General features: G+C 47.9%; 2 protein-coding genes across 2 annotated transcripts; one reads left to right on the top strand and one right to left on the bottom strand.

The window, feature by feature from the left end:
* Positions 1–9,953: 9,953 nt before the first annotated feature.
* Positions 9,954–85,345, bottom strand: LOC128701002 (transcription initiation factor IIA subunit 1). The gene is made up of 8 exons (XM_070079967.1): positions 85,218–85,345; positions 63,662–63,950; positions 60,793–60,977; positions 55,469–55,579; positions 36,019–36,195; positions 29,519–29,662; positions 24,361–24,450; positions 9,954–10,272 (listed from the first exon to the last, which is right to left on the bottom strand). Exons 1-8 carry the CDS (start codon positions 85,239–85,241, stop codon positions 10,165–10,167), a joined length of 1,128 nt encoding a protein of 375 aa, XP_069936068.1. The 5' UTR covers positions 85,242–85,345; the 3' UTR covers positions 9,954–10,164.
* Positions 81,369–82,700, top strand: LOC138851174 (uncharacterized; the record flags this gene model as incomplete). Its single annotated transcript, XM_070079971.1, has 3 exons — positions 81,369–81,419; positions 82,104–82,181; positions 82,590–82,700. Coding segments are annotated over 3 exons (240 nt in total), but the record flags the coding sequence as incomplete, so codon positions are not given.
* Positions 85,346–130,627: the final 45,282 nt, after the last annotated feature.

The following is a 130,627-nucleotide window of genomic DNA, read 5'->3' as shown; positions in this document are numbered from 1 at the left end:
GGGTATTATGTCTGGGTATTATGCCTGGGTATTATGTCTGGGTATTATGCCTGGGTATTATGTCTGGGTATTATGTCTGGGTATTATGCCTGGGTATTATGCCTGGGTATTATGCCTGGGTATTATGTCTGGGTATTATGCCTGGGTATTATGCCTGGGTATTATGCCTGGGTATTATGCCTGGGTATTATGCCTGGGTATTATGCCTGGGTATTATGCCTGGGTATTATACCTGGGTATTATACCTGGGTATTATACCTGGGTATTATACCTGGGTATTATACCTGGGTATTATACCTGGGTATTATGCCTGGGCATTATGCCTGGGCATTATGCCTGGGTATTATACCTGGGTATTATGCCTGGGTATTATGCCTGGGCATTATGCCTGGGTATTATGCCTGGGTATTATACCTGGGTATTATACCTGGGTATTATGCCTGGGCATTATGCCTGGGTATTATGCCTGGGTATTATACCTGGGTATTATGCCTGGGCATTATGCCTGGGTATTATGCCTGGGTATTATACCTGGGTATTATGCCTGGGCATTATGCCTGGGTATTATGCCTGGGTATTATACCTGGGTATTATGCCTGGGCATTATGCCTGGGTATTATGCCTGGGTATTATACCTGGGTATTATGCCTGGGCATTATGCCTGGGTATTATGCCTGGGTATTATACCTGGGTATTATGCCTGGGCATTATGCCTGGGTATTATGCCTGGGTATTATACCTGGGTATTATGCCTGGGTATTATGCCTGGGTATTGTCTGGGTATTATACCTGGGTATTATGCCTGGGCATTATGCCTGGGCATTATGCCTGGGTATTATGTCTGGGTATTATACCTGGGTATTATGCCTGGGTATTATGCCTGGGTATTATGTCTGGGTATTATACCTGGGTATTATGCCTGGGTATTATGCCTGGGTATTATGCCTGGGTATTATGCCTGGGTATTATGTCTGGGTATTATGTCTGGGTATTATACCTGGGTATTATGCCTGGGTATTATGCCTGGGTATTATGCCTGGGTATTATCCCTGGGTATTATGTCTGGGTATTATACCTGGGTATTATGCCTGGGCATTATGCCTGGGCATTATGCCTGGGTATTATGTCTGGGTATTATACCTGGGTATTATGCCTGGGTATTATGGGTCAACTTAACATTATTGGCTGACTGACTACTTAATACTAAGAAATATAGTTGTACAGTAGATTATTAATTATAAGTGAATCAAAATTTGTATAAGACAAAAGATATATTCATATATTCATTATTATAATCAAGGGGAAGCGCTAAACCCGGAGGATTATACAGCGCCTGGGGGGGAATGTGGAAGGCATTCAGGCTTAATTCGGGGAACTGGAGCACAGATCCAATTTCCTAAATCAAGAGCCCCTCACCAACATCAAGGAACCTTCCTTGAGGGGTTCATATATTCAAAAATGGTTTTGTGAAAACAATGGTTCAATTATATTCGTGTCAACAATGGATAAAAGGTTCAATGTGATTGTTGAAGTTATGATGTGGGAGAACATAGGTGAGTCTGTGTGTACTCAGATGTGGGAGAACATAGGTGAGTCTGTGTGTACTCAGTATTTAACATTTAGTCTAGGGTGATTAAGTGGCTTTTGAGAAGTCTTAAATTGATTTTCAGACCGGGTTACTTTAGTGTCTTCTGGTAATGGGTTCCTTATTTTGGGGCCCTTTATGTGCATAGAGTTTTTACACTGTGTGTTATGGACACGAGGTATGTCAAAAAGAGATCCCTACGAGCCCCGTGACGGCGGGGACTGTGGCTAGGCCTGGGGACACTTGGTCCCAAAGATGAGGGGGTACTTGTACCTCCTAACAAGGGAGACTTAGGTCTGGAGATACTCCCCAGATAGGGAGCCAAGGCCGGGTCACCACTACTTGGAAAAGACCCGGGCCGGGAGAGTACCGGCAAATAAAAATAAATAAGAGATCTGTGTCTCGTGGTTAAGTGTCCTGTTAAGGTTGTTGAGGAGAAGTTTGAGTGGAAGGTTTATATTTGCGTGTATTGTTCTGTGTATGTAGAAGGTACATGAATAAGTATGGATGTTCTTAATGGTGAGCAGATTCAGACTTTTGAAAATTGGTGGAGTATGCTGGCAGGAGTATCATGGGGAAGCGGTAAACCTGTAAGATTATACAGTGCCTGGAGGGTCCCTCACCAGCATCAAGGAACCTCCCTGGAGGGTCCCTCACCAGCATCAAGGAACCTCCCTGGAGGGTACATCACCAGCATCAAGGAACCTTCCTGGAGGGTCCATCACTAGCATCAAGAAACCTCCCTGGAGGGTCCCTCACCAGCATCAAGGAACCTCCCTGGAGGGTCCCTCACCAGCATCAAGGAACCTCCCTGGAGGGTCCCTCACCAGCATCAAGGAACCTCCCTGGAGGGTCCCTCACCAGCATCAAGGAACCTCCCTGGAGGGTCCCTCACCAGCATCAAGGAACCTCCCTGGAGGGTCCATCACCAGCATCAAGGAACCTCCCTGGAGGGTCCCTCACCAGCATCAAGGAACCTCCCTGGAGGGTCCATCACCAGCATCAAGGAACCTCCCTGGAGGGTCCCTCACCAGCATCAAGGAACCTCCCTGGAGGGTCCCTCACCAGCATCAAGGAACCTCCCTGGAGGGTCCCTCACCAGCATCAAGGAACCTCCCTGGAGGGTCCATCACCAGCATCAAGGAACCTCCCTGGAGGGTCCCTCACCAGCATCAAGGAACCTCCCTGGAGGGTCCATCACCAGCATCAAGGAACCTCCCTGGAGGGTCCATCACCAGCATCAAGGAACCTCCCTGGAGGGTCCCTCACCAGCATCAAGGAACCTCCCTGGAGGGTCCCTCACCAGCATCAAGGAACCTCCCTGGAGGGTCCCTCACCAGCATCAAGGAACCTCCCTGGAGGGTCCATCACCAGCATCAAGGAACCTCCCTGGAGGGTCCATCACCAGCATCAAGGAACCTTCCTGGAGGGTCCATCACCAGCATCAAGGAACCTCCCTGGAGGGTCCATCACCAGCATCAAGGAACCTCCCTGGAGGGTCCATCACCAGCATCAAGGAACCTCCCTGGAGGGTCCCTCACCAGCATCAAGGAACCTCCCTGGAGGGTCCCTCACCAGCATCAAGGAACCTCCCTGGAGGGTCCCTCACTAGCATCAAGGAACCTCCCTGGAGGGTCCATCACCAGCATCAAGGAACCTCCCTGGAGGGTCCATCACCAGCATCAAGGAACCTCCCTGGAGGGTCCATCACCAGCATCAAGGAACCTCCCTGGAGGGTCTCTCACCAGCATCAAGGAACCTCCCTGGAGGGTCCCTCACCAGCATCAAGGAACCTCCCTGGAGGGTCCATCACCAGCATCAAGGAACCTCCCTGGAGGGTCCATCACCAGCATCAAGGAACCTCCCTGGAGGGTCCCTCACCAGCATCAAGGAACCTCCCTGGAGGGTCCATCACCAGCATCAAGGAACCTCCCTGGAGGGTCCATCACCAGCATCAAGGAACCTCCCTGGAGGGTCCCTCACTAGCATCAAGGAACCTCCCTGGAGGGTCCCTCACCAGCATCAAGGAACCTCCCTGGAGGGTCCATCACTAGCATCAAGGAACCTCCCTGGAGGGTCCCTCACTAGCATCAAGGAACCTCCCTGGAGGGTCCCTCACCAGCATCAAGGAACCTCCCTGGAGGGTCCCTCAACAGCATCAAGGAACCTCCCTGGAGGGTCCCTCACCAGCATCAAGGAACCTCCCTGGAGGGTCCCTCACTAGCATCAAGGAACCTCCCTGGAGGGTCCCTCACCAGCATCAAGGAACCTCCTTGGAGGGTCCCTCACCAGCATCAAGGAACCTCCCTGGAGGGTCCCTCACCAGCATCAAGGAACCTCCCTGGAGGGTCCCTCACCAGCATCAAGGAACCTCCCTGGAGGGTCCCTCACCAGCATCAAGGAACCTCCCTGGAGGGTCCCTCACCAGCATCAAGGAACCTCCCTGGAGGGTCCATCACCAGCATCAAGGAACCTCCCTGGAGGGTCCCTCACCAGCATCAAGGAACCTCCCTGGAGGGTCCCTCACCAGCATCAAGGAACCTCCCTGGAGGGTCCCTCACTAGCATCAAGGAACTTCCCTGGAGGGTCCCTCACCAGCATCAAGGAACCTCCTTGGAGGGTCCCTCACCAGCATCAAGGAACCTCCCTGGAGGGTCCCTCACCAGCATCAAGGAACCTCCCTGGAGGGTCCCTCACCAGCATCAAGGAACCTCCCTGGAGGGTCCCTCACCAGCATCAAGGAACCTCCCTGGAGAGTCCCTCACCAGCATCAAGGAACCTCCCTGGAGGGTCCCTCACCAGCATCAAGGAACCTCCCTGGAGGGTCCCTCACCAGCATCAAGGAACCTCCCTGGAGGGTCCCTCACCAGCATCAAGGAACCTCCCTGGAGGGTCCCTCACCAGCATCAAGGAACCTCCCTGGAGGGTCCCTCACCAGCATCAAGGAACCTCCCTGGAAGGTCCCTCACCAGCATCAAGGAACCTCCCTGGAGGGTCCCTCACCAGCATCAAGAAACCTCCCTGGAGGGTCCCTCACCAGCATCAAGGAACCTCCCTGGAGGGTCCCTCACCAGCATCAAGGAACCTCCCTGGAGGGTCCCTCACTAGCATCAAGGAACCTCCCTGGAGGGTCCCTCACCAGCATCAAGGAACCTCCCTGGAGGGTCCCTCACCAGCATCAAGGAACCTCCCTGGAAGGTCCCTCACCAGCATCAAGGAACCTCCCTGGAGGGTCCCTCACCAGCATCAAGGAACCTCCCTGGAGGGTCCCTCACCAGCATCAAGGAACCTCCCTGGAGGGTCCCTCACTAGCATCAAGGAACCTCCCTGGAGGGTCCCTCACCAGCATCAAGGAACCTCCCTGGAGGGTCCCTCACCAGCATCAAGGAACCTCCCTGGAGGGTCCCTCACCAGCATCAAGGAACCTCCCTGGAGGGTCCCTCACCAGCATCAAGGAACCTCCCTGGAGGGTCCCTCACCAGCATCAAGGAACCTCCCTGGAAGGTCCCTCACCAGCATCAAGGAACCTCCTTGGAGGGTCCCTCACCAGCATCAAGGAACCTCCCTGGAGGGTCCCTCACCAGCATCAAGGAACCTCCCTGGAGGGTCCATCACCAGCATCAAGGAACCTCCCTGGAGGGTCCCTCACCAGCATCAAGGAACCTCCCTGGAGGGTCCCTCACCAGCATCAAGGAACCTCCCTGGAGGGTCCCTCACCAGCATCAAGGAACCTCCCTGGAGGGTCCCTCACCAGCATCAAGGAACCTCCCTGGAGGGTCCCTCACCAGCATCAAGGAACCTCCCTGGAGGGTCCCTCACCAGCATCAAGGAACCTCCCTGGAGGGTCCCTCACCAGCATCAAGGAACCTCCCTGGAGGGTCCCTCACCAGCATCAAGGAACCTCCCTGGAGGGTCCCTCACCAGCATCAAGGAACCTCCCTGGAGGGTCCCTCACCAGCATCAAGGAACCTCCGTGGAGGGTCCCTCACCAGCATCAAGGAACCTCCCTGGAGGGTCCCCCACCAGCATCAAGGTACCTCCCTGGAGGGTCCCTCACCAGCATCAAGGAACCTCCCTGGAGGGTCCCTCACCAGCATCAAGGATCCTCCCTGGAGGGTCCCTCACCAGCATCAAGGAACCTCCCTGGAGGGTCCCTCACCAGCATCAAGGAACCTCCCTGGAGGGTCCCTCACCAGCATCAAGGAACCTCCCTGGAGGGTCCCTCACCAGCATCAAGGAACCTCCCTGGAGGGTCCCTCACCAGCATCAAGGAACCTCCCTGGAGGGTCCCTCACCAGCATCAAGGAACCTCCCTGGAGGGTCCCTCACCAGCATCAAGGAACCTCCCTGGAGGGTCCCTCACTAGCATCAAGGAACCTCCCTGGAGGGTCCCTCACCAGCATCAAGGAACCTCCCTGGAGGGTCCCTCACCAGCATCAAGGAACCTCACTACCATGTACATGTACAGTTATCATATATAATGTATTATAATCAAAAAGAAACACTAAACCTACAAGGGTCATACAGCACTTGCATATATAGTGTAAATTACCCTCCAGGATGACCCAAAAAAATGTCAAAAGTGATCATTGTAGTGCTTGAAAAGTGAAGTTTGTACGTGTTTTAGACAGGTTTGGGATGTGCTTTAATAAGTATACTTAAGTACAATTTTCCTGGTCTAAATTACTCAGGATGATCCAAGAAAGGTCAAAGTGACCTTTTTTCCATTATGAAGAGTGTAGCCTGTACATGTTTTAGACAGCTTCTGGACAGGTTTTGGACACGCTTTAGTTGGTACATTTAAGTACACGTACAGGACGCCCTCCACACTTGCCACAAGATCCTCGTGAATCTTGAAAATTTGAGGATGTTTTGATACGCAAAAATATTGTAGGGAAATATAATAATAGCCTTTACTTAGCCTAACAATACTGCTTCCTTAACCTACTAAACTACGAACAATCATAAAATATGTGAAAACATCGTAAAACACACGTTTTGTATATGCGTACATGTTATGGTTTAATAACAAACAAACAAAACTCTCACCACTCGTAAGGTTAGGCAGACGAACTCTGATGACTTGTGATGACGATGGTGATTGTGATGATAGTTAGCCATGAAGTTACTGATGACATAGATAATAACATAAGAATGGAGAAACACTGCAGAAGGCCTACTGGCCCATAAGGCAGGTCCTTATCAAAATGACCTCTACCCAAAGTTACCCAAGAATTTACTCCCATACCCAATGACAAATCAAACCCAGCCCCTCCCACTCGTATGTATTTGTCCAATCTCTTTTTACAGCTGCCCAAAGTCCTAGCCTCAATCACTCTACTGGGAAGATTGTTCCATGCATCCACAACTCTGTTAGAAAACCAGTACTTACTTATGTCCTTTCTAAATCCAAATTTATCCAACTTAAACCCATTATTTCTGGTTCTTACCTGTTTCGACACCCTCAGTACTTTATTAATATCTCCTTTGTTTATGCCCGTCATCCACTTATACACCTCAATGATATCTCCCCTCATTCTACGTCTCTCCAGAGAGTGGAGATTTAAGGGTTTAAGTCTATCTTCATACGGGAGGTTCCTTACACAGTAAATCATTTTAATCATTCTTCTCTGTATGTTCTCCAATGAGAGTTGAATGGAGGTGATTATATGGAGAGTAATTGCATGGCATGATGAGTCTAGTGTGTGATTCAATAGCAGTTGCTGCTCGCTTGGGGGCCATACTTGCACCACTACACAAACACGTGTACGGTAGGACATGAACAGTAACTGGACAATGATTGAGTGAGTGGCGGACTGGCAGGCTGCTAGTTGAGGGGGTAAAAGGGAGGGTAAGAGGGACATGGCGGGAGGCGTTTTTCCATACTTTTTTTCCCATGTGGGCATTCGGCTGGGCATTTGAGAACGTTCGAAGCTTGCGAAAGTGGAGGGCTAGCTGTACACTTAAGTACAGTTATAGTGCAAATTACCCTCCAGGATGACCCTAATAAGGTTGTGACCATATTTGCATCATAGTCTTTACAGATGGTTGTATGTGGGGTTATAGACATAACAAGAGAATAGCTCACTGTACTTGTGAGGTTAGAACCCATGGCCAGTGTGCTAACAACTCCACTAGAGGTCAACAATAATCATAGGCACTAAACCCACAGGGCTGTGGCTACAATATGGAACTAAACCATACCACAGGCGGGGATAGAACCCGCAATCAGTCTCAAAACTCCAGACCGTCACGTTAGCCACTAGACCAGCTAGCCACAATAAGATTCATCCAACTAGGTATATTTCTACACCATAGGAAGGTTAGCATAGGCACCACTGTGTCCACAAATGCAAGGTTTTACAGACAAATCTCCAGCTAGCCTGGCCATGACGAACTCTAGCTCAAGTCCCCTCAAAGCCATCAACATGACTCACGAAATTGTAATGACAATTGCAAATAAACCATACCATGGGCGAGGATAGAACCCGCCCATGGTATGGTTTGATACACCATAGGGATACTCCATAGGGAGGTTAGCATGGGCCAGTGTGGCTGTGTTGAACTCTAGCTCATGTCCCCTCAAAGCTGCCATCTTATGCCGAATTGGACGAATCCCATTAATATAAGCTCCAAACCTGAATGTTATTGTAGGCAGCTGATACAATTATTAACGCACTGGCCTGCAGTTTTGTCATTACAATTGTATCTAAGCTCTAAACCCATATGGGTCATAGGGTGAATTAGCATAGCAATAAATTAACCCAGATTAAGTAGTTAGTGGTAAAAGTTTTGAAAATAGTCGTTCTTATGAGGGATAAATGTTTATTCGGAATATACAACAAGGAATACATCTTAAAGTAACCCACTGATGTAGTTGTAGTTGTTGTAGTCAATGACCAGTTAAAACTACCTACAACATTATACAACAAGGGAACAAAATGGGTAATCAGCAGAACTCAAAAAACTACCCGACTCTCTCTAAATTACCAGGATATCTGCTCAATTTTGAGAGATATCTCAAAAATAAACGAAGACAACTCTTACTTTCAAAATCAAAGACTTGTTACTCTAAACCAAAAGGATATCTCTCAATATCAAAAAGGATATCTCTCAAAATCAAAAGGATATCTCTCAAAATCAAAGGGCTCTCTCTCAAAATCAAAGGGCTCTCTCTCAAAATCAAAGGGATATCTCTCAAAATCAAAGGGATATCTCTCAAAATCAAAGGGATATCTCTTAAAATCAAAGGGATATCTCTCAAAATCAAAGGGATATCTCTTAAAATCAAAGGGATATCTCTCAAAATCAAAGAGATATCTCTCAAAATCAAAGAGATATCTCTCAAAATCAAAGGGATATCTCTTAAAATCAAAGGGATATCTCTCAAAATCAAAGGGATATCTCTCAAAATCAAAGGGATATCTCTCAAAATCAAAGGGATATCTCTCAAAATCAAAAGGATATCTCTCAAAATCAAAGGGATATCTCTCAAAATCAAAGGGATATCTCTCAAAATCAAAGGGATATCTCTCAAAATCAAAGGGATATCTCTCAAAATGTGTCAAGATGAGACAGGTGATGACAATAAGCACCATAAAGAGGGAACCACAAATAACTCTCCGAACAACAACAGCCGCCGCTGCTGATATTATTGTGTTTTTAAGGTCAATAATAGCAGCGGTGGCTGTTTATTATCATTATTATTTAATATGTCTTTAAGCTATTATTTATATTTTGAAGTTCAAACAATAGCCACCACTACTATTATCATTATTATTTGTCTTTAACCTTTGATAACAGCCACTCCTGCTATTATTGTAATTATTATGTTTTGAACTTCAAATAATAGCCACTGCTGCTATTATCATTATTTATGTCTTTAAGCTTCAACAACAGCCACTCCTGTTATTATAATTATTATTATTTATATTTTGAACCTCAAACAATAGCCACCACTGTTATTATAATTTATATCTTTAAGGTCAATAATAGCAGCGGTGGCTGTTATTTGCCATCACTATTATTATTAATGTCTTGTGTGTAGCACAGCCATAATACATCACAGTTACGCTCCCCGGACGACACTTTCCCTCGTTATGGCGCAAAGTCGTCATAAAATTTTAATTTTAACAGCAAAGATGTTAAATTTATAACCTAGTTCCCGTTAAGTTCCCTCAAGTTCCATTAAGTTCTGTCAAGTCCCGTCAAGTTCCATTATTAACTCAAGTTCAACTATGCAAATCACATGAATTTTCTTACCTAACAAATTAACACAATTTTTTTTGTTTGTTTTTTAGTGTTAAACCATAGGCCTATACCAGGCCTAAACCATAGGCCTAAAGCATAGGTCTAAATCAAACATATATTATATATATTTATTTATTATTCATGTTAGACTGGTGGTCCTCCTCGAGGCAGTGATTCGGCCAGTCGTCCTCAAGGCAGTGGCTCAATCGGTCATCCTCGAGGCAGTGACTCGACCAGTCCTTGACTGGTTGTCCTCGAGGAAGTGACTTGACCAGTCCTCGACAGGTCGTCCTCGAGGCAGCGACTCGACCAGTCCCCGACCAGTCATCCTACCACTCGCCCTCACCTGTGGCTTTCTGAAAGACGTAGTCCTTACCCTTGAGGTTCATGATGCCGTCCTTGAGAGTGAACTTCCACTTGTTCCTCACTCGAGTAATCTGCAAAATGGCAGCCCAAAAATAGCATTGGTTAAATGGCAACGGGGAAATGTCAACAATAAAATGGCAATAGCAACATGACAAAAGTAAAATGACAATGGAAAAATGGCTTCAGGAGAGTCAAAAGTGACTTTGATGACCATGTCCTTGGACGTCCTGCATGACAACAACTACCGGTGACCCGGGTCTTGACTGCCTCGCAAACAATGCGGTAGGAGTACTGGCCCATACTAGGCAGGTCAAACACACTGGAAAAAATATATAAACCAGAGCCACTGTCAATAGCAACAATTCACCCTTGAAAAAGACATGGGGAGATACAGGGGGTTCCAACCACAAAGGAAGTAAAAAATCTGCATATAATTTTTGACCCTCCAGAAAACCTAACTAAAAACAACCAGCTGTTCACTGCCTCACTGATAAACATCTGATTAATACACAGGACTTGAGTCCTGGAAATGGGAAGTACAATGTTGCCTGCACTCTAAAGGAGGGGTTCGGGATATTGGCAGTTTGGAGGGATATGTTGTGTATCTTATACGTATATGCTTCTAAACTGTTGTGTTCTGAGCACCTCTGCAAAAACAGTGATTATGTGTGAGTGTGGTGAAAGTGTTGAATGATGATGAAAGTACAGTGGACCCCCGACTAACAATACAGTGGACCCCCGGTTAACGATTTTAATCCGTGCAAGAGGGCTCATCGTTATGCGAAATAATCGTTATGCGAATGAATTTTCCCCATAAGAAATAATGGAAATAAAATTAATCCGTGCAAGACGCCCAAAAGTATGAAAAAAATTTTTTTTTACCACATGAAATGTTAATTTTAATACACACAAACTGAAAAAGGCATGCACAATTACATGACACTTACTTTTATTGAAGATCTGGTGATGATTGATGGGATGGGAGGAGGGGAGAGCATTATCTTCTTACTGTTTAGAAGGGGAATCCCCTTCCATTAGGACTTGAGGTAGCAAGTCCTTTTCTGGGGTTACTTCCCTTCTTCTTTTAATGCCACTAGGACCAGCTTGAGAGTCACTGGACCTCTGTCGCACAACAAATCTGTCCATAGAGCTCTGTACCTCCCGTTCCTTCAAGACTTTCCTAAAATGGGCCATAACATTGTCATTGAAATAGTCACAAGCACGGCTTGCAACAGCTGTGTCAGGGTGATTTTCATCTATAAAGGTTTGCAGTTCAACCCACTCTGCACACATTTCCTTAATCTTTGAAGTAGGCACAATGGATTCCACAACTGGCATAGGCTTCTCAGGGTTAGCCCCAAACCCTTCAAAATCTTTCTTAATTTCCATACTAATTCTCACCCTTTTTACCACAGGGTTGGCACTAGAAGCTTTCTTGGGGCCCATGGTCACTTATTTTCCAGAAACAGCACCGAAAATACTGTAATAATACGAAATATTCCGAGTGTATGCTTGGATGTTACCGCGGAGGCTGGCTGGTAAACAATGGGACGGAGCGGCACATGTGAGGCTGGCTGAGGGCACATTGGACGCGTCTCGGACGAAAATCGGTATGCGGGTTTTTAATCGGTATGCGCGGCAAAAATTTTGCGATAAAAGTAATCGTTATGCGGAAAAATCGCTATGCGATGCCATCGTTATGCGGGGGTCCACTGTATTATTTCAATCCAGAAGTCTGTTTGGGTGCCGTTATAGACCGAATTTGTTCCTATATTGTGAATATTGTGAATGAGATTAATCCGTTTCAGACCCCCAAAAATACACTTACCAAAGCACTTACAAAAATACACTTACATAACTGGTTGAGTTGGGAGCTGATTGTTAGGCGGGGGTCCACTGTATTTTCTTTTTGGGAATTTTCTTTCTTTTTGGGTCACCCTGCCTAGGTGGGTCACCCTGCCTAGGTGGGTCACCCTGCCTAGGTGGGAGACGGCCGACTTGTTAAAAAAAAAAAAAAAGCATACAGGACGTTTCCACCGAGGCAGGGTGACCCACCGAGGCAGGGTGACCCACCGAGGCAGGGTGACCCAAAAAGAAAGAAAATTCCCAAAAAGAAAATACTTTCATCATTCACTCAACACTTTCACCACACTCACATATAATCACTGTTTTAGCAGAGGTGCTCAGATACAACAGTTTAGAAGCATGTACGTATAAAGATACACAACATATCCCTCCAAACTGCCAATATCCCAAAACTCCTCCTTTAAAGTGCAGGCATTGTACTTCCCATTTCCAGTACAGTAGACCCTCAACCAGCGATATTAATCCGTTCCTGAGAGCTCATTGTTAGTCAAGTTAATTTTCCCCATAAGAAATAATGGAAATCAAATTAATCTGTGCAAGATACCCAAAAGTATTGAAAAAAAATTTTTTTTTACCACATGAAATATTAATTTTAATACACACAAACTGAAGATTACATGCACAGTTACATGACACTTACCTTTATTGAAGATCTGGTGATGATTGATGGGATGGGAGGAGGAGAGAGCATTATCTTCTTACTGTTTAGAAGGGGAATCCCCTTCCATTAGCACTTGAGGTAGCAAGTCTTTTTCTGGGGTTACTTCCCTTGTTCTTTTAATGCCACTAGGACCAGCTTCAGAGTCACTGGACTTCTGTCGCACAACATATCTGTCCATAGAGGCCTGTAGCTCTCGTTCCTTTATGACTTTCCTAAAGTGTTTCACAACATTGTCAGTGTACAGGTTGCCAACACGGCTTGCAGTAGCTGTGTCAGGGTGATTATCATCCATAAAACTTTGCACTTTAAGCCACATTGCACACATTTCCTTAATCTTTGTAGTAGGCAACTTCCTCAGTTTCTCCATCCCCTCCTCCGAAGCAGTTTCCTCAGGTCTGGCCTCTTGCTGTTGAAGATGATCTAGCAGCTCATCAGTGGTTAGTTCTTCATTGTCCTCCTCCACCAACTCTTCCACATCCTCCCCACTAACCTCCAACCCCAAGGACTTCCCCAATGCCACAATGGATTCCTCAACTGGCATAGGATTCTCAGGGTTAGCCTCAAACCCTTCAAAATCCCTTTTGTCTACACATTCTGGCCACAGTTTCTTCCAAGCAGAGTTCAAGGTCTTCTTAGTCACTCCCTCCCAAGCCTTACCTATAAGGTTTACACAATTGAGGATATTAAAGTGCTCTCTCCAAAACTCTCTTAGAGTCAGTTGAGTTTCTGAGGTCACTACAAAGCACCTTTCAAACAGAGCTTTTGTGTACAGTTTTTTGAAGTTTGCAATAACCTGCTGGTCCATGGGCTGCAGGAGAGGAGTGGTATTAGGAGGCAAAAACTTCACCTTAATGAATTTCATGTCCCCATAAAGTCGCTCTGCCACGTCTGTAGGATGACCAGGGGCATTGTCGAACACCAGGAGGCACTTAAGTTCTAATTTCTTTTCAGTTAGGTAATCTTTCACATTGGGGGCAAATGTATGGTGTAACCAGTCATAGAAAAAGTCCCTAGTGACCCATGCCTTACTGTTTGCCCTCCACAGCACACACAAATTCTCCTTGAGGACACTGTTTTTCCTGAACGCTCTGGGAGTTTCAGAGTGATACACCAATAAAGGCTTCACTTTGCAATCACCACTAGCATTGGCACACATCAACAGAGTAAGCCTGTCTTTCATAGGCTTATGTCCTGGGAGTGCCTTTTCCTCCTGAGTAATGTAGGTCCTGCTTGGTATTTTCTTCCAAAACAGGCCTCTTTCGTCACAATTAAACACTTGTTCAGGTTTCAGTCCTTCACTGTCTATGTACTCCTTGAAGTCCTGCACATATTTTTCAGCTGCTTTGTGGTCCGAACTGGCAGCCTCACCATGCCTTATCACACTATGTATGCCACTACGCTTCTTAAATCTCTCAAACCAACCTTTGCTGGCCTTAAATTCACTCACATCACTAGTTGCTGGCATTTTTTTTAATTAAATCATCATGCAACTTCCTAGCCTTTTCACATATGATCGCTTGAGAGATGTTGTCTCCTGCTATCTGTTTCTCGTTTATCCACACCAATAAAAGTCTCTCAACATCTTCTATCACTTCCGATCTCAGTTTCGAAAACATAGTTGCACCTTTGGCAAGAACAGCTTCCTTGATTGCCGTTTTCTTGCCCACAATAGTAGCGATGGTTGATTGGGGTTTATCATACAACCTGACCAGCTCAGAGATACGCACTCCACTTTCATACTTAGCAATGATCTCTTCCTTCATCTCCATAGTAATTCTCACCCTTTTTGCTGTAGGGTTGGCACCAGAAGCTTTCTTGGGGCCCATGGTGACTTATTTTGTAGGTGCAATCACTAAAAGGCTGTGATAATATGAAATGTTCCAGTTGTATGTTTGGAAGCGACCGCGGTGGCTGGCTGGCTTGTAAACACTGGCACCAAAGGGACAAGTGAGGCGCGCTCAGGCCAAAGTGGACGTGTATGGTACGGAACGAAAAGCGCTGGTCGGGTTTTTAAGCGCTAGTCGAGGCAAAATTTTTGCGTTTAAATGAATCGCTAGTCAGATTTATCGTTAATCGATGCCATCGCTGGTTGAGGGTCCACTGTACTCAACTCAGGCTATATAAAAATAAACGGTTTCCCTGAATCTTTCACATTACCCTGCTGACACTCCAACAGCTCATCAGGACCAAATACCATTCGTCTCCATTCACTCCTATCTAACACACTCACGCACGCTTGCTGGAAGTTCAAGCCCCTCACCCACAAAACCTTTACCCCCTCCCTCCAACCTTTTCGAGGACGACCCCTACCACGTCTTCCTTCCCCTACAGATTTATACGCTCTCCATGTCATTCTACTTTGATCCATTCTCTCTAAATGACCAAACCACCTCAACAAACCCTCTTCAGCCCTCTGACTAATACTTTTATTAACTCCACACCTTCTCCTAATTTCCACACTCCGAATTTTCTGCATAATATTTACACCACACATTGCCCTTAGACAGGACATCTCCACTGCCTCCAACCGCCTCCTGCTGCTGCATTTACCACCCAAGCTTCACACCCATATAAGAGTGTTGGTACTACTATACTTTCATACATTTCCTTCTTTGCCTCCATAGATAACATTTTTTGTCTCCACATATACCTCAACGCACCACTCACCTTTTTTCCTTCATCAATTCTATGGTTAACCTCATCCTTCATAAATCCATCCACTGAAACGTAAACAGCCTGGTTGACCAGGCAAGCACCAGACGAGCCTGGCCCATGGCCGGGCTCAGAGTAGATAAACTCTTGAAACTCTTCAAAGGTATATCAAAGGTTCCATACTCCTTCTCTCCAATTTGATATCCAATTTCTCTTTATCTAAATCATTTGATACCCTCATCACCTTATTCTTTTCTACTATGTTCACTTTCAACTTTCTACCTTTACACACACTCCCAAACTCGTCCACTAACGCATTTTGTATCTGATTCCCCATAATTTAATCCCACCCCTCTCCCCAACACCCTAGCATTTACTTCTTTTACAACCCCATCTATAAATATATTAAACAACCATGGTGACATTACACATCCCTGTCTAAGACCTACTTTTACCGGGAAGTATTCTCCCTCTCTTCTACACACCCTAACCTGAGCCTCACTATCCTCATAAAAACTCTTTACAACAATTAGTAACTTACCACCTATTCCATATACTTGCAACATCTGCCACATTGCTTCCCTATCCACTTTATCATATGCCTTTTCTAAATCCATAAATGCAATAAAAACTTCCCTACCTTTATCTAAATACTGTTCACATAATACAGTGGAACCTCAAATATCGAACTTAATCCGTTCCAGGAGTTAGTTCTAAATTTGAAAAGTTTGAAAAGCGAAGCAATATTTCCCATAAGAAATAATGGAAATACAATTAATCCGTTCCAGAAACCCAAAAGTATTCACAAAAAAATACATTGTATGGAGATTAATTATAGTTTTACATACACACAACAAATTTTTCTTCTTCTTTCAACAAACCGCCCATATCCCACTGAGGCAGGGTGGCCCAAAAAGAAAAACAAAAGTTTCTCTTTTCAAATTTAGTAATTTATACAGAAGGGGTTACTAGCCCCTTTCTCCCGGCATTTTAGTCGCCTCTTACAACACGCATGGCTTACTTACGGAGGAAGAATTTTGTTCCACTTCCCCATGGAGATAAGAGGAAATAAACAAGAACTAGAAAGAAAATAGCAGAAAACCCAGAGGGGTGTGTATATATATGCTTGTACATGTATGTGTAGTGTGACCTAAGTGTAAGTAGAAGTAGCAAGACATACCTGAAATCTTGCATGTTTATGAGACAGAAAAAAAGACACCAGCAATCCTACCATCATGTAAAAGAATTACAGGTCTCCCTCAACATTCGCGAGGGTTAGGGGATCAAGAGCCTCGCGAATGTTGAAAAACCGTGAATGTTTGGTGCCCCAATATATTGTAGGGAAATATATTACAATATTGCTTCCTTAACTTGTTGAACCATGAATAATCATAAAATACATGAAAATGTTGTAAATTGTACTAAATATATACATGTTATGCTTTAATAATGTATGTTATTTAATAACATGTATGTTAATAACATGTATGTTAATAACATGTATGTTAATAACATGTATGTTAATAACATGTATGTTAATAACATGTATGTTAATAACATGTATGTTAATAACATGTATGTTAATAACATGTATGTTATTAAATACCACAGACCACCACTGCCTCCACCACAGACTCCACCAATGCCTCCACCACTGCCTCCACCACTGCCTCCACCACAGACTCCACCACTGCCTCCACCACTGCCTCCACCACTGCCTCCACCACTGCCTCCACCACTGCCTCCACCACTGCCTCCACCACTGCCTCCACCACTGCCTCCACCACTGCCTCCACCACTGCCTCCACCACTGCCTCCACCACTGCGAGTCCCTACTACCCTCCCTCCGACCCCCACAACTGGCAGCCAGCCCTCCCACCACTGTGTGGTGAGTGTTTTGTTTGTTCATTATTTGCTATTAAACTACAGTATAAATAATGTAAACCCATTCATGACTGCATATTGGAATGGCTATTAGGAAAGGTATTAGACGGTGACATCATGTGTTTACTCTTGAACACTGCAAAGAATTAAACATTTCTGCTACAGCTAATAATAACAATAGTAATAATAATAATAATAATAATAATAATAATAATAATAATAAATACGATATAATTGAAGAAGGAAATTGTACAAAAATACGAGGGAGTGGTTGACACATCGTCAGTGTGACTTTGTTTATGCTGGAGTGAACATTAGTCTCCGTGCTCTTCCAAACATTTCACAATAATTTAGCGGTTGAGGCAGTGATATAGGCAGTGGTATTTAATAACATATATGTTATAAATAATAATAGTACATGTTATTATTAATAACATGTATTATTATTAACATGTATTTAATAACATATACTGTATGTTATAAATAATAATAGTACATATTACAGTGGACCCCCGCATACCGCACGCATCGCATACCGTACAATCCGCATACCGCTCGCTTTTTTCGCAAAAATTTTGCCTCGCATACTGCCCAAAAACCCGCTCACCACTCTTCGTCCGAGACGCGTCCAATGTGCGGCCTGAGCCATGCTCACATATTCAGCCGGTGGCATTGTTTACCAGCCAGCCTCCGCGGTAACATCCAAGCATACAATCGGAACATTTCGTATTATTACAGTGTTTTTGGTGATTTTTTCTGGAAAGTAAGTGACCATGGGCCCCAAGAAAGCTTCTAGTGCCAACCCTACAGCAATAAGGGTGAGAATTACTATAGAGATGAAGAAAAAGACCATTGATAAGTATGAAAGTGGAGTGCGTGTCTCTGAGCTGGCCAGGTTGTATAATAAACCCCAATCAACCATCGCTACTATTGGTGGTACAGCTGCTGCTGCACTGTCAGCTGCTGCTGCACTGTCAGCTGCTGCTGTAGCTTCGTCTGCTGCTGCTGTAGCATCGTCTGCTGCTGCTGTAGCATCGTCTGCTGCTGCTGTAGCATCGTCTGTTGCTGCTGTAGCATCGTCTGCTGCTGCTGTAGCATCGTCTGTTGCTGCTGTAGCATCGTCTGTTGCTGCTGTACCACCGTCAGCTGCTGCTGCTGTAGCACCGTTGTTGGTGTGGTTTATTGAGAATACCAAGAAACAATTAACCCCAGAGGATTTGCCACCCAGGATAACCCAAAAAAGTCAGTGTCATCGAAGACTGTCTAACTTATTTCCATTGGGGTCCTTAATCTTGTCTCCCAGGATGCAACCCACACCAGTCGACTAACACCCAGGTGAACAGGGAAAAACACCTGGAACTAGTGCTCATATTGGTGAATTTAAAGCCAGCAAAGGTTGGTTTGAGAGATTTAAGAATCGTAGTGGCATACACAGTGTGATAAGGCATGTTCTGGAAGAAAATGCCAAACAGGACCTACAGTACTCAGGAGGAAGAGGCACTCCCAGGACACAGTGTCTCATCAGTCATTGCTGCATCTTCAATAAAGGTAAGTGTCATTTATTCTTCATTTAGTAGAGTAGTACACGCACAATATATATTGTGCATGTACTACTCTACTATTGTGCATGTATCCTTCTCTTTGTGTGTAGGAAAATGTATATTTCATGTGGTAAAATTTTTTTTTTCATACTTTTGGGTGTCTTGCACGGATTAATTTGATTTCCATTATTTCTTATGGGGAAAATTCATTCGCATACCGAACATTTCGCATAACAATCAGCCCTCTTGCACGGATTAAAGTCGCTATGCGGGGGTCCACTGTATCCTCGTATTTTTGTACAATTTCCTTCTTCAATTATATCATATTTATTATTATTATTATTATTACTATTGTTATTATTATTATTACTATTGTTATTATTAGCTGTAGCAGAAATGTTTAATTCTTTGCAGTGTTCAAGAGTAAACACATGATGTCACCGTCTAATACCTGTCCGAATAGCCATTCCAATATGCAGTCATGAATGGGTTTACATTATTTATACTGTAGTTTAATAGCAAATAATGAACAAACAAAACACTCACCACACTGAGTGGTGGAAGGGCTGGCTGCCAGTTGCGGGGGTCGGAGGGAGGGTAGTAGGGACTCGCAGGTGGCGGGAAACTTAAATATGATTTGGCGGCTGGGAATTTGGTGGCTGGGAATTTGGCGGTTGGGAATTCGTGAATGTGTGAAGCCCGTGAAAGTTGAAAACATGAATGTTGAGGGAGACCTGTACAGGCTTTCGTTTTACACTCACTTGGCAGGGCGGTAGTACCTCCCTGGGCGGTTGCTGTCTACCAACCTACTACCTATAACACACAACAAATATAGTGTTCAATTATGTATTAATAAATTTAAATAAACATGTAAAATAACATTTTTACTTACCTTTATTGAAGATTGGTGATGGCATCTGGAAGATAGGGAGGAGAGAGGGAGTTGGAGTTAGTGTTTGGAAGAAGAATCCCCCTCCACGAGGACTTCAGGCATCAAAGCCCTCTCTGGGGTTACTTCCTCTCTGTCTTTTAATGCCACTAGGACCAGCTTGAGAGTCACTGGACTCCTGTCTCACAAAATAACTGTCCACAGTCCTCTGTTTCTGGTGCCTCTTTAAGATTTCCCTAAAATGGGACATGGTTCTGTCACTGAACTTGTTGCAAAGATGGCTTGTTTCAGCTTGCTCAGGGTGGTACTTATCCACAAACATTTGGACATCATTCCACTTCTGTATAATTTCCTTCTTCAAATCTATGGTGTTTCTCACTTTCTTTATCACAGGGGTACCACTAGCAAGTTTCATTGCTCCCATTGTAGCTTATTTCACAGTCCCACAAGCACTAAACACAATGAAATAATCATAAAATGTTTGAATGAGAGCGCAGATTAGTGTTCACTCAAGCATCAACAAAACCAGACTGGCTCACGGCGCCTGCGTGGGGACACGGACAGAGTGGGCTGCCAGGCAGGTCTGGTACCCAGCGGTTCGAAAATAGGGGCGAGTTCAATAATAGGAACCAAGTTGGTTCGAAAAAAAGGGTTATATTTTCGAAGAGTTCAATAAGCGATACGTTCGAAATTTGAGGTTCCACTGTATGTTTCAATGTAAACACTTGATCTACACATCCCCTACCCACTCTAAAACCTCCTTGCTCATCCGCAATTCTACATTCTGTCTTACCTCTAATTCTTTCAATAATAACCCTATCGTACACTTTTCCTGGTATACTCAGTAAACTTATTCCTCTATAATTTTTACAATCTCTTGTCCCCCTTCCCTTTATATAAAGGGACTATACATGCTCTCCGCCAATCCCTAGGTACCTTCCCCTCTTTCATACATTTATTAAACAAAAGTACCAACCACTCCAACACTATATCCCCCCCTGCTTTTAACATTTCTGTCATGATCCCATCAGTTCCAGCTGCTTTACCCCCTTTCATTCTACGTAATGCCTCACGTACCTCCACCACACTTACATTCTGCTCTTCTTCACTCCTAAAAGATGGTATACCTCCCTGTGCAGTGCATGCAATTACCACCTCCCTTTCTTCGTCGACATTTAAAAGTTCCTCAAAATATTCTCGCCATCTACCTAATACCTCCATCTCCTCATCTACTAACTCCCCTACTCTGTTTTTAACTGACAAATCCATACTTTCCCTAGGCTTTCTTAACTTGTTTAACTCACTCCAAATTTTTTTCTTATTTTCATTAAAATTTCTTGACAGTGCCTCTCCCACTCTATCATCTGCTCTCCTTTTGCACTCTCTCACTACTCTCTTCACCTTTCTTTTACTCTCCATATACTCTACTTTTCTTATAACACTTCTGCTTTGTAAAAACCTCTCAAGCTACCTTTTTCTCTTTTATCACACCCTTTACTTCATCATTCCACCAATCACTCCTCTTTCCTCCTGCCCCCACCCTCCTATAACCACAAACTTCTGCCCCACATTCTAATACTGCATTTTTAAAACTATTCCAACCCTCTTCAACCCCCCAGTACTCATACTTACACTATCCCACCTTTCTGCCAATAGTTGCTTATATCTCACCCGAACTTCCTCCTCCCTTAGTTTATACACTTTTACCTCCCTCTTACTTGTCGTTGCCATTTACCTCTTGTCCCATCTACCTCTTACTCTAACTGTAGCTGCAACTAAATAATGATCCGATATATCAGTTGCCCCTCTATAAACATGTACATCCTGGAGCCTACCCATCAACCTTTTATCCACCAATACATAATCTAACAAACTGCTTTCATTATATGCTATATCATACATTGTATATTTATTTATCCTCTTTTTCATAAAATATGTATTACTTATTACCAAACCTCTTTCTACACATAGCTCAATTAAAGGCTCCCCATTTTCATTTACCCCTGGCACCCCAAATTTACCTACTACTCCCTCCACAACATTTTTACCCATGTTAGCATTGAAATCCCCAACCACAAGTACTCTCACACTTGGTTCAAAACTCCCCACACAATTACTCAACATTTCCCAAAATTTCTCGCTCTCCTCTACACTTCTGCCTTCCCCAGGTGCATAAACTTACTATAACCCACTTTTCACATCCAACCTTTATTTTACTCCACATAATCCTTGAATTAATACAATTATATTCCCTCTTTTCCTGCCATAGCTTATCCTTCAACATTATTGCTACTCCTTCTTTAGCTCTAACTCTATTTGAAACCCCTGACCTAATCCCATTTATTCCTCTCCATTGAAACTCTCCCACCCCCTTCAGCTTTGTTTCACTTAAAGCCAGGACATCCAGCTTCTTCTCATTCATAACATCCACAATCATCTCTTTCTAATCATTCGCACAACATCCACACACATTCAGACTTCCCACTTTGACAATTTTCTTCTTCTTATTCTTTTTAGTAATTATTACAAGAAAAGGGGTTACTAGCCCATTGTTCCCGGCATTTTAGTTGACTTTTACAACACACATGGCTTACGGAGGAAAGATTCTTATTCCACTTCCCCATGGATATAAAAGGAAAAGCAATAAGAACAAGAACTATTAAGATAAAATCAAAGAAAACTCAGATGAGAGTGTACATATAAACGCATCATGTATGTGTAGTGTGACCTAAGTGTAAGTAGAAGTAGCAAGACGTACCCGCAATCTTGCATGTTCATGAGACAGACAAAAGACACCAGCAATCCTACCATCATGTAAAACAATTACAGGATTTCATTTTACACTCACCTGGCAGGGTGGTAGTACCTCCCTGGGTGGTTGCTGTCTACCAGCCTACTACCACAGGATGGTAGTACCTCCCTGGGTGGTTGCTGTCTACCAGCCTACTACCACAGGATGGTAGTACCTCCCTGGGTGGTTGCTGTCTACCAACCTACTACCACAGGATGGTAGTACCTCCCTGGGTGGTTGCTGTCTACCAACCTACTACCACAGGATGGTAGTACCTCCCTGGGTGGTTGCTGTCTACCAACCTACTACCACAGGATGGTAGTACCTCCCTGGGTGGTTGCTGTCTACCAACCTACTACCACAGGATGGTAGTACCTCCCTGGGTGGTTGCTGTCTACCAACCTACTACCACAGGATGGTAGTACCTCCCTGGGTGGTTGCTGTCTACCAACCTACTACCTATGTATATATATAGTAGACAAGTTTGGGAGAGTGTAAAGGTAGAAAGTTGAAAGTGAACATAGAAAAGAGTAAGGTGATGAAGGTATCAAATGATTTAGATAAAGAAAAATTGGATATCAAATTGGAGAGGAGTATGAGAAGTGAATGATTTCAGATATTTGGGAGTTGACGTGTCAGCGGATGGATTTATGAAGGATGAGGTTAACCATAGGATTGATGAAGGAAAAAAGGTGAGTAGGGGATTGAGGTCTATGTGGAGACAAAAACAACGTTATCTAGGGAGGCAAAGAAGGGAATGTATGAAAGTATAGTGGTACCAACAGTCTTATATGGGTGTGAAGCTTGGCTGGTGAATGCAGCAGCGAGGAGGCGGTTGGAGGCAGTGGAGATGTCCTGTCTAAGGGCAATGTGTGGTGTAAATATTATGCAGAGAATTTGGAGTGTGGAAATTAGGAGAAGGTGTGGAGTTAATAAAAGTATTAGTCAGAGGGCTGAAGAGGGGCTGTTGAGGGGGTTTGGTCATTTAGAGAGAATGGATCAAAGTAGAATGACATGGAGAGCGTATAAATCTGTAGGGGAAGGAAGACGGGGTAGGGGTCATCCTTGAAAAGGTTGGAGGGAGGGGGTAAAGGAGGTTTTGTGGGCGAGGGGCTTGGACTTCCAGCAAGAGTGCGTGAGCATGCTAGATAGGAGTGAATGGAGACGAATTGTATTTGGGACCTGACGATCTGTTGGAGTGTGAGCAGGGTAATATTTAGTGAAGGGATTCAGGTTAACCAGTTATTTTTATATAGCCAGACTTGAGTACTGGAAATGGGAAGTACAATGCCTGCACTCTAAAGGAGGAGTTTTGGGATATTGACAGTTTGGAGGGATATGTTGTGTATCTTTATACGTACATGCTTCTAAACTGTTGTATCTGGGCGCCTCTGCAAAAACAGTGATTGTGTGTAAATGAGGTGAAAGTGTTGAATGATGATTAAAGTATTTTCTTTTTGGGAATTTTCTTTCTTTTTGGGTCACCCTCCCTCGGTGGGAGACGGCTAACTTGTTAAAAAAAAAAAAAAAATGTTTTGAAAGCGAGTCTATCTCTGAAACACTGTAGAGTGACCACTGCATTGATACATCTTTGTAAGATGTAGTGTCAATCAGTACCTGCATCAACAGTGACACTGTAGTGTCTGTACTTATGTACTAGTTTAAGCACTGTGCTAGTCTACACACTGTACTTATTGTATTAGTCTATGTACTGAACTGTGCTAGTCTATGTACTGTACTCCAGTACAGCACATGGTCTAGCACATCAGTGCTGCTTTAAACAGTGTACTTATTGTACTAGTGTATGTACTGTACTTATGTACTGTTTTATGCACTGTACTAGTGTATGTACTCATGTAATGTAGCGGTACTCACCTTGTCATACTGACACACAACGACATTGTCAGTATCGAAGATATCGGAAGTGTCGTCCTCTGTCACGTCATCATCACTGTTGAGGGGTTCCTGCAACACAATGCAACACTGTAGTCTTGCTGCAACACAATACTGCAGTGTTACAGCAACACTGTACACTTGACTTGTACTCAATGGAGTGCAGGAGACAGAGATGCATCATAATCTACACATGGAAAATCCTGGAGAGATATCCCAAATCTCCACACTGAAATCACTCCCTATGAAAGCAAAAGACTGAGGAGACAGTGCAACATACCCCCAATGAAAAGTAGGGGCACCATTATTACACTAAAATGCAGTAAGTGTCAGGGGTCCAAGGCTGTTCAACTGCCTCCCAACTAGGCATAAGGGGAATTACCAATAGACCCCTGGTTGTCTTCAAGACCCCTGGTTGTCTTCAAGACCCCTGGTTGTCTTCAAGACCCCTGGTTGTCTTCAAGACCCCTGGTTGTCTTCAAGACCCCTGGTTGTCTTCAAGACTCCTGGTTGTCTTCAAGACCCCTGATTGTCTTCAAGACCCCTGGTTGTCTTCAAGACTCCTGGTTGTCTTCAAGACCCCTGGTTGTCTTCAAGACCCCTGGTTGTCTTCAAGACTCCTGGTTGTCTTCAAGACCCCTGGTTGTCTTCAAGACTCCTGGTTGTCTTCAAGACCCCTGATTGTCTTCAAGACCCCTGGTTGTCTTCAAGACCCCTGGTTGTCTTCAAGACCCCCTGGTTGTCTTCAAGACCCCCTGGTTGTCTTCAAGACCCCTGGTTGTCTTCAAGACCCCTGGTTGTCTTCAAGACCCCTGGTTGTCTTCAAGACCCCCTGGTTGTCTTCAAGACCCCTGGTTGTCTTCAAGACCCCTGGTTGTCTTCAAGACCCCTGGTTGTCTTCAAGACCCCCTGGTTGTCTTCAAGACCCCTGGTTGTCTTCAAGACCCCTGGTTGTCTTCAAGACCCCTGGTTGTCTTCAAGACCCCTGGTTGTCTTCATGAGGGAGCTAAACAGACAAAGTCATTACCTGATCAGCCCTGGAGTTATGGTTCCTATGTTGGACTACGTGCATCCAGTAGGAACAGTATGGCTGATCAGGCCCTGATCCACCACCAGGCATGGTCATGGACCAGGCCATGGGGCATTGACCCCCAAAACCCCTTCCAGGTATACTCCAAGTAGGTAGATCTTACACAAGGATGTGTGATATTACTATGGTTGTTGAGTATATAGATGGGGTTGTAAGATAAGTGATGCTGGGTGTTGGCAAGAGGTGTGGAGTTAAAAGATAAAGAACTGAACATAAAGCAGCAGTTGTTACAGTTGCTTTTGGCTGATGACACTGTGCTTTTGGCAGATTCTGAAGAGAAGTTGCAGAGGTTGGTGGACAACTTTGGTAGGGTGTGTAAAAGGAACCTGAAAGTGAGGAGAGATAACAGTGAGGAGAGATAACAGTGAGAAGAGATAACAGTGAGGAGAGATAACAGTGAGGAGAGATAACAGTAAGGTGATGAGGATATCAAAGAAGTTAGGTAATGAAAGATTATATATCAGATTGGAGGGAGAGAGTATGGAGGAGGTGAATGTATTCAGATATTTGGGAGTGGACGTGTCAGTGGATGGTCTGGGAGTGGACGTGTCAGTGGATGGTCTGGGAGTGGACGTGTCAGTGGATGGTCTGGGAGTGGACGTGTCAGTGGATGGTCTGGGAGTGGACGTGTCAGTGGATGGTCTGGGAGTGGACGTGTCAGTGGATGGTCTGGGAGTGGACGTGTCAGTGGATGGTCTGGGAGTGGACGTGTCAGTGGATGGTCTGGGAGTGGACGTGTCAGTGGATGGTCTGGGAGTGGACGTGTCAGTGGATGGTCTGGGAGTGGACGTGTCAGTGGATGGTCTGGGAGTGGACGTGTCAGCGGATGGTCTGGGAGTGGACGTGTCAGCGGATGGTCTGGGAGTGGACGTGTCAGCGGATGGTCTGGGGGTGGACGTGTCAGCGGATGGTCTGGGAGTGGACGTGTCAGCGGATGGTCTGGGAGTGATGTCAGCGGATGGTCTGGGGGTGGACGTGTCAGCGGATGGTCTGGGAGTGGACGTGTCAGCGGATGGTCTGGGGGTGGACGTGTCAGCGGATGGTCTGGGAGTGGACGTGTCAGCGGATGGTCTGGGGGTGGACGTGTCAGCGGATGGTCTGGGAGTGGACGTGTCAGCGGATGAGAGTATAGCTATACCAACACTCTTACATGAGTGTGAAGCATGGGTGGTGAATGTTGCAGCGAGGAGAAGGCTGGAGGCAGTGGAGGAGGAGGCTGGAGGCAGTGGAGGAGGAGGAGGCTGGAGGCAGTGGAGGAGGAGGCTGGAGGCAGTGGAGGAGGAGGCTGGAGGCAGTGGAGGAGGAGGCTGGAGGCAGTGGAGGAGGAGGCTGGAGGCAGTGGAGGAGGAGGCTGGAGGCAGTGGAGGAGGAGGAGGCTGGAGGCAGTGGTGAAGGAGGCTGGAGGCAGTGGAGGAGGAAGCTGGAGGCAGTGGAGGAGGAGGCTGGAGGCAGTGGAGGAGGAGGCTGGAGGCAGTGGAGGAGGAGGCTGGAGGCAGTGGAGGAGGAGGCTGGAGGCAGTGGAGGAGGAGGCTGGAGGCAGTGGAGGAGGAGGCTGGAGGCAGTGGAGGAGGAGGCTGGAGGCAGTGGAGGAGGAGGCTGGAGGCAGTGGAGGAGGAGGCTGGAGGCAGTGGAGGAGGAGGCTGGAGGCAGTGGAGGAGGAGGCTGGAGGCAGTGGAGGAGGAGGCTGGAGGCAGTGGAGGAGGAGGCTGGAGGCAGTGGAGGAGGAGGCTGGAGGCAGTGGAGGAGGAGGCTGGAGGCAGTGGAGGAGGAGGCTGGAGGCAGTGGAGGAGGAGGCTGGAGGCAGTGGAGGAGGAGGCTGGAGGCAGTGGAGGAAGAGGCTGGAGGCAGTGTAGATGTGTCTGAGGACAATGTGTGGTGTGAATATAGAAAGAATCCCTAGCTAGGAGATGAGGTGGGGCTCACTTACTAAAAGTATTATCAAGGAGGAGGGGTTGTTGAGGTGGTTCAGACATTTAGAGAAGATAGAGCAGAACAGGATGACTTAGAGAGCATATAAATCTGTAGTGGAAGGAAGACAGGGTAGGGATCAGCCTAGGAAAAGTTGGAGGGACGGAGTAAAGGTGGTTTGGTGTTTAATGGACTTGGGCATCCAGTAAGCATGTGTTGGGAGTAAGTAGAGATGAATAGTTTCTGGAATTTGACAAGCTGTTGGAGTGCTCGCAGGGTAACACTGGTTGGCCAGACTTGAGTCCTGGAGGTGGGAAGTACAGCGCCTGCACTTTAAAGGAAAAGTTTGGGATATTTGCTGTTAACAGTGACATCCAAACTGTGGTATCTGAGAAAACATTGACAGTGTGAATGATGGTGACAGTGTTTCTTCATTATTGGGTCGCCGCCTTCCGTCACACACGGAAACTGCATGAAAATAATAATAAATAAAATAATGATAAATAAAATAATGATAAAAATATAATAACAAAAAATGTCAAGGAAGAGTATGAAGCAAAATATTATTAATAAAACCATCATAACGTGTCATTATGGTCGTTAGTAATAAAAACATCATAACGTGTCATTATGGTCGTAATAAAAACATCATAACGTGTCATTATGGTCGTTAGTAATAAAAACATCATAACGTGTCATTATGGTCGTTAGTAATAAAACCATCATAACGTGTCATTATGGTCGTTAGTAATAAAAACATCATAACGTGTCATTATGGTCGTAATAAAAACATCATAACGTGTCATTATGGTCGTTAGTAATAAAAACATCATAATGTGTCATTATGGTCGTTAGTAATAAAAACATCATGTGTCATTATGGTCGTTAGTAATAAAACCATCATGTGTCATTATGGTCGTTAGTAATAAAAACATCATAACGTGTCATTATGGTCGTTAGTAATAAAAACATCATAACGTGTCATTATGGTCGTTAGTAATAAAAACATCATAATGTGTCATTATGGTCGTTAGTAATAAAAACATCATAACGTGTCATTATGGTCGTTAGTAATAAAAACATCATAATGTGTCATTATGGTCGTTAGTAATAAAAACATCATAACGTGTCATTATGGTCGTTAGTAATAAAAACATCATAATGTGTCATTATGGTCGTTAGTAATAAAACCATCATAATGTGTCATTATGGTCGTTAGTAATAAAAACATCATAATGTGTCATTATGGTCGTTAGTAATAAAAACATCATAACGTGTCATTATGGTCGTTAGTAATAAAAACATCATAATGTGTCATTATGGTCGTTAGTAATAAAAACATCATAACGTGTCATTATGGTCGTTAGTAATAAAACCATCATAACGTGTCATTATGGTCGTTAGTAATAAAAACATCATGTGTCATTATGGTCGTTAGTAATAAAAACATCATGTGTCATTATGGTCGTTAGTAATAAAAACATCATAATGTGTCATTATGGTCGTTAGTAATAAAAACATAACGTGTCATTATGGTCGTTAGTAATAAAAACATCATGTGTCATTATGGTCGTTAGTAATAAAAACATCATAACGTGTCATTATGGTCGTTAGTAATAAAACCATCATGTGTCATTATGGTCGTTAGTAATAAAAACATCATAACGTGTCATTATGGTCGTTAGTAATAAAAACATCATAACGTGTCATTATGGTCGTTAGTAATAAAAACATTATAACGTGTCATTATGGTCGTTAGTAATAAAAACATCATAACGTGTCATTATGGTCGTTAGTAATAAAAACATCATAACGTGTCATTATGGTCGTTAGTAATAAAAACATCATAACGTGTCATTATGGTCGTTAGTAATAAAACCATCATAACGTGTCATTATGGTCGTTAGTAATAAAACCATCATAATGTGTCATTATGGTCGTTAGTAATAAAAACATCATAACGTGTCATTATGGTCGTTAGTAATAAAAACATCATAATGTGTCATTATGGTCGTTAGTAATAAAAACATCATAATGTGTCATTATGGTCGTTAGTAATAAAAACATCATAATGTGTCATTATGGTCGTTAGTAATAAAAACATCATAATGTGTCATTATGGTCGTTAGTAATGGTTGTTACCTCCTCCGGGCCGTCGCCATCATCTTCGTCCTCCTCGTTATCCAGGGACTTCTTGTCGTCGTCGTCATCCTTCTCATCGTCATCATCGTCGTCATCGTCAGAGATCTCCGACGAGCTGTCTCCGGTGCCGTACGCTCCGTCAACCTGTGCATGATGTGTCCAGGAATACAAACTGACTTCATTTTTCATCAACAACTTTAGCAACACTGTAGATGGTTAACAGGAGGAAGCTAACTAGGCTATAAGGCAATGGTGGGTTGAACTCCAGCTCCTGAGACTATACAAGGAAGTCTTCAATTTACAAACATATTGGGGACGTCTTGAATTGTGTATAACATTATTTTATTTTTTTTAACAAGTCGGCCGTCTCCCACCGTGGCAGGGTGACCCACCATGGCAGGGTGACCCACCGAGGCAGGGTGACCCACCATGGCAGGGTGACCCACCGAGGCAGGGTGACCCACCGAGGCAGGGTGACCCACCGAGGCAGGGTGACCCACCGAGGCAGGGTGACCCACCGAGGCAGGGTGACCCACCGAGGCAGGGTGACCCACCATGGCAGGGTGACCCACCATGGCAGGGTGACCCACCGTGGCAGGGTGACACACCGAGGCAGGGTGACACACCGAGGCAGGGTGACCCACCGAGGCAGGGTGACCCACCGTGGCAGGGTGACCCACCGTGGCAGGGTGACCCACCGTGGCAGGGTGACCCACCGTGGCAGGGTGACCCACCGTGGCAGGGTGACCCACCGTGGCAGGGTGACCCACCGTGGCAGGGTGACCCACCGAGGCAGGGTGACCCACCGAGGCAGGGTGACCCACCGAGGCAGGGTGACCCACCGAGGCAGGGTGACCCACCGTGGCAGGGTGACCCACCGTGGCAGGGTGACCCACCGTGGCAGGGTGACCCACCGAGGCAGGGTGACCCACCGAGGCAGGGTGACCCACCGAGGCAGGGTGACCCACCGAGGCAGGGTGACCCACCGTGGCAGGGTGACCCACCGAGGCAGGGTGACCCACCGAGGCAGGGTGACCCACCGAGGCAAGGTGACCCACCGAGGCAGGGTGATCCACCGAGGCAAGGTGACCCACCGAGGCAGGGTGACCCACCGTGGCAGGGTGACCCACCGAGGCAGGGTGACCCACCGAGGCAGGTGACCCACCGAGGCAGGGTGATCCACCGAGGCACGGTGACCCAGCGAGGCAGGGTGACCCACCGAGGTAGGGTGACCAAACGAGGCAGGGTGACCCACGGAGGCAGGGTGACCCACGGAGGCAGGGTGACCCACGGAGGCAGGGTGACCCACGGAGGCAGGGTGACCCACCAAGGCAGGGTGACCCACCGAGGCAGGGTGACCCACCGAGTCAGGGTGACCCACCGAGGCAGGGTGACCCACCGAGGCAGGGTGACCCACCGAGGCAGGGTGACCCACCGAGGCAGGGTGACCCACCGAGGCAGGGTGACCCACCGAGGCAGGGTGACCCACCGAGGCAGGGTGACCCACCGAGGCAGGGTGACCCACCGAGGCAGGGTGACCCACCGAGGCAGGGTGACCCACCGAGGCAGGGTGACCCAAAAAGAAAGAAAATCCCCAAAAAGAAAATACTTTCATCATCATTCAACACTTTCACCACACTCGCACATAATCACTGTTTTTGCAGAGGTGCTCAGAACACAACAGTTTAGAAGCATATACGTATAAGATACACAACATATCCCTCCAAACCGCTAATATCCCGAACCCCTCCTTTAGAGTGCAGGCATTGTACTTCCCATTTCCAGGACTCAAGTCCGGCTATGTAAAAATAACTGGTTTCCCTGAATCCCTTCACTAAATATTACCCTGCTCACACTCCAACAGATCGTCAGGTCCCAAATACCATTTGTCTCCATTCACTCCTATCGAACACGCTCATGCACCCCTGCTGGAAGTCCAAGACCCTCGCCCACAAAACCTTCCTTATCCCTTCCTTCCAACCTTTTCGAGGACGACTCCTACCCCGCGTTCCTTCCCCTACAGATTTATACGCTCTCCATGTCATTCTACTTTGATCCATTCTCTCTAAATGACCAAACCACCTGAAGAACCCCTCTTCAGCCCTCTGACTAATACAGTGGACCCCTGGTTAACGATATTTTTTCATTCCAGAAGTATGTTCAGGTGCCAGTACTGACCGAATTTGTTCCCATAAGGAATATTGTGAAGTAGATTAGTCCATTTCAGACCCCCAAACATACACGTACAAACGCACTTACATAAATACACTTACATAATTGGTCGCATTTGGAGGTGATCGTTATGCGGGGGTCCACTGTACTTTTATTAACTCCACACCTTCTCCTAATTTCCACACTCCGAATTCTCTGCATAATATTTACACCATACATTGCCCTTAGACAGGACATCTCCACTGCCTCCAACCGCCTCCTCGCTGCTGCATTTACAACCCAAGCTTCACACCCATATAAGAGTGTTGGTACCACTATACTTTCATACATTCCCTTCTTTGCCTCCATAGATAACGTTTTTTGACTCCATATATACCTCAACGCACCACTCACCTTTTTTCCTTCATCAATTCTATGATTAATGTTCAGGTACTGACTTAAAGTCAGTACCTGAACAACCGGGCTGTGGTTCGTACGTCAGTTTGCATGCGACTAGCAGTAACAGCCTGGTTTCTCAGCCCCTGATACATCACAAGGCCTGGTCTCAGACCAAGCTGTGGGAGCACTGACCTCCAAAACCCTCTCCAGGTAAACGTGGTCTTAGGAATGCAACTCCATCGTTAAGCGAGGAGACGCTGTATTATACACAATCCATGTTTACAATGTGCTTGTAAGGTGAAGATTTACCGTTTCAATCTTCCACAAGTTAGTTGTTCTTTCTGAACCAATCACTGATGTTATGAAAGAGAAAGAAATACCCACAACTAGAAGATCAACAATGGGTACGATGTTCTTCAGAGCTGTAATGCAACACTTGTAATATTTAAATCTGGCACTTCAGGGAAGGAACAAAGTTACGGAAGTATACTTGCCCGATCAGTTTTCAGAACAAAATAAAGTTTTTTCAACGTCAGGTTAAATTAAGAGGAAATGCTTTTCCTGATGTTAAAATTAACCCTTTCAAGGTCGCGACCCCTGATCCCAAACTTACTTTCAAGGTCGCGACCCCTGATCCCAAACTTACTCTCAAGGTCGCGACCCCTGATCCCAAACTTACTCTCAGGGTTGTGACCCCTGATCCCAAACTTACTCTCAGGGTCGTGACCCCTGATCCCAAACTTACTCTCAAGGTCGCGACCCCTGATCTCAAACTTACTCTTAGGGTCGTGACCCCTGATCCCAAACTTACTCTCAGGGTCACGACCAATGATCTCAAACTTACTCTTAGGGTCATGACCCCTGATCCCAAACTTACTCTCAGGGTCACGACCCCTGATCTCAAACTTACTCTCAGGGCCGCGCCCCCCAATCTCAAAGTTATTCTCAAGGTCGTGACCCCCGATCTCAAACTTACTCTCAAGGCCATGACCCCTGATCTCAAACTTACTCTCAGGGTCACGACCCCTGATCCCAAACTTACTCTCAGGGTCACGACCCCTGATCTCAAACTTACTCTCAGGACTGCGACCCCCGATCTCAAACTTACTCTCAGGACTGCGACCCCCGATCTCAAACTTACTCTCAGGGTCGCAACCCCTGATCTCAAACTTACTCTCAGGGTCGCGACCCCTGATCTCAAACTTACTCTCAGGGTCGCAACCCCTGATCTCAAACTTACTCTCAGGGTCGCAACCCCTGATCTCAAACTTACTCTCAGGGTCGCAACCCCTGATCTCAAACTTACACTCCGGGTCGCAACCCCTGATCTCAAACTTACTCTCAGGGTCACAACCCCTGATCTCAAACTTACTCTCAGGGTCGCAACCCCTGATCTCAGACTTACTCTCAGGGTCACAACCCCTGATCTCAAACTTACTCTCAGGGTCACAACCCCTGATCTCAAACTTACTCTCAGGGTCGCAACCCCTGATCTCAAACTTACTCTCAGGGTCGCAACCCCTGATCTCAAACTTACTCTCAGGGTCGCAACCCCTGATCTCAAACTTACACTCAGGGTCGCAACCCCTGATCTCAAACTTACTCTCAGGGTCGCAACCCCTGATCTCAAACTTACTCTCAGGGTCGCAACCCCTGATCTCAAACTTACTCTCAGGGTCGCAACCCCTGATCTCAAACTTACTCTCAGGGTCGCAACCCCTGATCTCAAACTTACACTCCGGGTCGCAACCCCTGATCTCAAACTTACTCTCAGGGTCGCAACCCCTGATCTCAAACTTACTCTCAGGGTCGCAACCCCTGATCTCAAACTTACACTCAGGGTCACAACCCCTGATCTCAAACTTACTCTCAGGGTCACAACCCCTGATCTCAAACTTACACTCAGGGTCACAACCCCTGATCTCAAACTTACTCTCAGGGTCACAACCCCTGATCTCAAACTTACACTCAGGGTCACAACCCCTGATCTCAAACTTACACTCAGGGTCACAACCCCTGATCTCAAACTTACTCTCAGGGTCACAACCCCTGATCTCAAACTTACACTCAGGGTCACAACCCCTGATCTCAAACTTACTCTCAGGGTCACAACCCCTGATCTCAAACTTACACTCAGGGTCACAACCCCTGATCTCAAACTTACACTCAGGGTCGCAACCCCTGATCTCAAACTTACACTCAGGGTCACAACCCCTGATCTCAAACTTACACTCAGGGTCACAACCCCTGATCTCAAACTTACACTCAGGGTCGCAACCCCTGATCTCAAACTTACACTCAGGGTCGCAACCCCTGATCTCAAACTTACACTCAGGGTCACAACCCCTGATCTCAAACTTACACTCAGGGTCACAACCCCTGATCTCAAACTTACACTCAGGGTCGCAACCCCTGATCTCAAACTTACACTCAGGGTCACAACCCCTGATCTCAAACTTACACTCAGGGTCGCAACCCCTGATCTCAAACTTACACTCAGGGTCACAACCCCTGATCTCAAACTTACACTCAGGGTCACAACCCCTGATCTCAAACTTACACTCAGGGTCACAACCCCTGATCTCAAACTTACACTCAGGGTCGCAACCCCTGATCTCAAACTTACTCTCAGGGTCGCAACCCCTGATCTCAAACTTACACTCAGGGTCACAACCCCTGATCTCAAACTTACACTCAGGGTCACAACCCCTGATCTCAAACTTACACTCAGGGTCACAACCCCTGATCTCAAACTTACACTCAGGGTCACAACCCCTGATCTCAAACTTACACTCAGGGTCGCAACCCCTGATCTCAAACTTACACTCAGGGTCACAACCCCTGATCTCAAACTTACACTCAGGGTCACAACCCCTGATCTCAAACTTACACTCAGGGTCACAACCCCTGATCTCAAACTTACTCTCAGGGTCGCAACCCCTGATCTCAAACTTACTCTCGAGGTCAAAAAAATTAAATAAAATAAATATTCCGTCTTACCAAATGATAAAGTTTTAGTAAAGGTAATGAAACCAAAAGTACGAAATTGGATAGAAAACTTAGGGAATTAAGCTCTCGCAAAGTTAGCGCTCTCGGTGATATTTACGCATCGGCGATGTCGCCCGCTTTGATCAACATTTTGGCCAATTCCAGTGTTCCAGTCGACCAAACTCATATCTATTTTGCTAGTACTCCTTCTATTCTGTCAACTGAGTATAAGAAACTACCCGTTTCTCCATTTCAACTACCCAATAATGTGATTAGAAATCGTTAATTTGGCCAAATTCACACAAACTTCAAAGTAGGACCCAACATAAACAATGTCGACATTCCTGGCACTAAAATAACATTTTCTCTGTTCATTAGTCACATCTCCAGGCCTCCCTAGGCCTCTCTTGTATTACACTTGCTTTCCATTTTGAATTTTTCACACAGATTTACTGTTATACAGACTACTGCATTAATTATATACATACATAATGATAGTGCATTCTCAAATGCACATTAAACCAGCTGGATACATCGGACATTCATCAACTCTTGAACATTGGCAAAAATTGAACATTTCCGCTACTCTGAGTTCAATTTCGAGTTATTTTCGGTCTTGAAACCCATCAAAATCATCTCTATTTCTGTAATATATCTTCCATTCTATCAAATAAGACCAAGAAACCCAGAATACAACCATAAAACCATATGACAATACACAACAAAATCGCTGTTTTAAACCAAAAACACGAACACACCTTTTCCACATTATGCAGTGTGTGCTGCACGATTTTTATATGGTGCACACTTACCACAGATATATTCTCTCATATCTAGGCCCAAATTTGCCACTCACAGCTTATCCGAGTGAGCTGAGCTGATGGTGTTATACAACGAGACCGACATTGAACGGGTTAACCTCAAACACCAGCATAAACAAAGCAGAGATCAAATGCACTGACCTGGGTGTCCTTTAACCTCTGGTAGATGATGGCGTCCATGGTAGTTCTGTCAGCAGTGACGGTAGTTTGTGAAGATGACGATGTGGCGCCACTGGTCGTTCCTCTGGCATAGGGGGGTCTGGTAGTTGTGCGGGTTGTTGTCGTCGCGCAGATTGGCTCATCATTTGCACCATCCACCTGTGTGCGTTTTTTGGCTATTAGTTGCAATTTGGTGTTTTACTGTGGGGATTGTGAAGTACACACACTACCATGTACATCAGTCAGTGATGTAGTCATAAAATGTGCACACACACACACACACAAGGTATGATAAAGCTCATGGAGCAGGTAGTGTGTGGACCTAATAGCGACCAGTGAAGAGGCGGGGCCACGAGCTACGACACAACCCCTGCAACCAAAAATTAGGCGAGTACAATTAGGTGAGTATATACACACACACACGCACACACACACACACACACATATGAAATCACATATGAAAGACCCCTTGGGGCCAGTGACCATGTGGTTTTAAGCTTCGAATACACAGTAGAGCTACAAGTGGAGGGAGAAGCAGGAAGGCCAGGACGAATGAAGCCAAACTACAAGAAAGGGGACTACACAGGAATGAGGAACTACCTGAACGGGGTTCAGTGGGACAGAGAACTGGCAGGGAAGCCAGTTAATGAGATGATGGAATATGTAGCAACAAAATGCAAGGAGGCTGAGGAGAGGTTTGTACCCAAGGGTAACAGGATTAATGAAAAAGCCAGGATGAGCCCATGGTTTACCCAAAGGTGCAGGGAGGCAAAAACCAAGTGTGCTAGGGAATGGAAGAAATATAGAAGGCAAAGGACCCAGGAGAATAAGGAGAACAGTCGTAGAGTCAGAAACGAATATGCACAGATAAGAAGGGAGGCCCAAAGACAATATGAAAATGACATAGCAGCGAAAGCCAAATCTGACCTGAAACTGTTGTACAGCCACATCAGGAGGAAAACAACAGTCAAGGACCAGGTAATCAAGCTAAGGAAGGAAGGAGGAGAGACAACAAGAAATGACCGTGAAGTATGTGAAGAACTCAACAAGAGATTCAAAGAAGTGTTCACAGAGGAGACAGAAGGGACTCCAGAAAGACGGAGAGGTGGGGCACACCACCAAGTGCTGGACACAGTGCACACAACCGAGGAAGAAGTGAAGAGGCTTCTGAGTGAGCTAGATACCTCAAAGGCAATGGGGCCAGATAACATCTCCCCATGGGTATTGAGAGAGGGAGCAGAGGCGCTATGTGTACCCCTAACAACAATATTCAATACATCTATCGAAACAGGGAGATTGCCTGAGGCATGGAAGACAGCAAATGTAGTCCCAATCTTTAAAAAAGGAGACAGACATGAAGCATTAAACTACAGACCAGTGTCACTGACATGTATAGTATGCAAAATCATGGAGAAGATTATCAGGAGAAGAGTGGTGGAACACCTAGAAAGGAATGATCTCATCAACAGCAGCCAACATGGTTTCAGGGACGGGAAATCCTGTGTCACAAACCTACTGGAGTTCTATGACATGGTGACAGCAGTAAGACAAGAGAGAGAGGGGTGGGTGGATTGCATTTTCTTGGACTGCAAGAAGGCGTTTGACACAGTTCCACACAAGAGATTGGTGCAAAAACTGGAGGACCAAGCAGGGATAACAGGGAAGGCACTACAATGGATCAGGGAATACTTGTCAGGAAGACAGCAGCGAGTCATGGTACGTGGCGAGGTGTCAGAGTGGGCACCTGTGACCAGCGGGGTCCCGCAGGGGTCAGTCCTAGGACCAGTGCTGTTTCTGGTATTTGTGAACGACATGACGGAAGGAATAGACTCTGAGGTGTCCCTGTTTGCAGATGACGTGAAGTTGATGAGAAGAATTCACTCGATTGAAGACCAGGCAGAACTACAAAGGGATCTGGACAGGCTGCAGACCTGGTCCAGCAATTGGCTCCTGGAGTTCAATCCCACCAAGTGCAAAGTCATGAAGATTGGGGAAGGGCAAAGAAGGCCGCAGACGGAGTACAGTCTAGGGGGTCAGAGACTACAAACCTCACTCAAGGAAAAAGATCTTGGGGTGAGTATAACACCAGGCACATCTCCTGAAGCGCACATCAACCAAATAACTGCTGCAGCATATGGGCGCCTAGCAAACCTCAGAACAGCATTCCGACATCTTAATAAGGAATCATTCAGGACCCTGTACACCGTGTATGTTAGGCCCATATTGGAGTATGCGGCACCAGTTTGGAACCCACACCTAGCCAAGCACGTGAAGAAACTAGAGAAAGTGCAAAGGTTTGCAACAAGACTAGTCCCAGAGCTAAGAGGTATGTCCTACGAGGAGAGGTTAAGGGAAATCAACCTGACGACACTGGAGGACAGGAGAGATAGGGGGGACATGATAACGACATACAAAATACTGAGAGGAATTGACAAGGTGGACAAAGACAGGATGTTCCAGAGATTGGACACAGTAACAAGGGGACACAGTTGGAAGCTGAAGACACAGATGAATCACAGGGATGTTAGGAAGTATTTCTTCAGCCACAGAGTAGTCAGTAAGTGGAATAGTTTGGGAAGCGATGTAGTGGAGGCAGGATCCATACATAGCTTTAAGCAGAGGTATGATAAAGCTCACGGCTCAGGGAGAGTGACCTAGTAGCGATCAGTTAAGAGGCGGGGCCAGGAGCTCGGACTCGACCCCCGCAACCTCAACTAGGTGAGTACACACACACACACACACACACACCTGGTCAAGCACATCAAGAAATTCTACAAAGTGCAAAGGTTTGCAACAAGACTAGTCCGGGAACTATGGCAAATGTCCTATGAGGAGAGGTTAAGGGAACTCAACCTGACAACACTAGAGGACAGTGTTGTCAGGGGGTACAGGAGGGACTTAAAATAATGAGAGGTACTGACAAGGTGGATAGGGACAGGATGTTTCAGGGATGGGACACAACAGCAACAAGGGAGGACACAGCAACAAGGGAGGACACAGCAACAAGGGAGGACACAGCAACAAGGGAGGACACAGCAACAAGGGAAGACACAGCAACAAGGGGGCACACAGCAACAAGGGGGGACACAGCAACAAGGGGGGACACAGCAACAAGGGAGGACACAGCAACAAGGGGGGACACAACAAGGGAGGACACAGCAACAAGGGAGGACACAGCAACAAGGGAGGACACAGCAACAAGGGAGGACACAGCAACAAGGGAGGACACAGCAACAAGGGAGGACACAGCAACAAGGGAGGACACAGCAACAAGGGAGGACACAGCAACAAGGGAGGACACAGCAACAAGGGAGGACACAGCAACAAGGGGAGACACAGCAACAAGGGGAGACACAGCAACAAGGGGGGACACAGCAACAAGGGGGACACAGCAACAAGGGGGGACACAGCAACAAGAGGGAACACAGCAACAAGGGAGGACACAGCAACAAGGGGGGGGACAACAAGGGAGGACACAGCAACAAGGGAGGACACAGCAACAAGGGAGGACACAGCAACAAGGGAGGACACAGCAAAAAGGGGAGACACAGCAACAAGGGAGGACACAGCAACAAGGGAGGACACAGCAACAAGGGAGGACACAGCAACAAGGGGGGACACAGCAACAAGGGGAGACACAGCAACAAGGTGGGACACAGCAACAAGGGAGGACACAGCAACAAGAGGGACACAGCAACAAGGGAGGACACAGCAACAAGAGGGAACACAGCAACAAGGGAGGACACAGCAACAAGGGGGGACACAGCAACAAGGGAGGACACAGCAACAAGGGAGGACACAGCAACAAGGGAGGACACAGCAACAAGGGAGGACACAGCAACAAGGGAGGACACAGCAACAAGGGAGGACACAGCAACAAGGGAGGACACAGCAACAAGGGAGGACACAGCAACAAGGGGAGACACAGCAACAAGGGAGGACACAGCAACAAGGGGAGACACAGCAACAAGGGAGGACACAGCAACAAGGGAGGACACAGCAACAAGGGAGGACACAGCAACAAGGGAGGACACAGCAACAAGGGAGGACACAGCAACAAGGGGGGACACAGCAACAAGAGAGGACACAGCAACAAGGGAGGACACAGCAACAAGGGAGGACACAGCAACAAGGGAGGACACAGCAACAAGGGGAGACACAGCAACAAGGGAGGACACAGCAACAAGGGAGGACACAGCAACCAGGGGGGACACAGCAACAAGGGAGGACACAGCAACAAGGGGAGACACAGCAACAAGGGAGGACACAGCAACAAGGGAGGACACAGCAACAAGGGAGGACACAGCAACAAGGGAGGACACAGCAACAAGGGGAGACACAGCAACAAGGGAGGACACAGCAACAAGGGAGGACACAGCAACAAGGGAGGACACAGCAACCAGGGGGGACACAGCAACAAGGGAGGACACAGCAACAAGGGGAGGGGGACACAGCAACAAGGGGGAGGGGGACACAGCAACAAGGGGGAGGGGGACACAGCAACAAGGGGGAAGGGGACACAGCAACAAGGGGGAAGGGGACACAGCAATAAGGGGGAAGGGGACACAGCAACAAGGGGGAAGGGGACACAGCAACAAGGGGGAGGGGGACACAGCAACAAGGGGGATGGGAACACAGCAACAAGGAGGAAGGGGACACAGCAACAAGGGGGAAGGGGACACAGCAACAAGGGGGAAGGGGACACAGCAACAAGAAGGAGGGGGACACAGCAACAAGCAGGAGGGGGACACAGCAACAAGGGGGAAGGGGACACAGCAACAAAGGGAATGGGACACAGCAACAAGGGGGGACACAGCAACAAGGGGGAAGGGGACACAGCAACAAGGGGGAGGGGGACACAGCAACAAGGGGAAGGGGACACAGCAACAAGGGGGAAGGGGACACAGCAACAAAGGGAATGGGACACAGCAACACGGGGGGACACAGCAACAAGGGGGAAGGGGACACAGCAACAAGGGGGAGGGGGACACAGCAACAAGGGGAAGGGGACACAGCAACAATGGGGAGGGGGACACAGCAACAAGGGGGAGGGGGAGACAGCAACAAGGGGGAGGGGGACACAGCAACAAGGGGGAAGGGGACACAGCAACAAGGGGGAAGGGGACACAGAAACAAGGGGGAAGGGGACACAGCAACCAGGGGGAAGGGGACACAGCAACAAGGGGGAAGGGGACACAGCAACAAGGGGGAAGGGGACACAGCAACAAGGGGGAGGGGGACACAGCAACAAGGGGAGGGGGACACAGCAACAAGGAGGAAGGGGACACAGCAACAAGGGGGAAGGGGATACAGCAACAAGGGGGAAGGGGACACAGTAACAAAGGGGAAGGGGACACAGCAACAAGGGGGAGGGGGACACAGCAACAAGGGGGAGGGGGACACAGCAACAAGGGGGAGGGGGACACAGCAACAAGGGGGAGGGGGACACAGCAACAAGGGGGAGGGGGACACAGCAACAAGGGGGAGGGGGACACAGCAACAACGAGGGGGACACAGCAACAAGGGGGAGGGGGACACAGCAACAAGGGGAAGGGGACACAGCAACAAGGGGGAAGGGGACACAGCAACAAGGGGGAAGGGGACACAGCAACAATGGGGAGGGGGACACAGCAACAAGGGGAGGGGGACACAGCAACAAGGAGGAAGGGGACACAGCAACAAGGGGGAAGGGGACACAGCAACAAGGGGAAGGGGACACAGCAACAAGGGGAGGGGGACAGCAACAAGGGGGAGGGGGACACAGCAACAAGGGGGAAGGGGACACAGCAACAAGGGGGAAGGGAACACAGCAACAAGGGGGAGGGGGACACAGCAACAAGGGGGAAGGGGACACAGCAACAAGGGGGAAGGGACACAGCAACAAGGGGGAAGGGGACACAGCAACAAGGAGGAGGGGGACACACCAACAAGGGGGAAGGGGATACAGCAACAAGGGGGAGGGGGACACAGCAACAAGGGGGAAGGGGACACAGCAACAAAGGGAAGGGGACACAGCAACGAGGGGGAAGGGGACACAGCAACAAGGGGGAGGGGGACACAGCAACAAGGGGAAGGTGACACAGCAACAAGGGGGAGGGGGACACAGCAACAAGGGGGAGGGGGACACAGCAACAAGGGGGAAGGGAACACAGCAACAAGGGGGAGGGGGACACACAAACAAGGGGGAAGGGGACACAGCAACAAGGGGGAGGGGGACACAGCAACAAGGGGGAAGGGGATACAGCAACAAGGGGGAAGGGGGCACAGCAACAAGGGGGAGGGGGACACAGCAACAAGGGGGAGGGGGTCACAGCAACAGGGGGGAAGGGGACACAGTAACAAGGGGGAAAAGGACACAGCAACAAGGAGAAAGGGGACACAGCAACAAGGAGAAAGGGGACACAGCAACAAGGGGGAGGGGGATACAGCAACAAGGGGAATTGGACACAGCAACAAGGGGGAAGGGGACACAACAACAAGGGGAGGGGGACACAGCAACAAGGGGGAAGGGGACACAGCAACAAGGGGAAGGGGACCCACCAACAAGGGGGAAGGGGACACAGCAACAAGGGGAAGGGGACACAGCAACAAGGGGGAAGGGGACACAGCAACAAGGGGGAAGGGGACACAGCAACAAGGGGAAGGGGACACAGCAACAAGGGGGAAGGGGACACAGCAACAAGGGGAAGGGGACACAGCAACAAGGGGGAAGGGGACACAGCAACAAGGGGGAAGGGGACACAGCAACAAGGGGGAAGGGGACACAGCAACAAGGGGGAAGGGGACACAGCAACAAGGGGGAAGGGGACACAGCAACAAGGGGGAAGGGGACACAGCAACAAGGGGAAGGGGACACAGCAACAAGGGGGAAGGGGGCACAGCAACAAGGGGAAGGGGACACAGCAACAAGGGGGAAGGGGACACAGCAACAAGGGGGAAGGGGACACAGCAACAAGGGGAAGGGGACACAGCAACAAGGGGGAAGGGGACACAGCAACAAGGGGAAGGGGACACAGCAACAAGGGGGAAGGGGACACAGCAACAAGGGGAAGGGGACACAGCAACAAGGGGGAAGGGGACACAGCAACAAGAAGAAAGGGGACACAGCAACAAGGGGAAGGAGACACAGCAACAAGGGGGAAGGGGACACAGCAACAAGGGGAAGGGGACACAGCAACAAGGGGAAGGGGACACAGCAACAAGGGGGAAGGGGACACAGCAACAAGGGGGAAGGGGACACAGCAACAAGGGGAAGGGGACACAGCAACAAGGGGGAAGGGGACACAGCAACAAGGGGAAGGGGACACAGCAACAAGGGGGAAGGGGACACAGCAACAAGGGGAAGGGGACACAGCAACAAGGGGGAAGGGGACACAGCAACAAGGGGAAAGGGGACACAGCAACAAGGGGAAGGGGACACAGCAACAAGGGGGAAGGGGACACAGCAACAAGGGGAAGGGGACACAGCAACAAGGGGGAAGGGGACACAGCAACAAGGGGGAAGGGGACACAGCAACAAGGGGAAGGGGACACAGCAACAAGGGGGAAGGGGACACAGCAACAAGGGGAAGGGGACACAGCAACAAGGGGGAAGGGGACACAGCAACAAGGGGAAGGGGACACAGCAATAAGGGGAAGGGGACACAGCAACAAGGGGAAGGGGACACAGCAACAAGGGGGAAGGGGACACAGCAACAAGGGGAAGGGGACACAGCAACAAGGGGGAAGGGGACACAGCAACAAGGGGAAGGGGACACAGCAACAAGGGGGAAGGGGACACAGCAACAAGGGGGAAGGGGACACAGCAACAAGGGGGAAGGGGACACAGCAACAAGGGGAAGGGGACACAGCAACAAGGGGGAAGGGGACACAGCAACACGGGGGAAGGGGACACATCAACAAGGGGAAGGGGACACAGCAACAAGGGGGAAGGGGACACAGCAACAAGGGGAAGGGGACACAGCAACAAGGGGAAGGGGACACAGCAACAAGGGGAAGGGGACACAGCAACAAGGGGAAGGGGACACAGCAACAAGGGGCAGGGGACCCCGCAACAAGGGGGACGGGGACACAGCAACAAGGGGAATGGGGACAAAGCAACAAGGGAAAGGGGACACAGCAACAAGGGGAAGGGGACACAGCAACAGGGGGAAGGGGACACAGCAACAAGGGGAAGGGGACACAGCAACAAGGGGGAAGGGGACACAGCAACAAGGGGAAGGGGACACAGCAACACGGGGAAAGGGGACACAGCAACAAGGGGAAAGGGGACACAGCAACAAGGGGAAGGGGACACAGCAACAAGGGGAAAGGGGACACAGCAACAAGGGGAAAGGGGACACAGCAACAAGGGGAAGGGGACACAGCAACAAGGGGAAGGGGACACAGCAACAAGGGGAAAGGGGACACAGCAACAAGGGGAAAGGGGACACAGCAACAAGGGGAAACACAGGGGACACAGCAACAAGGGGAAGGGGACACAGCAATAAGGGGAAGGGGACACAGCAACAAGGGGAAGGGGACACAGCAACAAGGGGAAGGGGACACAGCAACAAGGGGGAAGGGGACACAGCAACAAGGGGAAGGGGACACAGGGGGACACAGCAACAAGGGGAAGGGGAAACAGCAACAAGGGGAAGGGGACACAGCAACAAGGGGAAGGGGACACAGCAACAAGGGGGAAGGGGACACAGCAACAAGGGGAAGGGGACACAGCAACAAGGGGAAGGGGACACAGCAACAAGGGGAAGGGGACACAGCAACAAGGGGAAGGGGACACAGCAACAAGGGGAAGGGGACACAGCAACAAGGGGAAGGGGACACAGCAACAAGGGGAAGGGGACACAGCAACAAGGGGAAGGGGACACAGCAACAAGGGGAAGGGGACACAGCAACAAGGGGAAGGGGACACAGCAACAAGGGGAAGGGGACACAGCAACAAGGGGAAGGGGACACAGCAACAAGGGGAAGGGGACACAGCAACAAGGGGAAGGGGACACAGCAACAAGGGGAAGGGGACACAGCAACAAGGGGAAGGGGACACAGCAACAAGGGGAAGGGGACACAGCAACAAGGGGAAGGGGACACAGCAACAAGGGGAAGGGGACACAGCAACAAGGGGAAGGGGACACAGCAACAAGGGGAAGGGGACACAGCAACAAGGGGAAGGGGACACAGCAACAAGGGGGGGGAAGGGGACACAGCAACAAGGGGAAGGGGACACAGCAACAAGGGGAAGGGGACACAGCAACAAGGGGAAGGGGACACAGCAACAAGGGGGAAGGGGACACAGCAACAAGGGGAAGGGGACACAGCAACAAGGGGAAGGGGACACAGCAACAAGGGGAAGGGGACACAGCAACAAGGGGGAAGGGGACACAGCAACAAGGGGAAGGGGACACAGCAACAAGGGGGAAGGGGACACAGCAACAAGGGGAAGGGGACACAGCAACAAGGGGAAGGGGACACAGCAACAAGGGGAAGGGGACACAGCAACAAGGGGAAGGGGACACAGCAACAAGGGGAAGGGGACACAGCAACAAGGGGAAGGGGACACAGCAACAAGGGGAAGGGGACACAGCAACAAGGGGAAGGGGACACAGCAACAAGGGGAAGGGGACACAGCAACAAGGGGAAGGGGACACAGCAACAGGGGGACGGGGACCCAGCAACACGGGGAAGGGGACACAGCAACAAGGGGAAGGGGACACAGCAACAAGGGGAAGGGGACACAGCAACAAGGGGAAGGGGACACAGCAACAAGGGGGAAGGGGACACAGCAACAAGGGGAAGGGGACACAGCAACAAGGGGAAGGGGACACAGCAACAAGGGGAAGGGGACACAGCAACAAGGGGAAGGGGACACAGCAACAAGGGGAAGGGGTCACAGCACCCAGGGGAAGGGGACACAGCAACAAGGGGAAGGGGACACAGCAACAAGGGGAAGGGGACACAGCAACAAGGGGAAGGGGACACAGCAACAAGGGGGAAGGGGACACAGCAACAAGGGGAAGGGGACACAGCAACAAGGGGAAAGGGACACAGCAACAAGGGGGAAGGGGACACAGCAACAAGGGGAAGGGGACACAGCAACAAGGGGAAGGGGACACAGCAACAAGGGGAAGGGGACACAGCAACAAGGGGAAGGGGACACAGCAACAAGGGGAAGGGGACACAGCAACAAGGGGAAGGGGACACAGCAACAAGGGGAAGGGGACACAGCAACAAGGGGAAGGGGACACAGCAACAAGGGGAAGGGGACACAGCAACAAGGGGAAGGGGACACAGCAACAAGGGGAAGGGGACACAGCAACAAGGGGAAGGGGACACAGCAACAAGGGGAAGGGGACACAGCAACAAGGGGAAGGGGACACAGCAACAAGGGGAAGGGGACACAGCAACAAGGGGAAGGGGACACAGCAACAAGGGGAAGGGGACACAGCAACAAGGGGAAGGGGACACAGCAACAAGGGGAAGGGGACACAGCAACAAGGGGAAGGGGACACAGCAACAAGGGGAAGGGGACACAGCAACAAGGGGAAGGGGACACAGCAATAAGGGGAAGGGGACACAGCAACAAGGGGGAAGGGGACACAGCAACAAGGGGAAGGGGACACAGCAACAAGGGGAAGGGGACACAGCAACAAGGGGAAGGGGACACAGCAACAAGGGGAAAGGGACACAGCAACAAGGGGAAGGGGACACAGCAACAAGGGGAAGGGGACACAGCAACAAGGGGGAAGGGGACACAGCAACAAGGGGAAGGGGACACAGCAACAAGGGGAAGGGGACACAGCAACAAGGGGAAGGGGACACAGCAACAAGGGGAAGGGGACACAGCAACAAGGGGGAAGGGGACACAGCAACAAGGGGAAGGGGACACAGCAACAAGGGGGAAGGGGACACAGCAACAAGGGGGAAGGGGACACACCAACACGGGGGAAGGGGACACAGCAACAAGGGGAAGGGGACACAGCAATAAGGGGAAGGGGACACAGCAACAAGGGGAAGGGGACACAGCAACAAGGGGAAGGGGACACAGGAACAAGGGGGAAGGGGACACAGCAACAAGGGGGAAGGGGACACAGCAACAAGGGGAAGGGGACACAGCAACAAGGGGAAGGGGACACAGCAACAAGGGGGAAGGGGACACAGCAACAAGGGGAAGGGGACACAGCAACAAGGGGAAGGGGACACAGCAACAAGGGGGAAGGGGACACAGCAACAAGGGGAAGGGGACACAGCAACAAGGGGAAGGGGACACAGCAACAAGGGGGAAGGGGACACAGCAACAAGGGGAAGGGGACACAGCAACAAGGGGAAGGGGACACAGCAACAAGGGGAAGGGGACACAGCAACAAGGGGAAGGGGACACAGCAACAAGGGGGAAGGGGACACAGCAACAAGGGGAAGGGGACACAGCAACAAGGGGAAGGGGACACAGCAACAAGGGGAAGGGGACACAGCAACAAGGGGAAGGGGACACAGCAACAAGGGGAAGGGGACACAGCAACAAGGGGAAGGGGACACAGCAACAAGGGGAAGGGGACACAGCAACAAGGGGAAGGGGACACAGCAACAAGGGGAAGGGGACACAGCAACAAGGGGGAAGGGGACACAGCAACAAGGGGAAGGGGACACAGCAACAAGGGGAAGGGGACACAGCAACAAGGGGAAGGGGACACAGCAACAAGGGGAAGGGGACACAGCAACAAGGGGAAGGGGACACAGCAACAAGGGGAAGGGGACACAGCAACAAGGGGAAGGGGACACAGCAACAAGGGGAAGGGGACACAGCAACAAGGGGAAGGGGACACAGCAACAAGGGGAAGGGGACACAGCAACAAGGGGGAAGGGGACACAGCAACAAGGGGGAAGGGGACACAGCAACAAGGGGAAGGGGACACAGCAACAAGGGGAAGGGGACACAGCAACAAGGGGGACGGGGACACAGCAACAAGGGGGAAGGGGACACAGCAACAAGGGGAAGGGGACACAGCAACAAGGGGGAAGGGGACACAGCAACAAGGGGAAGGGGACACAGCAACAAGGGGGAAGGGGACACAGCAACAAGGGGGAAGGGGACACAGCAACAAGGGGAAGGGGACACAGCAACAAGGGGGAAGGGGACACAGCAACAAGGGGAAGGGGACACAGCAACAAGGGGAAGGGGACACAGCAACAAGGGGAAGGGGACACAGCAACAAGGGGAAGGGGACACAGCAACAAGGGGGAAGGGGACACAGCAATAAGGGGAAGGGGACACAGCAACAAGGGGAAGGGGACACAGCAACAAGGGGGATGGGGACACAGCAACAAGGGGAAGGGGACACAGCAACAAGGGGGAAGGGGACACAGCAACAAGGGGAAGGGGACACAGCAACAAGGGGGAAGGGGACACAGCAACAAGGGGGAGGGGGACACAGCAACAAGGGGGAGGGGACACAGCAAGAAGGGGGAAGGGGACACAGCAACAAGGGGAAGGGGGAAGGGGACACAGCAACAAGGGGGAAGGGGACACAGCAACAAGGGGAAGGGGACACAGCAACAAGGGGGAAGGGGACACAGCAACACGGGGAAGGGGACACAGCAACACGGGGAAGGGGACACAGCAACAAGGGGAAGGGGACACAGCAACAAGGGGAAGGGGACACAGCAACAAGGGGGAACACAGCAACACGGGGAAGGGAACACAGCAACAAGGGGGAAGGGGACACAGCAACAAGGGGGGGGAAGCAACAAGGGGAAGGGGACACAGCAACAAGGGGGAAGGGGACACAGCAACAAGGGGGAAGGGGACACAGCAGCAAGGGGAAGGGGACAAGGGGGAAGGGGACACAGCAACAAGGGGGAAGGGGACACAGCAACAAGGGGGAAGGGGACACAGCAACAAGGGGAAAGGGGACACAGCAACAAGGGGAAGGGGACACAGCAACAAGGGGAAGGGGACACAGCAACAAGGGGGAAGGGGACACAGCAACAAGGGGGAAGGGGACACAGCAACAAGGGGGAAGGGGACACAGCAACAAGGGGAAGGGGACACAGCAACAAGGGGGAAGGGGACACAGCAACAAGGGGGGGGACACAGCAACAAGGGGGACGGGGACACAGCAACAAGGGGAAGGGGACACAGCAACAAGGGGGAAGGGGACACAGCAACAAGGGGGAAGGGGACACAGCAACAAGGGGGAAGGGGACACAGCAACAAGGGGGAAGGGGGACACAGCAACAAGGGGGAGGGGGACACAGCAACAAGGGGGAGGGGGACACAGCAACAAGGGGGAGGGGCACACAGCAACATGGGGAAGGGGACACAGCAACAAGGGGGAGGGGGCAACAAGGGGGACACAGCAACAAGGGGGAAGGGGACACAGCAACAAGGGGGAGGGGGACACAGCAACAAGGGGGAGGGGGACACAGCAACAAGGGGGAGGGGACACAGCAACAAGGGGGAGGGGACACAGCAACAAGGGGGAGGGGACGCAGCAACAAGGGGGAAGGGGACACAGCAACAAGGGGGATGGGGACACAGCAACAAGGGGAAGGGGGACACAGCAACAAGGGGGAAGGGGGGACACAGCAACAAGGGGGAAGGGGACACAGCAACAAGGGGGAAGGGGACACAGCAACAAGGGGGAAGGGGACACAGCAACAAGGGGGAAGGGGACACAGCAACAAGGGGGAGGGGGACACAGCAACAAAGGGGAAGGGGACACAGCAACAAGGGGAAGGGGGACACAGCAACAAGGGGGAAGGGGACACAGCAACAAGGGGGAAGGGGACACAGCAACAAGGGGGAAGGGGACACAGCAACAAGGGGGAAGGGGACACAGCAACAAGGGGGACACAGGGGGGACACAGCAACAAGGGGGAAGGGGGACACAGCAACAAGGGGGAAGGGGACACAGCAACAAGGGGGAAGGGAACACAGCAACAAGGGGGAAGGGAACACAGCAACAAGGGGGAGGGGGACACAGCAACAAGGGGGAAGGGAACACAGCAACAAGGGGGAAGGGGACACAGCAACACGGGGGAAGGGAACACAGCAACAAGGGGGAGGGGGACACAGCAACAAGGGGGAGGGGGACACAGCAACAAGGGGGAGGGGGACACAGCAACAAGGGGGAGGGGGACACAGCAACAAGGGGGAGGGGGACACAGCAACAAGGGGGAGGGGGACACAGCAACAAGGGGGGGGGACACAGGGGGACACAGCAACAAGGGGGAGGGGGACACAGCAACAAGGGGGAGGGGGACACAGCAACAAGGGGGAAGGGGACACAGCAACAAGGGGGAGGGGGACACAGCAACAAGGGGGAAGGGGACACAGCAACAAGGGGGAGGGGGACACAGCAACAAGGGGGAGGGGGACACAGCAACAAGGGGGAGGGGGACACAGCAACAAGGGGGAAGGGGGGACACAGCAACAAGGGGGAGGGGGACACAGCAACAAGGGGGAGGGGGACACAGCAACAAGGGGGAAGGGGGACACAGCAACAAGGGGGAAGGGGGACACAGCAACAAGGGGGAAGGGGACACAGCAACAAGGGGGAGGGGGACACAGCAACAAGGGGGAGGGGGACACAGCAACAAGGGGGAGGGGGACACAGCAACAAGGGGGAGGGGGACACAGCAACAAGGGGGAGGGGGACACAGCAACAAGGGGGAGGGGGACACAGCAACAAGGGGGAGGGGGACACAGCAACAAGGGGGAGGGGGAAGGGGACACAGCAACAAGGGGGAGGGGGACACAGCAACAAGGGGGAGGGGGACACAGCAACAAGGGGGAGGGGGACACAGCAACAAGGGGGAGGGGGACACAGCAACAAGGGGGAAGGGAACACAGCAACAAGGGGGACGGGGACACAGCAACAAGGGGGAGGGGGACACAGCAACAAGGGGAGGGGGACACAGCAACAAGGGGGAAGGGGACACAGCAACAAGGGGGAGGGGGACACAGCAACAAGGGGGAGGGGGACACAGCAACAAGGGGGAGGGGGACACAGCAACAAGGGGGAGGGGGACACAGCAACAAGGGGGAGGGGGACACAGCAACAAGGGGGAGGGGGACACAGCAACAAGGGGGAGGGGGACACAGCAACAAGGGGGAGGGGGACACAGCAACAAGGGGGAGGGGGACACAGCAACAAGGGGGACACAGCAACAAGGGGGAGGGGGACACAGCAACAAGGGGGAACACAGCAACAAGGGGGACACAGCAACAAGGGGGAGGGGGACACAGCAACAAGGGGGAGGGGGACACAGCAACAAGGGGGAGGGGGACACAGCAACAAGGGGGACACAGCAACAAGGGGGAGGGGGACACAGCAACAAGGGGGAGGGGGACACAGCAACAAGGGGAAGGGGACACAGCAACAAGGGGGAGGGGGACACAGCAACAAGGGGGAGGGGGACACAGCAACAAGGGGGAGGGGGACACAGCAACAAGGGGGAGGGGGCAACAAGGGGGACACAGCAACAAGGGGGAGGGGGACACAGCAACAAGGGGGAGGGGGACACAGCAACAAGGGGGAGGGGGACACAGCAACAAGGGGGAGGGGGACACAGCAACAAGGGGGAGGGGGACACAGCAACAAGGGGGAGGGGGACACAGCAACAAGGGGGGGGGGACACAGCAACAAGGGGGAGGGGGACACAGCAACAAGGGGGAGGGGGACACAGCAACAAGGGGGAGGGGGACACAGCAACAAGGGGGAGGGGGGGACACAGCAACAAGGGGGAGGGGGACACAGCAACAAGGGGGAGGGGGACACAGCAACAAGGGGGAGGGGGACACAGCAACAAGGGGGAGGGGGACACAGCAACAAGGGGGAGGGGGACACAGCAACAAGGGGGAGGGGGACACAGCAACAAGGGGGAGGGGGACACAGCAACAAGGGGGAGGGGGACACAGCAACAAGGGGGAGGGGGACACAGCAACAAGGGGGAGGGGGGACACAGCAACAAGGGGGAGGGGGACACAGCAACAAGGGGGAGGGGGACACAGCAACAAGGGGGGGGGACACAGCAACAAGGGGGAGGGGGACACAGCAACAAGGGGGAGGGGGACACAGCAACAAGGGGGAGGGGGACACAGCAACAAGGGGGAGGGGGACACAGCAACAAGGGGGAGGGGGACACAGCAACAAGGGGGAGGGGGACACAGCAACAAGGGGGAGGGGGACACAGCAACAAGGGGGAGGGGGGACACAGCAACAAGGGGGAGGGGGACACAGCAACAAGGGGGAGGGGGACACAGCAACAAGGGGGAGGGGGACACAGCAACAAGGGGGACACAGCAACAAGGGGGAGGGGGACACAGCAACAAGGGGGAGGGGGACACAGCAACAAGGGGGAGGGGGACACAGCAACAAGGGGGGGGGACACAGCAACAAGGGGGAGGGGGACACAGCAACAAGGGGGAGGGGGACACAGCAACAAGGGGGAGGGGGACACAGCAACAAGGGGGAGGGGGACACAGCAACAAGGGGGAGGGGGACACAGCAACAAGGGGGAGGGGGACACAGCAACAAGGGGGAGGGGGACACAGCAACAAGGGGGAGGGGGACACAGCAACAAGGGGGAGGGGGACACAGCAACAAGGGGGATGGGGACCCAGCAACAAGGGGGAGGGGGACACAGCAACAAGGGGGAGGGGGACACAGCAACAAGGGGGAGGGGGACACAGCAACAAGGGGGAGGGGGACACAGCAACAAGGGGGAGGGGGACACAGCAACAAGGGGGAGGGGGACACAGCAACAAGGGGGAGGGGGACACAGCAACAAGGGGGAGGGGGACACAGCAACAAGGGGGAGGGGGACCCAGCACCATGGGGGAGGGGGACACACCAACAAGGGGGAGGGGGACACAGCAACAAGGGGGAGGGGGACACAGCAACAAGGGGGAGGGGGACACAGCAACAAGGGGGAGGGGGACACAGCAACAAGGGGGGAGGGGGACACAGCAACAAGGGGGAGGGGGACACAGCAACAAGGGGGAGGGGGACACAGCAACAAGGGGGAGGGGGACACAGCAACAAGGGGGGGGGGACACAGCAACAAGGGGGAGGGGGACACAGCAACAAGGGGGAGGGGGACACAGCAACAAGGGGGAGGGGGACACAGCAACAAGGGGGAGGGGGACACAGCAACAAGGGGGAGGGGGACACAGCAACAAGGGGGAGGGGGACACAGCAACAAGGGGGAGGGGGACACAGCAACAAGGGGGAGGGGGACACAGCAACAAGGGGGAGGGGGACACAGCAACAAGGGGGGGGGGACACAGCAACAAGCAACAAGGGGAGGGGGACACAGCAACAAGGGGGAGGGGGACACAGCAACAAGGGGGAGGGGGACACAGCAACAAGGGGGAAGGGGGGGGGGGACACAGCAACAAGGGGGAGGGGGACACAGCAACAAGGGGGAGGGGGACACAGCAACAAGGGGGACGGGGACACAGCAACAAGGGGAAGGGGACCCAGCAACAAGGGGGAGGGGCACACAGCAACAAGGGGGAGGGGGACACAGCAACAAGGGGGACGGGGACACAGCAACAAGGGGGAAGGGGACACAGCAACAAGGGGAAGGGGACACAGCAACAAGGGGGAGGGGGACACAGCAACAAGGGGAAGGGGACACAGCAACAAGGGGGAGGGGGACAAAGCAACAAGGGGGAGGGGGACACAGAAACAAGGGGAAGGGGACACAGCAACAAGGGGGAGGGGGACACAGCAACAAGGGGAAGGGGAGGGGGACACAGCAACAAGGGGGAGGGGGACACAGCAACAAGGGGGAGGGGGACACAGCAACAAGGGGGAGGGGGACACAGCAACAAGGGGAAGAGGGGGGACACAGCAACAAGGGGGAACACAGCAACAAGGGGATGGGGACACAGCAACAAGGGGGAGGGGGACACAGCAACAAGGGGAAGGGGACACAGCACACAGCAACAAGGGGGACGGGGACACAGCAACACGGGGGAGGGGGACACAGCAACAAGGGGAAGGGGACACAGCAACAAGGGGGAGGGGGACACAGCAACAAGGGGAAGGGGACGCAGCAACAAGGGGGAGGGGGACACAGCAACAAGGGGGACACAGGGGACACAGCAACAAGGGGGAGGGGGACACAGCAACAAGGGGGAGGGGGACACAGCAACAAGGGGGAGGGGGACACAGCAACAAGGGGGAGGGGGACACAGCAACAAGGGGAAGGGGGACACAGCAACAAGGGGGAAGGGGACACAGCAACAAGGGGGAGGGGGACACAGCAACAAGGGGAAGGGGGACACAGCAACAAGGGGGAGGGGGACACAGCAACAAGGGGAAGGGGACACAGCAACAAGGGGGAGGGGGACACAGCAACAAGGGGAAGGGGACACAGCAACAAGGGGGAGGGGGACACAGCAACAAGGGGGAGGGGGACACAGCAACAAGGGGGAGGGGGACACAGCAACAAGAAGGAGGGGGACACAGCAACAAGGGGGACACAGGGGGGACACAGCAACAAGGGGGAGGGGGACACAGCAACAAGGGGGAGGGGGACACAGCAACAAGGGGGAGGGGGACACCGCAACAAGGGGGCGGGGGACACAGCAACAAGGGGAAGGGGACACAGCAACAAGGGGGAGGGGGACACAGCAACAAGGGGACACAGCAACAAGGGGGAGGGGGACACAGCAACAAGGGGGAGGGGGACACAGCAACAAGGGGAAGGGGACACAGCAACAAGGGGGAAGGGGGACACAGCAACAAGGGGGAGGGGGACACAGCAACAAGGGGGAGGGGGACACAGCAACAAGGGGGAGGGGGACACAGCAACAAGGGGGAGGGGGACACAGCAACAAGGGGGAAGGGGACACAGCAACAAGGGGGAGGGGGACACAGCAACAAGGGGGAGGGGGACACAGCAACATAAGTGGATGTTAAAGATATAGTTGAGTCACATTGATGTTAGGAAATATTTTCTTCAGTCAGGATGTGGAACAATCTTAAGAGTGATGTAGTGGAGGCAGGAACCATACACAGCTTTAAGAAGAGGTATGATATAGCTCATGGAGCAGGGAGAGTAGACCTAGTAGTGACAAGTGAAGAGGCAGGACCAGCAGCTATGACTCTACCACTGCAACCACAAATAGGTCAGTACACACTAACCTACACTCGTTTAAAACTAACCACCAGGGTCTGCAGGGTGACCACCAGGGCCCCCAGGGTGACCACCTGGGCCTGCAGGGTGATCACCTGGGCCTGCAGGGTGACCACCAGGGTCCCCAGAATGACCACCAGGGCCCCCAAGGTGACAACCAGGGACCCCAGGGTGACCCACTCCAGGGACCCCAGGGTGACCCACTACATGTATGGTTTACTGGAGAAGAACTCTAACACACTACAAGAGAGGACCCGATCCAAGGACCGGGAGCTGTATAACAAGTTACCTGGGTGGCAGCAATGTGGTTATACTGCTGCAACTGTGGGGGCAGGGTAATACCGTTGTCCTCCAGTGCCTGGTTCAACTTGCGCTGGATGATCTCTGCTGCACGGCTGGCCTGCAAGATGCAACATGGATCTCAACATCTCTAATATACCAACATTGCAAACACTTGTGGTTCAAACCTCAACCGGTCTGTGGGTATTAGCCCTTTCAGGGTCCGTGCCGTAGATCTACGGCTTTACGTTCAGGGTCCAAACCGTAGATCTATGTCATGAGCTCAGCTCACTGATAAGCTGTGAGCAGTAAATCTGGCCCTAGATATGAGAGAATACATCTATGTGGTATGTGTGCACCACATAAAACAAAGCTTGCAGCACACAGTGCATAACGAGAGAAAAAACTGAGACCATAATTTTCGATTAAAACAGCGACTTTGCTGCAGTGTTTTTTCGTATGTTTTTGTATAGTTGTATTTGCAATTTCTTGGTCTCATTTGATAGAATGGAAGATATATTACAGAAATAGAGATAATTTTGATTGGTTTTAGTACTGGAAATGGCTTGAAACTGAGCTCAAAGTAGCAGAAATGTTAAATTTTTGCCGATGTTCAAGAGTAAACAAATGACCTCACATGTCTAATACACGCCGGCTGGTGGGTCTAATATATGTTTAATACACGCCGGCTGGTGGGTCTAATATATGTTTAATACACGCCGGCTGGTGGGTCTAATATATGTCTAATACATGCCGGCTGGTGGGTCTAATATATGTTTAATACACGCCGGCTGGTGGGTCTAATATATGTCTAATACACGCCGGCTGGTGGGTCTAATATATGTCTAATACACGCTGGCTGGTGGGTCTAATATATGTCTAATACACGCCGGCTGGTGGGTCTAATATATGTCTAATACACGCCGGCTGGTGGGTCTAATATATGTCTAATACACGCCGGCTGGTGGGTCTAATATATGTCTAATACACGCCAGCTGGTGGGTCTAATATATGTCTAATACACGCCGGCTGGTGGGTCTAATACATGTCTAATACACGCCGGCTGGTGGGTCTAATATATGTCTAATACACGCCGGCTGGTGGGTCTAATATATGTCTAATACACGCCGGCTGGTGGGTCTAATATATGTTTAATACACGCCGGCTGGTGGGTCTAATATATGTCTAATACACGCCGGCTGGTGGGTCTAATATATGTCTAATACACGCCGGCTGGTGGGTCTAATATATGTCTAATACACGCCGGCTGGTGGGTCTAATATATGTCTAATACACGCCGGCTGGTGGGTCTAATATATGTCTAATACACGCCAGCTGGTGGGTCTAATATATGTCTAATACACGCCGGCTGGTGGGTGTAATACATGTCTAATACACGCCGGCTGGTGGGTCTAATATATGTCTAATACACGCCGGCTGGTGGGTCTAATATATGTCTAATACATGCCGGCTGGTGGGTCTAATATATGTTTAATACACGCCGGCTGGTGGGTCTAATATATGTTTAATACACGCCGGCTGGTGGGTCTAATATATGTCTAATACATGCCGGCTGGTGGGTCTAATATATGTTTAATACACGCCGGCTGGTGGGTCTAATATATGTCTAATACACGCCGGCTGGTGGGTCTAATATATGTCTAATACACGACTGCGGGAGGGACTAATATATGTCTAATACACGCTGGCTGGTGGGTCTAATACATGCCGGCTGGTGGGTCTAATATATGTCTAATACACGCCGGCTGGTGGGTCTAATATATGTCTAATACACGCCGGCTGGTGGGTCTAATATATGTCTAATACACGCCGGCTGGTGGGTCTAATATATGTCTAATACACGCCGGCTGGTGGGTCTAATATATGTCTAATACACGCCGGCTGGTGGGTCTAATATATGTCTAATACACGCCGGCTGGTGGGTCTAATATATGTCTAATACACGCCGGCTGGTGGGTCTAATATATGTCTAATACACGCCGGCTGGTGGGTCTAATATATGTCTAATACACGCCGGCTGGTGGGTCTAATATATGTCTAATACACGCCGGCTGGTGGGTCTAATATATGTCTAATACACGCCGGCTGGTGGGTCTAATATATGTCTAATACACGCCGGCTGGTGGGTCTAATAGATGTCTTAATACACGCCGGCTGGTGGGTCTAATATATGTCTAATACACGCCGGCTGGTGGGTCTACAATACACGCCGGCTGGTGGGTCTAATATATGCTGGTGGGTCTAATATATGTCTAATACACGCCGGCTGGTGGGTCTAATATATGTCTAATACACGCCGGCTGGTGGGTCTAATATATGTCTAATACACGCCGGCTGGTGGGTCTAATATATGTCTAATACACGCCGGCTGGTGGGTCTAATATATGTTTAATACACGCCGGCTGGTGGGTCTAATATATGTCTAATACACGCCGGCTGGTGGGTCTAATATATGTCTAATACACGCCGGCTGGTGGGTCTAATATATGTCTAATACACGCCGGCTGGTGGGTCTAATATATGTCTAATACACGCCGGCTGGTGGGTCTAATATATGTTTAATACACGCCGGCTGGTGGGTCTAATATATGTCTAATACACGCCGGCTGGTGGGTCTAATATATGTCTAATACACGCCGGCTGGTGGGTCTAATATATGTCTAATACACGCCGGCTGGTGGGTCTAATATATGTTTAATACACGCCGGCTGGTGGGTCTAATATATGTTTAATACACGCCGGCTGGTGGGTCTAATATATGTTTAATACACGCCAGCTGGTGGGTCTAATATATGTCTAATACACGCCGGCTGGTGGGTCTAATATATGTCTAATACACGCCGGCTGGTGGGTCTAATATATGTCTAATACACGCCGGCTGGTGGGTCTAATATAAGCTGGTGGGGGTCTAATATATGTCTAATACACGCCGGCTGGTGGGTCTAATATATGTCTAATACACGCCGGCTGGTGGGTCTAATATATGTCTAATACACGCCGGCTGGTGGGTCTAATATATGTCTAATACACGCCGGCTGGTGGGTCTAATATATGTCTAATACACGCCGGCTGGTGGGTCTAATATATGTCTAATACACGCCGGCTGGTGGGTCTAATATATGTCTAATACACGCCGGCTGGTGGGTCTAATATATGTCTAATACACGCCGGCTGGTGGGTCTAATATATGTCTAATACACGCCGGCTGGTGGGTCTAATATATGTCTAATACACGCCCGCTGGTGGGTCTAATATATGTCTAATACACGCCGGCTGGTGGGTCTAATATATGTTTAATACACGCCGGCTGGTGGGTCTAATATATGTTTAATACACGCCGGCTGGTGGGTCTAATATATGTCTAATACACGCCGGCTGGTGGGTCTAATATATGTTTAATACACGCCGGCTGGTGGGTCTAATATATGTCTAATACACGCCGGCTGGTGGGTCTAATATATGTCTAATACACGCCGGCTGGTGGGTCTAATATATGTCTAATACACGCCGGCTGGTGGGTCTAATATATGTTTAATACACGCCGGCTGGTGGGTCTAATATATGTTTAATACACGCCGGCTGGTGGGTCTAATATATGTCTAATACACGCCGGCTGGTGGGTCTAATATATGTCTAATACACGCCGGCTGGTGGGTCTAATATATGTCTAATACACGCTGCCTGGTGGGTCTAATATATGTCTAATACACGCCGGCTGGTGGGTCTAATATATGTCTAATACACGCCGGCTGGTGGGTCTAATATATGTTTAATACACGCCGGCTGGTGGGTCTAATATATGTCTAATACACGCCGGCTGGTGGGTCTAATATATGTCTAATACACGCCGGCTGGTGGGTCTAATATATGTCTAATACACGCCGGCTGGTGGGTCTAATATATGTCTAATACACGCCGGCTGGTGGGTCTAATATATGTCTAATACACGCCGGCTGGTGGGTCTAATATATGTCTAATACACGCCGGCTGGTGGGTCTAATATATGTCTAATACACGCCGGCTGGTGGGTCTAATATATGTCTAATACACGCCGGCTGGTGGGTCTAATATACGTTCACAAATGTGGTAATATTATTTATACAGTTATTACAATATTGCATAACAGTAAATCTTCTATTTTTTGGTTTGAATAAAAATTCATTATGTGAATAAAAAATCAAAATGGAATTCATTTGTAAAACCTGAAAACATAACTAATGAACAGAGGAAATGTTAGTTTAGTGCCAGGAATACTTACATTGTTTATTCTGGACCCTATTTTGAAATTGGAATATTTTGAACTTTGCACTAAATTGGCCAAATTACCAATTTCTGCTCACTTTATTTTGATGTTCAAACAGTTGACTTGGCGATTTCTTGTGCACAATTGATAGAATAGAAGTAATACTAGTGAAATAGCTAAGAATTTGGTCGACTGGAGTAATATAATTGGCCTAAAATGGGAGTCAAAGTCGGCAAAATCGCCAATGCGTAAATATCACCGACACATCAAAATTCGCAAGAGCATAATTTCGTCAATTTTCCATCAAATTTCATACTTTTTGTTTTATTACCTTCAGAAAAATATTCTCTATGATTTCATAAGAAAAAAATAACAATTATTTTTTGAAAATTCTTGGACCCTGGTGTGCACTTCGAAATTTGGCCTCTGGACCCTGAGAGGGTTAATGCTGGCACCAACATGCTAGTAATGCTGGCACCAACATGCTAGTAATGCTGGCACCAACATGCTAGTAATGCTGGCACCAACATGCTAGTAACTACTACACTAACTACTTACGATGGCACAAATTACTATATTTCAACTTTACGATGGTACAACTTTATGATGGTGTGACAGCAATAACTGGCGAGATAAACTTAAGATAATTCCCAATATGAGGCAACAAGTCCCTAATTTGTCTTCATTTATTGACATATCAATAATGATATTTACTTACAATAATTAGTTGTTTACTGACTTATTCACTGACACTCGTTCTTTATTTAATTACTGTATATTTTAGACTCACACAATGTACTTCAGACTCACACAATGTACTTTAGACTCACACAATGTACTTTAGACTCACACAATGTACTTTAGACTCACACAATGTACTTTAGACTCACACAATGTACTTTAGACTCACACAATGTACTTTAGACTCACACAATGTACTTTAGACTCACACAATGTACTTTAGACTCACACAATGTACTTTAGACTCACACAATGTACTTTAGACCCACATGATGTACCTGAGACTCACATGATGTACCTGAGACTCACATGATATACTGTTGACTCACCTCAAGGGAGAAGGTATGGGCTGCAGTAGGAGAGCTGAGGATGGCCTGTAACTGCTGCCCAGCCACACCGTTGGCCAAGGCGGATGAGGGTACATGTATGGTGATGGTCTTGGGCACACCGCCGGCCTGTTGGGCAGGCACCGTGATCTGCACTGGCACCAAGCTTGCTGCGAGTGATGTTGCACCTGCAATATTCATACATGGTGTTGTAGCAACCACAACCTGCCTGGTGTACTCCCATAGTACATTATGTCCAGTTGCCACTATCATTATTACCTGGCTAGTGTACTCCCAGAGTATATTATGTCCAATAAGCCTTACCTCAATTGTAGGCAAATTACTAGAGTCAATTATAGCTGATATTATAAGAAGCCATCTGGATAAGCACAGCTTGATTAATGATACTCAGCATGGATTCACGAGGGGCCGTTCCTGACTAACTAATTTATTAACCTTCTTCAGTTAAGCTTTTGAGGTCGTTGATCATGGTAAAGAATTCAATATTGTTTATTTAGATTTTAGTAAGGCTTTTGATAGAGTACCACACCAGAGACTGTTGAAGAAAGTGGCAGCTCATGGCACTGGGGGAAAAGTGCTGTCATGGATCGAGTCATGGCTCACTAACAGGAAGCAGAGAGTATGCTTAAATGGGGTTAAATCCAAGTGGGGATCTGTAACAAGTGGCATTCCACAGGGATCAGTCTTGGGCCCGTTGTTGTTTATAATATATGTCAATGACCTTGATGAGGGAATTACTAGTGATATCAGCAAATTCGCCAATGACACAAAGATAGGTAGGATAATTGATTCAAACGTAGATGTTAGGGAACTTCAGGAGGATTTAGACAAACTCTGTTCTTGGTCAGAAAAGTGGCAGATGCAGTTCAATGTAGATAAATGCAAGGTTCTGAAGCTCGGGAGTGTCCATAACCCTAGTACTTATAAGTTAAATAATGCAGAACTTAGCCATATAGATTGCGAAAAGGACTTGGGGGTTATGGTGAGCAGCAACCTTAAACCAAGACAGCAATACCTAAGTGTACGTAATAAGGCAAACAGATTATTGGGATTTATATCAAGAAGTGTAAATAACAGAAGTCCAGAGGTTATACTGCAGCTTTATACATCATTAGTAAGGCCTCATCTAGATTACGCAGCTCAGTTCTGGTCTCCATATTACAGAATGGACATAAATTTGTTGGAAAACATTCAGCGAAGAATGACTAAATTAATACATAGCATTAGACGTCTTCCCTACGAAGAGTGATTGAAGACTCTTAAACTACATTCACATGTAAGACGAAGAATGAGGGGAGACATGATCGAAGTGTACAAGTGGAAGATGGGTATTAACAAAGGGGATATATATAAGGTCTTGAGGATATCTCTCCAAAAGAGAACCCGCAATAATGGATTCAAATTAGGTAAGTTTAGATTTTGAAAGGATGTAGGCACGTATTGGTTTGGAAATAGAGTAGTTGATGAGTGGAACAGTCTTCCTAGTAGGGTTATTGAAGCTAAAACGTTGGGTAGTTTCAAATTTAGGTTGGATAAATACATGAGTGAGAGGGGCTGGATTTGAGTGAGACTTGCATAATGAGTAAATAGAATCATCAAAACTTATTTCTTGGGTAGCATTATGGAAATATAAACACAAATGCAGTATAATGTGATCCTTTATTGACTACGTTTCGCCCACACAGTGGGCTTTTTCAAGTCACAAACAGAACTACCTGGGGTGGAAGGAACGCGAGTATTTATAGTCCGGCTGAGGTCAGGTGAAGAATGCTGCATCTGATGATGTACCGAGTGGGGTTATAGAGTCTAAAAACTTGGGTAGCTTGGAAAGGAGATTGGATAAGTTTGTGAGCAGACCTTCTACAGTGTTCTTATGTGGGATAGCGATGAAGAAGTTTCTTGGCATAAGAACACTGTAGAAGGTCTGCTCACAAACTTATCCAATCTCCTTTCCAAGCTACCCAAGTTTTTAGACTCTATAACCCCACTCGGTACATCATCAGATGCAGCATTCTCCACCTGACCTCAGCATTCTGAACCGGACTATAAATACTCGCGTTCCTTCCACCCCAGGTAGTTCTGTTTGTGACTTGAAAAAGCCCAGTGTGGGCGAAACGTTGTCAATAAAGGATCACATTATACTGCATTTGTGTTTATATTTCCATTGTGTTGGTATTTTATACCATTTATTTCCATTGGGTAGCATTATAAATTGGGTTGGGCAAATATTTTGTTAATGAGAAGGACTGTAAAGGACCTGCCTAGTATGGGCCGACAGGCCTGCTGCAGTGTTCCTACTTTCTTATGTTCTTATGTTCAATTGACACTGTACTTGGGAATTCTTCGCTTGCCTAACCCTTGGGCACGACCTACTTCCACAATGAACAAATGTGGCACCACCTATGACTGCTGCACCTCTCCTGCCTACGGTATATAAGCTGCCAATGAGGTACTCGCTCGGCTGGGTATTTAAGCTAGGAATTTGACTTGCTAGCTTTGATCCTACAGTAGAGAAGAAAACATCAAATTTGTTGGCAGTGTCTATAGGTTGTATGTGAGGTTGATCTGGTTTAGTTAAGTTTATTTCTCTGTTTCCAGACAGTTTCCTTGAGCCCAAAATTTTGAAGATGGTTTGCCAGGTACTTTTCATGTCACCTTTCATTTCAATAAATCTATTTTTGTAATACATTTGCTTCGATTTTCGTATTAGTTTTGTAAGTATTGATGGGTATCGTTTAGCCAGTTCTTTAGCAATCAAGACTAATATGAACTTTATAAGAGAACTGAATATATATATATAGAGCAACTTTAAAAGATCAGTTATAAAACAAAGATACGAGAAACCACACACCTGTTTGTTGTGTCTGTGACTGTGCTTGTTGTGTTTGTGCTTGCTGTTGCTGCTGCTGCTGTTGCTGTTGTTGCTGCTGCTGCTGCTGTTGGTGCTGGTGGTGGTGGTGAGAGGCAGCAGAGGCAGTGGTAGTCCCTGGTTCAGTGTTGTCTATGACGTTCATACGTTGTAGTTTCTGTTCCCACAGCTGGCGTAGTTCACTCAGCACTTGTTCGTCTACACCCTCGTCCAGGAAGCACTCGCGTACACCACTGATTACATCCTCTATCACACCGTTGTACACCCTAGACTGTAGTACAACCATGTTAGTACACCCTAGATGTTGCACAACCATGTTAGTACACCCTAGATGTTACACAACCATGTTAGTACACCCTAGATGTTGCATAACCATGTTAGTACATCCTAGATGTTGCACAACCATGTTAGTACACCCTAGATGTTGCATAACCATGTTAGTACATCCTAGACTGTAGTTACTCATAATACTGCTCTTCACTAAGGCAATTGTTGCAATACATATGAAACTCAAAGTTGCACCAGGGTTGCCAGACTTCCCAGCACACATGCAACCAAACTCTCTTTCAAAAATGCCATAAAAGTCAACTTCATTGAATAAGTGATAATTACCAATATGAATTACGATTTAGAGAGGTATGGTAGGTAAGTTTGGGGTGCCAGGTGTAAATGATAATGGGAGCCCTTTGATTGAACTTTGTATAGAAAGGGGTTTAGTTATAGGTAATACATATTTTAAGAAAAAGAGGATAAATAAGTATACAAGATATGATGTAGGGCGAAATAACAGTAGTTTGTTGGATTATGTATTGGTAGATAAAAGACTGTTGAGTAGACTTCAGGATGTACATGTTTATAGAGGGGCCACAGATATATCAGATCACTTTCTAGTTGTAGCTACACTGAGAGTAAAAGGTAGATGGGATACAAGGAGAATAGAAGCATCAGGGAAGAGAGAGGTGAAGGTTTATAAACTAAAAGAGGAGGCAGTTAGGGTAAGATATAAACAGCTATTGGAGGATAGATGGGCTAATGAGAGTATAGACAATGGGGTCGAAGAGGTATGGGGTAGGTTTAAAAATGTAGTGTTAGAGTGTTCAGCAGAAGTTTGTGGTTACAGGAAAGTGGGTGCAGGAGGGAAGAGGAGCGATTGGTGGAATGATGATGTAAAGAGAGTAGTAAGGGAGAAAAAGTTAGCATATGAGAAGTTTTTACAAAGTAGAAGTGATGCAAGGAGGGAAGAGTATATGGAGAAAATGAGAGAGGTTAAGAGAGTGGTGAAGCAATGTAAAAAGAGAGCAAATGAGAGAGTGGCCGAGATGTTATAAAAAAATTTTGTTGAAAATAAATAGAAAATTTTGGAGTGAGATTAATAAGTTGAGGAAGTCTAGGGAACAAATGGATTGACAGTTAACCCTTCAACTGTCCAAATGTAGATCTACGTTTTCACACGTAGAGCTCCAACCTTGATTTTCTCCACAAGAAAGCACGTAAAAAAAAAAACGTATACATTCGGAGCGCTAAGCGAGTGAACTTAGATATACGTTTGGACAGTTTAAGGGTTAAAAATAGGAGGAGGGTTATTAAATGGAGTGTTAGAAGTGTCAGGAAGATGGAGGGAATATTTTGAGGAATTGTTAAATGTTGATGAAGATAGGGAAGCTGTGATTTCATGTATAGAGGAAGGAGGAATAACATCTTGTAGGAGTGAGGAAGAGCCAGTTGTGAGTGTGGGGGAAGTTCGTGAGGCAGTAGGTAAAATGAAAGGGGGTAAGGCAGCCGGGATTGATGGGATAAAGATAGAAATGTTAAAAGCAGGTGGGGATATAGTTTTGGAGTGGTTGGTGCTATTATTTAACCCTTTGATTGTCGGTGTCATGTATATACATCTTACGAGCCAGTGTTTTTGCTTAGTTAATCTTAAGTTAATTTTAAGCCTGCCCACAATGCTCTGCATACAAGGGGCTTTTGGCATGTACACTCAACCACTGTATTTCTTTTCTACAACTATGTATCATGTCCAAATAATAAATAAATAAATTAGCCTTAAACTGTCCAAACATAGATCTACGTTTGTGTGCATAGTGCTCCGACCTTGATTTTCCCCATTTGAAAGCATGTAAAAAAAAAAAAACGTAGATCTACGTTTGGAGCGCCCTGCACGCGGACGAAGATCTACGTTTGGACAGTTTAAGGGTTAAAACTCCTAAATTTTAGCGGCTTCAAATCAAGTGGGACAAAGGTGGTAGGCCCACATGTGAGAGAATGGGTCTGTGTGGTCAGTGTGCAGTGTATAAAAAAATCCTGCAGCACGCAGTGCATGAGGAAAAAAACTCAGTCTTTTTGGATTAAAACGCTGACTTTGAGGTGTATTTTCGTATAGTATTTATGGATGTATTCTCGTTTTCTTGGTCTCATTTGATATAATGAAAGACATATTACAGAAACAAAGATGATTTTGATTAGTTTCACGATGAAAACGACCTTGAAATTGAGCTCAAAGTAGCGGAAATGTTCGATTTTTACCAATGTTCAAGAGTAAACAAATCACACCACATGTCCAATACACGTCAACTGGTGAGTCTAATATTGTTTCACTAGTGCACTGATATTATTTATACCATTTTTACAATAATGCGGTAGTCTGCATAACAGAAAATCTTCTAATTTTTGCGTGAATAAAAAATTAAAATAGAAAGTAAGAGTAATATAAGAGGGGCCTGGAGATGTGACTAATGAACAGTGGATATGTTATTTTAGTGCCAAGAATGTCTGTGTTGTTTATTCTGGACCCTATTTTGAAATTGGCACTTTTTAATTTGCATGAAATTGGCCAAACTGCCAATTTCTGACGACTTTATTAGGTAGTTGAAATTGGTAAATGGCCAGTTTCTTGTACTCAAGTGATAGAAAAAATGGAGTTCTAAAGAAATAGCTATGAGTTTGATCGACTGGAACAATGGAATTAGCCGAAAATAGGGCTAAAAGTCTGCAAAATCGCCTATGCATATATATCGCCGAGATCGCTTACTTCGCGGGAGCGCAATTCCGTAAGTTTTCGATCAAATTTCATACTTTTGGTGTCTTTACCATCGGGAAAAGAGTATCATTTCATATGAAAAAATATTTTTTTTTTCCAAAAATGTTTCAACAGGAGGCATTTCAGGATTTGGGGTTGAGACAGTCAAAGGTTTAACCCTTAAATGGTCCAAACGTATATATACGTTTTTTCAACATCTGAAAGTATATAAAAAATGTAGATCTTCTTTTTTGTTTTACATTTGAAAACCTGTAAAAAAAAGCTTTTATGTACATTTTTTTTTGTTATATTTGAAAATATGTTAAAAAAAGTAGATCTGCTTTTGTAGCTATGAATTTGAACGTTGATTTGTTTGGAGCGTTTAAGTGTTAAAGTGAATATAGGAAAGATCAAGGTGATGAAGACAACACAAAGGTTAGGTGACAAAAGACTGGAGGGAGAGAGTATGGAGGAGGCAAATGTATTCAGATATTTAGGAGTGGATGTGTCAGCGGATGGGTCATTGAAAGATGAGGTAGAGGGGTGTCACTAGCACGTTAAGAGACCATACAATAAGTGTCAGGGGCCCGAGACTGTTCAACTGCCTCCCAACATACATAAGGGGGATTACCAATAGACCCCTGGCTGTCTTCAAGCTGGCACTGGACAAGCACCTAAAGTCGGTACGTGACCAGCCGGGCTGTGGCTCGTACGCTGGATTGCGTGCAGCCAGCAGTAACAGCCCGGTTGATCAGGCTCTAATCCACCAGGAGGCCTGGTCACAGACCGGGCCGCAGGGGCGTTGGCCCCCGCAACTCTCTCCAGGTAAACTCCAGGCAGAGATGGGTCTATAAAGGATGAGGTAGAAATGGGTCTATAAAGGATGAAGTGAATCACAGAACTGATGAGGGGAAAAGGGTGAGTAGTGCACTGAGGAGTCAGTGGAGACAAAGAACTTTGTCTGTGGAAGCAAAAAGGGAAATGTATGAGAGTATACTTATATCAACACTCCTATATGGGTGTGAAATATGGGTGGTGAATGTTGCAACAAGGAGAAGGCTGGAGGCAGTGGAGATGTCATGTCTGAGGGCAATGTGTGGTGTGAATATAATGCAGAGAATTCGTAGTTTGGAAATTAAGAGGAGGTATGGGGTTGCCAAAACTATTATCCAGAGGACTGATGAGGTGTTGCTAAGGTGGCTCGGACATGTAGAGAGAATGGAATGAAACAGAATGACTTCAAGAGTGTACGAATAAATCTGTAGTGGAGGGAAGGTGGGGTAGGGGTCAGCCAAGGAAAGGTTGGAGGGACAGGGTAGAGGTGGTTTTGTGTTTGTGAGCATATTTGATAGGAATGAATGGAGACAAAGGGTTTTCAATATTTGACATGCTGTTGGAGTGTGAGCAAAGTAACATTTATGAAGGGATTCAGTGAAACTGGCAGGCTGGACTTGAGTCCTGGAGATGGGAAGTACAGTGTCTACACTCTGAAGGAGGGGTGTTAATGTTGCAGTTTTATAACTGTAGTGTAAAGCAGTCCTCTGGCAAGACAGTGATGGACGAAAGTTTTTCTTTCTTGGGCCACCCTGCCTAGGTGGGAACTGGCCCATGTGTTAATAAAAAAAATAATGAATTACCATTTGAATGGAAGAAAATATCACTATTGAGCTCTGCTAGAATACTGTACAAGTACCATCCAACTTACGACCACTCGTACTTACGACTCTACTGTTGCCAGCTTAGTTTAACTTATTTTCTACTTCTCCATTCATGCATACAAATGTTTTCGTAAGTTTTTATGCACACAAGCTAGACTGTAGTACAACAATGTTAGTACACCCTACACTGTAGTACAACAATGTTAGTACAAGCTACACTGTAGTACAACAATGTTAGTACAAGCTACACTGTAGTACAACAATGTTAGTACAAGCTACACTGTAGTACAACAATGTTAGTACAAGCTACACTGTAGTACAACAATGTTAGTACAAGCTACACTGTAGTACAACAATGTTAGTACAACACTGTAGTACAACAATACAAGCTACACTGTAGTACAACAATGTTAGTACAAGCTACACTGTAGTACAACAATGTTAGTACAAGCTACACTGTAGTACAACAATGTTAGTACACCCTACACTGTAGTACAACAATGTTAGTACAAGCTACACTGTAGTACAACAATGTTAGTACACCCTACACTGTAGTACAACAATGTTAGTACAAGCTACACTGTAGTACAACAATGTTAGTACAAGCTACACTGTAGTACAACAATGTTAGTACACCCTAGACTGTAGTACAACAATGTTAGTACACCCTAGACTGTAGTACAACAATGTTAGTACAACCTAGACTGTAGTACAACAATGTTAGTACACCCTAGACTGTAGTACAACAATGTTAGTACATCCTAGACTGTAGTACAACAATGTTAGTACATCCTAGACTGTAGTACAACAATGTTAGTACATCCTAGACTGTAGTACAACAATGTTAGTACAACCTACACTGTAGTACAACAATGTTAGTACATCCTAGACTGTAGTACAACAATGTTAGTACACCCTAGACTGTAGTACAACAATGTTAGTACAAGCTACACTGTAGTACAACAATGTTAGTACAACCTAGACTGTAGTACAACAATGTTAGTACAACCTAGACTGTAGTACAACAATGTTAGTACAACCTAGACTGTAGTACAACAATGTTAGTACAAGCTACACTGTAGTACAACAATGTTAGTACAAGCTACACTGTAGTACAACAATGTTAGTACAACCTAGACTGTAGTACAACAATGTTAGTACAACCTAGACTGTAGTACAACAATGTTAGTACAACCTAGACTGTAGTACAACAATGTTAGTACACCCTAGACTGTAGTACAACAATGTTAGTACACCCTAGACTGTAGTACAACAATGTTAGTACACCCTTGACTGTAGTACAACAATGTTAGTACAAGCTACACTGTAGTACAACAATGTTAGTACACCCTAGACTGTAGTACAACAATGTTAGTACACCCTTGACTGTAGTACAACACTGTTAGTACACCCTAGACTGTAGTACAACAATGTTAGTACATCCTAGACTGCAGTACAACAATGTTAGTACAAGCTACACTGTAGTACAACAATGTTAGTACAACCTAGACTGTAGTACAACAATGTTAGTACAAGCTACACTGTAGTACAACAATGTTAGTACATCCTAGACTGTAGAACAACAATGTTAGTACAACCTAGACTGTAGTACAACAATGTTAGTACAACCTAGACTGTAGTACAACAATGTTAGTACAAGCTACACTGTAGTACAACAATGTTAGTACAACCTAGACTGTAGTACAACAATGTTAGTACAACCTAGACTGTAGTACAACAATGTTAGTACACCCTAGACTGCAGAACAACAATGTTAGTACACCCTAGACTGTAGTACAACAATGTTAGTACAACCTAGACTGTAGTACAACAATGTTAGTACAACCTAGACTGTTGTACAACAATGTTAGTACAACTTAGACTGCAGAACAACAATGTTAGTACACCCTAGACTGTAGTACAACAATGTTAGTACAACCTAGAATGTAGTACAACAATGTTAGTACAACCTAGAATGTAGTACAACAATGTTAGTACACCCTAGACTGTAGTACAACACTGTTAGTACACCCTAGACTGTAGTACAACAATGTTAGTACACCCTACACTGTAGTACAACAATGTTAGTACAAGCTACACTGTAGTACAACAATGTTAGTACAAGCTACACTGTAGTACAACAATGTTAGTACACCCTAGACTGTAGTACAACACTGTTAGTACAACCTAGACTGTAGTACAACAATGTTAGTACACCCTAGACTGTAGTACAACAATGTTAGTACAACCTAGACTGTAGTACAACAATGTTAGTACAACCTAGACTGTAGTACAACAATGTTAGTACAACCTAGACTGTAGTACAACAATGTTAGTACACCCTAGACTGTAGTACAACAATGTTAGTACAACCTAGATTGTAGTACAACAATGTTAGTACAACCTAGACTATAGTACAACAATGTTAGTACACCCTAGACTGTAGTACAACAATGTTAGTACAACCTAGACTGTAGTACAACAATGTTAGTACACCCTAGACTGTAGTACAACAATGTTAGTACAACCTACACTGTAGTACAACAATGTTAGTACACCCTAGACTGTAGTACAACAATGTTAGTACATCCTACACTGTAGTACAACAATGTTAGTACACCCTAGACTGTAGTACAACACTGTTAGTACACCCTAGACTGTAGTACAACACTGTTAGTACACCCTAGACTGTAGTACAACAATGTTAGTACACCCTAGACTGTAGTACAACAATGTTAGTACACCCTAGACTGTAGTACAACAATGTTAGTACACCCTAGACTGTAGTACAACAATGTTAGTACACCCTAGACTGTAGTACAACAATGTTAGTACACCCTAGACTGTAGTACAACACTGTTAGTACACCCTAGACTGTAGTACAACAATGTTAGTACACCCTACACTGTAGTACAACAATGTTAGTACACCCTAGACTGTAGTACAACAATGTTAGTACATCCTAGACTGTAGTACAACAATGTTAGTACAAGCTACACTGTAGTACAACAATGTTAGTACACCCTACACTGTAGTACAACAATGTTAGTACAAGCTACACTGTAGTACAACAATGTTAGTACAAGCTACACTGTAGTACAACAATGTTAGTACAACCTAGACTGTAGTACAACAATGTTAGTAGAAGCTACACTGTAGTACAACAATGTTAGTACACCCTAGACTGTAGTACAACAATGTTAGTACAACCTAGACTGTAGTACAACAATGTTAGTACAACCTAGACTGTAGTACAACAATGTTAGTACACCCTAGACTGTAGTACAACAATGTTAGTACAACCTAGACTGTAGTACAACAATGTTAGTACAACCTAGACTGTAGTACAACAATGTTAGTACACCCTAGACTGTACTACAACAATGTTAGTACAACCTAGACTGTAGTACAACAATGTTAGTACACCCTAGACTGTAGTACAACAATGTTAGTACAACCTAGACTGTAGTACAACAATGTTAGTACAACCTAGACTGTAGTACAACAATGTTAGTACACCCTAGACTGTAGTACAACAATGTTAGTACAACCTAGACTGTAGTACAACAATGTTAGTACACCCTAGACTGTAGTACAACAATGTTAGTACAACCTAGACTGTAGTACAACAATGTTAGTACACCCTAGACTGTAGTACAACAATGTTAGTACAACCTAGACTGTAGTACAACAATGTTAGTACAAGCTACACTGTAGTACAACAATGTTAGTACACCCTAGACTGTAGTACAACACTGTTAGTGCACCCTAGACTGTAGTACAACAATGTTAGTACAACCTAGACTGTAGTACACCAATGTTAGTACACCCTAGACTGTAGTACAACAATGTTAGTACACCCTAGACTGTAGTACAACAATGTTAGTACAAGCTACACTGTAGTACAACAATGTTAGTACAAGCTACACTGTAGTACAACAATGTTAGTACAACCTAGACTGTAGTACAACAATGTTAGTACAACCTAGACTGTAGTACAACAATGTTAGTACAAGCTACACTGTAGTACAAAAATGTTAGTACAAGCTACACTGTAGTACAACAATGTTAGTACAACCTAGACTGTAGTACAACAATGTTAGTACAACCTAGACTGTAGTACAACAATGTTAGTACAAGCTACACTGTAGTACAACAATGTTAGTACAACCTAGACTGTAGTACAACAATGTTAGTACAACCTAGACTGTAGTACAACAATGTTAGTACAACCTAGACTGTAGTACAACAATGTTAGTACATCCTACACTGTAGTACAACAATGTTAGTACAACCTAGACTGTAGTACAACAATGTTAGTACAAGCTACACTGTAGTACAACAATGTTAGTACAACCTAGACTGTAGTACAACAATGTTAGTACAACCTAGACTGTAGTACAACAATGTTAGTACAACCTAGACTGTAGTACAACAATGTTAGTACATCCTACACTGTAGTACAACAATGTTAGTACAACCTAGACTGTAGTACAACAATGTTAGTACACCCTAGACTGTAGTACAACAATGTTAGTACACCCTAGACTGTAGTACAACAATGTTAGTACACCCTAGACTGTAGTACAACAATGTTAGTACACCCTAGACTGTAGTACAACAATGTTAGTACGACCTAGACTGTAGTACAACAATGTTAGTACACCCTAGACTGTAGTACAACAATGTTAGTACAACCTAGACTAGTACAACAATGTTAGTACAACCTAGACTGTAGTACAACAATGTTAGTACAACCTAGACTGTAGTACAACAATGTTAGTACAACCTAGACTGTAGTACAACAATGTTAGTACAAACTAGACTGTAGTACAACAATGTTAGTACAACCTAGACTGTAGTACAACAATGTTAGTACACCCTACACTGTAGTACAACAATGTTAGTGCATCTTAGACTGTAGTATAACAATGTTAGTACACCCTAGACTGTAGTACAACAATGTTAGTACAACCTAGACTGTAGGACAACAATGTTAGTACAACCTAGACTGTAGTACAACAATGTTAGTACAACCTAGACTGTAGTACAACAATGTTAGTACAACCTAGACTGTAGTACAACAATGTTAGTACAATCTAGACTGTAGTACAACAATGTTAGTACAAGCTACACTGTAGTACAACAATGTTAGCACAACCTAGACTGTAGTACAACAATGTTAGTACAACCTAGACTGTAGTACAACAATGTTAGTACAACCTAGACTGTAGTACAACAATGTTAGTACAACCTAGACTGTAGTACAACAATGTTAGTACAACCTAGACTGTAGTACAACAATGTTAGTACAAGCTACACTGTAGTACAACAATGTTAGTGCATCTTAGACTGTAGTATAACAATGTTAGTACAACCTAGACTGTAGTACAACAATGTTAGTACAACCTAGACTGTAGTACAACAATGTTAGTACAACCTAGACTGTAGTACAACAATGTTAGTACAACCTAGACTGTAGTACAACAATGTTAGTACAACCTAGACTGTAGTACAACAATGTTAGTACAACCTAGACTGTAGTACAACAATGTTAGTACAAGCTACACTGTAGTACAACAATGTTAGTACAACCTAGACTGTAGTACAACAATGTTAGTACAACCTAGACTGTAGTACAACAATGTTAGTACACCCTAGACTGTAGTACAATGTTAGTACAACCTAGACTGTAGTACAACAATGTTAGTACATCCTAGACTGTAGTACAACAATGTTAGTACACCCTAGACTGTAGTACAACAATGTTAGTACAACGTAGACTGTAGAACAACAATGTTAGTACATCCTAGACTGTAGTACAACAATGTTAGTACACCCTAGACTGTAGTACAACAATGTTAGTACAACCTAGACTGTAGTACAACAATGTTAATACATCCTAGACTGTAGTACAACAATGTTAGTACAATCTAGACTGTAGTACAACAATGTTAGTACAACCTAGACTGTAGTACAACAATGTTAGTACAACCTACACTGTAGTACAACAATGTTAGTACATCCTAGACTGTAGTACAACAATGTTATTACAACCTAGACTGTAGTACAACAATGTTAGTACATCCTAGACTGTTGTACAACAATGTTAGTACATCCTAGACTGTAGTACAACAATGTTAGTACAACCTAGACTGTAGTACAACAATGTTAGTACAACCTAGACTGTAGTACAACAATGTTAGTACATCCTACACTGTAGTACAACAATGTTAGTACAATCTAGACTGTAGTACAACAATGTTAGTACAACCTAGACTGTAGTACAACAATGTTAGTACAATCTAGACTGTAGTACAATGTTAGTACAATCTAGACTGTAGTACAACAATGTTAGTACACCCTAGACTGTAGTACAACAATGTTAGTACAACCTAGACTGTAGTACAACAATGTTAGTACAACCTAGACTGTAGTACAACAATGTTAGTACAACCTAGACTGTAGTACAACAATGTTAGTACACCCTAGACTGTAGTACAACAATGTTAGTACAACCTAGACTGTAGTACAACAAAGTTAGTACATCCTAGACTGTAGTACAACAATGTTAGTACAACCTAGACTGTAGTACAACAATGTTAGTACACCCTAGACTGTAGTACAACAATGTTAGTACAACCTAGACTGTAGTACAACAATGTTAGTACACCCTAGACTGTAGTACAACAATGTTAGTACAACCTAGACTGTAGTACAACAAAGTTAGTACATCCTAGACTGTAGTACAACAATGTTAGTACAACCTAGACTGTAGTACAACAATGTTAGTACACCCTAGACTGTAGTACAACAATGTTAGTACAACCTAGACCACAGTACAACAATGTTAGTACACCCTAGACTGTAGTACAACAAAGTTAGTACATCCTAGACTGTAGTACAACAATGTTAGTACAACCTAGACTGTAGTACAACAATGTTAGTACACCCTAGACTGTAGTACAACAATGTTAGTACAACCTAGACTGTAGTACAACAATGTTAGTACACCCTAGACTGTAGTACAACAATGTTAGTACAACCTAGACTGTAGTACAACAAAGTTAGTACATCCTAGACTGTAGTACAACAATGTTAGTACAACCTAGACTGTAGTACAACAAAGTTAGTACATCCTAGACTGTAGTACAACAAAGTTAGTACATCCTAGACTGTAGTACAACAAAGTTAGTACAACCTAGACTGTAGTACTAATACCACTAGTACAAATAGTACTTGGATCAGTAATACTAGTACCAGTATTACCAGTACCAGCACTACACGTACTACTAGGACCATCACTAACACTAATACTAGTACCAGCACCACCAGTACTGGCACTACTAGTACAACAATACTAGTCCCAGTACTATCACCAGCACTAGTACCAGCACTACTAGTGACTGTACTACTAGTGTCAGTACCACTAGTACCAGTACTACTGTCAGTACCACTAGTACCAGTACTACTGTCAGTACCACTAGTACCAGTACTACTAGTGTAAGTACTACTAGTACCAGTACTACTAGTGTCAGTACTACTAGTACCAGTACTACTAGTGCCAGTACTATTAGTACCAGTAATACTAGTCCCAGCACTACTAGCCCCCAGTACTAGTACAGTACTAAGAGCACTAGTACCAGCACTTAGTAGCAGTACTAGCACCAGTACTAGTATCAGCAATACTGGTACGAGAATAGTATCAACACTACTAGTACCAATACTAGCACCAGTACTAGCCCCAGTACTACTAGTACCAGTACTATCACTAGCACCAGTACTAGTACCAGCACTAGTAGCAATACTAGCACCATTACTAGTACCAGCACTAGCACTAATGCTAGTACAAGCACTAGTAATACCAGTACTAGTAACAATACTAGCACCAATACTACTCGTACCAGAAATACTAGTACCAGTGCTACTAGTACCAACACTAGCATCAGTACTATTAGTGCCAACACTAGCACCAGTACTAGTATCAGTACTAGTACCAGCACTAGCACCAGTATTACTAGCACCAGCACAAGTACCTGTACTATCACTAGTACCAGTACTAGCATCAGAACTAGTGCCAGTACTAGTACCAGCACTATTACCAGTAATACTAGTACCAGCACTACTAGCCCTAGTACTAGTCCTACTAGTAGCACTAGCACCACTACTAGTAACAGTACTAGCACCAGTACTGGCACTACTAGCCCTAGTACTACTAGCCCCAGTACTAGTGCCAGTCCTACTACTAGCACCCGTTCTAGTACCAGCACTAGCACCAGTACTACTAGTACCAGCACTAGCACCAGTACTAGTACCAGCACTAGCACCAGTACTAGTACCAGCAATACTAGTACCAGCACTACTAGCACCAGTACTACTAGTACCAGTATTAGCATCAGTACCAGCACTACTAGCACCAGTACTATCAGTACCAGCACTAGCACCAGTACTACCAACACTAGCACCTGCAGTACTAGTACCATTACTAGCATCAGTACTACTAGCACCAGTACTACTAGTGCCAATACTTCTAGCACCAGTACTTACTAGTACCAGACTACCAGTACCCCCGGAACTTTCTCCAGGTAAACTTCAGCACTACTAGTACCAGTACTAATACCAGGAATAGCACTAGAACTAGTGCCAGTAGTACTACCAGTACAACTAGTACCAGTACTAGTATCAGCACTAATAGCACCAGTATTAGTACCAGTACTAGCACCAGCACTAGTACCAGTACTTCTAGTAACAGTGCTAGCAACAGCACTACTGGTACCAGCACTAGTACCAGTACTAATACCAGCACTACAAAAACTAGTACCAGCACTAGTACCAATACTACTAGTAACAGTAGTAGTACCAGTACCAGTATCAGTACTAGTACTACTACCAACACTAGCACTAGTACCAGTACTAGCATCAGTACTACTAGCACCAGTACTACTAGTACCAAACTACCAGTACCAGCACTACTAGTATCAGCACTAGCACCAGTACTAATAGTACGAGTAATAACACTAGAACTAGTGCCAGTACTACCAGTACTAGTGCCAGTACTAGTACCAGAATTATAATCAGCATTAGTAGCACCAGTACTACTAGTACCAGTACTATTACCAGCACTGCTAGCACCAGCAATACTAGTACCGGTACTAGTACAAGCAGTACTACTAGTACCAGCACAACTAGTACCAGCACTAGTATTAGTACCAGTACTAATACCAGCACTAATACTAGTACCAGCACTAATACTAATACCAGCACTAATACTAGTACCAGCACGACTGGTACTAGTACCAATACTAGTACAAGCATTAGTGCTAGTACCAGCACTAGTGCTAGTACCAGCAGTGCTAGTACCAGTAATACTAGTACCAGTACTACCAGTACCAACAGTATCAGTACTACTAGTACCAGTACTATCAGTACCATTAGTATCAGTACTACTAGTACTAGTACCAATACTAGCACCAGTACTAGTACCAGTACTACTAGTACTAGTACCAGTACTACTAGTACTAGTACTACCAGTACCAGCACTACCAGTACCAACAGTATCAGTACTACTAGTACCAGTACTATCAGTACCATTAGTATCAGTACTACTAGTACCAATACTAGCACCAGTACTAGTACCAGTACTACTAGTACTAGTACCAGTACTACTAGTACTACCAGTACCAGCACTATCAGTACTACTAGTATTAGTGCCAGTACTAGTACCACCTCTAGTACCACTACTAGTAGCACTAGTACCAGCAGTATTAGTACTACTAATACCAATGCTACCAGTGCCAGCACTATCAGTACTACTAGTATTAGTACCAGTACTAGTTCCAGCGCTACTAGTACCAGTACTACCAATATCAGCAATATCAGTACTAGTACTAGTGCCAGTACTAGTTCTACTAATAGTACCAGTACCAGCACTATCAGTACTACTAGTACTAGTGCCAGCAGTATCAGTACTACTAGTACCAGTACTACCAGTACCAACAGTATCAATACTACTAGTACCAATAGTATCAGTACTAGTACCAATAGTATCAGTACTACTAGTACCAATACTACCAGTACCAGCAGTATCAGTACTACTAGTACCAGTACCAGCAGTATCAATACTAGTACCAGTACCACTACTAGTGCCAGCAGTAACAGTACCAGCATTATCAGTACTACTAGTACCAGTACCACTACTAGTGCCAGCACTAACAGTACCAGCAGTATCAGTACTACTAGTACCAGTACTACCAGTACCAGCAGTATCAGGACTACTAGTACTAGCACCAGTACCAGCACTAGTACTACTACTACCAGTACTAGTAACAGCACTAACAGTACCAGCAGTATTAGTATTAGTAGTACTAGTACTAGCACCAGTACTAGTAACTACTACAAGTACCATCAGTATCAGTACTAGTACCAGTACCAGCAGTATCAGTACTAGTGCTACCAGTGCCAGCAGTATCAGTGCTACTAGTACCAGTACTAATACCAGTACCAGTACTGCCAATACCAGCAGTATCAGTACTCCTAGTACAAGCACTAGTACCAGCAGTATCAGTACTAGTACAAGTACCAGTACTACCAGTACCAGCAGTATCAGTACTCCTAGGACTAGCACCAGTACTAGTACCAGCACTAGTTCCAGTACTACTAGTACCAGTACTACCAGTGGCAGCACTATTACTAGTACTAGTGCCAGTACTAGTACCAGTGCAACCAGTATCACTACTAGCATCAGCACAACCAGTACCAGCAGTATCAGTAGCACTAGTACTACCAGTACCAGCAGCATCAGTACTACTAGTACCAGCACTAGCACCACTACTAACAGTACCAGCAGCATCAGTACTACTAGTACCAGTACAACCAGTACCAGCACTAGTACCACTACTAACAGTACCAGCAGTATCCGTACTAACAGTACCAGCACTAGTGCCAGTACTACCAGTACCAGCACTAACAGTACCAGCAGTATCAGTACCACTAGTACCAGTACTAACAGTACCAGGACTAGCACCAATACTAGTACCATTACTAGTACCAGTACTACCAATACCAGCAGTTTCAGTACTACTTGTACCAATACTAGTACCAGCACTAAGAGTACCAGCAGTACCAGTACTACCACTACCAGCAGAATCAGTACTACTAGTTCTAGCACTAGTAACAGTACTACCAGTACCAGCAGTATCAGTACTACTAGTACCAGTACTAGTACCAGTACTAGTAACAGTACTACCAGTACCAGCAGTATCAGTACTACTAGTACCAGTACTAGTACCAGTACTAGTACCAGTACTAGTAACAGTACTACCAGTACCAGCAGTATCAGTACTAGTACCAGTACTGCCAGTACCAGTAGTTTCAGTACTACTAGCACCAGCACTAGCAGCAGTACCAGTACCAGACACTAGTACCACTACTAGTACTAGCAGTACCAGCAGTATCAGTACCAGCAGTACCAGTACTAATAGTACCAGTACCAACAGTATCAGTACCAGTACTAGTACCGTCATTAGTACCAGCACTAGTACCAGCACTAGTACTAGTACCAGCACTAGTACTAGTAAAAGCACTAGTACCAGCACTAGTACTACTACTAGTACCAGCACTAGTACCAGTACTAGTCACACTGTGACTCTGTAAATGGTCGAAATCGGACCGAAACGTCGTCGTAAGCTTCTCTCTTTCATGTGCGGGTTGTGTACCAGTACTAGTACCAGTACGAGTACCAGCACTAGTGCCAGTACGAGTACCAGCACTAGTACCAGTACGAGTACCAGCACTAGTACCAGCAGCATTACTAGCACTAGTACCAGCAGTATTATTAGTATTAGTACCAGCAGTATTACTAGCACTAGTACCAGCAGTATTACTAGCACTAGTACCAGCACTAGTACTAGTACAAGCACTAGTACCAGCATTATTAGTACTAGTACCAGTACTAGTACCAGCAGTATTACTAGCACTAGTACCAGCAGTATTACTAGCACTAGTACCAGCAGTATTACTAGCACTAGTACCAGCAGTATTACTAGCACTAGTACCAGCAGCATTACTAGCACTAGTACCAGCAGTATTACTAGCACTTGTACCAGCAGTATTACTAGCACTTGTACCAGCAGTATTACTAGCACTAGTACCAGCAGTATTATTAGCACTAGTACCAGCAGTATTATTAGCACTAGTACCAGCAGTATTACTAGCACTAGTACCAGCAGCATTACTAGCACTAGTACCAGCGGTATTACTAGCACTAGTACCAGCAGTATTACTAACGAGTACCAGCAGTATTACTAGCACTAGTACAAGCAGTATTACTAGCACTAGTACTAGCAGTATTACTAGCACTAATACCAGCACTAGTACCAGCAGTATTACTAGCACTAGTACCAGCAGTATTACTAGCACTAGTACCACTAGTACGAGCACTAGTACCAGCAGCATTAGTACTAGCACCAGTACCAGCAGTATTACAAGCACTAGTACCAGCAGTATTACTAGCACTAGTACCACTAGTTCAAGCACTAGTACCAGCAGCATTATTAGTACTAGTACCAGCAGTATTACTAGCACTAGTACCAGCAGTATTACTAGCACTAGTACCAGCAGTATTACTAGCACTAGTACCAGCAGTATTACTATCACTAGTACCAGCACTAGCACCAGCACTAGTACCAGTACTAGCACCAGTACTAGCATCAGCACTAGCACCGGTTCTAGCACCAGTATTAGCACCAGCACTAGCACCAGTACTAGCACCAGCACTAGCACCAGTACTAGCACCAGTATTAGCACCAGCACTTGCACCAGTACTAGCACCAGTACTAGTACCAGTACTAGCACCAGCACCAGTATTAGCACCAGCACTAGCACCAGTACTAGTACCAGCACTAGCACCAGCACTAGCACCAGTAGCACCAGCACTAGCACCAGTACTAGCACCAGTACTAGCACCAGCACTAGCACCAGTACTAGTACCAGTACTAGCACCAGTACTAGCACGAGTACCAGTACTAGCACCAGTACTAGCACCAGTATTAGCACCAGTACTAGCACCAGCACTAGTACCAGTATTAGCACCAGTACTAGCACCAGTAATAGCACCAGCACTAGCACCAGTACTAGTACCAGTATTAGCACCAGTACTAGCACCAGTACTAGCACCAGCACTAGTACCAGTATTAGTACCAGTACTAGCACCAGCACTAGCACCAGCACTAGCACCAGCACTAGCACCAGCACCAGTACTAGCACCAGCACTAGCACCAGCACTAGCACCAGCACCAGCACTAGCACCACCACTAGCACCAGCACTAGCACCAGCACTAGCACTAGCACCAGCACTAGCACCAGCACTAGCACTAGCACCAGCACTAGCACCAGCACTAGCACCAGCACCAGCACTAGCACCAGCACTAGCACCAGCACTAGCACCAGTACTAGCACCAGCACTAGCACCAGCACTAGCACCAGTACTAGCACCAGTACTAGCACTAGCACCAGCACTAGCACCAGTACTAGCACCAGTACTAGCACTAGCACCAGTACTAGCACCAGTACTAGCACCAGTACCAGCACCAGTACTAGCACCAGTACTAGCACCAGTACTAGCACCAGTACCAGCACCAGTACCAGTACTAGCACCAGCACTAGCACCAGCACTAGCACCAGCACCAGTACTAGCACCAGCACTAGCACCAGCACTAGCACCAGTACTAGCACCAGTACTAGCACCAGCACTAGCACCAGCACTAGCACCAGTACTAGCACCAGTACTAGCACCAGTACTAGCACTAGCACCAGCACCAGTACTAGCACTAGCACCAGCACTAGCACCAGCACTAGCACCAGTACTAGCACCAGTACTAGCACCAGTACCAGCACCAGTACCAGCACCAGTACTAGCACCAGCACTAGCACCAGTACTAGCACCAGTACCAGCACCAGTACCAGCACTAGCACCAGCACTAGCACCAGTACTAGCACCAGTACCAGCACCAGTACCAGCACCAGTACTAGCACCAGTACCAGCACCAGTACTAGCACCAGTACTAGCACCAGCACTAGCACCAGTACTAGCACCAGTACCAGCACCAGCACTAGCACCAGCACTAGCACCAGTACTAGCACCAGTACCAGCACCAGTACCAGCACCAGCACTAGCACCAGTACCAGTACCAGCACCAGTACTAGCACCAGTACCAGCACCAGTACTAGCACCAGTACTAGCACCAGTACCAGCACCAGTACTAGCACCAGTACTAGCACCAGCACTAGCACCAGTACTAGCACCAGTACTAGCACCAGTACCAGCACCAGTACCAGCACCAGTACTAGCACCAGCACTAGCACCAGTACTAGCACCAGAACTAGCACCAGTACCAGTACCAGCACCAGTACTAGCACCAGCACTAGCACCAGTACCAGCACCAGTACTAGCACCAGTACCAGCACCAGTACCAGCACCAGCACCAGTACTAGCACCAGTACTAGCACCAGTACCAGCACCAGTACTAGCACCAGTACTAGCACCAGTACCAGCACCAGTACTAGCACCAGCACTAGCATCAGTACTAGCACCAGTACCAGCACCAGTACCAGCACCAGTACTAGCACCAGCACTAGCACCAGTACTAGCACCAGTACTAGCACCAGTACTAGCACCAGCACCAGTACTAGCGCCAGTACTAGTACTAGCACCAGTACCAGTACTAGCACCAGTACCAGTACTAGCACCAGTACCAGTACTGGCACCAGTACTAGCACCAGTACTAGCACCAGTACTAGCACCAGCACTAGCACCAGTACTAGCACCAGCACTAGCACCAGTACTAGCACCAGTACTAGTACTAGCACTAGTACTAGTACTAGCACCAGTACTAGCACCAGCACTAGCACCAGTACTAGCACCAGTACTAGCACCAGCACTAGCACCAGCACTAGCACCAGTACTAGCACTAGCACCAGTACTAGCACCAGCACTAGCACCAGCACTAGCACCAGTACTAGCACTAGCACCAGCACTAGCACCAGCACTAGCACCAGTACCAGCACCAGTACCAGCACCAGTACTAGCACCAGTACTAGCACCAGTACCAGCACCAGTACCAGCACCAGTACTAGCACCAGCACTAGCACCAGTACTAGCACCAGTACTAGCACCAGTACCAGCACCAGTACCAGCACCAGTACTAGCACCAGTACCAGCACCAGTACCAGCACCAGTACTAGCACCAGTACTAGTACTAGCACTAGTACCAGTACTAGCACCAGTACTAGCACTAGTAGTAGCACCAGTACTAGTACCAGTACTAGCACCAGCACTAGCACCAGTACTAGCACCAGCACTAGCACCAGTACTAGCACCAGTACTAGTACTAGCACTTGTACTAGTACTAGCACCAGTACTAGCACCAGCACTAGCTCTAGCTCCAGTACTAGCACCAGTACTAGCACTAGCACCAGCACTAGCACCAGTACTAGCACCAGTACTAGCACCAGCACTAGCACCAGTACTAGCACCAGCACTAGCACCAGTACTAGCACCAGTACTAGCACCAGCACTAGCACCAGCACTAGCACCAGAACTAGCACCAGTACTAGCACTAGCTCTAGCTCCTGGGACCAAAATTCTTGTAACTTTATCAACAAAATTAATAAAACTCTTTTCATAGGATTTTATTAATAAAATAAAAATTAATAAAGTTTTGTCGACTTTATTAAAATAAAATTAAAATTATTATTAAAATTAAAATAAAATTATTAAAATTAAAATAAAATTATAAAAATTAAAATAAAATTATTAAAATTAAAATAAAATTATTAAAATTAAAATAAAATTATTAAAATTAAAATAAAATTATTAAAATTAAAATAAAATTATTAAAATTAAAATAAAATAACTATTAAAATTAATAAATATTGAAAATTATCAACTTTATTATTTAATTTATTTATTAAAATTTTTACAATATTTTTCACAGTTTTATTGATCAATAAAAGTTTAATTTTTTACTGATAATAAAAATAATAAGGAAAGTTTCTGCTAAAATTTTATTGATTTTCTAATTTTTATATTTTAATAAAATTAATGTTTTTATTACAACTTTTATTAAAAATTTTGTTAAATAATTTTATTATAAATTATTGATTTTCATAAATTTTTTTATATAAAAATATAAAAAATATTATTAGTGACAATTTTTATTAATTTTTATTTTAGATATTTTGAGAATATTTTCTTAAAAATAAATTTATTAATTTTATTAAAAATAAATTTATTAATTTTATTAAAAATAAATTTATTAATTTTATTAAAAATAAATTTATTAATTTTATTAAAAATAAATTTATTAATTTTATTAAAAATAAATTTATTAATTTTATTAAAAATAAATTTATTAATTTTATTAAAAATAAATTTATTAATTTTATTAAAAATAAATTTATTAAGTTTATTAAAAATAAATTTATTAATTTTATTAAAAATAAATTTATTAATTTTATTATTAAAAATAAATAAATCAGAAATATTTTTATTAATAATAAAGTTGAAGGATAAAATAAAAAAATAAAAATAATAAAGCGGTAGACCCGTAGGGACGAGATTTATTAGCGGACCCTCTCGCGCTAAACACTCATGGGCCACCACCGTCATAGAGAGAGAGAGAGAGAGACAGAGAGGGAGAGAGAGAAACAGAGACAGAGAAAGAGAGAGAGACAGAGAGAGAGAGACAGAGAGAGAGAGAGAGAGAGAGAGAGAAACACTGAGAGATAAACCTGGCGGGTGTGGTCAGTTGTCATCATAACGTGGACAATTAAGACATAATAATTTAGTGTGGTATATACTCACCACACAAGTGGCACTCTGCGCCATAGTGGTGCCGCTGGCGCCGCCGATCACTTATATATATGTGGCAGGTGTCGGCCGCCTCCCTGACTCCTATATTACTGTGTCATGACGCGCACCTCAACACAAACTTATCTTATTACTCTTATTTAACCTTCCTTATTGGCTTTATTTGGTGTTTTATTGGTGAAAAAATGTGGGGTTTTTAATGGTGGCATCCAAAATTGTCTGGGTTTTTAATTTAAGGAGAATTTAGGGAATTTTGAAGGTTTGTATGATGCGCAGGTAAGTGCAAATTGTTTGTTTTTATCCTTGTTTATTATTGTTTATTTTGCTAAAGTGGGGTTTTATTAGTGGAAAAATATGTCTTCTCTAGTGGTGAATTAAATTAACGTTAATTATTAATATTAAAGGAGTATTTAGAAAATTTTGAAAATTTATATGACACGCAGGAAAGTGCAAAATACTCGCTTTATCTCTATTGAATGTTGTTAACTGTGTTTATTTGGGGTTTTTACTGGAAAAACCTGTTTTATTTATTAGTAAATGAAATTAAGGTTAATTGTTAATATTAAAGGAGATATCAAGGAATTTTGAAAAGACGTATGACACGCACCCAAATAAAAAATACTCTATTTCCACCTATTTAACATTGTTAGCTATGTTAATTTAGTGTCATATTGCTGGAAAAACATGCATTTTTTATTGGTAACCTCAAAAATGAGGCATTTTATGGATTAAAGGAGTATTTAGGGAATTTTGAAAATTGGTATAACAGGCACAAAAGTGCAAAATATTTCTTATATCCTTATTCAATATTATTAATTATATTAATTAATGTTATATTTCTGGAGAAAAATATGTTTTACTTTATGGTAGGTTGAAATATTGTTAATTATCAATATTAAAGTATAATGAAAGGAATTTTGAAACGATTGCTATGAGACGCAACCAAGTGTAAAAAACTACTTGCAAGCTTATTTAGCTTTAATAAATATGTTAAATTATTGTTATTTTGCAAAGAAATACTTTTTTTATATATATGGAAGGTTAATATTATCTTTTTTATATGGTCTGTTATTTGGAATAAAAAGGTAGGAAAATATTTTTGAAAAAAAAAACTGATGTAATGAAACGCGCACTAAGGCAAAATATTTTATATATACTTTTTTAACATTAATAACATTGTTAAATTAATATAGGATTAGTAGAAAAATATGTTTTTATTCATCATAGGTTGAAAGAAAGTTAATTGTTTATATTAGAGAAGAATGAAAGAATTTTTAAAGCAGCGCTATGAAACGCGCACCAGGATAAAATATATCCTTATTTAACACGTATCCTTATTTAACATTAATAATTATGTTAAATTATTGTTAAACTGCTGGAAAAAATATGTTTTTATATTATAATACATCAATAACTGGTCAAATGTTTGGATTAAAGGCCTATGAAAGATTTTGCGAAAACACTTCTCCAGCCTTATTTAGGCCTATCATCCTACCCCATCTGACTTATATCACTCATAACACATCGGGAAATATTATTTTTATATATGGTAGCTCAAAAATTTGGATAATAGGCCTATAAAATTATTTTTGAAAGCGTTCTAAGCCTATTTTGACCAATTATTTGACCGCTACTAGGCCTATAAGAACATATGTTTGTAATTTATCAACTTGTCGGTTATAAGAACATAAGAAGGAACACTGCAGTAGGCCTACTGGCCCATACGAGGCAGGTCAAAGTCTCCAACCTAGTCAGGTCATGAAAGTTAAGACACATGTGCAACATCTGGATATCTTTATTGTAGCAGACGTTTCGCCATCCAGTGGCTTTATCAATACAGATTCTAGGACATAATAGGAAGACAGTAGAACTATATACAAAAGATGAGGTAATGCACAACTAGTCAGGTCAACATTAAAATGGTATAAAATACCGACAGTTAGGCAACTTAATTCCGAAACGTTTCGCCTACACAGTAGGCTTCTTCAGTCGAGTACAGAAAGTAGGCAGGAGCAGTAGAGATGTGAAGACGAGGTCATCAGTCCCTCAGCCTTGAGTCAAGCTTGAGGGACTGATTACCTCATAAGAACATAAGAACGAAGGAACACTGCAGAAGGCCTACTGGCCCATGCGAGGCAGGTCCAAGTCTCCTACCGGCTTAAGCCAATGCACCCAACCTAGTCAGGTCAGGTCACATTGACTTAAGGGAGGAACACGGCAACCGACCTGGTAGCACAAGCTAGTCAGGTCCAACTCACACCCACTCACATCCACTCATGTATTTATCCAACCTATTTTTAAAGCTACACAACGTTCTGGCCTCTATAACGGTACTTGGGAGTTTGTTCCACTCATCCACAACTCTATTACCAAACCAGTACTTTCCTATATCCTTCCTGAATCTGAATTTTTCCAACTTAAAACCATTGCTGCGAGTCCTGTCTTGGCTAGATATTTTCAGCACACTATTTACATCCCCTTTATTTATTTCTGTCTTCCATTTATACACCTCAATCATATCCCCCCTAATTCTACGTCTTTCTAGAGAGTGCAGATTCAGGGCCTCAGTCTATCCTCATAGTGCAGATTCAGGGCCTCAGTCTATCCTCATAGTGCACATTCAGGCCCTCAGTCTATCCTCATAGTGCAGATTCAGGGCCTCAGTCTATCCTCATAGTGCAGATTCAGGGCCTCAGTCTATCCTCATAGTGCAGATTCAGGGCCTCAGTCTATCCTCATAGTGCAGATTCAGGGCCTCAGTCTATCCTCATAGTGCAGATTCAGGGCCTCAGTCTATCCTCATAGTGCAGATTCAGGGCCTCAGTCTATCCTCATAGTGCAGATTCAGGGCCTCAGTCTATCCTCATAGTGCAGATTCAGGGCCTCAGTCTATCCTCATAGTGCAGATTCAGGGCCTCAGTCTATCCTCATAGTGCAGATTCAGGGCCTCAGTCTATCCTCATAGTGCAGATTCAGGGCCTCAGTCTATCCTCATAGTGCAGATTCAGGGCCTCAGTCTATCCTCATAGTGCAGATTCAGGGTCTCAGTCTATCCTCATAGCGCAGATTCAGGGCCTCAGTCTATCCTCATAGTGCAGATTCATAAGAACATAAGAACATAAGAACGAAGGAACACTGCAGAAGGCCTACTGGCCCATGCGAGGCAGGTCCAAGTCTCCTACCGGCTTAAGCCAATGCACCCAACCTAGTCAGGTCAGGTCACATTGACTTAAGGGAGGAACACGGCAACCGACCTGTTAGCACAAGCTATCAGGTCTAACTCACACCCACCCACATCTACTCATGTATTTATCCAACCTATTTTTAAAGCTACACAACGTTCTGGCCTCTATAACGGTACTTGGGAGTTTGTTCCACTCATCCACAACTCTATTACCAAACCAGTACTTTCCTATATCCTTCCTGAATCTGAATTTTTCCAACTTAAAACCATTGCTGCGAGTCCTGTCTAGGCTAGATATTTTCAGCACACTATTTACATCCCCTTTATTTATTTCTGTCTTCCATTTATACACCTCAATCATATCCCCCCTAATTCTACGTCTTTCTAGAGAGTGCAGTTTCAGGGCCCTTAGTCTATCCTCATAGGGAAGGTTTCTGATACATGGCCTCAGTCTATCCTCATAGTGCAGATTCAGGGCCTCAGTCTATCCTCATAGTGCAGATTCAGATCCTCAGTCTATCCTCATAGTGCAGATTCAGGGCCTGAGTCTATCCTCATAGTGCAGATTCAGGGTCCTCAGTCTATCCTCATAGTGCAGATTCAGGGCCTCAGTCTATCCTCATAATGCAGATTCAGGGCCTCAGTCTATCCTCATAGTGCAGATTCAGGGCCTTAGTCTATCCTCATAGTGCAGATTCAGGGCCTCAGTCTATCCTCATAGTGCAGATTCAGGGTCCTCGGTCTATCCTCATAGTGCAGATTCAGGGCCTCAGTCTATCCTCATAGTGCAGACTCAGGGCCTCAGTCTATCCTCATAGTGCAGATTCAGGGCCTCAGTCTATCCTCATAATGCAGATTCAGGGCCTAACCGATTCAGGGTCCTAACCGATATAAGCTGGGAAGATATACTAAGCAACACAGACCCAAACTTATGCCTAGAACAGATTAACTCGGTGGCACTCGATGTATGCACAAGGCTTATTCCTCTAAGAAAAAGGAGGAGTAGATGTAAAATAGAAAGAGACAGGCGCTCCCTTTACAGGCGACGGAAAAGAATAACAGAGCGGCTAAAAGAGGTCAATATATCTGAAATGCGCAGGGAGACACTGGTCAGAGAAATAGCAAGCATAGAACTTAAGCTAAAAGAATCCTTTAGGAGTCAGGAATCGCGGGAAGAACTAAAAGCCATAAATGAAATCGAAAGAAACCCAAAGTATTTCTTCTCCTATGCCAAATCAAAATCGAGAACAACGCCCAGTATTGGGCCCCTACTTAAACAAGATGGGTCCTACACAGATGACAGCAAGGAAATGAGTGAGCTACTCAAGTCCCAATATGACTCAGTTTTTAGCAAGCCGCTAACCAGACTGAGAGTCGAAGATCAAAATGAATTTTTTATGAGAGAGCCACAAAATTTGATTAACACAAGCCTATCCGATGTTATCCTGACGCCAAATGACTTCGAACAGGCGATAAATGACATGCCCATGCACTCTGCCCCAGGGCCAGACTCATGGAACTCTGTGTTCATCAAGAACTGCAAGAAGCCCCTATCACGAGCCTTTTCCATCCTATGGAGAGGGAGCATGGACACGGGGGTCGTCCCTCAGTTACTAAAAACAACAGACATAGCCCCACTCCACAAAGGGGGCAGTAAAGCAACAGCAAAGAACTACAGACCAATAGCACTAACATCCCATATCATAAAAATCTTTGAAAGGGTCCTAAGAAGCAAGATCACCACCCATCTAGAAACCCATCAGTTACACAACCCAGGGCAACATGGGTTTAGAACAGGTCGCTCCTGTCTGTCTCAGCTACTGGATCACTACGACAAGGTCCTAAATGCACTAGAAGACAAAAAGAATGCAGATGTAATATATACAGACTTTGCAAAAGCCTTCGACAAGTGTGACCATGGCGTAATAGCGCACAAAATGCGCGCTAAAGGAATAACAGGAAAAGTCGGTCGATGGATCTATAATTTCCTCACTAACAGAACACAGAGAGTAGTCGTCAACAGAGTAAAGTCCGAGGCAGCTACGGTGAAAAGCTCTGTTCCACAAGGCACAGTACTAGCTCCCATCTTGTTCCTCATCCTCATATCCGACATAGACAAGGATGTCAGCCACAGCACCGTGTCTTCCTTTGCAGATGACACCCGAATCTGCATGACAGTGTCTTCCATTGCAGACACTGCAAGGCTCCAGGTGGACATCAACCAAATCTTTCAGTGGGCTGCAGAAAACAATATGAAGTTCAACGATGAGAAATTTCAATTACTCAGATATGGTAAACATGAGGAAATTAAATCTTCATCAGAGTACAAAACAAATTCTGGCCACGAAATAGAGCGAAACACCAACGTCAAAGACCTGGGAGTGATCATGTCGGAGGATCTCACCTTCAAGGACCATAACATTGTATCAATCGCATCTGCTAGAAAAATGACAGGATGGATAATGAGAACCTTCAAAACTAGGGAGGCCAAGCCCATGATGACACTCTTCAGGTCACTTGTTCTATCTAGGCTGGAATATTGCTGCACTCTAACAGCACCTTTCAAGGCAGGTGAAATTGCCGACCTAGAAAATGTACAGAGAACTTTCACGGCGCGCATAACGGAGATAAAACACCTCAATTACTGGGAGCGCTTGAGGTTTCTAAACCTGTATTCCCTGGAACGCAGGAGGGAGAGATACATGATTATATACACCTGGAAAATCCTAGAGGGACTAGTACCGAACTTGCACACGAAAATCACTCATTACGAAAGCAAAAGACTTGGCAGACGATGCACCATCCCCCCAATGAAAAGCAGGGGTGTCACTAGCACGTTAAGAGACCATACAATAAGTGTCAGGGGCCCGAGACTGTTCAACTGCCTCCCAGCACACATAAGGGGGATTACCAACAGACCCCTGGCAGTCTTCAAGCTGGCACTGGACAAGCACCTAAAGTCAGTTCCTGATCAGCCGGGCTGTGGCTCGTACGTTGGTTTGCGTGCAGCCAGCAGCAACAGCCTGGTTGATCAGGCGCTGATCCACCAGGAGGCCTGGTCACAGACCGGGCCGCGGGGGCGTTGACCCCCGAAACTCTCTCCAGGTAAACTCCAGGTATCCTCATAGTGCATATTCAGGGCCTTAGTCTATCCTCATAGTGTAGATTCAGAGATTCAGGGCCTCAGTCTATCCTCATAGTGCAGATTCAGGGCCTCAGTCTATCCTCATAGTGCAGATTCAGGGCCTCAGTCTATCCTCATAGTGCAGATTCAGGGCCTCAGTCTATCCTCATAGTGCAGATTCAGGGCCTCAGTCTATCCTCATAGTGCAGATTCAGGGCCTCAGTCTATCCTCATAGTGCAGATTCAGGGCCTCAGTCTATCCTCATAGTGCAGATTCAGGGCCTCAGTCTATCCTCATAGTGCAGATTTAGGGCCTCAGTCTATCCTCATAGTGCAGATTCAGGGCCTCAGTCTATCCTCATAGTGCAGATTCAGGGCCTCAGTCTATCCTCATAGTGCAGATTCAGGGCCTCAGTCTATCCTCATAGTGCAGATTCAGGGCCTCAGTCTATCCTCATAGGGAAGGTTTCTGATACATGGGATCAACTTTGTCATCCTCCTTTGTACATTTTCCAGAGCATTTATATCCATTCTGTAATACTAGTACCAGTACTAGTACCAGTACTAGTACCAGTACTAGTACCAGTACTAGTACCATTCTGTAATACGGTGACCAGAACTGTGCAGACTGACCAAGGATATATAGAGTTGAAGAACAACCTGAGGACTTCTATTATTTATACTTCTAGGTATAAGAACATAAGAACACAATGGAAATATAAACACAAATGCAGTATAATGTGATCCTTTATTGACAACGTTTCACCCACACAGTGGGCTTTTTCACTTTTACTCTCACCACGACACCAAAACCAAACGTGGTGTAATTATAGGCTTCTTCCTGCGTGCACTCAGAATCTGCAGCAATGAGTTCCTTGAGGAAGAATGCACTATAATTGAACAAGTATTTTCTAAACTCCACTATCCTCGTCACTTCATCAGAGACTGCAGACGGCGAGCATTAAGAACATAAGAACATAAGAACGAAGGAACACTGCAGAAGGCCTACTGGCCCATGCGAGGCAGGTCCAAGTCTCCTACCGGCTTAAGCCAATGCACCCAACCTAGACAGGTCAGGTCACATTGACTTAAGGGAGGAACACGGCAACCGACCTGTTAGCACAAGCTATCAGGTCTAACTCACACCCACCCACATCTACTCATGTATTTATCCAACCTATTTTTAAAGCTACACAACGTTCTGGCCTCTATAACGGTATTTGGGAGTTTGTTCCACTCATCCACAACTCTATTACCAAACCAGTACTTTCCTATATCCTTCCTGAATCTGAATTTTTCCAACTTAAAACCATTGCTGCGAGTCCTGTCTAGGCTAGATATTTTCAGCACACTATTTACATCCCCTTTATTTATTCCTGTCTTCCATTTATACACCTCAATCATATCCCCCCTAATTCTACGTCTTTCTAGAGAGTGAAGATTCAGGGCCCTCAGTTTATCCTCATAGGGAAGGTTTCTGATACATGGGATCATCTTTGTCATCCTCCTTTGTACATTTTCCAGAGAATTTATATCCATTCTGTAATACGGTGACCAAAACTGTGCAGCATAATCTAAATGAGGCCTAACCAAGGATGTATAGAGTTGAAGAACAACCTGAGGACTCCTATTATTTATGCTTCTTGATATGAAGCCAAGGATTCTATTAGCTTTATTGCGAACACTTATGCACTGTTGTCTTGGTTTCAGATTACTGCTAACCAGAACTCCTAAATCTTTTTCGCAATCCGTAATATTAAGATCTACATTATTTAGTTTATATGTGGCATGGTTATTGTCCTGTCCAACATTTAGAACTTTGCATTTGTCTATATTAAACTGCATCTGCCACTTCTCCGACCACTGCATCAGTCTATTCAAATCTTCCTGGAGTGCTCGAATGTCCTCGTCAGAATGAATTCGACGGCCTATTTTGGTGTCATCGGCAAACTTGCCGATGTCGCTCTTTATGCCCTCATCTATGTCGTTTATGTAGATTGTGAACAGCAGGGGGCCCAACACTGACCCCTGTGGAACAGCAGGGGGCCCAACACTGACCCCTGTGGAACACCGCTCGTGACGCTACCCCACTCTGATTTCTCCCCATTTATGCAAACTCTCTGCTGCCTATTTGTCAACCATGCCTCTATCCAGGAAAAAATTTCTCCTCCTATTCCATGTGCTTTAATTTTCCTCAATAGTCTCTGATGTGGGACCCTGTCAAAAGCCTTACTGAAGTCCATATACACAATATCATATTCATTACCATGATCTACCTCCTCAAATACACACACCCAGAGAAGACACTGCCGAGAAGAGATACATAGTCCTTCCCACCAACTCCATTGCCAAACATGTTTCCAACATGAACATTAAAATGGTATAAAATACCGACAGATTGTTAGGTAAGACACATATGCAACAGTTAGGTATCTTTATTTCGAAACGTTTCGCCTACACAGTAGGCTTCTTCAGTCGAGTACAGACAAGTTGATAGAAGCAGAAGATACTTGAGAGGGACCTGCCCTCCCAAACCAACCTACGTCTCACCTCCTGGCACTATATAAAGGCTCCATCCTGTCACTTCAACTTCATATTGTTTCAGATAACGGAACAATGCTCTTCTCCAGACTGAGGGACTGACCACCTCAAAACTTTAAGGGTGATGGACTGATTACATCGTCTTCAAGTATCTTCTGCTTCTATCAACTTGTCTGTACTCGACTGAAGAAGCCTACTGTGTAGGCGAAACGTTTCGAAATAAAGATACCTAACTGTTGCATATGTGTCTTACCTAACAACCTGTCGGTATTTTATACCATTTTAATGTTCGATACTAGGAATGCCTGTGTACAACATCGCAATTCACACAACCATTTAATTAACTACAGAAACTCAAGACTTATCGCCACAGAAGACAACACTCCATACAGAAGAATCCTGGAATCATCGTTTATCTCTATAACCAACAATTTCAACCAGAACAATGGCTTCTATAACATAGCTGAACCACTCGCCAAGAAACTTCTTCATCGCTATCCCACATAAGAACATAGAACACTGCAGAAGGTCTACAACTTGTCCAATACCCCTGCCAAGCTACCCAAGACTCTATAACCCCACCCGGTAGATCATCAGATGCAGCATTCTCCACCTGACCTCAACATTCTGACCCTGACTATAAATACTCTCGTACCTTCCAACCCCAGGTAGATCTGTTTGTGACTTGAAAAAGCCCACTGTGTGGGCGAAACGTTGTCAATAAAGGATCACATTATACTGCATTTGTGTATATATTTCCATTGTGTCGGTATTTTATACCATTTATTTCCATAAGAACATAAGAACGAAGGAACACTGCAGCAGGCCTACTGGCCCATGCGAGGCAGGTCCAAGTCTCCTACCGGCTTAAGCCAATGCACCCAACCTAGTCAGGTCAGGTCACATTGACTTAAGGGAGGAACACTGCAACCATCCTGGTAGCACAAGCTAGTCAGGTCCAACTCACACCCACTCACACCCACTCATGTATCTATCCAACCTATTTTTAAAGCTACACAACGTTCTGGCCTCTATAACTGTACTTGGGAGTTTGTTCCACTCATCCACAACTCTATTACCAAACCAGTACTTTCCTATATCCTTCCTGAATCTGAATTTTTCCAACTTAAAACCATTGCTGCGAGTCCTGTCTAGGCTAGATATTTTCAGCACACTATTTACATCCCCTTTATTTATTTCTGTCTTCCATTTATACACCTCAATCATATCCCCCCTAATTCTACGTCTTTCTAGAGAGTGAAGATTCAGGGCCTCAGTCTATCCTCATAGTGCAGATTCAGGGCCTCAGTCTATCCTCATAGTGCAGATTCAGGGCCTCAGTCTATCCTCATAGTGCAGATTCAGGGCCTCAGTCTATCCTCATAGTGCAGATTCAGGGCCTCAGTCTATCCTCATAGTGCAGATTCAGGGCCTCAGTCTATCCTCATAGTGCAGATTCAGGGCCTCAGTCTATCCTCATAGTGCAGATTCAGGGCCTCAGTCTATCCTCATAGTGCAGATTCAGGGCCTCAGTCTATCCTCATAGTGCAGATTCAGGGCCTCAGTCTATCCTCATAGTGCAGATTCAGGGCCTCAGTCTATCCTCATAGTGCAGATTCAGGGCCTCAGTCTATCCTCATAGTGCAGATTCAGGGCCTCAGTCTATCCTCATAGTACAGATTCAGGGCCTCAGTCTATCCTCATAGTGCAGATTCAGGGCCTCAGTCTATCCTCATAGTGCAGATTCAGGGCCTCAGTCTATCCTCATAGTACAGATTCAGGGCCTCAGTCTATCCTCATAGTGCAGATTCAGGGCCTCAGTCTATCCTCATAGTGCAGATTCAGGGCCTCAGTCTATCCTCATAGTGCAGATTCAGGGCCTCAGTCTATCCTCATAGTGCAGATTCAGGGCCTCAGTCTATCCTCATAGTGCAGATTCAGGGCCTCAGTCTATCCTCATAGTGCAGATTCAGGGCCTCAGTCTATCCTCATAGTACAGATTCAGGGCCTCAGTCTATCCTCATAGTGCAGATTCAGGGCCTCAGTCTATCCTCATAGTGCAGATTCAGGGCCTCAGTCTATCCTCATAGTGCAGATTCAGGGCCTCAGTCTATCCTCATAGTACAGATTCAGGGCCTCAGTCTATCCTCATAGTGCAGATTCAGGGCCTCAGTCTATCCTCATAGTGCAGATTCAGGGCCTCAGTCTATCCTCATAGTGCAGATTCAGGGTCTCAGTCTATCCTCATAGTGCAGATTCAGGGCCTCAGTCTATCCTCATAGTGCAGATTCAGGGCCTCAGTCTATCCTCATAGTGCAGATTCAGGGCCTCAGTCTATCCTCATAGTGCAGATTCAGGGCCTCAGTCTATCCTCATAGTACAGATTCAGGGCCTCAGTCTATCCTCATAGTGCAGATTCAGGGCCTCAGTCTATCCTCATAGTGCAGATTCAGGGCCTCAGTCTATCCTCATAGTGCAGATTCAGGGCCTCAGTCTATCCTCATAGTGCAGATTCAGGGCCTCAGTCTATCCTCATAGTGCAGATTCAGGGCCTCAGTCTATCCTCATAGTGCAGATTCAGGGCCTCAGTCTATCCTCATAGTGCAGATTCAGGGCCTCAGTCTATCCTCATAGTGCAGATTCAGGGCCTCAGTCTATCCTCATAGGGAAGATTTCTGATACATGGGATCAACTTTGTCATCCTCCTTTGTACATTTTCCAGAGAATTTATATCCATTCTGTAATACAGTGACCAAAACTGTGCAGCATAATCTAAATGAGGCCTAACCAAGGATGTATAGAGTTGAAGAACAACCTGAGGACTCCTATTATTTATGCTTCTTGATATGAAGCCAAGGATTCTATTAGCTTTATTGCGAACACTTATGCACTGTTGTCTTGGTTTCAGATTACTGCTAACCAGAACTCCTAAATCTTTTTCGCAATCCGTAATATTAAGATCTACATTATTTAGTTTATATGTGGCATGGTTATTGTCCTGTCCAACATTTAGAACTTTGCATTTGTCTATATTAAACTGCATCTGCCACTTCTCCGACCACTGCATCAGTCTATTCAAATCTTCCTGGAGTGCTCGAATGTCCTCGTCAGAATGAATTCGACGGCCTATTTTGGTGTCATCGGCAAACTTGCCGATGTCGCTCTTTATGCCCTCATCTATGTCGTTTATGTAGATTGTGAACAGCAGGGGGCCCAACACTGACCCCTGTGAACATTAAAATGGTATAAAATACCGACAGGTTGTTAGGTAAGACACATATGCAACAGTTAGGTATCTTTATTATGAAACGTTTCGCCTACACAGTAGGCTTCTTCAGTCAAGTACAGAAAATTTGATAGGAGCAGAAGATACTTGAAGACGATGTAATCAGTCCATCACCCTTAAAGTTTTGAGGTGGTCAGTCCCTCAGTCTGGAGAAGAGCATTGTTCCATAGTATGAAACAATATGGAGATGAAGTGACAGGATGGAGCTTTTTATAGCGCCACTTATAGAGTCACTTCTTCTCCATATTGTTTCATACTATGGAACAATGCTCTTCTCCAGACTGAGGGACTGACCACCTCAAAACTTTAAGGGTGATGGACTGATTACATCGTCTTCAAGTATCTTCTGCTTCTATCAACTTTTCTGTACTTGACTGAAGAAGCCTACTGTGTAGGCGAAACGTTTCGTAATAAAGATACCTAACTGTTGCATATGTGTCTTACCTAACAAACTGACCCCTGAGGAACACCGCTCGTGACGCTTCCCCACTCTGATTTCTCCCCATTTATGCAAACTCTCTGCTGCCTATTTGTCAACCATGCCTCTATCCAGGAAAAAATTTCTCCTCCTATTCCACGTGCCTTAATTTTCCTCAATAGTCTCTGATGTGGGACCCTGTCAAAAGCCTTACTGAAGTCCATATACACAATATCATATTCATTACCATGATCTACCTCCTCAAATACCTTAGTGAAAAAAGTTAATAAATTCGTAAGGCAGGAACGCCCCTTTGTAAAACCATGCTGAGATTCGTTGATTAATTTATGCTTTTCAAGGTGGCTACGAACTGCCTCGGCAATTATTGATTCCATAAATTTTCCCACTACAGAGGTTAGGCTTATTGGTCTATAGTTCGAAGCTAAGGACCTGTCACCTGTTTTGAAAATAGGTATCACATTTGCCATTTTCCACTTATCTGGCACCATGCCAGTTTGTAGTGATATGTTGAAAAGATTAGCCAAAGGTTTGCTAAGCTCCTCTTTACATTCCTTTAGAACCCTTGCATACAGTTCATCAGGGCCTGGGGATTTGTTAGGTTTTAATTTATCTATTTGCCTAAGGACCATGTCACTTGTGACCCTAATAGTGCACAGTTTATTATCCTGTTCTACATAATTTATCATTACTGGAATATCGCTGGTATCCTCCTGTGTAAAAACTGAGAGGAAGTATGTGTTAAAAATTCTACACATTTCCTTATCACTGTCAGTGAGCTGACCCGAGGAACTTTTGAGTGGGCCTATCTTGTCCCTGATCTTACTTCTGTATACCTGAAAGAATCCTTTTGGGTTAGTCTTCGATTCTCTTGCAACTTTAACCTCATAATCTCTTTTTGCTTTTCTAATTCCTTTTTTTTTCTCTCTTTAACTGAATATATCGATTTCTTAATTGCCCCTCTCCTCTTTTGATTTGCCTATATATGCCTCTCTTTTGACCAATCAGATATTTTAATCTATTGTTCATCCATTTAGGATCATTTTTGTTTGATCTGATTTCCCTATTTGGAACATAATTTGACTGAGCAGCTAGAACTATGCCCTGGAAAGCGTCATATCGGCAAGCATCACCTGACCCTTAGTCAGGTCATTCCAGTTCAGCCCACCAAAGTAATTTTTCAGTCCTATGGAATCAGCCAAGCGAAAGTCAGGGACGGAGACTTGATTGCCATTATTAGGGGAATTCCATGATATATTAAAACTGAGTGATTTGTGATCACTTTCCCCAAGCTCATCATTAACCTCAAGATTATTAATTAGTGTTTCCCTACTGGCAAGAACCAAGTCAAGGAGGTTATTTCCCCTAGTTGGCTCTGTCACAAACTGTTTTAAAAAACAATCCTGGATCGTATCAAGATTAGATTTTGCCACCGAAGTGGCTAGTTTATTGTGCACCCCATATCCATCCTGTGGATGGTAGCGCGAGAGCATATGGATACACAAAAGGCCTAGGAACTAGGCCCCAAAGGGTTAACAGGAATACATATGGATTTATATCTACATATCTATAGTTCACTTATCTGTTACAAGCAAATTTAGGAAATTTGCTTAGTATATCTGGTATCTTATTTTCATTAATAAGATATCTTGACATGTCACATAGGTTATTATACTGTCTGTCTCTGTACTCCTCAATAAGTGGACAATTAAGCACATAGTGTTCAAGACAGTGACCATATGTCTGGTCACACAATTTACATTTAGTTTGATCATCATCTGTGTGTCTCCCAAACTGCCAGAAGTACTTGTAACCAAGCCTAAGTCTGGCCACTACAACATCAGTCAGTACTTGTAACCAAGCCTAAGTCTGGCCACTACAACATCAGTCAGTACTTGTAACCAAGCCTAAGTCTGGCCACTACAACATCAGTCAGTACTTGTAACCAAGCCTAAGTCTGGCCACTACAACATCAGTCAGTACTTGTAACCAAGCCTAAGTCTGGCCACTACAACATCAGTCAGTACTTGTAACCAAGCCTAAGTCTGGCCACTACAACATCAGTCAGTACTTGTAACCAAGCCTAAGCCTGGCCACTACAACATCAGTCAGTACTTGTAACCAAGCCTAAGTCTGGCCACTACAACATCAGTCAGTACTTGTAACCAAGCCTAAGTCTGGCCACTACAACATCAGTCAGTACTTGTAACCAAGCCTAAGTCTGGCCACTACAACATCAGTCAGTACTTGTAACCAAGCCTAAGCCTGGCCACTACAACATTAGACAGTACTTGTAACCAAGCCTAAGCCTGGCCACTACAACATCAGTAAGTACTTGTAACCAAGCCTAAGCCTGGCCACTACAACATCAGTCAGTACTTGTAACCAAGCCTAAGTCTGGCCACTACAACATCAGTCAGTACTTGTAACCAAGCCTAAGCCTGGCCACTACAACATCAGTCAGTACTTGTAACCAAGCCTAAGCCTGGCCACTACAACATCAGTCAGTACTTGTAACCAAGACTAAGTCTGGCCACTACAACATCAGTCAGTACTTGTAACCAAGCCTAAGCCTGGCCACTACAACATCAGTCAGTACTTGTAACCAAGCCTAAGCCTGGCCACTACAACATCAGTCAGTACTTGTAACCAAGCCTAAGTCTGGCCACTACAACATCAGTCAGTACTTGTAACCAAGCCTAAGCCTGGCCACTACAACATCAGTCAGTACTTGTAACCAAGCCTAAGCCTGGCCACTACAACATCAGTCAGTACTTGTAACCAAGACTAAGTCTGGCCACTACAACATCAGTCAGTACTTGTAACCAAGCCTAAGCCTGGCCACTACAACATCAGTCAGTACTTGTAACCAAGCCTAAGCCTGGCCACTACAACATCAGTCAGTGTTCACATTGCAAGTTGCTCCATAAACATACTTATCTACGTTCATGTTATCATAGTGGGTTATAGATCTACTCAGGCTTCTAACTGCATTCCTATAACAATCATTTTCATTATTTACTTCTCTCCTAATATTATTCCTAATGCTAGACACAGTTATACCAAAGTTATATTCTACATTCTCCTTCTGGGTACTCTTCTTGGCTAACATATCAACTTTATCATGAAGGAGTAATCCAATGTGTGATGGGATCCATAGCAATTGTACATTAATTCCTTTGTCCCTAATTTTTGAGTATCTATACCTGGCTTCCCCAATGAGCATGTTGTTGGAGTCATTATATGAGCCAAGAGCCTTCAATGATGACATAGAATCAGTAATGATGATAGAGTCAAGCTCAGTGTCATAGGTTAGCTTTAGCGCCATTAGGATTGCAAACAATTCAGTTTGCAGTGTAGACGCCCAGTTGTTAATTCTTATGCCTAACTCAACAAATTTATTATGGTTCTTAACTAGGGAGGTGGCAACAAGAGCAGATGCAGCCCTGCCAGAAGACTCCTGCTGGAGGTGGCAACAAGAGCAGATGCAGCCCTGCCAGAAGACTCCTGCTGGAGGTGGCAACAAGAGCAGATGCAGCCCTGCCAGAAGACTCCTGCTGGAGGTGGCAACAAGAGCAGATGCAGCCCTGCCAGAAGACTCCTGCTGGAGGTGGCAACAAGAGCAGATGCAGCCCTGCCAGAAGACTCCTGCTGGAGGTGGCAACAAGAGCAGATGCAGCCCTGCCAGAAGACTCCTGCTGGAGGTGGCAACAAGAGCAGATGCAGCCCTGCCAGAAGACTCCTGTTTAGATCCATCAGTGTATATAACTTGTGATAACTTATTACTACCAGCTAGGTGAGAAATTTCTTCTTGAGCAGTTGCTCTAACAAGAGATTTAAGGAAGGGATTACTAGCAATGAGCTTCTTGGGAGGGACTTGTAGGTATGTGATATTAAATGAACACATCTTCCATGGAGGGGTAAAATGCTCTTGTTGCCTACAGTGATACAGTTCATGCAGGTTATAAAACTTAATGCAATTGCACGTTTTCACAATCCATTTAGATCTGTGTGTATTTACCTCTAGACACTTGGTAAGATTCACTGTGACAGTGTCTGGTTCGTTTCTCAACATTCTAATACCGAGTACAGTGTTAATTTCAACAATCCTATCACTGATACTAGAAATACCAAGCTCCTTCCTCATGTTAAGAACTTTTGTAGATCTGGGACAGCCAAGAATAATCCTGAGAGCTTCATTTTGCATTAACTCCAAGGGTCGGAGAGAACTTTCTCTAGCTAATATCAACATGGGAGCAGCATAATCAATTAAGGACCTAACATAGGCTATGTACATCATTCTCACGATTCTCACATTAGCACCATAGTTGGGATTGTAGCCAGCAACATTAGCACCATAGTTGGGGTTGTAGCCAGCAACATTTGCACCATAGTTGGGATTGTAGCCAGCAACAGCTTTGAGAGCATTTAGCCTAGCTTTACATTTCTTGTTTAGTTGTGGTATAGTGGATTTGTTAAAGGGTACATCTACACCAAGATATCTGTAAGTTTTAACGTAGCTAATGATTTCACCCTGCAAATAGATGGGTGGGGGATGTCGTTTGCTTGTTAATATATTTGTTTTAGAGGAAGATATTATGAGGCCTAGTCGATTACAAATTGCTTGAACTTCATTAAGAATGGTATTCATCTTCTTATGCCCTGTTGTATGGATCATGATATCATCAGCATAGCTTATAGCTATATGTTTAGGTGAGGCAGGCAGAGCATTTAGGAGAGCATTAATCAGAATATTAAATAGCATGGGACTAAGAACTCCTCCCTGCGGTGTACCTAAAGACATTTCTTTAGAATCACTTCTGAAGCCTTGGTAAAGGACAGAGGATACTCTATTTGACAGGTATCCTATTATCCAGCAGAGTAAGCTACCACCAATATTCATTTTGGCTAGTTCATGTAGTATAACGGTTCTGTTCGCAATATCAAATGCAGATTTTAGATCAAGAAAAGTGGTAAAACTAGTAGAGGTGTGTGCAGTGAGAAAGGTGGAAATACAGTTCTGCACACTTTTACCTTTCATGAACCCATAGAGGTAGGGGGAAAGTTGGTGTCTGATTCTGTAGTACAGTCTGTTAAGCATCATTCTTTCAAAAGTTTTGCAAAGACAACTAGTTAAGGAGATCGGCCTAAATGTATCAGGCTGTTGGGGCTTAGGGATAGGCACAATGAGACTATTGGTCCAGGAAGTAGGAAGAACGCCCTCAATGTAACTGAGATTATACAGTGCCAACAAAGGGTTATCAGGCACGTGCCTTAGAGTTCTGAGAATATCATAGGTTATACCATCCTCTCCAGGAGCAGTTGATCGACCTTTGGTTAATGCATTATCTAATTCATACTCGGTAAAGAGGCAATCACTCTCATCAATATTTTGGCTCATAAAATTAATCAGTTTCAACATTTCTTCAGAAGTACTCTCTAAATATTTTCTAATATGAGATGGAAGGCTTTCATGCCTGGATGTTTTGGACCAGTCATTTATGAGGTCATTTGCTTTTTCAAGAGGAAAGGGATGAGCAACATTGCCAGTCTTTTTCCTGGTTATTTTATTTATACCTTTCCAAGCCAAACTCAAAGGGGTGGACCTATTTAATCCACTAACAAACTGTTCCCATTCCTGTTGCCTAAGTTCTTCCTTTCTATTCCTTGCATTTGTTAGTACAGCTTGGAATGTTCTGAGCAGGTCTGGGGTTCTACATTCACGGTATGCTTTACCAATCCTCCTAGCTGCATGTGTTAGATTGTGTAGCTGTGGATCATTATAGTATTTACATTGGTTTTTATTGTTATTTATAGTGGAGGGTCTTTGTTTCCTATTCCTGCCCACTTGATCTGTGAGAACACTCTCAATAGTGGTAATTAAATCATCATTAAATTTTTGTGTGCCAATGGGTTCGTAATTCTTATACCATTGATCCAAGTGGTTAATAAAGTTGTCTCTGTGTTCTGGTTTGAGAATAAGTTTCCTCCTTCTGTATTTAGCTCCTTGATTGCTGGAGATGTGATCAAGGTTGACAGTTGTTAGTCTTGGGAAGTGATCAGATAGAAGATCATCAACTATGACAGAGTCATGCATCGTATATGATGTATTAAATCCAAGACACAGATCTAGTATGCCACCATATATGTGAGTAGGCTCAGTAGTGCCCACAATTCGAACATTATCATGCTCATTCAGCAATCTCACTAGTTTAGTTCCATTGGTGTTCGTAATAGACCCACCAATATTCTTATGTCTGGCATTAAAATCTCCAAGAATGATGGTAGGTTCACTATTGATGCGATCTGGTAAAGCATCAGGTCGAAGCTGGTTCGCTGGGGCATAGAGATTAAAAATGTTTATGGAAAAATCGCCTGCATATACTTTGACACCATGATACTGCATGTTAACTCGACTCTGCAAGGAAAGGAGTGAATGTGGCAAGTTCTTTCTGACATACATCACACAACAGTTGGTTGACCTTAGGTTATACGCTGCATATCCAGGCAAGTTTGGTGGAGGTGCTCCATCTTTCAATCTACATTCCTGCAAACAGATGACATCAATATTCTTGGTTGCACTAATATGATGTAAGTCAGGCAACCGCTTCCTGATGGAAGCAATGTTCCATGAAAAGATTTGTAATGTATCCATTGTAGTGAGTTATCACAATCTCTTGCTCATAAGATGGTAAGACTATTATGCTTTGACTACAGTGTGCAGATACTTAAGAGCAAATAGCATAGTTTGTACGTCTTTATCTTCAGAACCTTTATTTTTAAGCATTTTTCGGCATTTTGGCAGCCAGTTATAAGGCAAGTCTTGAAGGCAAGAGTTATGGGCTTCTTTCTCACAAATTGCTGGAAGCTGAACGGAGATTGCTGCACTTTTTACATCATCACCATGCTCAAGAGCATCATCCTGATTACATATATTTATTAAACTTGTCAGGATCTGTTCAAGATGCTCAATTTTTTTCTGAAAATTTGTTATAATATGAGGAAGGTCAGGCGAATCCAATGCCTCTCCGGAGGATGGCACTTCTGGGTTAGTGCTTCCTTTAACACCTATCACCTTAACAGGTACCATGGTTACATTAGTGTTCTCTGTTTCATCAATCATTGCAGGTAGGTCCTGTGCATCTGACTCATCTCCAATTTCCAGGGAGGTTACCTGTGTGGTGTCCGTCTGACTGTTGTAGTTGTGTGTATTGGGAGAAATAACAAACTCATCCCCATATTCAGGTGTAGCCATAGGTATCTGTAGTGGCAGACCAGTAGTTCCATATGTGCTAGCAGGGACGGCTAGCTCCTCCACAGCTGGTGTGTGTGATGGCATTCTGGTATCACCAGAATTGTTTGCAGTGAGGTGGGGTTCTTGCACACTTTGCAGAGGTTCAGTCTCAGATCTGGCTGTGGTAGACTGGATGGCCCCATCCAGTCTACCACAGCCTCACTAGTGATGTATAGAGCTGTAAAATAACGTTTGGACTTCTGTTACTTATACTTCTTGAGATAAATCCGAGTAATCTGTTAGCCTTGTTGCGCACACTAAGGCACTGCTGTCTTGGCTTTAGATTTCTGCTGACCATGACTCCCAAGTCTTTTTCACTCCACTCTCCAGGCACCTTCACCCAGCAACTCCCTCTCTCCACTCCTCCAAGGTTCTCCTCCAAGGTGTTCCTCCAAGGTGCTCCTCCAAGGTGCTCCTCCAAGGTGCTCCTCCAAGGTGCTCCTCCAAGGTGCTCCTCCAAGGTGCTCCTTTAAGGTGCTCCTCCAAGGTGCTCCTCCAAGGTGCTCCTTTAAGGTGCTCCTCCAAGGTACTCATCCAAGGTGCTCCTCCAAGGTGCTCCTCCAAGGTGCTCCACCAAGGTGCTCCACCAAGGTGCTCCACCAAGGTGCTCCACCAAGGTGCTCCACCAAGGTGCTCCACCAAGGTGCTCCACCAAGGTGCTCCACCAAGGTGCTCCACCAAGGTGCTCCATCAAGGTGCTCCATCAAGGTGCTCCACCAAGGTGCTCCACTGCATGGTGTATACACACCTTGTAACTGCAACAATCCACGGCAATTTCAATACACTATTAACGTACTATTCCGTCTGAACAGTATGTCTGCCTTCAGTTTCCCTGACTCCACACCTTCAGCAGACATCCTGAAGATCCTTCCCACCTTCCTGAACTATACTGCACCTGCAGACCTGCTGTCTCCTGCCCAAGCAACTGCTCCTGTAGCTTCTACAACCACTTCCACCACCGACAACTGAATTAATAAACATATTAAACTAACTAACGACAACTCTGTTTATTCTACCTCAACCATCGTCTCCCAGTGTGTTGATACACCACCAATACACCTCTCCACTGTCGACTTTGGGGTCCAGTCCCTGGACCCATTATGTACCTTTGTAATCTTTTGACTACCGCCCACAGGATGGGTATGGGGTGCATACCTGGAGTTTACCTGGAGAGAGTTCCGGGGGTCAACGCCCCCGCGGCCCGGTCTGAGACTAGGCCTCCTGGTGGATCAGAGCCTGATCAACCAGGCTGTTGCTGCTGGCTGCACGCAAACCAACATACGAGCCACAGCCCGGCTGATCCGGAACTGACTTTAGGTGCTTGTCCAGTGCCAGCTTGAAGACTGCCAGGGGTCTGTTGGTAATCCCCCTTATGTGTGCTGGGAGGCAGTTGAACAGTCTCGGGCCCCTGACACTTATTGTATGGTCTCTTAACGTGCTAGTGACACCCCTGCTTTTCATTGGGGGGATGGTGCATCGTCTGCCAAGTCTTTTGCTTTCGTAGTGAGTGATTTTCGTGTGCAAGTTCGGTACTAGTCCCTCTAGGATTTTCCAGGTGTATATAATCATGTATCTCTCCCTCCTGCGTTCCAGGGAATACAGGTTTAGAAACCTCAAGCGCTCCCAGTAATTGAGGTGTTTTATCTCCGTTATGCGCGCCGTGAAAGTTCTCTGTACATTTTCTAGGTCGGCAATTTCACCTGCCTTGAAAGGTGCTGTTAGTGTGCAGCAATATTCCAGCCTAGATAGAACAAGTGACCTGAAGAGTGTCATCATGGGCTTGGCCTCCCTAGTTTTGAAGGTTCTCATTATCCATCCTGTCATTTTTCTAGCAGATGCAATTGATACAATGTTATGGTCCTTGAAGGTGAGATCCTCCGACATGATCACTCCCAGGTCTTTGACGTTGGTGTTTCGCTCTATTTTGTGGACAGAATTTGTTTGCATAATAAAGATATTAAACTGTTCCTGTCGACCCACCGCCACCTCCCACCACCATTATACACTCACCCACTGAATCCATTTCCGAAGTTGTTGAAGACTCCAGTTCACCCTCATGGGAAAACCTGACCCCAATGGACCCCAATGGAAATAAGTCACTTTGTCTGACTTTTTTGTGTTATCCCAGGTTCTCTACACATATGCTGCTATGTATGATAATTCTATGTAACTGTATTTGTGTATACCTGAATAAACTTACTTACATCTCCAACTGACGCTGACACAGTGACCAGCACTCAGCTCTACAAAGGCCTGGGTGCTGGAACTGTCAAGTTTGCCGACGAGTCACCTCTTCACTTCACATTCTAACAAGTCCTGGAAATCCTCAAACCTCTAAGATTCACCTTTGGAAATAAGACAAAACTTAACCACCTCCTCAGGAGCAGCTTCAAGAAATTAGCAAATGGCTCCTCTACAAACCTGCCACCTCAATCACGTCAACTGACACCACCAATGAGCTGCCTCCTGATGTTCCTACCTGCCTCGCCTATCCTGCCACCTAACCTGCTGCCAGGTTCTCATGACTCAAGAACTCCACATGACAGTTCTAAATGATCCTGCTACTCTAGCTTCTCCATATTGTCCCACCAGCGGCTGGCGTCGGGTTACGTCCTGGGACTTGATTACTGTGGACACTCCTCTCCAGTGTTCTTCTGTCCAGTCTACCCAGCTCACCCCACATGTGGTCTTACCAGCTCACCCCACATGTGGTCTTACCAGCTCACCCCACATGTGGTCTTACCAGCTCACCCCACATGTGCTCTTACCAGCTCACCCCACATGTGGTCTTACCAGCTCACCCCACATGTGGTCTTACCAGCTCACCCCACATGTGGTCTTACAAGCTCACCCCACATGTGGTCTTACCAGCTCACCCCACATGTGGTCTTACCAGCTCACCCCACATGTGCTCTTACCAGCTCACCCCACATGTGGTCTTACCAGCTCACCCCACATGTGGTCTTACCAGCTCACCCCACATGTGGTCTTACCAGTTCACCCCACATGTGGTCTAACCAGTTCACCCCACATGTGGTCTTACCAGCTCACCACACATGTGGTCTTACCAGCTCATCCCACATGTGGTCTTACCAGTTCACCCCACATGTGGTCTTACCAGCTCACCCCACATGTGGTCTTACCAGCTCACCACACATGTGGTCTTACCAGCTCACCACACATGTGGTCTTACCAGTTCACCCCACATGTGGTCTTACCAGCTCACCCCACATGTGGTCTTACCAGCTCACCCCACATGTGCTCTTACCAGCTCACCCCACATGTGGTCTTACCAGCTCACCCCACATGTGGTCTTACCAGCTCACCCCACATGTGGTCTTACCAGTTCACCCCACATGTGGTCTAACCAGTTCACCCCACATGTGGTCTTACCAGCTCACCACACATGTGGTCTTACCAGCTCATCCCACATGTGGTCTTACCAGTTCACCCCACATGTGGTCTTACCAGCTCACCCCACTTGTGGTCTTACCAGCTCACCACACATGTGGTCTTACCAGCTCACCACACATGTGGTCTTACCAGTTCACCCCACATGTGGTCTTACCAGCTCACCCCACATGTGGTCTTACCAGCTCACCCCACATGTGGTCTTACCAGCTCACCCCACATGTGGTCTTACCAGTTCACCCCACATGTGGTCTAACCAGTTCACCCCACATGTGGTTTTACCAGCTCACCACACATGTGGTCTTACCAGCTCATCCCACATGTGGTCTTACCAGTTCACCCCACATGTGGTCTTACCAGCTCACCCCACATGTGGTCTTACCAGCTCACCCCACATGTGCTCTTACCAGCTCACCCCACATGTGGTCTTACCAGCTCACCCCACATGTGGTCTTACCAGCTCACCCCACATGTGGTCTTACCAGTTCACCCCACATGTGGTCTTACCAGCTCACCACACATGTGGTCTTACCAGCTCATCCCACATGTGGTCTTACCAGTTCATCCCACATGTGGTCTTACCAGCTCACCCCACTTGTGGTCTTACCAGCTCACCACACATGTGGTCTTACCAGCTCACCACACATGTGGTCTTACCAGTTCACCCCACATGTGGTCTTACCAGCTCACCCCACATGTGGTCTTACCAGCTCACCCCACATGTGGTCTTACCAGCTCACCCCACATGTGGTCTTACCAGTTCACCCCACATGTGGTCTAACCAGTTCACCCCACATGTGGTCTTACCAGCTCACCACACATGTGGTCTTACCAGCTCATCCCACATGTGGTCTTACCAGTTCACCCCACATGTGGTCTTACCAGCTCACCCCACATGTGGTCTTACCAGTTCACCCCACATGTGGTCTTACCAGCTCATCCCACATGTGGTCTTACCAGTTCACCCCACATGTGGTCTTACCAGCTCACCACACATGTGGTCTTACCAGCTCATCCCACATGTGGTCTTACCAGTTCACCCCACATGTGGTCTTACCAGTTCACCCCACATGTGGTCTTACCAGTTCACCCCACATGTGGTCTCCCCAGCTCACCCCACATGTGGTCTTACCAGTTCACCCCACATGTGGTCTTACCAGCTCACCCCACATGTGGTCTTACCAGTTCACCCCACATGTGGTCTTACCAGTTCACCCCACATGTGGTCTTACCAGCTCACCCCACATGTGGTCTTATCAGCTCACCCCACATGTGGTCTTACCAGTTCACCCCACATGTGGTCTTACCAGCTCACCCCACATGTGGTCTTACCAGTTCACCCCACATGTGGTCTTACCAGCTCATTCCACATGTGGTCTTACCAGTTCACCCCACATGTGGTCTCCCCAGCTCACCCCACATGTGGTCTTCCCAGCTCACCCCACATGAGGTCTTACCAGCTCAACCCACATGGGGTCTCCCCAGCTCACCCCACATGAGGTCTTACCAGCTCAACCCACATGGGGTCTCCCCAGCTCACCCCCCAAAAGTGGTCTTCCCAGCTCACCTCACATGTGGTTTTCCAAGCTCACCCCACATGTGGTCTTCCCAGCTCACCCCACATGGGGTCTCCCCAGCTCACCCCACAAATGATCTTCCCAGCCCACCCCACATGTGGTCTTCCCAGCTCACCCCACATGTGGTCTCCCCAGCTTACCACACATGTGGACTCCCCAGCTCACCCCACATGTGGTCTCCCAAGGTCACCCCACATGTGGTCTTACCAGCTCACCATACATGTGGTCTTCCCAGCTCACCCCACATGTGGTCTTCCCAGCTCACCCCACATGTGGTCTCCCCAGCTCACCCCACATATGGTCTTACCAGCTCACCCCACATGTGGTCATCCCAGCTCACCCCACATGGGGTCTTCCCAGCTCACCCCACATGGGGTCTTCCCAGCTCACCCCACATGTGGTCTTCCCAGCTCACCCCACATGGGGTCTTCCCAGCTCACCCCACATGTGGTCTTCCCAGCTCACCCCACATGTGGTCTTCCCAGCTCACCCCACATGTGGTCTTCCCAGCTCACCCCACATGGGGTCTCCCCAGCTCACCCCACAAGTGGTCTTCCCAGCTCACCCCACATGTGGTCTTCCCAGCTCACCACACATGGGGTCTCCCCAGCTCACCCCACATGTGGTCTTCCCAGCTCACCCCACATGAGGTCTTACCAGCTCACCCCACATGGGGTCTCCCCAGCTCACCCCACAAGTGGTCTTCCCAGCTCACCCCACATGTGGTTTTCCCAGCTCACCCCACATGTGGTCTTCCCAGCTCACCCCACATGGGGTCTCCCCAGCTCACCCCAAAAGTGGTCTTCCCAGCTCACCCCACATGTGGTCTTCCCAGCTCACCCCACATGTGGTCTCCCCAGCTTACCACACATGTGGTCTCCCCAGCTCACCCCACATGTGGTCTCCCCAGCTCACCACACATGTGGTCTTTCCAGCTCACCCCACATGTGGTCTTACCAGCTCACCCCACATGTGGTCTTCCCAGCTCACCCCACATGTGGTCTTACCAGCTCACCCCACATGTGGTCTTCCCAGCTCACTCCACATGGGGTCACCCCAGCTCACCCCACATGTGGTCTTACCAGCTCACCCCACATGTGGTCTTACCAGCTCACCCCACATGTGGTCTTCCCAGCTCACCACACATGGGGTCTCCCCAGCTCATCCCACATGTAGTCTTACCAGCTCACCCCATATGTGGTCTTCCCAGCTCACCCCACATGGGGTCTCCCCAGCTCACCCCACATGTGGTCTTACCAGCTCACCCCACATGTGGTCTTCCCAGCTCACCCCACATGTGGTCTCCCCAGCTCACCCCACAAGTGGTCTTCCCAGCTCACCCTACATGTGGTCTTCCCAGCTCACCCCACATGTGGTCTCCCCAGCTCACCCCACATGTGGTCTCCCCAGCTCACCCCACATGGGGTCTCCCCAGCTCACCCCACATGCGGTCTTTCCAGCTCACCCCACATGTGGTCTCCCCAGCTCACCCCACATGGTGTCTCCCCAGCTCACCCCACATGAGGTCTCCCCAGCTCACCCCACATGTGGTCTCCCCAGCTCACCCTACATGTGGTCTCCCCAGCTCACCCCACATGTGGTCTTCCCAGCTCACCCCACTTGTGGTCTCCCCAGCTCACCCCACATGTGGTCTCCCCAGCTCACCCCACATCGTGTCTCCCCAGCATACCCCACATGTGGTCTTCCCAGCTCACCCCACATGTGGTCTCCTCAGCTCACCCCACATGAGGTCTTCCCAACTCACCCCACATGAGGTCTTACCAGCTCACCCCACATGTGGTCTTCCCAGCTCACCCCACATGTGGTCTTCCCAGTTCACCACACATGAGGTCTTACCAGCTCACCACACATGAGGTCTTACCAGCTCACCCCACATGTGGTCTTCCCAGCTCACCACACATGTGGTCTTCCCAGTTCACCACACATGAGGTCTTACCAGCTCACCCCACATGTGGTCTTCCCAGCTCACCCCACATGTGGTCTTCCCAGCTCACCACACATGAGGTCTTACAAGCTCACCCCACATGTGGTCTTCCCAGCTCACCCCACATGTGGTCTTACCAGCTCACCCCACATGTGGTCTTCCCAGCTCACCCCACATGTGGTCTTACCAGCTCACCACACATGTGGTCTTACCAGTTCACCCCACATGTGGTCTTCCCAGCTCATCCCACATGTGGTCTTCCCAGCTAACCCCACATGTGGTCTCCCCAGCTCTTCCCACATGTGGTCTTACCAGCTCACCCCACATGTGGTCTTCTCAGCTTATCCCACATGTGGTCTTCCCAGCTCACCCCACATGAGGTCTTCCCAGCTCACCCCACATGTGGTCTTTCCAGCTCACCCCACATGTGGTCTTCCCAGCTCACCCCACATGTGGTCTCCCCAGCCCACCCCACATGGGGTCTCCCCAGCTCACCCCACATGGGGTCTCCCCAGCTCACTCCACATGTGGTCTTGCCAGCTCACCCCACATGTGGTCTTACCAGCTAACCCCACACGGGGTCTTCTCAGCTCACCCCACATGTGGTCTCCCCAGCTCACCCCACATGTGGTCTCCCCAGCTCACCCCACATGTGGTCTTCCCAGCTCACCCCACATGTGGTCTCCCCAGCTCACCCCACATGTGGTCTTCCCAGCTCACCCCACATGTGGTCTTACCAGCTCACCCCACATGTGGTCTTACCAGCTCACCCCACATGTGGTCTTACCAGCTCACCACACATGTGGTCTTACCAGCTCACCCCACATGTGGTCTCCCCAGCTCACCCCACATGTGGTCTTCCCAGCTCACCCCACATGTGGTCTCCCCAGCTCACCCCACATGTGGTCTTCCCAGCTCACCCCACATGTGGTCTTACCAGCTCACCCCACATGTGGTCTTACCAGCTCACCCCACATGTGGTCTTACCAGCTCACCACACATGTGGTCTTCCCAGCTCACCCCACATGTGGTCTCCCCAGCTCACCCCACATGTGGTCTTCCCAGCTCACCCCACATGTGGTCTTACCAGCTCACCCCACATGTAGTCTTCCCAGCTCACCCCACATGTGGTCTCCCCAGCTCACCCCACATGTGATCTTACCAGCTCAACCCACATGTGGTCTTACCAGCTCACCCCACATGTGGTCTTACCAGCTCACCCCATATGTGGTCTTACCAGCTCACCCCACATGTGGTCTTACCAGCTCACCCCACATGGGGTCTTACCAGCTCACCCCACATGTGGTCTTACCAGCTCACCCCACATGGGGTCTTACCAGCTCACCCAACATGTGGTCTTACCAGCTCACCCCACATGTGCTCTTACGAGCTCACCCCACATGGGGTCTTACCAGCTCATCACACATATGGTCTTACCAGCTCACCACACATGTGGTCTTACCAGCTCACCCCACATGTGGTCTTACCAGCTCACCCCACATGTGGTCTTACCAGCTCACCCCACATGTGGTCTTACCAGCTCACCCCACATGTGGTCTTACCAGCTCACCCCACATGTGGTCTTACCAGCTCACCCCACATGGGGTCTTACCAGCTCACCACACATATGGTCTTACCAGCTCACCACACATGTGGTCTTGCCAGCTCACCCCACATGTGGTCTTACCAGCTCACCCCACATGTGGTCTTACCAGCTCACCCCACATGTGGTCTTACCAGCTCACCCCACATGTGGTCTCCCCAGCTCACCCCACATGTGATCTTACCAGCTCACCCCACATGTGGTCTTACCAGCTCACCCCACATGTGGTCTTACCAGCTCACCCCATATGTGGTCTTACCAGCTCACCCCACATGTGGTCTTACCAGCTCACCCCACATGCGGTCTTACCAGCTCACCCCACATGGGGTCTTACCAGCTCACCCCACATGTGGTCTTACCAGCTCACCCCATATGTGGTCTTACCAGCTCACCCCACATGTGGTCATACCAGCTCACCCCACATGTGGTCTTACCAGCTCACCCCACATGGGGTCTTACCAGCTCACCCCACATGTGGTCTCCCCAGCTCACCACACATGTGGTCTTACCAGCTCACCCCACATGTGGTCTTACCAGCTCACCCCACATGTGGTCTTACCAGCTCACCCCACATGTGGTCTTATCAGCTCACCCCACATGTGGTCTTACCAGCTCACCACACATTTGGTCTTCAAAGCTCACCCCACATGTGGTCTTCTCAGCTTACCCCATTATGTGGTCCTACCAGCTCACCCCACATGTAGTCTTCCCAGCTCACCCCACATGTGGTCTCCCCAGCTCACCACGCATGTGGTCTTACCAGCTCACCACACATGTGGTCTTACCAGCTCACCCCACATGTGGTCTTACCAGTTCACCCCACATGTGGTCTTACCAGCTCACCCCACATGTGGTCTTACCAGTTCACCCCACATGTGGTCTTACCAGCTCACCACACATGTGGTCTTACCAGCTCACCACACATGTGGTCTTACCAGCTCACCCCACATGTGGTCTTACCAGCTCACCCCACATGTGGTCTTACCAGCTCACCACACATGTGGTCTTACCAGCTCACCCCACATGTGGTCTTACCAGCTCACCCCACATGTGGTCTTACCAGCTCACCCCACATGTGGTCTTACCAGTTCACCCCACATGTTGTCTTACCAGCTCACCCCACATGTGGTCTTACCAGCTCACCCCACATGTGGTCTTACCAGCTCACCCCACATGTGGTCTTACCAGCTCACCCCACATGTGGTCTCCCCAGCTCACCCCACATGTGATCTTACCAGCTCACCCCACATGTGGTCTTACCAGCTCACCCCACATGTGGTCTTACCAGCTCACCCCATATGTGGTCTTACCAGCTCACCCCACATGTGGTCTTACCAGCTCACCCCACATGCGGTCTTACCAGCTCACCCCACATGGGGTCTTACCAGCTCACCCCACATGTGGTCTTACCAGCTCACCCCATATGTGGTCTTACCAGCTCACCCCACATGTGGTCATACCAGCTCACCCCACATGTGGTCTTACCAGCTCACCCCACATGGGGTCTTACCAGCTCACCCCACATGTGGTCTCCCCAGCTCACCACACATGTGGTCTTACCAGCTCACCCCACATGTGGTCTTACCAGCTCACCCCACATGTGGTCTTACCAGCTCACCCCACATGTGGTCTTACCAGCTCACCCCACATGTGGTCTTACCAGCTCACCACACATTTGGTCTTCAAAGCTCACCCCACATGTGGTCTTCTCAGCTCACCCCATTATGTGGTCCTACCAGCTCACCCCACATGTCTTCCCAGCTCACCCCACATGTCTTCCCAGCTCACCCCACATGTGGTCTCCCCAGCTCACCCCACATGTGGTCTTACCAGCTCACCCCACATGTGGTCTTACCAGTTCACCCCACATGTGGTCTTACCAGCTCACCCCACATGTGGTCTTACCAGTTCACCCCACATGTGGTCTTACCAGCTCACCACACATGTGGTCTTACCAGCTCACCACACATGTGGTCTTACCAGCTCACCCCACATGTGGTCTTACCAGCTCACCCTACATGTGGTCTTACCAGCTCACCACACAAGTGGTCTTACCAGCTCACCCCACATGTGGTCTTACCAGCTCACCCCACATGTGGTCTTACCAGCTCACCCCACATGTGGTCTTACCAGTTCACCCCACATGTTGTCTTACCAGCTCACCCCACATGTGGTCTAACCAGTTCACCCCACATGTGGTCTTACCAGCTCACCACACATGTGGTCTTACCAGCTCATCCCACATGTGGTCTTACCAGTTCACCCCACATGTGGTCTTACCAGTTCACCCCACATGTGGTCTTACCAGTTCACCCCACATGTGGTCTCCCCAGCTCACCCCACATGTGGTCTTACCAGTTCACCCCACATGTGGTCTTACCAGCTCACCCCACATGTGGTCTTACCAGTTCACCCCACATGTGGTCTTACCAGTTCACCCCACATGTGGTCTTACCAGCTCACCCCACATGTGGTCTTACCAGTTCACCCGACATGTGGTCTTACCAGCTCACCCCACATGTGGTCTTACCAGTTCACCCCACATGTGGTCTTACCAGCTCATCCCACATGTGGTCTTACCAGTTCACCCCACATGTGGTCTCCCCAGCTCACCCCACATGTGGTCTTCCCAGCTCACCCCACATGAGGTCTTACCAGCTCAACCCACATGGGGTCTCCCCAGCTCACCCCCCAAAAGTGGTCTTCCCAGCTCACCTCACATGTGGTTTTCCCAGCTCACCCCACATGTGGTCTTCCCAGCTCACCCCACATGGGGTCTCCCCAGCTCACCCCACAAGTGATCTTCCCAGCTCACCCCACATGTGGTCTTCCCAGCTCACGCCACATGTGGTCTCCCCAGCTTACCACACATGTGGTCTCCCCAGCTCACCCCACATGTGGTCTCCCCAGCTCACCGCACATGTGGTCTTACCAGCTCACCCCACATGTGGTCTTCCCAGCTCCCCCAACATGTGGTCTTCCCAGCTCACCCCACATGTGGTCTCCCCAGCTCACCCCACATATGGTCTTACCAGCTCACCCCACATGTGGTCATCCCAGCTCACCCCACATGGGGTCTTCCCAGCTTACCCCACATGGGGTCTTCCCAGCTCACCCCACATGTGGTCTTCCCAGCTCACCCCACATGGGGTCTTCCCAGCTCACCCCACATGTGGTCTTCCCAGCTCACCCCACATGTGGTCTTCCCAGCTCACCCCACATGAGGACTTCCCAGCTCACCCCACATGGGGTCTCCCCAGCTCACCCCACAAGTGGTCTTCCCAGCTCACCCCACATGTGGTCTTCCCAGCTCACCACACATGGGGTCTCCCCAGCTCACCCCACATGTGGTCTTCCCAGCTCACCCCACATGAGGTCTTTCCAGCTCACCCCACATGGGGTCTCCCCAGCTCACCACACAAGTGGTCTTCCCAGCTCACCCCACATGTGGTTTTCCCAGCTCACCCCACATGTGGTCTTCCCAGCTCACCCCACATGGTGTCTCCCCAGCTCACCCCACAAGTGGTCTTCCCAGCTCACCCCACATGTGGTCTTCCCAGCTCACCCCACATGTGGTCTTACCAGCTCACCCCACATGTGGTCTTACCAGCTCACCCCACATGTGGTCTTACCAGTTCACTCCACATGTGGTCTTACCAGCTCACCCCACATGTGGTCTAACCAGTTCACCCCACATGTGGTCTTACCAGCTCACCACACATGTGGTCTTACCAGCTCATCCCACATGTGGTCTTACCAGTTCACCCCACATGTGGTCTTACCAGTTCACCCCACATGTGGTCTTACCAGTTCACCCCACATGTGGTCTCCCCAGCTCACCCCACATGTGGTCTTACCAGTTCACCCCACATGTGGTCTTACCAGCTCACCCCACATGTGGTCTTACCAGTTCACCCCACATGTGGTCTTACCAGTTCACCCCACATGTGGTCTTACCAGCTCACCCCACATGTGGTCTTACCAGCTCTGCCCACATGTGGTCTTACCAGTTCACCCCACATGTGGTCTTACCAGCTCACCCCACATGTGGTCTTACCAGTTCACCCCACATGTGGTCTTACCAGCTCATCCCACATGTGGTCTTACCAGTTCACCCCACATGTGGTCTCCCCAGCTCACCCCACATGTGGTCTTCCCAGCTCACCCCACATGAGGTCTTACCAGCTCAACCCACATGGGGTCTCCCCAGCTCACTCCCCAAAAGTGGTCTTCCCAGCTCACCTCACAAGTGGTTTTCCCAGCTCACCCCACATGTGGTCTTCCCAGCTCACCCCACATGGGGTCTCCCCAGCTCACCCCACAAGTGATCTTCCCAGCTCACCCCACATGTGGTCTTCCCAGCTCACCCCACATGTGGTCTCCCCAGCTTACCACACATGTGGTCTCCCCAGCTCACCCCACATGTGGTCTCCCCAGCTCACCACACATGTGGTCTTACCAGCTCACCCCACATGTGGTCTTCCCAGCTCACCCAACATGTGGTCTTCCCAGCTCACCCCACATGTGGTCTCCCCAGCTCACCCCACATATGGTCTTACCAGCTCACCCCACATGTGGTCATCCCAGCTCACCCCACATGGGGTCTTCCCAGCTTACCCCACATGGGGTCTTCCCTGCTCACCCCACATGTGGTCTTCCCAGCTCACCCCACATGGGGTCTTCCCAGCTCACCCCACATGTGGTCTTCCCAGCTCACCCCACATGTGGTCTTCCCAGCTCACCCCACATGAGGACTTCCCAGCTCACCCCACATGGGGTCTCCCCAGCTCACCCCACAAGTCGTCTTCCCAGCTCACCCCACATGTCGTCTTCCCAGCTCACCACACATGGGGTCTCCCCAGCTCACCCCACATGTGGTCTTCCCAGCTCACCCCACATGAGGTCTTACCAGCTCACCCCACATGGGGTCTCCCCAGCTCACCACACAAGTGGTCTTCCCAGCTCACCCCACATGTGGTTTTCCCAGCTCACCCCACATGTGGTCTTCCCAGCTCACCCCACATGGGGTCTCCGCAGCTCACCCCACAAGTGGTCTTCCCAGCTCGCCCCACATGTGGTCTTCTCAGCTCACCCCACATGTGGTCTTACCAGCTCACCCCACATGTGGTCTTACCAGCTCACCGCACATGTGGTCTTACCAGTTCACCCCACATGTGGTCTTACCAGCTCACCCCACATGTGGTCTAACCAGTTCACCCCACATGTGGTCTTACCAGCTCACCCCACATGTGGTCTAACCAGTTCACCCCACATGTGGTCTTACCAGCTCACCCCACATGTGGTCTTACCAGCTCATCCCACATGTGGTCTTACCAGCTCACCCCACATGTGGTCTAACCAGTTCACCCCACATGTGGTCTTACCAGCTCACCCCACATGTGGTCTTACCAGCTCATCCCACATGTGGTCTTACCAGTTCACCCCACATGTGGTCTTACCAGTTCACCCCACATGTGGTCTTACCAGTTCACCCCACATGCGGTCTCCCCAGCTCACCCCACATGTGGTCTTACCAGTTCTCCCCACATGTGGTCTTACCAGCTCACCCCACATGTGGTCTTACCAGTTCACCCCACATGTGGTCTTACCAGTTCACCCCACATGTGGTCTTACCAGCTCACCCCACATGTGGTCTTACCAGCTCACCCCACATGTGGTCTTACCAGTTCACCCCACATGTGGTCTTACCAGCTCACCCCACATGTGGTCTTACCAGTTCACCCCGCATGTGGTCTTACCAGCTCATCCCACATGTGGTCTTACCAGTTCACCCCACATGTGGTCTCCCCAGCTCACCCCACATGTGGTCTTCCCAGCTCACCCCACATGAGGTCTTACCAGCTCAACCCACATGGGGTCTCCCCAGCTCACCCCCCAAAAGTGGTCTTCCCAGCTCACCTCACATGTGGTTTTCCCAGCTCACCCAACATGTGGTCTTCCCAGCTCACCCCACATGGGGTCCCCCCAGCTCACCCCACAAGTGATCTTCGCAGCTCAGCCCACATGTGGTCTTCCCAGCTCACCCCACATGTGGTCTCCCCAGCTTACCACACATGTGGTCTCCCCAGCTCACCCCAAATGTGGTCTCCCCAGCTCACCCCACATGTGGTCTTACCAGCTCACCCCACATGTGGTCTTCCCAGCTCACCCCACATGTGGTCTTCCCAGCTCACCCCACATGTGGTCTCCCCACCTCACCCCACATATGGTCTTACCAGCTCACCCCACATGTGGTCATCCCAGCTCACCCCACATGGGGTCTTCCCAGCTCACCCCACATGGGGTCTTCCCAGCTCACCCCACATGTGGTCTTCCCAGCTCACCCCACATGGGGTCTTCCCAGCTCACCCCACATGTGGTCTTCCCAGCTCACCCCACATGTGGTCTTCCCAGCTCACCCCACATGAGGACTTCCCAGCTCACCCCGCATGGGGTCTCACCAGCTCACCCCACAAGTGGTCTTCCCAGCTCACCCCACATGTGGTCTTCCCAGCTCACCACACATGGGGTCTCCCCAGCTCACCCCACATGTGGTCATCCCAGCTCACCCCACATGTGGTCTCCCCAGCTTACCACACATGTGGTCTCCCCAGCTCACCCCACATGTGGTCTCCCCAGCTCACCACACATGTGGTCTTTCCAGCTCACCCCACATGTGGTCTTACCAGCTCACCCCACATGTGGTCTTCCCAGCTCACCCCACATGTGGTCTTACCAGCTCACCCCACATGTGGTCTTCCCAGCTCACTCCACATGGGGTCTCCCCAGCTCACCCCACATGTGGTCTTACCAGCTCACCCCACATGAGGTCTTACCAGCTCACCCCACATGTGGTCTTCCCAGCTCACCACACATGGGGTCTCCCCAGCTCATCCCACATGTTGTCTTACCAGCTCACCCCATATGTGGTCTTCCCAGCTCACCCCACATGGGGTCTCCCCAGCTCACCCCATATGGGGTCTCCCCAGCTCACCCCACATGTAGTCTTACCAGCTCACCCCACATGCGGTCTTCCCAGCTCACCACACATGTGGTCTTCCCAGCTCACCCCACATGTGGTCTTCCCAGCTCACCCCACATGGGGTCTCCCGAGCTCACCCCACATGTGGTTTTACCAGCTCACCCCACATGTGGTCTTCCCAGCTCACCCCACATGTGGTCTCCCCAGCTCACCCCACATGTGGTCTTCCCAGCTCAACCTACATGTGGTCTTCCCAGCTCACCCCACATGTGGTCTCCCCAGCTCACCCCACATGTGGTCTCCCCAGCTCACCCCACATGGGGTCTCCCCAGCTCACCCCACATGTGGTCTTTCCAGCTCACCCCACATGTGGTCTCCCCAGCTCACCCCACATGGTGTCTCCCCAGCTCACCCCACATGGGGTCTCCCCAGCTCACCCCACATGTGGTCTTCCCAGCTCACCCCACATGTGGTCTCCCCAGCTCTCCCCACATGTGGTCTTCCCAGCTCACCCTACATGTGGTCTTCCCAGCTCACCCCACATGTGGTCTCCCCAGCTCACCCCACATGGTGTCTCCCCAGCATACTCCACATGTGGTCTTCCCAGCTTACCCCACATGTGGTCTCCCCAGCTCACCCCACATGGTGTGTCCCCAGCATACCCCACATGTGGTCTTCCCAGCTCACCCCACATGTGGTCTTCCCAGCTCACCCCACATGTGGTCTCCCCAGCTCACCCCACATGGTGTCTCCCCAGCACACCCTACATGTGGTCTTCCCAGCTCACCCCACATGTGGTCTCCCCAGCTCACCCCACATGGTGTCTCCCCAGCATACCCCACATGTGGTCTTCCCAGCTCACCCCACATGTCGTCTTTCCAGTTCACCCCATATGTGGTCTTCCCAGCTCACCCCACATGTGGTCTCCCCAGCTCACCCCACATGTTGTCTTACCAGCTCACCCCACATGTGGTCTTCCCAGCTCACCACACATGTGGTCTTCCCAGTTCACCACACATGAGGTCTTACCAGCTCACCCCACATGTGGTCTTCCCAGCTCACCCCACATGTGGTCTTCCCAGCTCACCACACATGAGGTCTTACCAGCTCACCCCACATGTGGTCTTCCCAGCTCACCCCACATGTGGTCTTACAAGCTCACCCCACATGTGGTCTTCCCAGCTCACCCCACATGTGGTCTTACCAGCTCACCACACATGTGGTCTTACCAGTTCACCCCACATGTGGTCTTCCCAGCTCATCCCACATGTGGTCTTCCCAGCTCACCCCACATGTGGTCTCCCCAGTTCTTCCCACATGTGGTCTTACCAGCTCACCCCACATGTGGTCTTCTCAGCTTATCCCACATGTGGTCTTCCCAACTCACCCCACATGTGGTCTTCCCAGATCACCCCACATGTGGTCTTCCCAGCTCACCTCACATGTGGTCTTCCCAGCTCACCCCACATGTGGTCTCCCCAGCCCACCCCACATGGGGTCTCCCCAGCTCACCCAACATGGGGTCTCCCCAGCTCACCCCACATGTGGTCTTACCAGTTCACCCCACATGTGGTCTTACCAGCTCACCCCACATGTGGTCTTACCAGTTCACCCCACATGTGGCCTTACCAGTTCACCCCACATGTGGTCTTACCAGCTCACCCCACATGTGGTCTTACCAGCTCACCCCACATGTGGTCTTACCAGTTCACCCCACATGTGGTCTTACCAGCTCACCCCACATGTGGTCTTACCAGTTCACCCCACATGTGGTCTTACCAGCTCATCCCACATGTGGTCTTACCAGTTCACCCCACATGTGGTCTCCCCAGCTCACCCCACATGTGGTCTTCCCAGCTCACCCCACATGAGGTCTTACCAGCTCAACCCACATGGGGTCTCCCCAGCTCACCCCCCAAAAGTGGTCTTCCCAGCTCACCTCACATGTGGTTTTCCCAGCTCACCCCACATGTGGTCTTGCCAGCTCTCCCCACATGGGGTCTCCCCAGCTCACCCCACAAGTGATCTTCCCAGCTCACCCCACATGTGGTCTTCCCAGCTCACCCCACATGTGGTCTCTCCAGCTTACCACACATGTGGTCTCCCCAGCTCACCCCACATGTGGTCTTCCCAGCTCACCCAAGATGTGGTCTTCCCAGCTCACCTCACATGTGGTCTCCCCAGCTCACCCCACATATGGTCTTACCAGCTCACCCCACATGTGGTCATCCCAGCTCACCCCACATGGGGTCTTCCCAGCTCACCCCACATGGGGTCTTCCCAGCTCACCCCACATGTGGTCTTCCCAGCTCACCCCACATGGGGTCTTCCCAGCTCACCCCACATGTGGTCTTCCCAGCTCACCCCACATGTGGTCTTCCCAGCTCACCCCACATGAGGACTTCCCAGCTCACCCCACATGGGGTCTCCCCAGCTCACCCCACAAGTGGTCTTCCCAGCTCACCCCACATGTGGTCTTTCCAGCTCACCACACATGGGGTCTCCCCAGCTCACCCCACATATGGTCTTCCCAGCTCACCCCTCATGAGGTCTTACCAGCTCACCCCACATGGGGTCTCCCCAGCTCACCCCACAAGTGGTCCTCCCAGCTCACCCCACATGTGGTTTTCCCAGCTCACCCCACATGTGGTCTTCCCAGCTCACCCCACATGGGGTCTCCCCAGCTCACCCCACAAGTGGTCTTCCCAGCTCACCTTACATGTGGTCTTCCCAGCTCACCCCACATGTGGTCTTACCAGCTCACCCCACATGTGGTCTTACCAGCTCACCCCACATGTGGTCTTACCAGTTCACCCCACATGTGGTCTTACCAGCTCACCCCACATGTGGTCTAACCAGTTCACCCCACATGTGGTCTTACCAGCTCACCACACATGTGGTCTTACCAGCTCATCCCACATGTGGTCTTACCAGTTCACCCCACATGTGGTCTTACCAGTTCACCCCACATGTGGTCTTACCAGTTCACCCCACATGTGGTCTCCCCAGCTCACCCCACATGTGGTCTTTCCAGTTCACCCCACATGTGGTCTTACCAGCTCACCCCACATGTGGTCTTACCAGTTCACCCCACATGTGGTCTTACCAGTTCACCCCACATGTGGTCTTACCAGCTCACCCCACATGTGGTCTTACCAGCTCACCCCACATGTGGTCTTACCAGTTCACCCCACATGTGGTCTTACCAGTTCACCCCACATGTGGTCTTACCAGCTCATCCCACATGTGGTCTTACCAGTTCACCCCACATGTGGTCTCCCCAGCTCACCCCACATGTGGTCTTCCCAGCTCACCCCACATGAGGTCTTACCAGCTCAACCCACATGGGGTCTCCCCAGCTCACCCCCCAAAAGTGGTCTTCCCAGCTCACCTCACATGTGGTTTTCCCAGCTCACCCCACATGTGGTCTTCCCAGCTCACCCCACAAGGGGTCTCCCCAGCTCACCCCACAAGTGATCTTCCCAGCTCACCCCACATGTGGTCTTCCCATCTCCCCACATGTGGTCTCCCCAGCTCACCCCACATGTGGTCTTACCAGCTCACCCCACATGTGGTCTTCCCAGCTCACCCCACATGTGGTCTTCCCAGCTCACCCCACATGTGGTCTCCCCAGCTCACCCCACATATGGTCTTACAAGCTCACCCCACATGTGGTCATCCCAGCTCACCCCACATGGGGTCTTCCCAGCTCACACCACATGGGGTCTTCCCAGCTCACCCCACATGTGGTCTTCCCAGCTCACCCCACATGGGGTCTTCCCAGCTCACCCCACATGTGGTCTTCCCAGCTCACCCCACATGTGGTGTTCCCAGCTCACCCCACATGAGGACTTCCCAGCTCATCCCACATGGGGTCTCCCCAGCTCACCCCACAAGTGGTCTTCCCAGCTCACCCCACATGTGGTGTTCCCAGCTCACCACACATGGGGTCTCCCCAGCTCACCCCACATGTGGTCTTCCCAGCTCACCCCACATGAGGTCTTACCAGCTCACCCCACATGGGGTCTCCCCAGCTCACCCCACAAGTGGTCTTCCCAGCTCACCCCACATGTGGTTTTCCCAGCTCTCCCCACATGTGGTCTTCCCAGCTCACCCCACATGGGGTCTCCCCAGCTCACCCCACAAGCGGTCTTCCCAGCTCACCCCACATGTGGTCTTCCCAGCTCACCCCACATGTGGTCTCCCCAGCTTACCACACATGTGGTCTCCCCAGCTCACCCCACATGTGGTCTCCCCAGCTCACCACACATGTGGTCTTTCCAGCTCACCCCACATGTGGTCTTACCAGCTCACCCCACATGTGGTCTTCCCAGCTCACCCCACATGTGGTCTTACCAGCTCACCCCACATGTGGTCTTCCCAGCTCACTCCACATGGGGTCTCCCCAGCTCACCCCACATGTGGTCTTACCAGCTCACCCCACATGTGGTCTTACCAGCTCACCCCACATGTGGTCTTCCCAGCTCACCACACATGGGGTCTCCCCAGTTCATCCCACATGTTGTCTTACCAGCTCACCCCATATGTGGTCTTCCCAGCTCACCCCACATGAGGTCTCCCCAGCTCACCCCACATGGGGTCTCCCCAGCTCACCCCACATGTAGTCTTACCAGCTCACCCCACATGCGGTCTTCCCAGCTCACCACACATGTGGTCTTCCCAGCTCACCCCACATGTGGTCTTCCCAGCTCACCCCACATGGGGTCTCCCGAGCTCACCCCACATGTGGTCTTACCAGCTCACCCCACATGTGGTCTTCCCAGCTCACCCCACATGTTGTCTCCCCAGCTCACCCCACATGTGGTCTTCCCAGCTCAACCTACATGTGGTCTTCCCAGCTCACCCCACATATGGTCTCCCCTGCTCACACCACATGTGGTCTCCCCAGCTCACCCCACATGGGGTCTCCCCAGCTCACCCCACATGTGGTCTTTCCAGCTCACCCCACATGTGGTCTCCCCAGCTCACCCCACATGGTGTCTCCCCAGCTCACCCCACATGGGGTCTCCCCAGCTCACCCCACATGTGGTCTTCCCAGCTCACCCCACATGTGGTCTCCCCAGCTCTCCCCACATGTGGTCTTCCCAGCTCACCCTACATGTGGTCTTCCCAGCTCACCCCACATGTGGTCTCCCCTGCTCACCCCACATGGTGTCTCCCCAGCATACTCCACATGTGGTCTTCCCATCTCACCCCACATGTGGTCTCCCCAGCTCACTCCACATGGTGTGTCCCCAGCATACCCCACATGTGGTCTTCCCAGCTCACCCCACATGTGGTCTTCCCAGCTCACCACACATGTGGTCTTCCCAGTTCACCACACATGAGGTCTTACCAGCTCACCCCACATGTGGTCTTCCCAGCTCACCCCACATGTGTTCCCAGCTCACCACACATGAGGTCTTACCAGCTCACCCCACATGTGGTCTTCCCAGCTCACCCCACATGTGGTCTTACCAGCTCACCCCACATGTGGTCTTCCCAGCTCACCCCACATGTGGTCTTACCAGCTCACCACACATGTGGTCTTACCAGTTCACCCCACATGTGGTCTTCCCAGCTCATCCCACATGTGGTCTTCCCAGCTCACCCCACATGTGGTCTCCCCCAGCTCTTCCCACATGTGGTCTTACCAGCTCACCCCACATGTGGTCTTCTCAGCTTATCCCACATGTGGTCTTCCCAGCTCACCCCACATGTGGTCTTCCCAGCTCACCCCACATGTGGTCTTCCCAGCTCACCCCACATGTGGTCTTCCCAGCTCACCCCATATGTGGTCTCCCCAGCCCACCCCACATGGGGTCTCCCCAGCTCACCCCACATGGGGTCTCCCCAGCTCACTCCACATGTGGTCTTGCCAGCTCACCCCACATGTGGTCTTACCAGCTTACCCCACATGGGGTCTTCTCAGCTCACCCCACATGTGGTCTCCCCAGCTCACCCCACATGTGGTCTCCCCAGCTCACCCCACATGTGGTCTTCCCAGCTCACCCCACATGTGGTCTCCCCAGCTCACCCCACATGTGGTCTTCCCAGCTCACCCCACATGTGGTCTTACCAGCTCACCCCACATGTGGTCTTACCAGCTCACCCCACATGTGGTCTTACCAGCTCACCACACATGTGGTCTTACCAGCTCACCCCACATGTGGTCTCCCCAGCTCACCCCACATGTGGTCTTCCCAGCTCACCCCACATGTGGTCTCCCCAGCTCACCCCACATGTGGTCTTCCCAGCTCACCCCACATGTGGTCTTACCAGCTCACCCCACATGTGGTCTTACCAGCTCACCCCACATGTGGTCTTACCAGCTCACCACACATGTGGTCTTCCCAGCTCACCCCACATGTGGTCTCCCCAGCTCACCCCACATGTGGTCTTCCCAGCTCACCCCACATGTGGTCTTACCAGCTCACCCCACATGTAGTCTTCGCAGCTCACCCCACATGTGGTCTCCCCAGCTCACCCCACATGTGATCTTACCAGCTCACCCCACATGTGGTCTTACCAGCTCACCCCACATGTGGTCTTACCAGCTCACCCCATATGTGGTCTTACCAGCTCACCCCACATGTGGTCTTACCAGCTCACCCCACATGGGGTCTTACCAGCTCACCCCACATGTGGTCTTACCAGCTCACCCCACATGGGGTCTTACCAGCTCACCCCACATGTGGTCTTACCAGCTCACCCCACATGTGCTCTTACGAGCTCACCCCACATGGGGTCTTACCAGCTCACCACACATATGGTCTTACCAGCTCACCACACATGTGGTCTTACCAGCTCACCCCACATTTGGTCTTACCAGCTCACCCCACATGTGGTCTTACCAGCTCACCCCACATGTGGTCTTACCAGCTCACCCCACATGTGGTCTTACCAGCTCACCCCACATGTGGTCTTACCAGCTCACTCCACATGGGGTCTTACCAGCTCACCACACATATGGTCTTACCAGCTCACCACACATGTGGTCTTGCCAGCTCACCCAACATGTGGTCTTACCAGCTCACCCTACATGTGGTCTCCCCAGCTCACCCCACATGTGGTCTTCCCAGCTCACCCCACATGTGGTCTTACCAGCTCACCCCACATGTGGTCTTACCAGCTCACCCCACATGTGGTCTCCCCAGCTCACCCCACATGTGATCTTACCAGCTCACCCCACATGTGGTCTTACCAGCTCACCCCACATGTGGTCTTACCAGCTCACCCCATATGTGGTCTTACCAGCTCACCCCACATGTGGTCTTACCAGCTCACCCCACATGTGGTCTTACCAGCTCACCCCACATGGGGTCTTACCAGCTCACCCATGTGGTCTTACCAGCTCACCCCATATGTGGTCTTACCAGCTCACCCCACATGTGGTCTTACCAGCTCACCCCACATGTGGTCTTACCAGCTCACCCCACATGGGGTCTTACCAGCTCACCCCACATGTGGTCTCCCCAGCTCACCACACATGTGGGCTTACCAGCTCACCCCACATGTGGTCTTACCAGCTCACCCCACATGTGGTCTTACCAGCTCACCCCACATGTGGTCTTACCAGCTCACCCCACATGTGGTCTTACCAGCTCACCCCACGTGTGGTCTTACCAGCTCACCACACATTTGGTCTTCAAAGCTCATCCCACATGTGGTCTTCTCAGCTCACCCCATTATGTGGTCCTACCAGCTCACCCTGGAGGAGACTGTTGGAGACATTGGGCAGAGTACTGGCTTGGAGGAGACTGTTGGAGACATTGGGCAGAGTACTGCAGTACTCGTGCTGTGTAGGTCTTGGGACCTGTGGCTTAGTTTCTGTGATGAACTGCCCTCTGAACTATATTGTAAGTTATATTCATTTTGGTCAAGTTGATTGTGTTCCCTGTCTCACTGCTTATGTGTACCACCCCATTTATCTAAACCACAATGATGTTCTCCTGTTCCCAAATATATTATTGTACAAGGACTTAATAATAAACTGTGTTTGAGTAGAATAGTAATATTCACTGTCCCCATTATTTGCTATTTTATTCGTTATTTTATTTCAAGTAGTGAGAGGGTGAGTAGTGTGGTGGGTAGAGTAGTGAGAGGGTGAGTAGTGTGGTGGGTAGAGTAATGAGAGGGTGAGTAGTGTGGTGGGTAGAGTAGTGAGAGGGTGAGTAGTGTGGTGGGTAGAGTAGTAGTGAGAGGGTGAGTAGTGTGGTGGGTAGAGTAGTGAGAGGGTGAGTAGTGTGGTGGGTAGAGTAGTGAGAGGGTGAGTAGTGTGGTGGGTAGAGTAGTGAGAGGGTGAGTAGTGTGGTGGGTAGAGTAATGAGAGGGTGAGTAGTGTGGTGGGTAGAGTAGTGAGAGGGTGAGTAGTGTGGTGGGTAGAGTAGTGAGAGGGTGAGTAGTGTGGTGGGTAGAGTAGTGAGAGGGTGAGTAGTGTGGTGGGTAGAGTAATGAGAGGGTGAGTAGTGTGGTGGGTAGAGTAATGAGAGGGTGTGAGTAGTGGTGATGGGTAGAGTAATGAGAGGGTGAGTAGTGTGGTGGGTAGAGTAATGAGAGGGTGAGTAGTGTGGTGGGTAGAGTAGTGAGAGGGTGAGTAGTGTGGTGGGTAGAGTAGTGAGAGGGTGAGTAGTGTGGTGGGTAGAGTAATGAGAGGGTGAGTAGTGTGGTGGGTAGAGTAATGAGAGGGTGAGTAGTGTGGTGGGTAGAGTAGTGAGAGGGTGAGTAGTGTGGTGGGTAGAGTAGTGAGAGGGTGAGTAGTGTGGTGGGTAGAGTAGTGAGAGGGTGAGTAGTGTGGTGGGTAGAGTAGTGAGAGGGTGAGTAGTGTGGTGGGTAGAGTAGTGAGAGGGTGAGTAGTGTGGTGGGTAGAGTAGTGAGAGGGTGAGTAGTGTGGTGGGTAGAGTAGTGAGAGGGTGAGTAGTGTGGTGGGTAGAGTAGTGAGAGGGTGAGTAGTGTGGTGGGTAGAGTAGTGAGAGGGTGAGTAGTGTGGTGGGTAGAGTAATGAGAGGGTGAGTAGTGTGGTGGGTAGAGTAATGAGAGGGTGAGTAGTGTGGTGGGTAGAGTAATGAGAGGGTGAGTAGTGTGGTGGGTAGAGTAGTGAGAGGGTGAGTAGTGTGGTGGGTAGAGTAGTGAGAGGGTGAGTAGTGTGGTGGGTAGAGTAATGAGAGGGTGAGAGGGTGAGTAGTGTGGTGGGTAGAGTAAGAGGGTGAGAGGGTGAGTAGTGTGGGTGGTAGAGTAGTGAGAGGGTGAGTAGTGTGGTGGGTAGAGTAGTGAGAGGGTGAGTAGTGTGGTGGGTAGAGTAGTGAGAGGGTGAGTAGTGTGGTGGGTAGAGTAGAGAGGGTGAGTAGTGTGGTGGGTAGAGTAGTGTAGTGTGGGGGTAGAGTAGTGAGAGGGTGAGTAGTGTGGTAGTGTGGTGGGTAGAGTAGTGAGAGGGTGAGTAGTGTGGTGGGTAGTAGTGAGTAGGTGGTGGGTAGAGTAATGAGAGGGTGAGTAGTGTGGTGGGTAGAGTAGTGAGAGGGTGAGTAGTGTGGTGGGTAGAGTAGTGAGAGGGTGAGTAGTGTGGTGGGTAGAGTAGTGAGAGGGTGAGTAGTGTGGTGGGTAGAGTAGTGAGAGGGTGAGTAGTGTGGTGGGTAGAGTAATGAGAGGGTGAGTAGTGGGTGAGTAGTGAGAGGGTGAGTAGTGTGGTGGGTAGAGTAGTGAGAGGGTGAGTAGTGTGGTGGGTAGAGTAAGAGGGTGAGAGGTGTGAGTAGTGTGAGTAGTGTGTGGGTAGAGTAGTGAGAGGGTGAGAGGTGTAGAGTAGTGAGAGGGTGAGTAGTGTGGTGGGTAGAGTATTGAGAGGGTGAGTAGTGTGGTGGGTAGAGTAGTGAGAGGGTGAGTAGTGTGGTGGGTAGAGAAGAGAGAGGGTGAGTCGTGTGGTGGGGGTAGAGTAGGAGAGGGTGAGTAGTGTGGTGGGTAGAGTGAGAGGGTGAGTAGTGTGGTGGGTAGAGTAGTGAGAGGGTGAGTAGTGTGGTGGGTAGAGTAA

This window comes from Cherax quadricarinatus, unplaced genomic scaffold (genome assembly GCF_038502225.1).
Source record: "Cherax quadricarinatus isolate ZL_2023a unplaced genomic scaffold, ASM3850222v1 Contig61, whole genome shotgun sequence".
NCBI lineage: Eukaryota > Metazoa > Arthropoda > Malacostraca > Decapoda > Parastacidae > Cherax > Cherax quadricarinatus.
This window is presented reverse-complemented; position numbering and strand designations above follow the sequence as displayed.

Coding starts and splice junctions, on each gene's coding strand:
- LOC128701002 (XM_070079967.1), bottom strand. CDS start 85,241: ATGGCGCAGAGTGCCACTTGTGTG. Junction 29,663..36,018: donor AGAGGTTAAAGGACACCCAG/GTCAGTGCATTT, acceptor CATCATGCACAG/GTTGACGGAGCGTACGGCAC. Junction 24,451..29,518: donor ATGGCGACGGCCCGGAGGAG/GTAACAACCATT, acceptor ATTGTGTTGCAG/GAACCCCTCAACAGTGATGA.